At 37.5% G+C, this 144,179-nt stretch overlaps 1 protein-coding gene and 1 pseudogene across 1 annotated transcript; both read left to right on the forward strand.

The window, feature by feature from the left end:
- Nucleotides 1-35,996: 35,996 nt before the first annotated feature.
- FAM83B (family with sequence similarity 83 member B) lies at nucleotides 35,997-105,683 on the forward strand. Its single transcript, XM_003404422.4, has 4 exons — nucleotides 35,997-37,414; nucleotides 90,870-91,034; nucleotides 91,921-92,045; nucleotides 103,330-105,683. Exons 1-4 carry the CDS (start codon nucleotides 36,959-36,961, stop codon nucleotides 105,623-105,625), a joined length of 3,042 nt encoding a protein of 1,013 aa, XP_003404470.2. The 5' UTR covers nucleotides 35,997-36,958; the 3' UTR covers nucleotides 105,626-105,683.
- Nucleotides 105,684-113,493: 7,810 nt separating this feature from the next.
- On the forward strand, nucleotides 113,494-114,308 carry LOC100667550 (large ribosomal subunit protein uL30-like; annotated as a pseudogene).
- The last annotated feature ends 29,871 nt before the right edge of the window (nucleotides 114,309-144,179 follow it).

Consider the following 144,179-nt stretch of genomic DNA (forward strand, 5'->3'; position numbering starts at 1 on the left):
ACTAAGCCTGCAGGTGAAGGTGGCAAGAGCAAGCCCAACTGTGTCCTGTCCCACTATACCCCCATAGACAGTGCCTTACATTGCCCAGAGAAAGAATACGGCCTCTTTTAGTCTGGAACAAAACAATAGGAGATGTTTGGAAGACAAGTTATGTCTTAAATTACATTAGTTGTTATTAATGTTGGTACCAATCTTATTTTCCCTCCACCCTGCTTTTGCTTGCTCTAACTTTTGCATTGGAGTAAATAACTTTTTTTTTTTTTTTTTTTATCACAAGGCACTGATTTTCTGATCCTCAGCCATCTTCGATTGCTGTGTTTTGCTTTATTAACAAAGATAAAGGCTGTCCCCTTTCTGCTTTCAGATATCTATCTTGGGATCTACGCTTGTCCCTTTCTTGCAACATCTTACTGGAGGCTGCTGACAGTAGCCGACCTTTGCCACATTCTCATCTATTTCTCGCAGGTCCCCTAAAGTTCCACCCAAGGAAGGCACAGGGTCTGAATTCTGGGGTACATTAGAGATGTATCAAGGACTTCCAACGTGCTCTCTAGAGATGGAGATATAATCACTGCTCACAATGACTTCTGGTTTCAGACAATTCCCCATTTTATAATTTTATTACCTGCAGTACTCTTTTTCAAGATATCAATTTATGTATTTGGGTTGCAAATGACAAAACCCCACTCAAACGAGATTAAGATTGAAATGTGAATTGATTTGATGGTCTTTTAGCTTGGCGGCGTCTAAGATCCAATTTAGGAACATTTCTTCTCTCTCTCTCTCTAAGCTCATTCATTAGTTGGCCTCGTTTCTTCCTCCTTTACACAGCATTCCTTCTTGTGGATAGGAAAGATTAGAGGCCAACACTCCAGGCTACCTCACCCCAGTTTAACATTCTCAAAAGAAAGAGTTTCTAACTGCTCATATTATAGCATGATATATTGATACAGTTTTGAGCTCTACAAAAAAATTGTAAATATTGTTTAGGGATATATACAGGAGAATGAGGTTGTGGTGAAGAATACAGGAACATTAACTGTATTGTTGTTGTTGTTGTTAGGTGCCGTACATTCAGATCTGACTCATAGCGACCCTATGTACAACAGAATGAAACACTGCCTGGCCCTGCGCCATCCTCACAATCATTGCTATGTTTGAGCGCATTGTTTCAGTCACTGTGTTAATCCCTCCCACTGAGGGTCTTCCTCTTTTTCTCTGACCCTCTACTTTACTAAGCACAATGTCCTTCTCCAGGGACTGATCCCTCCTGATAACATGTCCAAAGTACTTGAGACAAAGTCTCACCATCCTTGCTGCTAAGGAGCATTCTGGATGTAGCTCTTCCAAGACAGATTTTATTTATTCTTTTGGCAGTACATGGTATATTCAATATTCATTGCCAACACCATAATTCAAAGGCATCAATTCTTCTTTCTTCTTCCTTACTCATTGCCCGGCTTTTGCATGCATATGAAGCGATTGAAACACCATGGTTTGGATCAGACCTGCCTTAGTCTTCAAGGTGACATCTTTGCTTTTTAATACTTTAAAGTGGTCTTTTGCAGCAGATTTGCCCAGAGCAATACATCGTTGATTTCCTGACTGCTGCTTCTATGGTCGTTGATTGTGAACCCAAGTAACATGAAATCTTTGACAACTTCAATCTTTTCTTTCTTTATCATGATGTTGTTTATAGGTCTAGGTGTGAGGATTTTTGTTTTCTTTATATTGAGTTGTAATCCATACTGAAGGCTGTAGTGTTTGATATTTATCAGAAAGCTCTTCAAGTCGTCTTCATTTTCAGCAAGCAAGGTTGTGTCATCTGCATAACACAGGTTGTTAATAAGTCTTCCTCCAATCCTGATGCCCTGTTCCTCTTCATATAGCCTAGCTTCTCGGATTATTTGCTCAGCATACAGATTGAATAGGTACGGTGAAATGATACAACCCCGATGCACACCTTTTCTGACTTTACACCATGCAGTATCCCCTTGCTCTGTTTGAACAACTGCCTGTTTATCTACGTTCAGGTTTCTCATGAGTGCAACCAAGTGTTCTGGAATTCCCATTCTTTGCCATGTTATATCCATAATTTGTTATGATCCACATAGTCGAATACCTTTGCGTAGCCAACAAAACACAGGTAAACATCTTTTTGGTATTCTCTGCTTTCAGCCAGGATCCATCTGTCATCAGCAACGATATCCCTGGTTCCATGTCCACTTCTGAATCCAGCTGGAATTTCTGGCAGTTACTGCTGTAACTGCTGTTGAATGATCTTCATTAAAATTTTCTTGTATGTGATATTAATGATATTATTCGATAATTCATTTTGCTCAATCACCTTTCTTTAGAATAGGCATAAATATGTATCTCTTCCAGTCAGTTGGCGAGGTAGCTGTCTTCCAAATTTCTTTGCATTAGATGAGTGAGTACTGCTGGTGCTGTATCCGTTTGCTGAAGCATCTCAATTGGTATTCCGTCAATTTCCCGATCCTTGTTTTTTGCCAATGCCTTCAATGCAGCTTGGACTTCTTCCTTCAGTACCATCAGTTTTTTATCATATTCTACCTTCTGAAATGATTGAACATCAACCAATTCTTTTTGGTATAAAAACAAAAAACCAAACCCATTGCTGTCGATTCCTTAGTTGGTGGTTACATGAATCTTGTTATATTATTCCTTAAACATTTTTGTGTGGCTGAGATATTTTGTAATTAAAAACAAAACACAATTGTTATTAATAATGTTGGAATCTCAGTTCCACAAACATATGATTGGCCCTATTTGGATAATTTGAGCATCCTGGCCCGTTACTTTTTTAAGTAAGATGAAGAAGACTAAGTCATGTGTTGTGGATAGAGTGATGAGGTAATGTAGTTCCCAGCCCCATTAGATCCAAAAGGAATAGAGAAAATATGGCCTTCCAAAGAAAGAAATGTTGTTCAGACAAAAACAAATGAAGCCCATTTTAGTCCAGATAAATTTTCCTTGAATGAAGCTCATGCCTTCTCGTCTTTATTCCCAGTATGCTCAGGTGTAGATCCTTACCGCTTCATACACGGTAACTTAAAGTGGTAAATTTAACTACAGCCAACACATCCGATAAGCAGTAGTAGAGGGAAAACAGGATGAATCTTTAATGAAATAATTCTTAATATTTTCCTTCTTCAGTGCCATTCAAGGCCACCACCCAGATGAGCATGAGGAAGAGTGCTTTGTGTGTGCAGGTGTGTACATGCCACCCATATTGGTATGCAAACACCACTTAATTCCTAGTAATATTTGAATGACCCTGGTGGCTAACACTCCCCACACTATTTGTCATCATGGGTCATGTTTGTCAGGGTTTCACACTGTCCTAAACCTCATGGGTTGCCTTTTGACTTCATCTTGGGAAGCTGGTTTATTAAAAACGCTTTTCCGTAAGACTGTCTGTCAGGGCACTCTCAACCCTGTTTTACCATGCAAGCTCTGCTGCTGAAGAGGATGAGCTATCACCAGTGCACAACCATCCTCATTTTTCTCTGCTGATTGATCTCGACCACATGGCATGGATGGGGAACAATGGACTGAGGAAGGAGTGTTTCTTACCCTGACCTTGTCCTGCTCCTGCCCCTTCCTCCTGATAATGTAGTTATAGAACGAACCTGACAATGAAATGCAGAGGGCATTACTTTTGGAAAAGAATGTTAGAGGACTACTTTAAAGTCATCAGGGGGGTGGTGGATACACACCAAATATTAGGATTCTATAATTTTTCAGCCTGTGCATCAATCCTATCCACAGTACCAAGCCAATCCACCTACTACCATTCATCCATTCATGATTACTCTTTTTGCGTGGACCTCAAATATTTCAAATCAGTGTACTTCTTTTTTTTATTGTGGCAAATACATAGATAACAAAACACCATTTCTACAATCCTCACGTATACAATTCAGTAACATTAATTATATCGATCCTGTTGTTCAGCCATCACAATTAACAATTCCCAATTCTTTTTATCACCCTTAACAGAAGCTCAGTGTCCCCAAAGCATTGTGCCTTCCCCCACAACTCCACCCTTCTTTTCTTTATACGATTGCAGGTAAGCTCAGGACTATAGCCAGTCCTGTGCTAAAACTAAAAATCTCAAGGTGTAAACAACACTCTCTCATATGCTGCCATTAATTATCATGTCCAGTAAAGTTTCATTCTTAGTGAGCCCTCTGCCTAAGTCTCAGGAGTCAACAGATAAGAGCTTAATTAAATACTTCATTATGTTGACGTGGTATTGGCTGCCAATTTATCTCCCCTTACTTGGCTTTGCCAGCTCTACATTCTCTGAGCATCTGTTATTCTCAGTTCTTCACTAGATACTGAAATAGGTTATTAGTTAGAAATTTCTAGATCTCAAGCAACAGAAACCAGCTAAACGTGTTACCAGGATGAATGGGTATTTCCCAGAGCCTGAGGACAGGATTACATTTAAACCCCCAACAGAACCCAAACCCAGGAAGTGAAAAGCAATTAGAACTCAAGTTTCCTCTTTTATCTCTGCTTCTCCCTGGACCTTTGTGTCCTCCCTCTCTTTGCAAACCACTTTTCTTCTCTGTCTACATGACTAAATATGTCATCTCCACACATTTTGATTTTATAGTTTCAGATACTTGCCGAAGTCTCTAAATTCAATGAGAACATCTGATTGGCTTAATTTGAGGCAAATGCCTTCCTGTAGTCCACAGATTGTGCAATTGCCAAAAATTAGAAGCAACCAGGATGTTCTTCACTGGTAAATGGATAAATAAACTATGGCATGTTCATACAGTGGAATAGTATTCAGCTATAAAAACAAAACAAAAAAGAGTGCTGTAGCAAACACCGATGGTGTTCCTACCCCATGGATTAAGAAATAGGAAATGACCAGTGCGTTAGAAGCTGCTTGGAGCTGCTTTGCAATCACTTCATCCCCTTTCCTTGGATAAAACCCCTCTGTGGAATTATTCCTGCTCTTTTCTTTCAATATGTTGCTTTTCTCACTCAACAGTAATTCATGGATATCCCTCCATGTCAAAAGGCAGAGCTGTAATTGATTAATGGGTGAATAATATTCCATTATGAGGATGTACTCCATTATATATGTGACATATATAACAAGCTCAAGCATAACAAAGATTGTGAGGATGGTGCAGGACCCGGTAGTGTTTCTTTCTGTTGGACGTGGGGTTGCTATGAGTTGGAACCAGTTCGACAGTATCTAACAACAGCTACAACATATGTGACATTCCCCTATTGATTAGAATTTTATTTCTAGATTATTTTTTAATACTATGTACAATGTTGCAGTAAACATCCTTGTACATTTAAGAAAAAAAAATCTACTATGGACTCAACCTTCAGATTTCAACTCAACCCTCCCTTTTGCAGGAAAGCTTCCCTGGCTTCTCAGACCAGGTCCATTCTAGGTTTACAAGCTTTCTTGTATTTTTTTTTTTTTTTACTTCCTAAAAACCATCATTAATTTTAGATTTATTCAGACCAAAGCTCAACCCTTTTAGATTCTCAGAGAACTTCTATTTGTTGCCAGAGAACAGTATCTGTCTGTTTCTGTTTACCTTTGTACCCTAGTGTCCAGAATGCATAGTAGGTGCTCAATAAATATATTCAGAGTGAATGAGGGGGATGACCTAAGTGAATGAATTCATAGGGCATTATAAATGAGACCACCCTCTTTTTAACTCTTCTAAAACAATGGTTTCATACTCCCTGTTTTTTCTCTTTATTATCTCTATAGCTGACATTTCCTCTTCTCCTTCCAAGAATTGAGAGTCTACGCAGTGTTCAAAAGGATAAATGGAAGAGACCATGAACTTCACAGGATCCCACACCTACATTTCTCAATATCAAGCCTCCAATGTAAAAACTTATCTTCTAATCATGGCTCTAAACATCAGAGTGAAATTATTAATATTTAAAGCACAAATAGACATGCTTCTACATGGTACACTCTTCTGCCTCCCCCAGTCCCTGCGTCCCAATCAAATATATAGTTCTCAGGTGAGGTTAGACAGGGCTTATTTTAAATAAACTTCATTGGGAGCCCTGGCGGTACCATGGTTACGTGTTTGGCTGCTACTCAAAAGGTCGGCAGCTCAAATCCACCAGCTGCGCCTTGGAAACCTTATGGGACAGTTCTACTCTATTCTATAAGGTCACTATGAGTCGGAATCAACTCGACAGCAATGGTCTGTTTTTTTTAAGCTTCATTTAAACAGATGTTCCCAGAGGTTCCAGTTCTGCTTGCAAATGTAAGCAACTTAAAATCCACCTTCTCTATGCTTATTAGTTGGAAAAAATAAGAGAGTGTTTAACCAAAGGAAAAATCATACAAAAATATTTAGGATAATGTATACAGTCAGATTGCATTGCTATTTGTTACTGTATCACATTAGAGCATGTGGAACGAGCAGTAATGAGAAGCAATAGAAACCTAGATGGAATAGAGCTTGAAATCCAATACCATTACCTGTACTTACTGAACGAAATTTTAGAACCAGTTGATTTAAATTTAAATCCTGGTTTTATTCTGTATTTGTCATGACCCCTTCTTAAGGTTCTGTGTCTCCATATCCATACCCCTAAATCTGACATAATTACAATACTAACCAACCTCAAAGAGTTGTTGAGTAGCTCAGAAAACCTGCAATTATCATACAAAAGTCTGGTATTACTCTGGTTAGCATTACTACAGACATTCCACACCTATTTCAGACATCAAAGGCAAGATGACCTGCAAGGTGAATTCAGACAGAAACAGTCTTATTTTATAAGTGGAAAAATCCCATTCTGTTAGTTAACCTTTGTTCGAAAGACAGTAGCTGAGGCTTCAGATTAACTCTCCAAAATGAAGTTTTCGCCTGATAGGGGTACTATAAATATCCATGTGCAAGTTTCTGTGTGAACATAAGTTTTCATCTCATCGGGCTAAACACCTGGGAGTGTGATTGTGGGATCATATGGTAAGACCAAGATTAGCTTTGTAAGAAACTGCCAAACTGTCTCCCAAACTGGCTGTACCATTTTGCACTCCCACCAGCACTGAATGAGTTTCTATTGCTTCACATCCTTGTCACCATTTGATGTTGACAGTGTTTTGGATTTTAGCCATTCTAGTTTTTTTTTTTTTTTTTTAGTAGGGGGCATTGGTGGCTCAGTAATAGAATTTTCGCCTTCTGTGTCAGAGACCTGGAAACCCTGGTGGCATAGCGGCTAAAGAGCTACGGCTGCTAACCAAAAGGTCGGCAGTTCAAATCTACCAGGCACTCCTTGGAAGCTCTATGGGGCAGTTCTACCCTGTCCTATAGGGTTGCTATGAGTCAGAATTGACTTGACAGCAATTTTTTTTTTTGTGCCAGAGACCTGGTTCGATTCCTGGCCAAAACACTGTCTGTGCAGCCCCCACCCAGCTGTCAGTGGAGGCTTGCGTACTGCTATGATGCTAAACAGGTTTCAACAGAGTTTCTAGACTAGAACAGACTAGGAACAAAGGCCTGGTGATCTACTTCTGAAAATCAGCCAATCAAAACCCTATGGATAGCAATAGTTGGATCCCCAACCAGTCATAGGGATAGTGCAGCACAAGGTAGCATTTTGTTTCTTTGTGCATGGGATCACAATGAGTCGGGGGCCAAACTGACAGCTAATAACAACACATAGGTGTGTAGTGGTATCTTATTATGGTTTTAACTTGCAGTTCCCTAAAGACGTATGTGGAAACCCTGGTGGCGTAGTGGTTAAGTGCTATGGCTGCTAACCAAAGGGCTGGTAGTTCAAATATGCCAGGTGCTCCTTGGAAACTCTATGGGGCAGTTCTACTCCATCCTATAGGGTCGCTACAAGTCGGAATCGACTCGACGCCCCCGGGTTTTTTTTAAGACATATGTTGAGCACATGTCTTTAAGCTTATTTGCCATCTGAATATCTTCTTTGGTGAGGTGTCTGTTCAGATCTTTTGCCACTTTTTAATTGGTTGTTTCATTATTTATTGTTGAATTTTAAAAGTTTTCTGTATATTTTGGATATAGGTCCTTTTTCAGATAGGTGTTTTGCAAATGTATTTTCCCAATCTGCAGCTTGGCATTTCATGCTCTTAACAGCATCTTTTGCTGAGCTTAAGTTATAATTTTAATAAAGTCCAATTATCAGTATTTTTATACATGGGAAATGGTTTTGGTGTTATATCTCTTCCTTGTTTTTATCAAATATTTTATAATGTCACTTATTAAACTGAAACCAAATGAAATTTATTGATAATATAACTTAACCTACACATATAGTTTTAAAAATTAATGTCATGCCCTAATTGGAATAATAGCAAAAGCAATGCATATAAAAATACTGTGTTTTAGTCTATAAATATTAATGCACGCCTATACCAGAACACATGAAGAAGTCATCAGATGCTTGCACTTTGCAGTGCACATGGAGACCAGTGTATTCACTGGTAACTCCACAGCAGTGCTATGCTTTACAAAACGGTGAATAATTATTAGCAAATGTCTAAACTAAGCAAAATAGATTGTCGCTGTTAAGTGCCATTGGTCAGTTCCAACTCATGGCAACCCAATGTACAACAGAACAAAACACTGTATGGTCCTGCACCATCCTCACAATCGTTGTTATGCTTGAGCCCATCGTTGCAGCCACCATGTCAATCCATCTCATTGAAGGTCTTCCTCTTTTTCATTGACTCTCTACTCTATCGAACATGATGTAATTGGATTCCTGGAATTCAGTGCAGTTAAAACTAGACAAAAATATCTTAAATTTGTGTATAAAATAGAGAGAAGTTCTAGTCTCAGGTAATTGTAAATGGATATTTCACATTCATTATGTCTGACAAGACTGTTGATATTTGCACAAGACATGGGATAATTTTCCATTTTGTAAGATATATCACAGGACATATGTCATCCCAGGCACTGCCCACAAGATGCCAATACAGCCAGTGATCATAGAAACATTTTCCAAATACCCCGTATGGACTGGCACCACTTTCACTGAGAACCACTGATCTGATTGGAAGACAGGACACTGGGGAGGTTAAATTAAACCAGAAGGCTTTAATAGCAGCTCACATAAACAACAGAATCGCTGTCATAAGGTCACATATTTTTGGCAGAAAAGTGGTTAAGGGATTGAGGCCTATGCATTTTAAGAAGGAGTCCATACTAGTCAAAGCTGGAATTAGACAATGTGGAACTGGAGATGTGCCTTGACTGACAACTATTCTTCAGAAAGGAGCTGGGGGCATCACAGCTGGGTGATCCACTGAGCTGGTGTTTTTGTCCAACTCATAAAAACTAAAAAAATAGTGACCCCATATATGCAGAGTAGAGCTGCTCTCCATAGGGTTTTCAAGGCTGCGACCTCTTGGAAGCAGATCACCAGGCTCGTCCTTTGAGGTGCCTCTGGTTGTGTTTGAACCACCAACCTTTCAGGTAGTAGTCCAAGGCTTAACCATTTTTGCCACCCAGGGACTACTATCCACTAAGCAGAGGTAAACAAAGGCAGAAGGTGACACTAAACACTATATATCTGGGAGACAGCAATACAGAATTGTACAACACTCCCAAATTAGGCCTTCTAGAAATGTCGGGAATTGGCTATTTACTGCTCTTCTTTATTTCCTGCTTTCTTTTTTATTTACCAAATATACCAGTTGCTTCCCAACCTTGGCCGACCTCTGTGAATTTCAGTCCAGGTTGAGTGACTCTAAGGATACTGGGAATGATTACTACGTAATTTTACATGGTTCATACAACAAGTTTACAGGCAGGGATAGCAATGGATATTTGTGATTTTGTTTATAATATTGGTGATAATGACTATTACATATTATTATTATAAAATATCTTTGAGGATAGCTATTTTAGTTTATTCATAACAATGATAAATAGCTAATGACTTTTCAGAAGTCAGGTTAAATATTTGAAAAGATATTTTTAATTCAATAACTAAAATAATCAGCATATAATTAAATACCTTTTATTGGTGTCACTGTATGTATGTTCTATCCTTTCCACCTAACTGCATGATTATGCATTTCATCAGTACATACCAGCAAGACTTTTAAAGTTACTTATGCCTATTGTGAAGAATCCAAGAGAAAGAAAAGAGGAAAAGCATCCATGGGAGGATAGGACCTAATGAGGTTTTTTTTTTTTTTTTTACTTAAACAAACTGATTTTTCTGCTGTTCTAATTTAGGCTTTTTATTTCCTTTACCCCAATCCCTAATATAATTTGTTACAATTAATAGATCTCTTATAGATATTTGCAGATTAAAAAAAATAACTGCACCATAATTTTGAGAATGGAGGAAGAGTAAAGTACCATAACGTGTTTCTCTTTTCCTTCTAAAGTAACTTAGTGAGTTACTAACACCCGGAAAAAAAAATCTTAATCTACATACTTACCTACTGCTATTTAATTATATTTGTTTCCACACCTCTTTTCGCAAATGCTTATACCATTACTTTGGTATTAAGTTATTTCATCTTTACACACATGTGAACATTCACATACACACGCAAGTCAAGGATTTAGCTAAACAGAGAGGAGCCCCAGTTAATTTATCTACCTCGCCTTATTGCTATTTGCATCTACTGCCCCAGTCAATGCCTGGCACGATGTCTTTCCCGTAATAAACTCTCAATAAACATTTGTTGAATTAATGGCACATAATAATTTATGTAACAATTTAAATGTGGCAGATATATGAAATGATTATGAAGTTCATTTCAATAATTTTCACAGTAGTCTTACATGGACTGTCATTTGCCTGTTAAGCTAATATAATGATTCATGCAGCAGAAGGTTTTGCCAACACCAGTAGCAATTCTACTTTTTAACTTCCCCAAAATACTTGAGGAAAAATGGTTTTGATAGGCATATCTGATTTTTAAATTTTTGGACATAATATTCTGTTAATCGCTTTATCTGCTTGAAAGCCATTGCCTTATAATATATTAAAATACATCTATTTTTTTATTCTAAAGTTAGGAAACCCTGGTGGCTTAGTGGTTAAGTGCTATGGCTGCTAATCAAAGGGTTGGCAGTTTGAATCCGCCAGGCGCTCCTTGGAAACTCTATGGGGCAGTTCTACTCTGACCTATAGGGTCGCTATGAGTCGGAATTGACTCAACGGCACTGGGGTTTGTTTTTTTTTTGTAGGTATTCTAAAGTTAGAAGCTCAGTGTTCTTTTCATCTTCAAATAATGGCTGAGACTGGTAAACAATTGGAGTAGCTACTTACCACATTTCTAGGAATTTTTTTTTTAATTGTACTTTCGATGAAGGTTTACAGAACTAGTTTTTCATTAAATAGTACACATATTGTTTTATGACCTTGGTTGCCAACCCCACGGTATGTCAACACTCTCCCTTCTCAACCTTGGGTTCCCTGTTACCAGCTTTCCTGTCCCCTCCTGAACTCTAGTCCTTGACCCTGGGCTGTTTTGCCCCTTTAGTCTCATTTTGTTTTATGGGCCTGTCCAATCTTTGGCTGAAGGGTGAACCTCAGGAGTGATTTCATTACTGAGTTGTGAGGGTGTCTGGGGGCTGTACTCTCAGGGTTTCTCCAGTCTCCATCAGGCCAACAAGTCTCATCTTTCTTTTTGAGTTAGAATTTTTTTCTACGTTTTTCTCCAGCTCTGTCCGGGATCCTCTATTATGATCCCTGTCAGAGCAGCCGGTGGTAGTATCTGGGCACCATCTAGTTGTACTGGTAGAGGCTGTGTAGATGTGGTCTGTTAGTCCTTTGGACTAATCTTTCCCTTATATCTTTAGTTTTCTTTATTGTTCCTCGCTCCCGAAGGGGTGAGACCAGTGGAGTATCATTTATAAGAATTTTTGAAGGAACACTTCTGTTTTTTATTAAAACAAAACAGACAACTAAAAAATAATCACCCAGCATATAAATTAATTTCTTTTCTAATAAGTTTTAGTTGCTTTCCCTTTCCTATAATTTCTGTATCTCTTTTATTTTAATCACTATTTTTGTGCTTATCTTTCATTATAATCTGTATTGTCCTATTTCATATTTAAATATTTTTCTTCTCAATTAGAATTTAAGTACTTTGAAAACAGGGGAAAGAACACATGATGACTGCTTTTGAATCCCTTTCTGCACTTGAAATAAATGTGGGAGTTCAATAAAGATACGCTGAATGTAATTTAATATTTCCACTAGGCTTTTTTTAGACTTTAGCCTAAACTCTGTACTATAGGTAAAGATATAATGCAGATTGGTTTGTTATATCAATAAATATTATGTTGGGACTTTTTTTTTTTCATTTAAGGGATTTAAAAAAAAAAATTTATCGTAGTAAAAAATATATAACAAAACATACACCATAGCAGCGATTTCTACATGTACAATTCAGTAACATTGATTACATTCTTCAAGTTGTGCAAACATTTTTGCTGTCCTTTTCCAAATCATTCCACAATTAACATAAACTCAATGCGCCCTAAGCAAAAACTTCCATCTTGGGAGCTTCTTAATCATGAGCGCAATCTTTTCACTCTTCCTGTTATTACTTTTTGACTATTAATTTTAAAATTCTAGTTTTAGTTCCTTTCTTCAATATAATCTGTTTAAAAGAACAGAGTTGGGAATGTATTAGGCACAGATTTCAGATTGAAAGTTGTGGTACTATATCTCTCTTCGCATCCCCTCTAGACCTTTCTTCTTATCCACCTATTCTTTCCAGCCTCTGCTGCTTCCTTCCCTGGTGGCACAGTGGTTAAGTGTTTGGCTGATAACCAAAAGATCAGCAATTCAAATCCACCAGCAGCTCCTGGGAAATCCTATGAGGTAGTCGTACTCTGTCCAATAGGGTCACTATGAGTCGGAATCAACTCGACAGTAGTGGGTTGGTCTTTTTTCTGGAGTGGTCCAATATCTGGAAAACCACCTTTCACTTGACTCTGTTCCTGTCTTTTACTACTTTTTGGATACTTAGCCATATGTTTCTTTCCTCCCCTCCACTGATGACTTCTATTGCTTCAAAACCCAGTTATTTCTTATTTAGTTCCCTTCCACATCCAATCTGACTCCAAATCCTCTTGATTTTCAGTCTCATTGGATCTCAAATTGATTTCCTTCTTTCCTTTTTCTCTACTCCCACCATGGTCACCCTTTTTTCACCACAGCTGGGCCTTCCTACTTTTTCTAACTGCCTAGAATTCATATGGAAGGGCACCAACTGCTAGATTAGTCTTCATATCACCCCTTAATAGACACAACTGTGTATTCTCCAGCTTGTAATCATGGTTCTTCACAATCTGACCCCTAGTATAATAATTGCCACCAATTATTAAGGGCTGACCATGTGTGGAATGCTACCATAAGTGTTTTACATAAACTATTGGGGTTTTTAGTGAGTTTATTTCTAATTCATAATTCTCACAGCAATCTGAGATTGTAAATATTCCCATCATTCTGAAGATAAGAAAATTACTCCAAACTTTTTTTCTCAGTTTACCTTCTACCACAATCATGCCCTGGGGCAAATCTGGCACTTGTATTGTCCTGGAACTTGCTTTTACTTTCTTACCTCTTTTGCTCTGCTGTTTCAACATCTAGTTATATGTCAGTTTTATTCTTCTGTCAAATCTTTTCATCAGTTACGACCAAACTCAAATTCCAACAGTTCTTTGAAGTTCTGTCAGCATTTTCCAATAATCTAAGCAGCTAATCATCTTTCCCTTCTCTTAGCTCTTGAAGCACATGGGGCTTTTCCACCTTACAATGCCTTGTACTAGTAGTTACCTTTCTTTGTTATATGTCTTCTCTCCTCACCTGGCTTGTAGGCTCCTTAAGGGCTGAGGTCAATTTTATATATTTTCCCATCACACTAAGGATGGAAAGCCCTTAGTAAAGTACTGTTAATAATTTCTCCCTCTCCACTTACATTTTCATCTTTTTTATTTGCTTTTAATACTAAATTTCCTGCTTTTTTGGTGATTTCATTTGATTTATACATGAGTACATACTTTAATACAATTTGACTTCTCATGGGCCAGTTTTAATTTGTTTTGTCAAAAAATACTTGCTTTTTTTTTTAAATACAATTTGTCTAAATATACTTGCTTTTTTTAACACAATAAGTTATATTCACAAATAATACTTCTCCTTTAAGAGACACATAGAATTATTTTTCATAAACTGTAGAAACATACTGGTAAGTGAAGCACTAAGGCAGGGAACAGAAGGGCCCCCAAATCTGCAATTCACATAAACAAATTAAAGTAACAAAGTAATAGGAAATGAGCCAGGGTGCAGAAACAAAGCCATTTCCCAGAACAATGGGGCAGGGTATCAGAAAACAGCCCAGAAACTTCCTTAAAGTTGTCTTTCAGAAGCAGCTGGATGTAACCAGCCCCAGGGACATGCACAGAACATTCATCTGTGACCACTGTGTGACCTTCCACCAGGGGCAGTGAGGGGCTGCAGCCAAAGCTGGGGAATCGAGCTCAGGCAACAGGTGACTGTACAGGTGTGACACCCCATAATAAGTCCTGCTATGAATCCCAGAGTCCTCCAGGATAGGAACCACCTTGAAGCCATCTTAGAAAGCTTCTGCATGTGCGCTATAGTTAACATATCTCCGCCCAGATGGGCCACCTCTCAGAAGACCCCGCCTGTAACTATGAATAAACGTAAATCTTTTCCCACCTCAGAACCCATGGAAATCCTTTGTTCTGGGAGACAGGGTAAACATTGCCTAGGCCCTCCTCGTCTCCACTTACAAGCCTCTTTTAATAAAGCTTGGCTTGTGTGGAAAATTCTCCATGCCTTACCTGTTCATTCTTGACCAGTGAGATGCAAGAAACTTATTAATTACAGGAGTAGAGGCACCGGCAACAGCACCACGCCAAGAACATGAATTAAGCCAGACTGCTACATGTCAAAAATAAAGACCAGAATTGCTAAAATGTGTGACTTGGAAATTACAGGAACCAAAGGAAGAAGTTACATATGTAAAAAAAGACACTTCCCTACATACTTTTGAAGAAAAGAAACTAAATGTTACAGGGGTGGTTTACAAGCTAAGGTTTGTACTGTCCTGGAGCTTCCTTCTATTTTTGCACCTTTGACCTTTATGCTGTTTCAGCATCTAATACATCACTTTTAATCTCATCAATGAGGGTCCAACTCAACTCCCAACAGTTTTCTCAGTGTTCTATACAGGGCAAAACAGCCATAAAAGTCATTTTTAAGGATCAATTCTATTTTGTGATTATATACATCTCATGCCCAATGCTTAAAATATGCCTATTATTATCCTAAATTTCTTTCTTCCTGTACTAGGCTGCATTTTTTAACATTTGCTGTAAGTGGCTAAACTTTGAAGGCTACGTGGCTACAGAATACCCAAAACCAAACCGTTGCCGTTGAGTCTATTCTGACTCATAGCGACCATATAGGACATGGCTACAGAAGATATTATACTCATCACAGATTTACTGAGATGTAGACAAGGAAATAAAAATGAATTTTATTAATTGCTGTAATTATTTTATGTTAAAACCAAATTACAATGGCTCTTCCATGGCATTGCTCCACAGTAGCCCACCAAAAGTACCAGCTTTTCAACCCTATAGGAAAGTCAAATGTCGACGCCAAATCTTTGATATTTGAAATTCTTCTTTTATGTGAGAATATAAATGCACAAGCACTTTTTATCTTCCACCTTTCACTTCCTGGTCCTTTCCAAGCTTAGGTAGGGGTCTGCCGTGTTGGTTGCCTATTAGAATCATCTACTGTCGACTGAATTCGCCCTACACTCTCCAGGGTAGTACAACCCTTCCTCTCACCTTGAGGCCCCCTTGGCCTTCTGGAGCTCAGGGAAGGTCGGGGATGGGACCGCAGCTTGGTTCCGAGAGGTCAACCCCCTTCAACCTAGGTAAGCACCGCGGTCCTCCCGGGTTTCTGCTTGCCCCAGCCTAGAAGCTGGTACTTGTAACTGCCCCGTAGCCCCGAGGGCAGGCAGAAAAGAAAAGCTTTTTGATATACAGTACTTTGCTAGAAGAGGGTTGGGTTTTTGAGCTCAGGCAGGTTCCAAGGCGCTTTTTGGCTGCGTGGAGTTTGGTGTAGCAGGATTTCGGACTTGTTTCAACTGGTCTCTACACCCGCCCTCACTAAGCTCTGCCCCTAGTCCCAGGGAGGCGCGGTCGGGGCGGGAAGGAGGTTTCCTCCACCGACCTGACGCTGGGCAGGTAACTCCCCCACCCCTCCCTCGTCCCCGACGCTTCCTGGGAGGCAAACTTCGGCGGCGGGCGCGGTGCGACAGGCGAGGTAGCCCGCTGCTCGGGACGCTCCAGGTCGTAAGTGGGGCTCCGGCTCGCCTCCTGGGCCTCGGCGGGCGGGAGGCTGGCAGGCGCGGGGGCGCGTGCTACAGGGCCCCGGGCTGCACCCACCTTCGGCGCGCGGGACGGAGGGGAGGAGAGGGGACTTTTCCTTGGGAGCGCACTCGGGATCGGAAATTCGCCGGGGTGCTGAGTTCTGTGCTCTTTCTTTCTTTCATCATCGTGTAGGGGAGAGAAGTTGGGAGTTGGGAAGGTTAAGTCTCGGGCGGGATGGGTCCGGGTTCCCGGAGGGATAGGAAGTTGGATTTACTTTCCTCTCCCTACGAGTCCGCCAAGGACCCCGGGAGAGGAACTGGGTGGAGAGGGTCTGGGAAGAAGAAGTAAAGGGTGGGAAAGGAGGGGTGTGTGTGTGTGCGTGTGTGTGTGTTCGCGCGCGCGGCAAGTGTGTGTTTCCGCGCGCGGATAGTTTGTGTGTTTGTGTGGGGCTGGGTGGGTGGGTGGGTGTGCGTGCGCCCGCGCACGTGCGCGCACTCGCGCGAGAGGGGTGTTGTACGGCGAAAGTGTAGGGGAGCTTAGCCTGCGGAGGGTCATGGGGGTTCTTGAGATTTTGAGTGCGGAGTAGAATTTAAAATGAGACAAAGTTTTTCTCCATGAAGTCCCCTTTTTTAAAATTTGTATCCGATCTCATTTCTGACCCCAGTTGGTCGAGACCCATGCTTTTCAAACTTGGGTCGGCCTGACCGCGGGTTCCTGTCCTTGGTCAGCTTTTCAGGTGACTCAGGTACACACCAAAGTTTGAAAACCACTGGTCTAGGTTGTGGTGGCCTTAAGAAGAGAGTGGTAGTAGAGGAAATTGCACCCAAAAAGGTGTTCGGAGACTTTAGGCCTATTCTGTGTGCCCTTCTAGGAGAATTTTTATTTGGATCAGGTGGATGAGGGGGCAGTGACTATGCATGTGTCCCTTGCTGGAATCATGAGTCTGTAAAAAGACAATAGTGCTTTGTAGGGAGGAGGTTGGGAAGTTATAGAAACACAGGAAGTAATCTTGGCTATGTATGGAGTGAAGAGGCTATAGGGTCTCTGACATAAAGTTGGGGGTGAGAACGAAGAGGGCCAGAACACTGAGAAAAAGGCATGCTGGTGGCACACAATCAGGGCTAGATCATAATGCCCAAAAGCTCATTTTCAAATCCCCACTTGCTAGACATCCAGCTGGGTTACTGGCAGGCACCTCCCTTCTTCCCTTTTCTCATCCCCAACCAGTACAAGAGCCCCAGGGAAACCCAGGGCTGTGACTAAAGCAGTGCTGACTAGCAACAGGAAGGGAGCAGTGATGAAAAGGAGGAGGAAGAGAAAGATGGGCCTTTTGGTTATTCAGAATAACTAAAGAATGAGAATGGTGTGAACCAGGATGGAGCAGGGAGTCTTTGTTCTGTTTGCCTTTTTCCCATTCTGCTTAGAGTTCCCAGAAAGATAGACATGCCCACACCAATTCCAAATCCCACCTACTTGCTCCTGGGCATAGAGCACGCATGGTGTACACACCTATTTAGGGTGCAAGCTGCACCCTGCAGAGCCTGCCTGAAGGGCTGGGTAGATCCTGCCTCTGAAGGTGGCAGGCTGTTGACTGCAGATGTTCAGAATTTATTGTGGGAAGTATTGCCAGTTGGACAATTGCTGAAAGGGATTGCGTAGATGGAGACAAACCACACCTTTGTTGCTGACTCAGTGATGTCTTTTGTGATTGCTGTCTTGAGTTTATTACTTTAACTGTAGGTGACCAAACTCTTTTGAGATAGGTTGAATACTTTTATTGTTCTATTATATCCTCTCCTGCTACCATATCTCCTTATAGCTTACGGTGAAGGTTCATTCATTATTTTCTTGACCAAGACTTACTCACCCTACAGCATCTCACCTACCTGTTTCTCATTTCAGTACATTCTACAACATCTGAGTTTCTAAGATGTAAGTAACATGATTGTACTGTACATGTGCAGAATCCTGTGATGAAAATGTGACTCCTGTTAGGCCAGCCTCTTCTAAAACATAAGTCAGGTTCAGGAGACCTTTCGAAAAGGCCCCACTTAGCTTGATTTAACTATTTGTACAATTACAAGTTGTCCTTGTTTATCTAGTTAGGTAAGTTTGCATGTCTGTCCCTTTGTAACTTGCAAAATGTGAGTGTCCCAAGCGTATTTCACAATTCATAGAGTGTTAAAATGTTACTGTTAATTTTGAAGGTACTCTAGTTCATTTAATTGTTTCTAACCTGGAAGTGGGATGTGTTTTACAGTTTTGTTGGTACCTCTATATCATTTGAAAGTCAGAATATATTCCCTACTCTCCACCTCCTATGGAAACAGAGTTCTAAGTGATGATTATTTTCACAGACCAGCTTTAAGGATTCTGTGGGTTAAATTTTATACAGATATCACCTAAATTCCATGAAGCATCAAAGCCACCAATATTTCTCTGAGAAAATGTGTTAAGCCTTCAGGTTGAAATTATGGGAAACGAAACCTTCCAGTAGAGGCCGGCCAGTAGGCATGGGCACTGTGTAGAGTATGCCAGTTAATAAGGGTAGAGCAGGCTTCCCAGGGGAATTGCAGTAGCAGTTATTGGCAGGCTGAGTGCTGTGGCTGTTGGGACAGGAGCTGGGGAAATGGTGGGCTCCAGTGGAAAGGATATGTGTGCAGCAGAAATGGACTGGGGGTAAGTTGGCCCTAGTATTGGGGCGGAAGGTATATACAGGAGTTAGGGACCTAACATATATAAATTGTGGGGGTAGGGAAGCAAAGATGTTTTCTGCTGCTGTGAGGAAGACGAACCTTGGGTTGGAGAGATGATCCAAATATAAGGGATAGCCATTGGTTATGTATGTCTTGTTGGGAAATGCTTGAATTGCATGATCGTAAATGATACGAAATCTTTCCTCAGGGGACATCTAATTACTACGCAGTTTTATTTTCACACTGTCCTCAGGAGTAGGGCCAGATGTCCCCTAAAGGTGCATGGCATTTATCTGTTGAGCTGTGTAATTTGTAGACTACTCATGTCTGGGGAAGCTGAAGTAGTAATAGTCAACCTCTCTTGAATACTGGCACAGAGTCAGATGTAATCTTTGTGTTACTGGCAGGAGTTTTTTTTAAAAAGTTAAACAGTGATGACATCTAAGGATTATAACTTTCTGTTCTTTTACTCTATCCATTCATTAAGGATATTTTCATTGCCTATCTATTACATACCAAGCAGGGTGCGCTTCTCTAGGGATCTGAGAGAAACACAGTATTGTTCTAGATCTCAGGAAGCTCACGGTTTAAGGACCTAATGATAAGTATAAATACATATAGAAATGAATGGACCAGATCCATCAACTTAGCATTTTCCTTTGTATTCTCTGAAAGTCTCAGCAGATCTTACTCATTACCCATTTGTGAAAGTGAGCATTGATAGACCTGGGTTTGTCATTATTTTGGATCAAGTACTTAAATCCTGTTGACCTTACAGGTTTTTCATTGGTAATGTGAAGGGTTAATGTGAAATTCTGAAATTCTCTACCAAACCAAGACCAAACATGTTGCCATTCAGTGGATTCTGACTCATAGTGTTCCTATAGGGCATAACAGAACTGCCCCATAGGGTTTCCAAAGAGCACTTGGTGGATTCAAACTGCCGACCTTTTGGTTAGCAGTCTAACTCTTAACCACTACACCACCAGGGTTTCCAAAAACTTCTGGGGAGATCTTAGTTAACATTATTTTACGGTACCCATATGGTCACTTTTTACTGAGGGTGCCGTAAAATAATATTAACTAAGATCTCCCCAAAGTATCACTAGGAAGCTCATTTTTGTCAAGTTTTTGTTTCGAAAGGTTTTAGTTCTCTTTTAAACATCAGGTTGCTTCTCTGATTGTAGCATTACTTGGGAAGACAAGGCAGTTTTCAGAGCACTAAAGACTGGGATCATCTGCCTCGGTGGTTGTAACACAATCATTCAACATGGGAAGTTTGCGTGGGATGTCATTAATATACATATACAGGCACCAATGGCAGCTTTATTTCTCAATAGCACCTCGCTCCAAATACATAGTCTCATTTGACTCATTCAACAGCTGTTTCCTGATGTTTTTAAAAAATTTTATTTTTCTCAAATACATGTAACTTCTGAATTATTTGCTGGAGAAGGATGAAATAAAGCTGTTTTTAGAGGAAGGAACCTTTGACAGATTTTCTCCCATGATTCTTATTTCAGTCTCAATACTTCTCTTCCTTTTTTATCTTGTCCTCCTTTCATTTTTCTCATCCCTTCTCATTCCCTCTGGCCCCCTTATGTCTCTTCTTGTCCCTCTCTTCCTTTCCTACTGTTCTTTCTTTATATTCTCTTCCCGTTCATACTCTTCTTTTCCTTCTTTTTAGTTCCCTTCTTTCTCTTTTTTTATTCCTTTTCAACCTTTCCCTTTTTATCCCCCTCTCTTTCTTCTGTCCCATTCTTCTGTTTGTTTTTCAGTATTACTTGTTTTTCCTTCTAGCTGTCGTTTCTGTCAGTGCAGTCCTCTACTTTGGTACATAGCTTTTTTTTTTTTTTTAATCTGTAAAAGTCAATTGTATGAAAGTCAAATAATAAACATATGTCACGAGGGAAATTCTGTTCTCTGATAGCTAAAATATTATAAACTTTTCAGTTATACTTTGAATATTAAATATACTAGCATTTTATAGATTTTGATTAATTTTGTTCTTTTCATTCACAGTTAAACACATGTCCACTGATCACTCGATTAAAATTAAAGGTTTGCCTCTTTTGACATCTGCAATGATTTACATGTTATATTGTATTGCCTCAATTATATTTAATTTATGAGATATACATCTTATCACTAATATTAAACCAAAAAACTAAACTTGTTGCCATTGAATTGATTCTGTTAGGACTATCATGTTTCCATTTTCAAAAAAATTATAAAACAAGCTCGAGCTGTAATGAAATATTTAAATAATTGTACAAATAACCTGGTAAGAAGATTAACAATGTTATTGAAACTGGTTTATGGACAGCCTTACATCCTCACTGTGTAGTCACTTGAAACATTTGTGAATTGATGGATTAAATACTGGGCTTATCATAGGAATGATGCATTTAGTGTCAGTGTCTCAGGTAAAAAAATTCAGGCTTTTCAAGGTCAGAAGAATTAAGAGGACCACTTGTATATATAATTGAGCTTTTAATGAAAAACGTCTCAGAAAAATAGTACTAAAGAAAATTAAAATTAACACAAGCATCAATAATTTTTGTATCTATTAATGTCTTGCAAAAAAGCATTAGTTCATAGAAAATATAGAAAGTGCTTTATTGCAAAAGCAATTGTGCAATACTAGACCAATTCATGTACATTCAGGTTCAGAGTTATTCTCTGAGAAATCAGTTACCTCTGTGCTTACTCAAAGCCAAGATTCAGAATCCTGTTATTTATATATAGTTTTAAAGCTAATTCAAATTCAGTATTTTGCTTATAGAGGAGATTTATTCTCATTTAGCAGGTGAAGTCTTACATATAGAAGAGCAAGAACTTTTAAAGGAAAAAGGAGTAAACTTTCCCCCAGGTCATCAGATCCAAAATATGATTCCCCAGAGAGTTGAGGAAGGGGACTTTGAACATCCTAAGCAGATGTTTGAATGTGTCTAGTAAATGACTAGGTAATTAATTATCCGAGTTAAAAAATGAATTAGTATATGCTTTCAGTATAACAACATAGTGATGCCATTGTCCCCTAAACAATTCAGTTTGTTTTGTGTGAGCAATTTTCTTGATTTGTATAGCAGATGATTAAAATTGAAGCAAAGAGAAGACAAATCATTTTAGATAACGTAATCAATGATAGCATCATGGAAAGAATGCCAAGGCTTTCTACTTAAGAATATATACTGTAGGAATTCCTAAAATATTAGCCACATCTCTTTTGGGAAAGCGTAAATTAGAGATTGAGAGAGGATCCCTGCCTTTGAAATCAGTCTTACACAGGCACAGGCCTTAAGAACACATGAAAGTGAAACAAAGGAGCTGCCAGGTGTGTTTTCTTGTTCAGGTCTGGTTTAGGCACCCATGACTAGAGCTTTCAAAACATCAGCTTTGTCTCAGTTAATATTAATCTCCCAGTTTAGTCCCACTATCAGAGAAATTAAGCCAAATTGTGAAGATAAAAATCAGGGAACCTAGGTTACTGTTAATATGTAATCCACAAGCCCTGGAACTCCATTGATGGAAATCCAGATAGCGTTTTGCACATTTAAAAATAATTCTTTCTTTGTCACTTATTAACATGCCTGTGCATAAGTGTTCTATAAACAAGCGAGAGGAGCTAAGAAAGAAGCTTTTTAGGAGAGAATAAAAGGTATGAACTAATGTGGATGAGTTTTCCAGTCAGACTTTGTTGGGAATTTCTGGGGAAAAATTAAAAAATGAAACACTTATTTCAGTTGTGATATAGCTATCTAAACAGGCTTGGTTAAAAGTGAATCCCAAGGCAAATGACTAAGAAATAATTGCTGGACATAGGGATTGTTTTAGATTTTCTGATTATTCATATGGCTCTTTACCCAAATTAGGAGCCCTGGTGGTACAGTGGTTAAAGCACTGGGCTGCTAACCGAAAGGTCAGCGGTTCGAACCCACCAGCTCCTCCATCAGACAAAGATGTGCCGTCTGCTTCTGTGACGATTACAGCCTTGGAAACCCTATGGAACAGTTCTACTCTGTCCTTTAGGGTCGCCCTGAGTCAGAATTGAATCGACAGCAACAAGCTTGGTTAGGTTTGGTTACCCAAATTGAAACTAAAGCGTTTCCAGGCTAAATAAAAAATTGATATTTAGTTTGTATTTTTTTAAACGTTTGAACTAAATAAACTTGTGTTAATGTACATAATTTCCAGAAAATTATTCTTGTATTTAAACTTCTACTTTTTAATGGTTCAGGATTGTTTTTCTTGCCTCTAATATATAACATACTTTTACCTTTACTAGCTGTTCCCAGCATACCTAAGCAAGATACATTTTCTTGAGATGTTTTATTTGCAGACTTCCGTGTTTTTCACAGGTGAAGAACAGTGCTATTGTCAGATATATTTGAGAAACGACTTTAATAGTTCATGCTGGAGCACATATTTTTTGTGTTTTCCTGTGACACCTGTCCTTCTGTAAATGTCAACATGTAGAAAAGTGACTTTATTGTGTTAAATAGGCTCAAGAGGTAGGACAAGAGTGCACATGACACATACTCAACATTTTACTTCATTGGGCCCTTGCTGCCTGCGGTGTTCTCTTCTGAATTTATCATTTCTTTGTTATAAATTAAACTAGCGTTCTGAAAATAAAGTTGCAATCTCCTGGACTCTACTTTTTGTGGTATTCAGGAGTTTGAGAAGTGAGGAGAAAGAGAGGCAAGGCAAACAAACGAGGGGTTAGAGAGATCCCTAGTTATTTCTCTTTTATGAATAGACAGGGCAAAACTGAGCATAGGTCCAAAAGACTTGGTATGTAAGAAAACAAACAAATACCAGTTGCCCTGGAGTCAATTCTGGCTGCTGGTGACCTTATCCAAAGCAGCAGTGATACTCAAAATATCTAACAACCAATATGACGGGGCACTGATAAATTAGAATACACCAGCTTAGTGGCCTTTGTGGAGCTTACTTTCTAGTGAGGGAGATACAGGCAATAGCAAGTAATTAGATAAAAACCATGGTTATTTCACATAAGGGTAAGTGCTGTGTTAAATAAAGCCAGGTGATGCAATTAAGTGTGGCAGAAAGGGTGGGCTTTCTAGAAAGGGTAGTCGGGAAGACTTCTATAAGGAGGTGGTATATGAGTAAGATAAGAATGAAAAGAAAGAACATTCCATTGTTGTGAGGTGCTGTTGAGTCGGTTCCAACTCATAGTGACCATATGTACCACAGAATGAAACTCTGCCTGGTCTTGAGCCATCCTTACAATTGTTGTTATGCTTGAGCCCATTTTTGCAGCCACTGTGTCAATCCATCTCGTTGAGGGTCTTCCTCTTTTCCGCTGACCCTGTACTTTACCAAGCATGATGTCCTTATCCAGGAACCGATCCCTCCTGACAACACGTCTTAAGTATGTAAGATGAAGTCTCGCCATGCTGGTTGTACTTCTTCCAAGACAGATTCGTTCCGTCTTTTGGCAGCCTATGGTATGTTCAGTATTCTTCGCCAACACCACAACTCAAAGTGTCAGTTCTTCTTTGGTCACCCTTATTTACTGTCCAGCTTTCACATGCATATGATGTGACTGAAAATACCATGGCTTGGGTCGGGCGCACCTTAGTCTTCAAGGTGACGTCTTTGCTTTTCAATGCTTTAAAGAGTTTCTTTGCAGTAGATTTGCCCAATGCAGTGCATCTTTTGATTTCTTGGCTGCTGCTTCCATGGGTGTTGGTTGTGGATCCAAGTAAAATGAAATCCTTGACAACTTCCATCTTTTCTCTGTTTATCATGATGTGGTTTATTGGTCCAGTTGTGAGGATTTTTGTTTTCTTTATGTTGAGGCGTAATCCATACTGAAGGCTGTGGTCTTTGATCTTCATTAGTAAGTGCTTCAAGTCGTCTTCACTTTCAGCAAGCAAGGTTGTGTCATCTGCGTGACACAGGTTGTTAATGAGTCTTGCTTCAATCCTGATGCCCTTTTCTTCTTCATATGTCCAGTTTCTCAGAGTATTTGCTCAGAATACAGATTGAATAGGTATGGTGAAATGATACAACCCTGATGCACACCTTTCCTGACTTTAAACCACTCAGTATCCCTTTGTTCTGTTTGAACAACTGCCTTTTGATCCATGTACAGGTTGCTAATGAGCACAATTAAGTATTCTGGAATTCCTATTCTTTGCAGTGTTACCCATAATTTGTTAATGATCCACACAGACGAAGGCCTTCGCATAGTCAATAAAATAGGTAAACATCCTTCTGGTAGTCTCTGCTTTCAGCCAGGATCCATCTGACGTTAGCAATGATAATTCCTGGTACCACGTTCTCTTCTGAATCCAGCCTGCATTTCTAGCAGTTTCCTGTCATTATACTACTGCAGCCACTTTTGAATGATCTTCAGCAAAATTTTGCTTGTGTGTGATATTAATGATATTGTTTGATAATTTCTGCATTTGGTTGGGTCGCCTTTCTTGGGAATAGGCATAAATATGGATCTCTTCCAGTTAGTTGGCAGGTAGCTGTCTTCCAAATATCTTGGCATTGATGCGTGAGCACTTCAGCACTGCATCCATTTGTTGAAACACCTCAATTGATATTCCATCAATTTCTAGAGCCTTGTTTTTTTCTGTCCTTTAGGGTCGCTATGAGTCAGAATTGATTCGATGGCAATGGGTTTTTGGGTTTGTTTTTCGCCAGTGCCTTCAGTGCAGCTTGGACATCTTCCTTCAGTACCATCGATTCCTGATCATATGTTACCTCCTGAAATGGTTGAATGTCAACTAATTCTGTTTGGTGTAATGACTCTGTGCATTTCTTCCATCTTGTTTTGATGCTTCCAGCGTTGTTTAATATTTTCCCTATAGAATCCTTCACTATTGCAACTTGATGCTTGAATTTATTCTTCAGTTCTTTCAGTTTGAGAAATGCCAAGTGTGTTTTTCCCTTTTAGTTTCCTATCACCAGCTCTTTGCACATGTCATTTTAATACTTTGTCTCCTTTAGCTGCCCTTTGAAATCTTCTGTTCAGTTCTCTTACTTCATCATTTCTTCCTTTTGCTTTTGCTGCTCGATATTTGAGAGCAAGTTTCAGAGTCTCCTCTGACATCCATCTTGGTCTTTTCTTTCTTCCCTGTCTTTCCAGTGACCTCTTGCTTTCTTCCTGTATGATGTCCATGATGTCATTCACAACTCATCTGATCTTCGGTCATTAGTGTTCAACGCTTCAAATCTATTCTTGAGATGGTCTCTAAATTCAGGTGCGATATACTCAAGGTCATATTTTGGCTCTTGTGGACTTGGTCTGATTTTCTCCAGTTTCCGCTTGAGCTTGCATTTGAGCAATTGATTGTCTGTTCTGCAGCCAACCCCTGGCCTTGCTCTGACTGATGGTATTGAGCTTTTCCACCGTCGTTTTCCATAGATATAGTCAATTTGACTCCTGTGTATTGCATCTGGCAAGGTCCATGTGTATAGTTGCCATTTGTGTTGCTGAAAAAGGTATTTGCAGTGAAGAAGTCATTGGCCTTGCAAAATTCTATCGTGAGATCTCTGGCATTGTTTCTGTCACCAAGGCCATATTTTCCAACTACTAATCCTTATTTCCAGCTTTCACATTCCAATCACCAGTAATTATCAATACATTCTGATTGCATGTTCAATCAATTTCAGACTGCAGAAGCTGATAAAATCTTCAATTTCTTCATCTTTGGCCTTAGTGTTTGGTGCATAAATTTGAATAATAGTCGTATTAACTGTTCTTCCTTGTAGGCGTTTTAATATTATCTTATCACCGACAGTGTTGTACTTCAGGATAGATCTCGAAATGTTTTTTTTTGTTGATGAATGCAACACCATTCCTCTTCAAATCATCATTCCCGACATAGTAGACTATACGATTGTCTGATTCAAAATGGCCAATACCAGACCATTTGAGCTCACTAATTCTTAGGATATCGATGTTTATGCGTTCCATTTCATTTTTGAAGATTTCCAATTTTCCTAGATTCATACTTCGTACATTCTAGTTCCAATTATTAGTGGATGTTTGCAGCTGTTTCCTCGCATCTTGAGTCGTGCTACATCAGCAAATGAAGGCCCTGAGAGCTTTATGCCATCCATGTCATTAAGGTCGACTCTACTTTGAGGAGGCAGCTCTTCCCCAGTTGACTTTTGAGTGCCTTCCAACCCTGGGGGGGGCGCATCTTCTAGCACTGTATCAGGCAATGTTCTGCTGCTATTCATAGGGTTTTTACTGGCTAATTCTTTTCAGAACTAGAAAGCTGGGTCCTTTTTCCCAGTCTGTCTTAGTCTAGAAGTTAAGCTGAAACCTTTCCTCCATGGGTGACCCTGCTGGTATCTGAATACCAGTGGCAAAGCTTCCAGCATCACAGCAACACACAAGCCCCTAAGGACCTTCTAGGCAGATGAAATATCTAGTGCAAAGACCCTAATGTTGGAACTCACTTGGCAGATTTAATGTAAAGAAAACAATATGTTAAGCATTGAGGGAAGGTGTCCAGAAAGGAAGGCATGTCTGATTGGATATGCCTCTAGAACTTAGGGGAGAGGTAGAATATGGAGATGGCATTTGTGAGCCATCAGTGCTTATATGATATTTACAGCTATAAGACTAGATGAGATTGTCCTGGGGAGATAGTATTGACAGAGAGAAGAGTAGAGTGAAGATAGAGATGAGCTAAGCTCCCAGATCTGAGTCCTGATGTGTGGAAAGTAAGTAGCTTTGATAGCATTTGAGAAAAATTCTTAGCCTCCAGTATTACACAGCATTTTATTTGTTCTTCTGGAACCCAGCATTCAGAATATCTCAGCAGTGATTTTTCTGACACCATTGACGCTAACATTAAAACCAAACCAAACCCATTGCTGTCGAGTCAATTTCTACTCAAAGCAACCCTATAGGACAGAGTAGAACTGCCCCATAGGGCTTCCAAAGAGCAGCTGGAGGATTCAAACTGCAGACCTTTTGGTTACCAGCTAAGCTCTTAACCACTGCCAGTACTAAAAGTGATCTCCCCTAGCGATCTGAAGTTCTCAAGAAAAGCAGATCCTGTTGCAGGTTTTCCTGCCCTAAATTGGTTTATTAAAACAGTGTAACAGTCTCATGCCCTGCTGGCCGAGCTTAGCTGAGTGAAGTAGAAAGATAGATATACATTCTTGAAATCAGAACCTGGGATCAAATCTGGAGGATTTATTGGATAAATTTAAGCCTCAAATTGCTCTGTTTTATCAAAATGTAAAATATAGACTTTTCAACTTCTGAGAACTTGCTCTGTAATATATAGTTTATTCCAATTTTACGTTAAGTGTCTATAGTCAAAATTCATTTAAACACCCAAAGAATCCTTTCATCCTTCTGAAATAAGGTCATATAATAATAAAGCTGATGGTAGAAATAGAAGAAAAATGAGTTATGCTTTCCATTTAACTTATATCACTACTTATGTTGAAAAGTATAAGACTTAGAATTTCATTTCGTTAAGATTAATTTAAATGCTCAGAAATTCCCTGCAGAATGACTTTAACATAAACACCACCAAATACACATTTTAAGGAGAATCCCCAAAAGACACCTGATAACATCTCCATTCATCTTGCAAAATGCTCATTTGAAATTAGTTTGTGGTTTTTTTTTTGTATAGATCTGTGGGTGTACCTAATTACTCTTCCAAGTATTTTTTCCAAAGCACTTTACAAATAGGTAGTATTTTATATTGACCAAAAAAGTAACTTCCAGTTAACATAAATATATGCTTAAATCTTAAAAAATTCTGCATGGGTATTACTATGATTATTATTATTATTTTACGCATCAGCATTTTCTGGACTATCATACATTAATCAACTGTCATTCCATTTTCTTGAGTCATTGGCAGTATATCATTAGCTTATTATTTAACAAGCATACTGAAGTTATTATTATAAATTAGCTTACTAATATAAGCCAACTTACTATTTAACTGAACATCCAGAATTGTGCTAATCAGGCACAATCTCTGCCTTCTTAGAGCTCATATTCTTGTGGAGAGGGCAGAGAGTGATTCGTTTAAATGAAGTGTGTTAAGTGAGAGCAGATTTACGGGGTTGCTGTGGGAGCCCCTCAGCAGGGCCTCTCATACTAGCTCGGGAGAGTAGAGATGGCACTGTATGTCGGTGAGCTACTCACCAAATCCTAATTAAACTCATCTAGGTATTTTTATTTTTTTTTCCTTTATGGCCCCTGTACCTATATAGCTGTAGTTTTTAGATATTCTGAACTTGTTCCTGTGTGTCTTTCTGTAAGAAGTATTAAATTGTTTTATGTGCAGGGTTTCGAATTACTCACTACAGTCAATTTAGTGTATGAATGAGAAGTAAGATAGGTATTCAGACATCAAAAATAATTATCTAGATGCTTCACCATGACAAAATGATACATATTCATTGATGAGCATTTGGTGGAAACAGAAAAGTAGCCTTAAAAAAAAAAAAATCGCCCATGAAACCACCACTCAAAGACAACCTTTCATAATTATTATTTTTTGTTATTTATTTATTTACTTTGGTGTTGTTTCCCTTTGTGTTTCAATGAATTTTCTGTCATTATAATTTTGCTCTTATATAATTTTGCAGCCTGCTTTGTATCCGCACAGCATAGTAACATAAGCATTTTCATGTGTTGTTAAAACCTCTAGAGCCAGCTTTTGACATTCTTGTTTTTGCATTTAAGCACGGCATGCCTAATGTGTTTTATTTAACTTCAAAGAATTAAAGCTGAGCTGTGAAGGCTGACTCTGGAGAAACTGGGAAGAAGGCTAGTAGGCAATTCCCTGTCACACCAGTTAATTTTGAAACACTTCTCTAGGCGCCTCCCATCTCCAAGCAAAGTTAGCAAGTTTGTGAGTATCACAGATCTTTTCAGAAGGCAAAATACATATCCATTTTAGAATTTTGAAGTAAAGAGGGCCCAAGAACCCAGATTGTTACATATTATAGCAATCTTTCCGAAAATATGTCTTCTACTTGATTACATACAGAAACAGGGAACTCGATAAGAAAATAACAAAGAGGAAGTTCTGTTGCTACTTTACACAACCTTAATGTTCAATGTGATTCCTCCCTTATTATTACTACCTAACAAGTTTTTAGTACTTTCTGTGGCAGATAGTGTTGAGGGCTTTTATATCAACTTCTACAGAAATGCTTTATAGCCAGTACTCTTATTTTAACCATTTTCCTGGTGAGGAACATGAAGCTTAGACCCATGAAACTTTACCAAGGTCTTAGAAACGACAAGTTGTCAGAGTCAGAATTCAAATCCTGGGTGATCTGATACTAGAGCAGGGCTCTGACCCACTATGCCACTAGGGGAACCTGCATCTTGTCATTTGGCCCTTAAGATGCTTCCACTTCCCCATGGCAAGTTTTCATATAAAAGAAAACCATTCTTATGTATCTTAGTATTCTCTTTGGGCAAACCTTTCCCATTTGCCTTCTATTCATGGTGTAGTCTGCCCCAAACCCTGCCCAATCCTATACTGGTGTAGTTCATTTTTAATCTAAATTCGGATATTTAAATTTATTGTAATTGTATTTATTCTTGTGGATGTTGGTTTATTTCCCCACTTTAAGACCATTTTGACTATTGATTCGGGGATCTAACAGATGCTGTTATTCAGTTCTGTAAATTGTTTCAATGGTTATTGATTCATTCAAATGATTGTTACACATATTGATGAGGACCAGGCCCAAAATGGAGTACTTTAGCATGGCATAACATATAACTCTATCAGGATGATCCCGTTGTATTTATCAGAGCATCGGGACTACTGATATCATGACAGAATGCAGTCGAGGACTAATTCAGTTGTTGGTGAAAGATGAATATGTCTCAATTTCACTTCATTTATACCACACACAGAGTACTCCTCTGGAATTTGACTGTGGAGTATGAGCTCTCTCAGGAAACAATTTGTTTATTGTTTTTCTTATGAATTTCTCTATAGGAATTAATAAATATTTCCAAATGATAGTGAATGTTTAATATCATTAACATGTATTTGGGACCTTTTTATTATCTGATATCTGAAATTCCTATAGTGTAGACCAAGATGGCAAATATATTGAGTAACAGTCACTACAAGCACCCCTTGGAATTATGTTGGTGTGAAAATGATGACTCTCGCCTCAGCTTATATACTTTGGACATGTTATCAGGAGGGGCCAGTTCCAGGAGAAGGACATCATGCTTGGTAAAGTAGAGGGTCTGTGAAAAAGAGGAAGACTCTGAAGAAGATGGTTTGACCAGTGACTGAAAAAATAGGCTCAAACATAGAAACAACTGTGAGGAAAGTGCAGGACTGGGCAGTGTTTTGTTCTATTGTATATACGGTCGCTATGAGTCAAAACCATATGGGTGGCACCTAACAATGACAACAACAACAAATAATGTGAAGAGCTAAGCACGTTATGTGCATTACCTCATTTATTCCTTAAAGTAGACTGGTGAGGTGAATACTTTTGTGATCCTTTCCATACATGATGAAACTGAGGTGTGTGGACACTAGGTTACTAGTCCAAGATCTTCATAATATTTGGGGAACAAGGGTTTGAACTCTGGCATTCGCAATCTAGAGACCATCTCATTGTCTATGCCATGCATTTCTTTTTTTCTCTCCAAGGCATGTGACATTGTTACCAATATGATTTTTTAATTAAACTACTTATTTTGAGGTAATTGTAGCTGGAAGAAATAATACAGAGATATTTCTTGTACCCTTTACACAGTTTCTTCCAATGTAGTATCTCGTAAAAGTATAATACACTATCACAACCTGTATACTGGAATTGATGCAATTAAGATACAGGCCATTTCCATCACCACAGGGATCTCTTTTGTTACCTTTTTATAGCAGTAGCCTCATCCTTCCTGTCTCCACACCATTCCTAACCCTGGCAACTACTAATCTATTTCCCATTGCGGGAATTTTGTTATTTCCAGAGTGTTATATAAATGGAATTATGGGGATTTGGGGATTTTTTTTTTTTTTTTCCACTCAGTAAAATTCTCTGGAAATTTATCCAGGTAGTTGCATGTATGAGTAGTTTGTTTTATTGCTATGTAAGAGTCCCTGGGTAGCACACACTGTTACGCGCTTAACTACTAGCCGAAAGGTTGGCGGTTTGAACCCACACAGAGGTGCCTTAAAAGACAGGTCTGGCAATCTGCTTCCAAAAAGTCACAGCCTTGAAAATCCTGTGAAACAGTTCTACTCTGCATACATGGGGTCGCCATGAGTCAGAATTGACTTGACAGCAACATAGTATGGATACAGCACTGTTTATTTAATATTCATCTGTTGAAGGACCTATGGGTTGTTTCTAGCTTGGGGCTATTGCAGGTAAAGCTGCTATGAAACATGCATGTGTGGGTTTTTGTGTGAACATGTTTTCATTTCTCTGGAATAAATCCCAAGAGTGCAATGGCTGCATCATATAGTAATCCAGATTTAGTTTTGTAAGAAATGGCCCCGCTGTCTTCCAGAGTAGCCCATGAATTGAAATCTACTTTTATGCCTACTATTATATCCTTTTTATTTACATATTTAAGATTAGGAATTTCCGTTTTCCGCAAACGATACTGAAGATTCAATCTTGAATGCAATTTGTAATGTTTTTGAGATGTGAATTGGAATTACGTACTTTGTAAGGCTATTTTTCTGGAATATGTCACTAAATAGTGGATGAACCTAGTGGCCTGCCCAGCTTATACATCTTGGCAGAGTTTGGTTTTCCTCATCAACTCTGCCTGGTATATGAAAAGAATATAAAACCAAAAAAACCCACTCCTGTTGAGTCGATTTCGACTCAGAGCGACCCTATAGGACAGAGTAGAACTGCCCCGTAGACTTTCCAAGGAGCACCTGGTGGATTCGAACTGCCAACCTTTTGGTTAGCAACTGTAGCACTTAACCACTACGTCACCAGAGTTTCCGAAAAGAATATACTTTCTAGGAAATGTTAATGATCATTAATAAAATAATGCATTTTTCGTATATTTAAAGTCAATGCATTCAATTTTGTCTTCAAATAAAGCCCTTCAAATGTTCAGTGATTCAGCTCTTGAGAGTGCTATATTAAATCTGTAACTAAGCCCTGGTGGCACAGGGCTTAAATAGTTCAGTTGCTAACCAGAAGGCAGGCAGTTCGAATCCACCAGCCCCTGCTTGAAAATCCTATGGGGCATTTCTACTCTGTTCTGTACAGTTGTCTATGAGTTGAAATTGACTTGATAGCAATGGGTTTTTTGGTTATTTTATACAATACCATTGATGTAAGCACCATTACCTTGTTATTCTCTTTTAAAATTTATTTATAGATGGTACCTTCGCAAGTATCCCTTTTAAACAACTCTTATTTATATAAGTGAGCATCTCCAGACAGTGGATAGACTATAGCTTTTTCAGCAGGGCATTATCAAGTGCACTTATTTCTTAACTCTTTTTTATAATATCTGCACTGCAGTGCTCATGGTTGTTGCATTTTTCTGTACTGTAGGTTTTTGCATTGTATCTTGCTTTGCTATTTGATTAGTCCTATAGTTTTCCCTTTTTTCTCATTTTCACTTCTTTTTCTTCCTCATTAACTTTCCATCTCTGTCCTTGTGGTTTCATTTTCCTTTCATAGTCCTTTTGTTGTCCCCTTTATGATTTCTCAGTTTAGACATAGTTCCAAAATGAATTTTTTACAGTCGCAGAGTATTATTTGCATAGCTAAAGCTCAGAAATTAATACAATTTTTTAAGTACATTGTGTGTTAAGTTCCAATTATGTAACAGGCTTTTAGCATCACATGTTATAGGAAATGAATGGCTAAATTTAAAACAGAAAACTTCAAATTTTTATGAACACCAGTAGTTACCTATCATTTTTAATAATTACAAATGATAGGTACAGTTTTCATGTTGTCCCTGGGTGCTTGTACCTTCATGGGCTGGAATTATCAAATGAAAACTACACCTCACTGAACCTTAGGAAAGTATAATTTAAGCATGTGGATTGATTTTGATCACATAAATAAGAACTTTATTTCATTGTTAAAAATGAGTACTATGTGCAAGACAGAACTTACATGAGTATTGAAAAGATTGTTAATCAGCCACATGAAGTGAGCACCTTGAAGATTTTTCAACCTCAGCCCTACTGCTGTGTGGGTCAGATGATTCTTTGTTGTGGGGCCTTTCCTGTGCAATGTAAAATGTTTAGCAGCATCTCTGGCCTCTACACATTAGATATTGGCTTGAAGGCAACTAACAGCAATGGCAACAAGCATAGCTCCTCACCTGTCATGACAATGAAAATTATCTCCAGACATTGCCAAATATCCCCTGAGGGGCGCAAATCACCTCTGTTGAGATCCATTGAAATGAAATTAAATGTGATTAGCATGAAGGTGATGGAGACTTATACAATGATTGAGAGATTTATGAAAATTTCAGCATGTATCCCTATGCATGTCAAAAGATTAAGTTTGTGTTATTAGATAATAATAAAAAAAAAATTGTTTTTCTCTCTCTGTGTCATAGCTTTTACACTAGCAGACCAATTTGGCATTCTTCCTTCTGCCCAAGGAAGAGTGAGAGTATGTTTCTGCAAAGCTCCACCAAAATAACATTTGAGATAGACATATTGGCTTCCTACTCCAGGACTCAAGTGAAGCAAAGTGGGGACTAGTATCCATGGACAGTTCTTGTTGCCCAGGCTTGGATCAAGTTATGACTCAGGAGACAGAAAAGAGCATGTTTTGTTTTTGTTCTTAGGTTGAATCTTTAGCCTTTCTCTATCCTGGGACTTTCTCTGTAACAATTCTAAGCCCGGAGATAGGTTTGTCTCCAGTGAAGTGAGATGCCGTTTGTTTTCTATGCCCCTTAGCTCTGCCCTAGTATATGCTGGATCTTTTTGACTCCTTGCCCCCCAGCAAAACTTACTGGTCCTATCATCCATTCCTTTAAGTCTTGGTACTCTTTATGATTATCTGGTGACTCTCATTACATACTTTGGGCTAAGGAGTCAATAAATGGTAATGGCTTCCTGGGTTTCTCTCCCAAATCATACTTGAATTTTGAATCACAAACCCCAAGACCTGAAAGACTGACTTAAGTGGAAAATTTTTAACAATTGGGCAGGGTACCTGGCAAAGATTTTTTAGATTTTTTTGATCAAATCAGCATTTTACCAGTGCTGTAAGGTCACTATGAGTCGGAATCAACTTGACAGCAATGGGTTTGGGTTTTGTATAGCACATCTTAGAGTTATAATTTGTTCGAATTCACACAATGGAGATCATGACTTCAAAAGAGTGGACTGTTTTCTATCTGATATAGATAAAGTCTAGTAGAGTATCTCACACAGTGGTTGAGTGAGTGAATGATTGAGTGAATAACACTTTGTGGGCATCATGAGGGACTGAGGGTGAGCTTGGATAGGCAGATTTTAATTTCTACCAGAAATTTATTTATCTTTGAAGTCTTAAATTGCTTCATCACCTGTATGCTGTGATGTCCCCAAATCTTAGAAGTTCTTTCTCTGAACCGTCTTTAGCATATTCCCTTCATTCCTTCATTGGGTTTTTGAACACGCAAAGACCCTCCTCCAGCCCTCTGCTGCTGTGAGACTAATCGCTTTATACGTACCTTTTGCTGCATCACAAAAATATCTAGTGTCCCTTCATACCTGATTCCATCTTGTTTGTTTAATTTTATCTCCTAGTCTTAGTAAGGGAAACCCTGGTGGCATAGTGGTTAAGTGCTACAGCTGCTAACTAAAGGGTCAGCAGTTCGAATCCCCCAGACACGCCTTGGAAACTCTATGGGGCAGTTCTACTCTGTCCTATAGGGTTGCTATGAGTCGAAATTGACTCGATGGCACTGGGTTTGGTTTTTTGGTTTTACTCTTAGTAAAAGGAACCTGCTGTCCAGCAGATCAAGTTTTCTGGTGACTCCTGAATGTACCAAGCTCATTGCTATTCTGTGCTTTTGCTCGTAAAACACTCTTGTGTGGGATGCCAGTGTTCATTCTTTCCACCTGATCATTGCTGGTGTATAGAAAAGCAATTGACTTTGGTGTATTGACCTGATGGTCATATTCTTACTCATTGCCGCAAGTTCATCTGAGGCCCACACCCTCTACTGAGCTGTCTGTAACTCATTTATTCCATAGTGATCTTTACTTGCTTTTATTCTTAAAGCACTGAATAAAGACATTACTCATCTTGGTCCTTAGCAGTATAGTGCTTTGTTCAATGTGCTAACTGTTTTGTGTGTGCGTTTTGCCTCTCCAACTAATTAATAAATTCTTAGAGGGTAGGTGATTTGTGCTTTCATATTTCATCTGGCATATTATGTTCAGTATAAGTACTCAGTAAAGACTTGTATGAATGGCTGGCCAGGCTTTGATTACATTTTAGTTCTGTTTAAATTATTTAAGACCAAAAAGATTTCTAGAAGCGGATACCACCGTGCTTAATCCCATGTTAAAGTGAAGAAAGATGGGCTTTCTGGATGTCAGAGAAGCAAGAGGCCTTAGGTGAAAAACTCAAAGTAGAGTGACCTGGGAAAGGAAAATCAGCCAGCAGTCTCTAAAATGAAATCTGTTTTAGCCTTTTTGTGATAGATCTGTGAATTGTGGTGCTATTACTGTCATTATGACATGTATATTATTTTGAACTGATGATAATAGAAATAAGTAAATGTAAAAATAAGTAGTTGACATGTATTTTAAAGTATATGATTGCAGAATGCTAACTGACCTGGTTTCCTTCTTTTCAAACAACCAGATACGTCTTGTCACTGCATGAATGGACATTTGAACGTGCACTTGTCAAATGCTTGCAAGCATGGAGACCTCATCAATGCTTTCTTCATTGAATGATGAGTGTAAATCAGACAACTACATTGAGCCTCACTACAAGGAATGGTATCGGGTAGCTGTTGATACGCTGATTGAACACGGGTTAGAAGCCTACCAAGAATTTCTTGCCAAGGAACGAGTTTCAGAATTTCTAGCTGAGGAAGAAATTGATTATATTCTAAAAAATGTCCAGAAAGTTGCACAAAGTACAATACATGGTACTGATAATTCCTGTGATGATACCTCATCTTCTGGGACATACTGGCCCATTGAGTCTGACGTTGAAGCGCCAAACCTCGACTTGGGCTGGCCATATGTGATGCCTGGACTCTTAGGGGGCACCCATATAGAGCTCCTTTTTAATCCACCAAGAGCACAACTACTTACAATAAAGGAAACTGTTCGGAAGATGATAAAAGAAGCAAGAAAGGTAATATTTTTATTTTGACATGTAGAAAAGTCTGGGGAGTACTATAATAGATATGTATGCTGATCAGAAAATCTCTGTATATGAACCATACCTATTTTCAGTAAATATACTTTATCCATAGGAAGGTTACACTTTGCTATATCTTGCATATATCTGAGACAGTGGCATTAGGTCCCTGCTAAAGATGGGAATTTTCTCTTGATAATGTACATACCCCCAAGAGACCTCCTCCTCCCAAAGACTTAGGTGTGTGTGGACTGGAAATAAGATGATTTCATGCAGCCGTAAGTCTGACTACTTAAATTTTTCTTAATCTGTAAAAGGAGATATCTTTTTGTTGGATCTGGTAAAATTCTTCTCAATAGGACTGAGTCCTAATTCCTAGTCTGGATCTGATTTATGCTTTTAAATGAACTATATGATTACTTATCTAGTTCTTATGTTACATGGAAACGTTATAAAATGAGGTATAATAATGTAAAATTCTAAAGTAAGGCCTTGAGGTACTTAGCATTTTAAGGCCTCAGTGCTCTTTATCAGATATTTATTTTGGGCTTATAAACCTCAGAAATTCTGTTTTAGAACTCAGATAAAGCTGCAGAAATTTTCTTTTAATAAACTACTGAAAGTCATGGGAAGTTTTCTGTGTACTCAGAACTGTGCTAGGCACTGTAGAGAGTACAACAAAACTTCCCAAGCAGTTTATTGAGTTCAACCTAGAGTTTTAAAATTATGGACAGAAAGTTTTGATTTTTTAACTGTAATGTGCGTTGAAGGTACTATAAAAAAACAAAAAACCCAACCCATTGCCGTCGAGTCAATTCCAACTCATAGCGACCCTATAGGACAGAGTAGAACTGCCCCATAGAGTTTCCAAGGAGTGCTTGGTAGATTCAAACTGCCAACATTTTGGTTAGCAGACAAGCTCTTAGCCACTATGCCATCAGGGCAGATACTATAGGACGTAGAAATTTAGATCTTAAAGGACCTCAGAAGGATGCACACATACATGGCATTGCTTTCTTGCATGTCAACAAGACAGAAATGCTTGAAAAAGCATGCTTTTATGAAGTACAGAAATATAAGACTCTCGAAATCTGCTGTGATACTGTAACTTCTCAAGACAGGCACCTAGAAGCCTAGCCTTGCAAATGTAAGCTTTGCAAAAATAAGGTGATTTTTCCCCTAACCTTCTCAGCTTCAATACTCTGACATTTTAGCCATGTTGACTCCTTTAGCAGGATTATATTAAAGAAAGTACTAATCGATTACAATTGTTAAAAATGAGCTGTAGGACCAGGCAGAAGGTAGGTGTTCAAACTTTATTGAATGAATTGAACCGTCAGTTGTTTTCTGAATTGAACTAGGAGTTTTTTTAAAACTACTATCCTGTGTTTGGAAACCCTGGTGGTGTAGTGGTTAAGAGCTATGGCTGCTAACCAAGAGGTTGACAGTTCAAATCCACCAGGCACTCCTTGGAAACTCTGTGGGGGCAGTTCTACTCTGTCCTATAGGGTTGCTATGAGTCAGAATCAATTCGACGGCAGTGGGTTTTGGTATCTGGTGTTCTGTGAATAAATTATGTTGCTGTTTTTTGTAAAATAGCAGAATTCAGGAACAAAAGTAAGAATATATGAGTCCCTGTAAAAGATAATAAATATCAAGGGGGCTAACATTGTTAATTTCTGTTTGTACAGAAAATACGCTTTTGAACCACAGTGTTAACTGAAAATTGAAAAATATACCAGTGACAATTAAGAATATTTTTATGGCAAACTTAGTAGTTAATGAAGTAGCCTAGACTATAGTTAGTTTACTTTGAGGCACTGCATTTCTGTGACACAAAATATATCAGGGGATATCATGAAAGCTTAACATTGATCATGAACTTTTTTTTTTTTTTCTTATGTGGCTGCTATATATTTATGAGCCTCTGAAAGTAATATCCGCTTTGTGGCCATTGTCTGCTGGTGACTCCCACTTGTATTAGCAAAATGAGGGAATTGAAGTCCATATTATAAAATGATAATATAATGCTCTGCTTCTCTTCCACAAAATCAAAGATAGGAAAGAGAATTTTACCTTATTTTACTTTTATTTAGTTTGTATACACGTATCCAAGCTGAATTTAAAGCAAGAGAATTGTCTGGAACTTCTAATTTGAGTATATTACAGTGGAATATAAATCATAACAGATAATTTAATTTTAGTTTTTTTTTTTTTTAACAAAAGCACTGGAAATGTTCTAGTTTCTACCCGGATACAATAAATATTGAAGCCAAAATATCTATATATTATGTAATGCACATTTCTCAAGTGTTTTGGAAATTTCTTCCATGCCACTGTATCAGTTGAAAGATTTTTGAAGGATTGTGTTGTCTGGGAAAAAGCTATTGACCCCAGTTTTTATCAGTAAGATTACTTAGTCCAAAACTGGACCAGGTCATGTGAGAATTTTTTTTTTTTTAAATGAGAAGACCAAATATTATTATGAAGAAAATCTTATCAGAATACATTGATTTTAAAAGATTAAATGTGGCTTTCATTAATTCATCAGATAAGTCAGATTCTTATTACCTTTTAGAATACAGAAAAGCCAGTTCGTCGTCATGATAGATTGTCTGTTTTTGAATTATTTTCAGATGACAGATTCTCTTGATTGGTAATTCTCAATGGATTGTCATGACGTTATAAAGGGGTGATCCTTTTTTCATGTTTTAATGGTTAGAATAAAGTTCTTGCCTCCAAATTTCTCAGGGAGATTCTTTTGGTAACCAACAGTGTAAAATTCAAGGGAGGTATGAATCCAAACGAGTGGGGCTAGGAACCAGCAAAGCAGAACCTAAGAGGAGATCTCAGAAAAGAATTTAAATCCATTTTCACTGTTCTGTTTGCAATTGAGATAAGGCACTTAGGAAAATAAATGCCATAAAACCCATTGCCATGGAGTCGATTCTGACTCGTAAGTGCCATACTATGGAAAAATCTTAAAATAATGAAAAGAAACCAAAATCAATCTGCTTAGAAATCCAAGCAGATGCAATCTGATCATAACCACAAAGTAAACCTTTTAGTCCCTTGAGATAGGAATTAAAATGATAGTATTTATCTAATCAATCTTTCTGGAAATATTTTCTATTCAAATACCATGAATGCCTATGCTCTTATTTCTAGCTTCAGTAAGGTAATCTTTGAAACATTCTGTTTTTTAAAGCAGAATATGATCTTTATAGTATTTCAGAAATTTATAGATTTGTTTTTATTCATTTTATTTTTGCTGATAGTCACTTAGAATTGTTTAAAGGTTTTCATTTTTTATTGTTTTAAATGTCTGCTTGTTTTCTTTGAAAATTTTCCTTTGGGGAAATCCAAGTACAGATAACATCTTATTTGTGCTGTAACAGGGCCATATTTTTATGTAGTGTCTCTTTTGCTAGCTTTCACTATGTAGTTGACAATTACATTTGGGCCAACTTTATAAAGTCTGATAGTGTCTAGCAAGACTTTTCTCAGGTAATTATTTGTCTATCAAGAAGTGTTCCCAAGATGACATATATATATATATATATATATATAATTTTTTTTTTTTTCCTAATTACTGTGAACTCCTCTTATGAAAACATTCTCGCTAATTACTTTAAAAATTCATCTTTCATTAAAGTACTTTTTCTTCCGGCTACTCAGTGGTAGGTATCCACAGAGTTGAAACTTCTGAAGATCTTGAGCGTGCACATGCTTAACCAGAAGGCCATTTGCGTCTGTTACATAATCCTAGGCTAGCTTCCTGGAGAGATGTGAATCTTACTCTTGTGAAATATGGAAATCCAGAAGATACATAAGCAAAAGTCTAGTGAGAATTAGGGCAGAGTGATTCCTGAGGTGCTTGCACTACACTATCCAATTCAGGCCTTGGTTCCTCCCTGAGTCACTGTTCCTGGGTGTGTCTGTTATGGCGTTGGGAGTTATTAGTAACAGAGAAGAATTCCCCACAGCCACAAAGGGAAAGGTGAACAGATGATGGGGGGATGGGGCTTCTTTCTGGGAGCCAGCTACACTAGACTAGAGACTTGGTGACCAGGGCTCTACCACTAGTTAGGGCATTGAATAAGTCATTTCACCTCGTTAGGTATTCTCATAGTGAAAGAAGCAAAAACCTTTTAGCGTTTTTTAAATCTAATGTCTCTATCCAGTTGGCTTAGTGCTTACCAACTCAGAATTAATATGTCACACTCCTTACTGAATTCATCCATAAAATAAAAAACCTTGTGTTACAGTGTATCACTGCAGTCTGCATCACTTTACAACCATGTCCTGTCTAGTTCAGCAACATGTACATATTTATCAGTTCCTAAAAAAAGAAAAAAAAAGAGTTTTTTTCTTTTTTTTATTTTAGGCTAGAATCATCTCCCTTCTCATGTTTCCAATTTTTATTACGAATTTCCTCTTTGCGCCGTCTGACTCTGAGTGTGAATTCTTTCATTCTTTGAATTCAAGCCAAAATTAGTTTCTTCTAGGAATTATCTTTTGCTTGGTCAGATTAATGACATTACTGCCTTGTGACATTAAGTTGAACACTTCTTTCTCTGAGTAATATGCACTGTATGTTAATATGTATTTATGTTTATACATATGTGAGAGAGGGGGGAAGAGAAGAAAGAATGGAAGGCAGGAAAAGAGGGAGGGAGGGAGAGGGAGGGAAGAATGGAAGGAAAGAGATAATCTTGTTAAATGTTAGCTTTTGCTGTGTCTGAAGGGTAGTACTTTTCTATGCCAAACTTCTGAGGTAACACATATCTCTCAGGTAATTCATCCACCTGCTACTACCAATAACCCTGACGATATTCAGCATATGTTACTTAAGGAAGAAGAAAGAGGGATTCTAACCTTGTGATGAGATAGAGTTTCTAGCTTCTTTGATTGACTTGATAACTTTTAAGGGCAAAAATCTGTATTATTATTTTTATTGCCCAAATTCAAATAATGCTCTTTTTAAAAGAGATGTCGTGGTATGGTGTGAAGCCTCAGAATCTTGGAGTCAGTCCGGGCTGGGTTGAATCCCAGCTCAACCAGCTGTTCTTATTGGACATAACAAATATAACCTGTCTGAGCTTTATTTTTTCCATTTGTAAAATGGAGATGCTAATACTCCATAGGGTCCTTAAGAGAATTAAATGAATGAAATAGCTGACATACCTAGCATGTCACCTGTCATACAGTTGGCACCTAATGTGTGGTGTTGCAGTGCCTCCTCTTCTTCCTCTTCCTATTTCCTCCTCCTCTTCCTATTTTATTCCAGAACTTTATTTTGTCAAAAATGTATCAGTCTATGTTTTTGCATGATTTGAAAGTTGTTCCTTTAAAGTGAGAGCAACCTCTGACCAAGTTTAGTGTCTGACAAGATAGCCTCTCGCTAGGAATGCCAGGTAGGATCATTAACTTTGCGAAATGACTATTCCTAAAAAGATTTAAGCATATATCTGAAATGTCATAATGATTATGTATGCTGCATTAGTTGCACAGCATTTCCCAAATTTTCTGGAGTAGAACTTTGAACTGGGTGAATATTTACTCAACATAAATATATTTGAAAGTAAGACCTGTTGTGAAAAGTTTAGATACATGTATTGTATATTTCAGAATTTGCAAAAAAAGATATCCTCCTTTGTAAAATGCTGTTAAAGTATGGCAGAAAAAAATTCTGAAGTATACTTTCTTGCCTAAAGATTTGAAGGTCTGAAGAGATACCAGAGCTCCCAGTGAAAAACTAAGCAAGGGGGCCTGTTGTACAGAACAGCAGAAAAAATTAATCATTTCAGTCCATTTAGAATCTAAAAAAGATAATTTTATTGGATTTTAAAAGACATTATACCAGTGATTTGTATTGATGAAAAGGGCTAATAAAATTTTGTAAATTTTGGAAGTTTATTTCTATTGTAGACCAAAAGGTGTTGAATATATAGATCTTGGTGTTGAAATTTGGTTCATGTAACTCTTAGTTTATAAAGTATTTTTACTTAATATTGTAGATATTATCTATGAAGGTGATAAAGAATATTATTTAAGGCATGTTCTACTTAGTCCTCAAACTTAAAAATTGTGCTTTTAATAATAGAGGTGCTATTTTATTCTTTGTTAAAGCAAAAAATCTAGCATGTATGAAAAAAAATTTTTATATAAGATCTCCAACTTGGTTACACACCAAAGTTATCAGTTAACTTAAGAGTTTCAGATATTTTCCAGGCAATGTGTTGTCAATTAAACTTGAGGATCATCCATGACTTTTATTTTTAACAGAATTTCGTTTGAACATATACAACGTGGAAAAGGGTTTAAAAAGAAAAGTTAGAGCTGCTTATAGTTGCCAATAAATTTATCAAAAGATTTGCCTTTCTCTAATATTAACTTGCATCTGTACTGATAGCTGGAAAGTCACTCTTTAAAATTTGAGTTTTTTTCAAGTGCATATGATTTATCTGATTAAGGGAGAAGTTCTTAAGACCATTTTCTTCACTCTTGATACTCCTAAATTCTGTGTTTTCAAAATAAGCTATTTGAGATAATTTCTGTAGGAACTGCATGTGGTGTGTACATTCTTTCTATTGAACTTTGAGGAACTGTTATTGACTGCATTACGAAATGTCTTAGTTATTTAGTGGTGGCATAACAGTAATGCCACAAGTGGATGGCTTTTAAAAACAGGAATTTATTCTCTCACAGTCTAGTAGGCTAGATGTCCGAATTCAGGGCACCAGCTCTGGGGGGAAGGCTTTCTCTGTCTGTCAGCTCTGGAGGAAGGTCCTCCTCATCAATCTTCCCCGGGCCTAGGACCTTCTCAGCGCAGGGACTCTAGGTCCAAAGAATGCATTGTGCTGCTGACACTACTTTCTTGGTGGTATGAGTTCCCCCTGTCTCTCTGCTATATCTCAAAAGAGATTGACTCAAGATACAACCTAATCTTGTAGTTTGAGTCCTACCTTATTAACATAACTACCTCTAATACTGCCTTATTAACATCATAGAGGTAGGATTTACAACACATAGGAAAATCTTATCAGTTGGCAAAATGGTGGACAGTTACACAAAACTGGAAATCATGGCCTAGCCAAGTTGACACACATTTTGGAGGACACAGTTCAATCCATAGCACCAACTTCAGCTCTGTATATTCCGGGACCTCTGAAGTAGCATGCTTATTTTTATGACCATTTATATTTACTCATTTTTTTTGCCATGAGGGCCTTTTTGAGATGATGAAGACTGCATCTCCAGTCTTAAATTTTGTATTTAAAGGATTCTATCTGCGTTTCTATCATTGCCACAGATTCATTATGTAGTACATATTTTTTTATGTGTCACTCTTCAAATTATTTTGAAAAAACTGGTTAGCTTTTATCATCAGGGATTAAACTGGCATCTGATGAGTAATGGATGTATGTTATTTAGTAACAGGAGCAGGTAATATGTATTTAGCCCTTATGTGTCAGGCACTGTCTAGGCCTTGTGCATATATTACATTAAATTAACCTTCACAACAACCCTATGAAATATATATTTTTATCAGCCTTGTTTTACTGCTTTCTTGGGATAGGTATGACTCTAGTCAGTGGTAATGGAGCAGAGTGAAACCATAGTGGTCATAATGGGAAATAGTAATAACTGCACACTCCTAAATGAGTTATTATAAGATCTGGCTCCAAGAGTCTAGGATTCAGATCAATTGGTAGGGATGTAGAAGTACTGATTTTTCAGTAGGCCAGATATAAGGCCATCATGGGGTTGTTATTAAAAGTCAGAAGTAACTCACCTAGCATTGACAAGAAGGTTATAAGTAGGTTAGGTATTCCACCTAGAATACAGACCAGGAAATGGATTCTCTGAGTTCAGGTGTAGTGGGAATTCAGACGGAGTAAAAGAATAGTCAGGTATTGAAGTTGCTCTTTGGCCTCTACTGGGTTTTACTACTGGGGAGATCATTCAGCCTTTGGCCAGCCATATGAGTTAAATTTTTGGCAGCCCATTCATTCATGCAGCACACGTTTATTGAGTGCCTAGTGTTTTTTAGTGTGTGTCAGATACTGTTGTGAGTTCTGAGGGTATGTAAGAATAAAGTACCAGAGAAACTCTGCCATTGAATGGCACTTACATACAAAGGGAGTGAGATAGATAAAAATAAGCATAATAAATGAGAAGTGCTATGAGGAAAAACATAAATGTGGTTGTGTAAGAGAAATTGGGAGCGTGCAGTTTTTAAATGACTGTTGAGCAAAGACTTAGGAAAAGAGGGGATGAGCAATACAGATATTGTTGGGCAGAGCAGACTAGAAAGAAGAAGTGCTTTAGGGCAGGAATGTGGCTTCTGGTTTGTTAAAGGAATAATAGCATGGAGGGCAGTTGCTGGACCCAGAAGAGCAAAGCAGAGGTAAGTGACTTCAGAGAGGTTACATGGAGACCATATTGTAGAGGTCATCATGGGCCAATGTAAGGATCATGGCTTATGGTCTGTGTAAAATGGGGAGTAACTAGAGAATTTTAAGCAAAAGAGACATCAGTTTTAAATATGCTATGCTGTTAACAGAAAGGTTGGTAGTTCCAAGCCACCCAGGGGCTCTGCAAGAGAAAGACCTCACAATCTGTTCTCATAAAGATTACAGCCTAGAAAATTCTGTGAGGCAGTTCTTCTATGTCACATGGGGTAGCTATGAGTCAAAATTGACTCACAACAACAAACAACAACAAAAAAGGATACATTTGGCAGCAGTATTGAAAATTGGCTCTAGGAGTATAAGAATGGGCATATAAGTGACTATTAAAATAATTCAAGTGAAAGATGATGGTGACCAAGATTAGAATGATAGGTGTATTGGTTAGATTTCAGTTGTATTTTGAAAATAGTGAAATGTGGGCTGTGAAGTAAGTTGAGGAATAAAAGACGACTACAGAATTTGACCTGAGCAATTGGAGTGATGGCTTCATTTGGCGTTGGCACCAGAGACATCAGAGGATTGTGATAAGGAAGCAGGCACAGAGAGACTGACTGGGTTACAAGTCCTTCAAATTACCACTTTTACTGCAGCCTTAAAATAGATGAGCCATATAACCGGAGCCATGAACACCTAGGCTTCATATCTGACATAGAAATTATGGTTCATGTTAGCACACAGACACATAGTGACTGGACTTAATCAGTCCTCACATTGAGGGCCTAGGTAAGGGACAGAGTTTGAATCATACTTGGAGAACATTAAAATGAAAAGGAGTTAGTTAATAGGGAGTATGAGTTATGAACAAGACTGACTGGATACTGACCCAGTACCTACAAAAACAGGAGCTCATTATGTACCATGCTGAGAAATGGAACCTCCCAATGCTTGTCTTTTCAAACAAATTTCACGAGTAGTTATTAAGCAACTCTTATATGTTAGGTCAGGAGAGTGAAAGATATAGAGTAAGAAAATGGGAAGGTGTCACATAGGAGGTCCCCTTTTTTATGGGCCATTTTGAGTGAATACATTTTGAGAAGTAGGAGATTTATGGTGGAGATCTTAGTGTTTTCAAAGGACAGGGGATGTGGGAAAACTAGAGTGGAGTGGAAAAAGGAAAGGCAGGATTGTCAAGAAAGGTAAATTAAGGCCATATTGTGAAGGTCTTTTAATCAAGCTTTGTGGATATGAACAGTGGGGAAGTCATGAAATGTTTTTGAGTAGGACAGTAATGTCATCAAATCTGGTCTCGGACAGTCTAACATCAGATTTGTTTGGATTGGTTAAAACATGGAGGAAAAAATAAAACAGGTTTGTAACTTATGTTAGAATAGCATTCAATAGCAGGTTAATAAAGCTTACAACCTTGGAAACCCTATGGAGGCAGTTCTCCCCTGTCCTCTAGGGTTGCTATGAGCTGGAATCAACTTGATGGCAACGGCAACAGGTTAGACAAATAGATGGATAGAGAGTTGCATGTGCATGCGAGTGTGTGTGTATGTATTTTAATACCTAATATGTTGTTGGTCAGTGCTGTAAACTCGATTTCAACTCATAGCTACCCCTGGTGATCTGCTCCCGTAAAGATTACAACCTAGAAAGCCCTATGGGGGAGTTCTACTGTGTCACATGGGATCACTATGAGATGAAATCTACTCCACAGCACCCAATACCTAATATAGATCTTTGGAACAGAATATTTATATGTATTATAACTGAGATCATATTATGTATAAACATTTGCCTCCTGTTTTGTTTTTGTTTTTTCATTTAGAATTTTTCCCCATAATAAAATAATGGATTTCTTGTACTGCTACACAGTGGTGTAATAAAGCAGGGGACAGTGAGAGTTACCTGCCCTGGGAGCAGGTAATAAGGAGGTTCATTGTTTGTAGGGAATTTAAAAACAATAATAAGACTGACTAAAAGTTGGTCTGCTTTTTATTACACTGTGTGCTGGCAATTGTAAACGGTATTAGTGATAACCTCCTCCTCCCCACCATTGCCTCTACCTACTCCCTATTCATCCCAACCCCTTGGTACACCAGTGCTGATATGATGAGAGTCTTATTCCTTTAGAAATGAAGAAAACTTCTTAGCTGTTTTTGTGTAATCATTAGCAACTCCACAGTTAGTTAATTCTTGAAGCTTTAAATGCAGAAAAATCAATTATGTTAGCTTTTTTTTCCATCCACCAAAACTTTCCTTTGGCTGTATTAATTTCTTATAAATAATCACATTTCAGTTTCTCTGCCACAGATTCAAACACTGGAAGCATTTTAAACAAGTAAATAACCGAGAGGCAAAGAAACTGCCATTTGGCTAAATATCCATCCAATATATGCTGTTGGAGAATCCATAATCATGAAAATAAATCAGTATGTGAGTCATAGTGTCATATTTGAGCCTGCTGATATTCTAGAACAGTTACTGAAAACAAGAATCTGAGATTTGTGGCCATGTAGCCTCTTCACAAATGGGCAGAGCGAGATTGAGAAAGGTGAGCAGACGTGTTCAAAGTCACTCTACTGGTTAGTAACCGTGAGGACTGATAGTATTCAGACCTCTTGACTTCCATTCCAAGATTCTTTTATATCTTGTTGCTTCTCTACTGGGAAGGAGAACTACATTTATTAATGACAATAATAGCTAACGTTTACTAAGCTTTTGTGCCAGGCATTGATCTAGGTACTTTATTAACATATTTATCTTCAGAGCAAGCCTCTAAAATTGGAACCATTATAACCCATTCTTCACTAGAAGTGAAGAATGAAGAGATTAAGTAATTTGCCCTAGTGTTTAGCAATAGGAAGTGTTACAGCTGGTACTTGAGCCTAGGCAGTGGGCTCAGACAGAGCCTGGCTTTTATCCATTGCAGTGTGTTACCTCTGATAGACCACTCCATGCAGGCACTGTGCAGACCACCTGAATTCTCACAACTCTTTAGTGTGGGTATTATTACATTTGCTTTCCGGTTATCTACAAGATGAAAACCAACTCATAAGCATGGCATAAATGAGTCTGTTCATGCTGAGAGCCCTTATTTTTGTGCTTTATCTCCTTGCACCTCCTTTCACTCACCTTACACTTCAGTGCTACTAAATTTCCCAATTTGGGGCCTTCCATGGTAGTATAACATGCCTTTCTTTGTTCATTATCATTTCTCTACTTCGAGCACCTTTCCGCATCTTTTTTGTCTCTCATTCATCTTTTAAAACTCATGTTAAATTATACTTTATTTGGGAAAACTTTGATAAGTTGCCTTGCTACACTTTGATTAGCCACCCTCAGTGTTACTGTTACCTTTATACTGATCCCCTGCATCATCTGATTTTTAGACGGAGTATATGTCATATGTTCTCCATTCTGTCAGAGTACCCGTGATTCCTTACCGGACGTTTTCTTTGGTGAAGTGCTCTTTTTTTTACTGGGTTGTTTGTCTTTTTGTTATTGATTTGTAAGGATTCTTTACACTGTATTTGAATCTTTCATCAGTTACATGTATTGCAAATATCTTCTATGGCTTACTATTTCACTCTTTTAATGGTATTTATTAATGAATAAGAAGTTCTTGATTTTAATGTAGCCCAATTTATCAATCTTTTTTTTGAAGGTTTAAACTTAAGTTTAAGGTTTAAACTACTTATGTAAGACGTCTTTGCCTGACCCCAAGATCAAGAAGACATTCTCTTTTATTAGCTTCTAGAAGTTTTGTTTTGTTTTTCATATTTGGATCTAGAAATCCATCTGGTATTCATTTATGTGTATGGTGTGAGGTCAGCGTCTGTTTTTTTCTTTTTCTTATGGATACCCAGTTGCCCCAGCACCTCTTATTGAAAAGATCATCCCTTCCCCAGTTCATGGCAGTGCTACTGTCACCACTTATACCCCAAGTCACTGCTTATATATGGGTATGTTTCTGGCCTCTATTGTGTTCCTACGGTGTATTATTACAGGTTCATAGTATCTTTATAGCTGTTAGTGTAAGTCCTCCAGCTTTATTCTTCTTCACTGTTGCCTTGACTGTTCCTAATCCTTTGTATCCCATAGGAACTTCAGGAAAAAAAAATTTTCTGAAAATTAATTTTATGTACTAAAATATAAACCCCACTGTCATCGAGTTGATTCTGACTCATAGCGACCCTATGGGACAGAGTAGAAGTACCCCACAGGGTTTCCAAAGACTAGCTGGTAGATTTGAACTGCCCATTTTTTGGTTAGCAGCCGAGCTCTCAACCACTGCACCACCAGGGCTCTGTACTAAAATATAGATGTTGATTATTTAGTGAATCAATTAAGCACTATTTTAATTTCACTTTTATCTTGAGTTCTTCTAACATATTTATGGATGGAAACCATCCTGTATTTTCTTTTTTTTCCCATGTCTGTCTTTTCCAGTATTTTTCCCTGCAGTAGATATCATAAAACTCATTATTTCAACCATAATCTCAATGAAGTTTTGTTTATAAAAGCTATGTGTGGTAAATAACACTACAGGCAGTCCCTGAGTTATAAACGAGATTCATTCCTAAAACCCATTGCTATCAAGTTGATTTCAACTCATAGCGACCCTATAGGACAGAATAGAACTGCCCTGTGGGGTTTCCAAGGAGCAGCTAGTGGATTTGAACTGCTGACCATTTGGGTAGCAGCTGAGCTCTTAACCACTGTGCCACCGTAGGTAAGTCAGAACCGGCGCATACAGTTCTTATTTAGCCTTGCTTTGGTGCAAGAATAGCCTTTTTTAATGATTTAAAAGCTGCATGTGCGGCAAGTGAAGGTGATTGTGATGAAGAATTTGTTGTGGAGTAGTGGTTGGTTCAGTCATTTCAAGGTGAGGGAACATTGACTAACATTAAAGGGCAAGTACCCGTCACCCATAAGTTGGAAGTTTATAACCCAGGGACTGCCTGTACTTAAAAATAGCATTCACGTAAGGATATATGTAAGTATACCCATTGCCATCGAGTGGATTCAGAGTCATAGCGACTCTATAGGACAGAGTAGACCTGCCCCCTAGGGTTTCCAAGACTGTAAATCTTTAGGGAAGCAGAAGGCAGCGTGGCTGGTTGGTTTGAACCACCAACCTTCTCAGCGCTTAACCATTGCAGCCTAGGTAAGGAGTAAGTATAGATATCCTATACAAATACAGGTAGATATTCATTCACATATGCATATGAGTATATTTGCATAGACTTTTCAGTTTCTTATTATTAAAATCTTAAAATCTTAAAAAAATAAAATCTTAGAGACCTCTAAATCCTTGATAATCGTTTACAAAAGTTTAACTCTATGGAGATTTTAATAATGTTTAAGGGTTCCTGGTATTAAGGCCTTATAAAATTAACTCCATGTGTATTTTTTCAATGGCATTATAAACATCATGAAGTTTTGTATAATTTAGTAGTAGTAATTTTTTATCTAACTTTTATATTTTGTATTTTAATCTCTTTAAATCATGACAGTGAAAATGAGCAACCTGCAATGAAACCAAGTACAATAATTTTATAGCATTATATTCTTCACAATTATATTCTAGAACACATAGATTTGGGAAAGTGTAATAATAATAATTTTTTTCCAGTACATGTTCATTTAATCTTTTATGTAAACGTTTGCCACCATAAAACAATGTATGTTTCTATTGAGCCAAGTAACTAACCTTTTTCAAAGTTACATTTTCAAATAGTTCCCTTCGATTGTTAACAACCCAACTTAAAAAATCATGCAGCTTCTCCCCAAAATAAAAGATTACCTTGTCAGCTGCCTTTTTATAATTTTGTAAAAGTAGACCGATTTTCCTTCCATCAACAGAGCTTTTAGGATGTATTTACATAGGTTTCACAGTAGCAAAATCCCCGGACCCCAAAGTCACAGATTTCCCAGGGTTTAGTTTCACCTTAACATGTGTGTCCACACTTTTAAGGGTGAGATCAAAGAACTTGAGAGCCCAAACAGTTGTTGAAAAATAACACTGCAGGAAATATGACCAGAGAATTCACTCATCAGTTATACATGTGACTTTTTTTCCCTAAACCCCAGAAGTAGAAAAAGTCTATTTTTTTACTCCCCACCTGGCTACTGCCGAAGAAACTGCTACAGATTGCTGTATAATGCTATGTGCCAATACATTCCACTCATGTTATATTAATGAGAAGGAACAATATGAGTAATTTTTAAAATAACACACGTTATTCATGGGGCTCAACATTTAAAACAGGACTGAACAGCTTTATTCCCCTCAAACTTCAAGGGCCACTTCCCTTGCTAAGCTCCTGATGCTTCTTTCATCATTGCGGCATTCAGGGTGAATTCCTTTAAATTTCTACAAAAGCCTGATTTCAGCTACCCTCCCTTCTAGTCTGTGTCTTAGAAGGAAAAAAAAAAAGTCCATGATCTTGTATTCCCCTAACCACCATTCTTCTATTACTGTAATTTTCGTTTTTATATATACCTTTGATTTGTATTTATGCCTGCTTCCTATTTTTCCTATTGTGGATTGAATTTTGTCCCCCCAAAATATATGTCAACTTGCCTAGGCCATGATTCCCAGTATTGTGTAATTGACCTCCATTTCATGATCTGTTTATCATCCATTTTGTGATGGGTTGTAAATCCCAGCCTCTATGCCTGTGGTTATGGTCCCATTTGGGAGTGAGCTGTCTGTTATATTAATGAGTCAGGATTAGGTCATGTAATGAGAATTAGGGTGGGATGCAACACCCTTACTCAGGTCACAGCCCTGAACCAATGTAAAGGGATTTTCCCTGGGGTGTGGTCTGTATCACCTTTTATCTCATAAAAGATAAAAGGAGAGAGAAACAAGCAGAGAGAGAGGGACCTCAAGCCACCAAGAATGAAAAGCGGAGTGCATCCTTTGGACCCGGGGTCCCTTCTAGAGCCAGGGAAAGATTGATGCCAAGACACATGGAGATCTCCAAGGAATGCCAGGCCCACAGATGCTGAAAGGAGACAAAGGCTTTCTTCCTAAACTGTGAGCCAACAGAGAGAAAGCCTTCCCCTAGAGATGGCGCCCTGAATTCAGACTTCTAGCCTCCTAAACTGTGAGAGAATAAATTTGTTTGTTAAAGCCATCCACTTGTGGTATGTCTATTTTAGCAGTGCTTGATAACTAAGACACTGCCTCTCTGCTTTCCGACCTGATGGGAAACCCTGGTGGCATAGTGGTTAAGCTGTGGCTGCTAACCAAAAGGTCAGCAGTTTGAGTCTACCAGACACTCCTTGGAAACCCCTATGGGGCATTTCTAGTCTGTCCTGTAGGGTTGCTATGAGTTGACATCTACTCGACAGCAACGAGTTTGGTTTATTTGTTTTTTTTTTTCCCCAACCTGATCATACTCCTCTAGAGTGAGTTATTTCCCTCCATCCTGTGATCATCTCTTATCGTTATTTCTTAATTTTTAACCATTATACTTCTTTAATAATCAGCCTTCATCAAGTGTCTCTACTTTCTTATTTGTCTTTTCCTCCCAGCAGTGCAATCTAGATTTCATTTTCATCCGTTTCCTAACTGGGTTCCTCATAGACCAGTGTTGTCCACATGGTTAAGACCGATTCTCTTTAAGTACCATCACCAGTTGCGGTTGAATCGTCCAAGTCATGGCGATCCCATGTTTTTGAGAGTAGAACTGTGTGCCGTAGGATTTTCAGTGGTTTATTTTTCGAAGTAGATTGCCAGGCCTTTCTTCCAAGGTGCCTCTGTATGGACTTGAACTTCCAACCTGTTAGTTAGCAGCCAAGTGTGTTAAGTGTCACCCAGGGACTCCTCTCTGTAGGTAGCATCTGCCTTTAATTATCATACCACTGCTTGCTATGATATTTGTTTCTTACACTTCCTTTCCACTCTCTGCAACTATTATTTTGTAATCTTCTTTACTAATTTTCTTTCTACCTCCTGAAAGTGAATATTTCAATTTTTTAAAGTTTTTAATTCTTAGGTCTATTTTCTATCCATATGTTATTGTTTAATGTCATTTTCCTTTCCCACACCTTCAACTACGACTGCTATTTACAACCCTAGTGTAGTCAGTGTTCTCTAAACATTAGCCTGTAATAGCTGACAGTATGACATTTTTACCTAGATGGCCCAGTGTCGTCTCAAATGCACCATGTCCAAAATAGAACGTAGAAGTTTATGAAGCTCGCTACATTTTTTTCCCCATCTCCTCTGTCTCTGTTAAAGCCATCATCACTTTCTTAGATGCTCAGGTCAAAATACCCTGGAGTTACAGAAGATTCATTCCTCTCTCATACTTTCAGTTTTATCATCAGATACTAGGTTTTGGATTTCTGCCATGTCTGCTTTGTCCACCTCCTCTTAATGCTGTCCACTGCTACCATCCACATTCTGGCCTCTACTTTTCATGGTTAATTGGAACAGTCTCCTTAGCTCATCTTGCTACGTAACAACTGCTTTCTCCAGTATTTCTACATCCATTTTCCAAATGGATCACTGATTACATCATCCTTTTCTGATCATGAACTCTGAATCTTTGTATTTTAGAAGCGCCGTGGAAATACTGCCCTCATCCAACACCTGCCTTCCTAGATTTGACATGCTACTTTTTTCTAACTCTGAATCTTTGCTTTTGCCTTTCCCTCTTTCAGAAATACTTTTCTCCATATCTACCTATTATATTGCATGTATTTTTGAACACCAAATTTAAATGTTACTTGTAGCAATTAAAAAAATGTTCATAATTCTTCAACAGCCCTCCCTCCAAAGGTGGAGCTTAATTCCCTTTGCCTTGCATATGGTCAGAGAGAGTCTCTAGGTGGTGAAATGGTTAACAAAACCGCCTGCTAACCAAAAGCTTGGAGGTTTTAGTCCACACAGAGGTGCCTGGGAAGGTCTGGTGCTCTACTTCTGAAAAATCAGTCATTGAAAACTGTATGGAGCACTGTTCTGTTCTGACAAACGCAGAGTCACCATGAGTCAGGGTCAACTCAAAGGCAGCTGGTTTGAGTGTGAACTGGACTAAGTGAGTCACTTCCAATGAATAGAACATGGCAGAAGTGATGGTGGGACTAGATTATAAAAGTTATTATGCTTCTTCCTCGTTCTCTTTTGGATCACCCACTCTGGGGAAGCTAGCTGCTGTGTCTTAAGGTCATTCAAGCAGTTTATATAAAGTGGTGAAGAACTGAGGCCTCCTACCAGCAGCCATTTGAGTGAGCCATCTTAAACCAGATGACCAGATCCCCTTTTCCAGCCAGCTTCAGGTGACTGAAGCTCTGGGTGAAAATCGTGACTGAAACTTTGTAGGAGACCCTGAGTTAGAAGTATCCAGCCAAGCTACTCTCAAATTCCTCACCCACAGAAACTGGGAAATAATACATGTTTGTTATTTTAAGCCACTAAGTGTTGGGGGCAATTTGTTATGCACAAATAAGAATATTGGAGAGTTTGAATCCCCCAGCCACTCCTTGGAAACCCTAGGGGGCAGTTCTACTCTGTTCTATAGGGGTGCTGTGAGTTGGAATCGACTTGATGGCAACAGGTTTGGTTTTGGAATAGATAACTAATACAATATATTTTCTAGGAAGCTTCCCCTGATCTCTACTAGTGAGCTGAGATTATTCCTGATTTATGCTATTGGCATGTCCCTTGTCACTGTCTATTAGTATTATAATATTGTAAAGTACTATTGCAAAGTAATTTAACACTTTATATCTTGGGAGAGTTCAAAATATGAATGTTTACCATCCCCTGGTGTTCTTAAGGAAACCCTGGTGGCATAGTGGTTAAGAGCGCAGGCTGCTAACCAAAACGTTGGCAGTTCAAATCCACCAGGTGCTCTTTGGAAAACCTATGGGTCAGTTCTTCTCTGCCTTGTAGGGTTGCTATGAGTAGGAATCGATTCGACAGCAATGGGTTTGGTGTTCTTAAAAGAATTCTCAACACCTTAAATTTACCTTTCTAATTGTCATTATGTATATGTCCAACATACATGAACCAGTTAAAGCACTATGATTCTACTAGATCACGTTACCTACAGGGCCAGTTTCTCAGTTAATCTTAAGGTCCTGTACTTGAACAAAGTGACATATGGACAGAGTGATCCTGTTTTATAAGAACGTACTAAAGTTTAGTACTAAGGATTCTCGTTTGATAATATTTATACACAGAGGAATATAAGGGCCTCCCAAGAACACTTTAAAGTACACACATGTGTGAATATATGAAGTTTCAATATTTATTAATCTTGCCATGCTATTTCTCTCCATTTTGGAAGTGATTTGACATTTTAATCACTTTAAGTGCTTAAGTACTAAAAGATACTTGGTTCTTTTTGCCTTGTTTTAACCTGAATTAATACCTTTTATGGTGGTCAGAGAATACTACTATTTAATTATTCCATGAAGGATATCATGTTCTTTTCCATTTGGATTTTATATTTATCTGCAGAGGGTTAACTTAAGGGTGAGGGAAAAGAGTTCTTTCAGCACTTGTATTTAATAGTATGTCTATTTTTGTTTTAATCACATGAAAGCTGCAGTATATGTACCTGATGGCCCTCACTGACCAGGGTGTCCATTGACTTAAGTGGCTCTCCCAAATGACCATATCTGATTTCAGGAAGCAGTGGACCTGCCAAGAATTTGTAACTTTGAAGTCCTAGAGGACCTTTTTTTTTTTCCTGGTAGAATAGTGATCAGATGGTATATGTGGTCTCTCTGGGTTCTGATGAATCTCTGAATTTTGTTTAGGATGAAAGCCTCATAGATAAATTGGGAAAATGTGATCTACTTCGTGTAACTTAACATGTATGTAGTGGTGTCTGCCAAAAAAGTGCACAAACATGCCAAACAAGGTGTACAAATACAATCTAGTTTATACAGGTGTCTTACGATTGAGAGAATATACTTGAAGAGATTTTAACTAAGAATATGTGTCATCTTAGGGAACCTGAGAAACAGAACTCTGCAGGGGTTTGTCTTCAGCCATCTGGTGTTTAATACAATATTTTTGTTTTGGATTGGAATAGAATACAAAGCCTGCGCCTTAAGTTTTCTGTTCAGTGGGTGACGTATTGGAAAGGGTAACAGGCCCTTGCAGTTTAGCATTCAAATTCAGAATGGCTTTGTTTGGTTAGAAGATTATTAGCAAGAAGCAGGGGCACATATAGTATTGTACCTTTAGGAAAGAAACTGCAGAAGGTACATGTATGAGATAGTGTAGAGTAGTGGTTATGAGCATGAGCTCTGGATAGAGATGGCCTGGTTTTGAATCTCAGCTCTACCACTTAGCTTTACTATGAGTTAGGTACGATGCAAAGTACCTCAAAGAGTATTCCATTTGATCCTTAAAAACATTGTAGGGTAGGTATTATCATTCCCATTTTTCAGAAAAAGAAACTGAGATCTCAAGAGGTTAAAAAATTTGACCAGGGTCAGCAGCTAATATGTAGGTACTGGAACCTAAGTCTGTGACTCCAAAGTGTGGGTTTTTCTTTACTCATATGTTGCTAGGACCTTTAAAAATAGTATATTATTGTAGACTCTGTAACCCAGAAGGGATGTGGGGGGAGAGAGAACTTCCATAAAACGGGAATTTTAGAGCATTAACTCCCTGATTGCCAATAAGCAAGGAGACTGGTCCTTGCAAAGCTACATCGTTTGTGACATCTCTAATAGTAGTTGGTCTGACTAAATACCTCAGATGCAGCCTGAAAACTCTGCTTCACAGGGACTGAGATTTAGAATTGTCTGATTCTAGACCTATAACTGCACCTACTCAATGAAGGAAAACAAGTGGCATCATGGAGCTTAAAAGTGGAACATTACTGTAATGAGTAGCACAAACAAGGGCAGGACTGACCAGCCTCTTGTCTGCCAGATTAAGCATTTTCTTGCTCTGTGATCTCTTTTGCGTCATCTTTTTCATAATAGCTGGATGGAGGGATTAGAAATGACCATGTTACGGTGCTCAGTCACTGGAAATTCATGACTACAAACTACTTGTCTCTCCCAGAGAGAGCAAGACCCTGTCACAGTTCACAGACAGAGAAGGCAGGGTCCAGCTTCTTAGCCCTAGTGGCCCACTAGAACGAGACTGCTGCCCATGACACTCCTAATACTCTTAGAACTGACTATTGTTTTCTCCCGCAAGGATTGCTCTGCTGCATAGGCCTATGCCTTACCAGAATCACTACACATTCCTTTAGTCTTTCTCCAAGCTCCAGAGCCATTGGTACAAATGCTTTATTGAAACTAAACACATATGATTAAGATAATACAAAAGTCAGCATAATTATCATAACCCTGTTCCTTCGCTTGGTGAGGCAGCTCAGTGGGTGAGAGGAAGGTTGTTTTACACCCAGCTTAAAAAAAAAAAAAAATTTTTTTTTAGTTAAGCCAACTCACAGATGTCAGTTCACAAATTCTAGATTTGATGCTTAGGTTCTTTTGGATTTTTACAATTATTAAACATGTCTGAGTGGTCAAAAAAAAAGACTTGCAAAGAGATATTGAAGTAACTATCACTATTGAGCCTGGAGAGGCAAAGTTTTTGAACAGCCATGTTTTTGGGAAGGTAGGGGGATAGATTTCACACCTCTTCAAGGTTTCTTCAGGCTTCGTCATGTTAGCCTTAACTAAAATTCTGCTGTTACTTCCTTATGTTCCCTTGAGACTTGTACATTTTTTTTCATGACACGTGGCTATGTTTATATCCTTGAGTACACGTACCAATTTGTGGTTCTGATTTTACTTTCAAAAATAGTATGTGTTCACATACCATTGTTGCATTAGAGAGTCTTAACATACACTAACATATCTTGGCACCATATATTTTGAAAATAAACATGCGAAGTTCATGTTTATATTTTTTACTTTCTGTATGTTGTGTATAATGGTTGTTTCTGTTGAGAGGGGTTTCAACTGAATTACGGGAGAATGAGCTCTGAAACTAAGAACACGGCATAGGTGAAATATCATTGGTCCAAACACTTTATCAGTGGTTTAAACAAAAAGCATAATCATTACATATTACTTTTCTAGATTAGGGTGCCTGGGTTATAGCATCCATCTAGAATGACACAGAGAACTGAGAGGTAAACAAATCAGCCCTGCTGTGGCCAAAATAAATATGACCAAAAATAAAATAAAATAAAACTTACTGGTGGAATATGCCTGCATGTCCTGTCCCAAAACCTATTTCCCCTTATTTTACGCACAATTAGAATAAGTTCCTGATCTTTCCAAACCTAGATCAGATTACAAGTATTAAATTAAAACACAGGAAAAGCCAGTCACACTGACAAGAGAAGGAAGTATTAGCTTGACAGCATGATAGCAAGAGAAAAACTGTAAAAGGTATCCTAAAGAATACCATACCACAGCAACAGAGGGCCCTAAAATACAGTGACTGACACTGTCAACAGCCTGGAAGGTCCTCATTGTGTTGAAGCACGTTTAAATAACAACAGATTTAAATTATGTTCAATATGCTTTGAGAAGGCAGGAAAGAGCATTTCCTGTTTAAGAACAACAAAAATACTTCAGTACTTAAGGTCACAATTCTACAACTTCAGGAAAACACCTGGTTTGAGTCTATATATGTGAGCCAAAATCCTTGGAAGGATCTTCATTAATTAAAATAAATTGTTTGCTAAAAATTAAACAGAATTGAATACTGTAGTCAACTCTAGACTCTTAAAGATAATCCAAAAACAGTGAGAATACAAAATAGTATGAAAAACATGAGAAACCATTCAGACTGTTAGTATTTAGCTAAAAGTTGCCTCTGTATTTAAGTTACTAGAGTCTTCACTATTGTTATTGTTATCATTGTTATTGTCATATTCAACATTGCTACATTCCCTCCCATGTTCTCTGAGGCTTTAGGCTTATGTGCTACCTTCTAACAGCCCTGAGGACATCGTTGCCAGCTATTAAAGCTGCTAGACTGGTGTGGCAGTAACCCACAATGTGACCTAATAGAAAAAATATACATATACCATCTGGTTGGTAGGGAAACCACAAATGGGAAACAGCCATGGGTACCATGATTAGTCTGAAACAATATTGATAATCTTATTGCTGATAACAAAAGTCTTGATTGCATTGTTATATACTCTGAGTAGGTTGAATGTTATAAATAGGAAAACCATTAAATGAAGCTAAAACTCTGTGAAAATTATTTGTATATTGTTTTATTCTCTGAAGATAGGAATAGAGGGCACTGAAAATTTTCTTACAACTTTGGACAGAATTCTTAATAATAATTTTCATCTGAAAAATTCTGCAGATGCCTGGAAAAAGGCAAAATAACACAAAAAACCTGACTATTAAGTTAGCTGTCAAATTCGGGTCAAAGTCTTTAAGCCTTTGTTTGGCAGATTTATATTCTGGAATTTTTTAGTCACTGTTTTTTTTTTTTTTTTCTTTTTTCATCTGGACCAGAAGGATAATGTGACAGTAAAAAAGAGATGTAAGTAACACCGAGATATCTCACAGAAGAAGAATTAAACAGGTCACAGCAGTATTGCTTTTGGCCGGCAGGTTGGGATTAACCCACTGCCGTCGAGTTTAGACAAGCATAAAATAGAAATAGGAGTCCCTGGGTGGCTCAGAATAGTTAAGCACTCAACTACAAGCCAAAATGTTGACATTTGAACCCACCTAGAGGCACCTTGGAAAACAGGCCCGGCAACTGTCCAAAAGGTCACAATCTTGGAAATCCCATTAAGCAGTTCTACTCTGCACATGTGAGGTTACCATGAGCCTGAATTGACTAGACAGCAACTAACAACAACAATAAAAAATAGAAATAGTGCCTGAGATATTTTCCTAATCAGTAACCGTAAGATTTAAGGAGTTCTGAGGTATGATTGGAAACCCTGGTCGCGTAGTGGTTAAGTGCTATGGCTGCTAACCAAAAGGTTGGCAGCTTGAATCTGCCAGGCGCTCCTTGGAAACTCTATGGGGCAGTTCTACTCTGTCCTATATGGTCGCTATGGGTCGGAATCTACTCGACGACAGCGGGTTTGGTTTTGGTTTTTGGTTTGAGGTATGATTACAGCATAAACAAGTAAAACAATCAATTGCATGGGCCAAAGAGAAGACCTAAATGAATGAAGAAAATAAGTGAATTATTATGCATTTTTACCTAGCATAATCAGAAATTTGAAAAAATCATATCACCTTACTCCTTGGTTGTATGTATCTAACACTTTTCTTCTTTCCTTCCTCTACTCAGGTTGGTCTTACTTGGAGCCCCTAATGTCGTATTTCTCCTCCCCTTTTTGGGTGTTGAACCTAAAATTCTGGCCTAAATAGGGTTTCTTAAGATCCAGCATTGGCTTCTCTATTTTTCCTCTAGGAATTAATGCCTGAGGTAGACAAGGAGCTTCAGGCTTACTTGGAACCTGCCCCTTGTTGCTTTCTGATGCTCTTCTCCCAAGCTCTTTTTAGCTCAGAAAAGAACTCACTGCCAGCTCAACAGCTGTGTAGGAGTAAGAAGATTCCTTGGGAGACTCATCAGTAGCTCTGTTCAAGTGTGAAGCAGGGTTGGGTGTTCTCAACACTTGTAGGACTCAGAAATGAAGTTAGCTGGTTTTTGTAGGTCCATTTGTTACTTGAAGTCCCTGGGTGGTGCAGATGGTTAACAAGCTTGGCTACTAACTGAAAGGTTGGAGGTTCACATACACCCAGGGGCACATCAGAAGAAAGGCCTGGCAATCTACTTCCAAAAAAGCAGTCATTGAAAACCGTATGGAGCACAGTTCTACTCTGACACATACTGGGTAGCCGTTAGTTGGAATCAACTTGACAACACCTAGTTGGTTTGGTTTGTTACTTGTTGACATTGGAAACTATTACCAGAAAAAAAAAAAAAATGCTCTTATCACTGACTCACAATTACTGTCTTCTTCTGGATCCACCTGAGTGTCCCATATACCCCAAACTCAGTACTTCCTCAGCTGAACTTCTTATCTCTACCCCATTTCCAAACCTGATAGTCCACTTATATTTTCTGACTAGGCCAATGGTGTCACCATTTAAGTATGTATTCAAACTAGTAACCTTGAAGTCATGTTTTTAACTTCTCTCTCTCCCTCAGAGAAAACAAACAAACAAAAAAACCAAACCCAGTGCCTTCGAGTCGATTCCCACTCGTAGCGATCCTATAGGACAGAGTAGAACTGCCCCATAGAGTTTCCAAGGAGCACCTGGGGGATTCGAACTACTGACCCTTTGGTTAGCAGCCGTAGCATTTCACCACTACGCCACCAGGGTCTCCACCTCAGAAATATCTAGCAATTCTGCTTCCTTAAAGGTGACACGTAGGAAACCCTATGAGGCAGTTCTACTCTGTCGCTTGGGATCACTCTGAGTCAGAATTGACTAGAGAGCACTGAACAACAGCACCAACAAGCAGATAGTAAATGCCCAGCATATTTCTTAAATAGGAATGAGAAATAGAAAAGGTGGGTTTTATTCATTGGGAAATCCAAAGTTAATGATATAAATTGATGAAGAAGTTAGGAAGGCTATATTATTTTTTTTAACTGATATTCACATACACCATTTTTGTGAATGAGAGAATAGATTCAAGGTTCTTCCAAGCATTTCTCTTTTAAGCATTTTAAAAATCACAAGCAAGGGTAATTTTGCATTGAGATTTTATGATTCAGCTCTGTGCTTCAATCAAAATACACATTTTTTCTTTTGGCATACCTAATAATTTCAGTGCTCTCTTCAACTTAGTTCTGTCAGTGCTCTGTTAAATAGCTAGTGGAAATGGCCAAACTGAGTGCTGTTCAAATGTTCATTCTCAGATGTTGGAGACTGAAATTAAATTGAGCTCCCAGGATGAAATGACACATAGCACAATGAGAAATTCCCGTTAAAACAAACCAAAAAATGACATCTGAAACAGGTTAAAATAGTTTCTCCCATTATATGTAGTTTATGGGTGATTACAAAAGACATATCATGTTTAAATTGTTAGCATACTGTCAACATGTACAACATTTTATGTGCAAAATATAATTATGTAAAGTTATTAATGTAAACATTATTATAGCTTAACCCCCAAAATAAAAAATCCATTGTTGTTGAGTCCATTCCAACTCACAGTGACCCTATATGACAGAGTAGAGCTGCCCCCTAGGGCTTCCAAGGCTGAAATCTTTATGGAAGTAGACTACCTACCACATCTTTCTCCCTCAGATCAGCTGATAGGTTCAAACTACCATCCTTTGGGTTATTAGCCCAGTGCTTTAAAGGTGGGGCTTTCCAGCCTTTGATACCTTTATGTAAATAAGAAATATAATATGAAAGCAAGGACAGAAAGCCTATCTATCTTTAGATCATTGCCTTTCAGTGGCATGGGGTGATGACAGGAGAGAGAGGGGCACTTCCACCCTCAGCCCACCCAATGTTAGCATAACAGAATCTCTGGGAGGCCTTTTCCTACTCTCTATCCCCAGTAGGAATCACCATGGGTAATGAATGATAGCTGTTCCTTGATACCCTTTGCCCTTGAGTAGATTCCAACTTGTAGCAACCTATAGGACAGACTAGAACTGCGCTGTAGGGTTTCCAAGTACCAGCTGGTGGATTCAGACCGCTGACCTTTTTGTTAGCTGCAGAGCTCTTAACCATTGCACCATCACGGCTGTTGTTACTTTATACCAAAACCTGTTGCCATTGAGTCGGTTTCGACCCATAGTGACCCTATAGGACAGAGTAGAACTGCCCCATAGAGTTTCCAAAGAGTGGCTAGTGGATTTGAACTGCTAACCTTTTGGTTAGCAGCCACACGCTTAACCACTGTCCCACCAGGGCTCCATTTACTTGATAAGGGTGTACTATTCCTGAAGAGTATTAAGGCAAGGAAAAAAAAAAAAAAAAGGTGGAGTACTCTGTACTGAGAGAAGTCAGCGTGCTGTAGTCATTTTTCAGATCTGGTTGGTCTGGTTTCTATCTGATATTGCAAAACTATCAATAATCAGATGACTTACATTCTTAAACGGTGAAAATGAAACCTGTATAAAAAAAATAATTTAGGTGCTACAGATGCTGTCTAGGCTGTTAACCATGTAAATGTTTATGACCGATGGAGAAAAAGGGAAGCTGGGTATAGGTATAAGTGTATGTCAGTGTCAACCTACACACACCAAATACACACAGCAAATTCAGTCACTGACTTGTGAAGCAAAATTGACTGTATAGCTTGTAGTCAAATGGTGGCATGCCTCAAATAAATTAAGAAAAAAATAAATAAAAATGCCAAAACTGATAAACATGATAAAGCATCCCATTCTACTTAGCAAAACAGGCTGGGAAATGTGGGTGTGGATATAATAAGCATTATATCCACATGTGTCCCAGTAAGTAACATCTGGCCTCAACATTCAAAGCAACTCTGATTGTGTATTTAAACATTAAAGGGTAAACATAAGTCAAAATTTAAATTTTTTCAATAGGACATGACTGCTTTTTGCCACTGGTCAACTTTGCTGATTTACTGATGACAAAAGCTATTGTTGACATACATGAACAAAGAACTGGGAAATCTATCTCGTCAAGCCATGAATTTGAGTAGTCTAAAAACAAAAACCCTGAAGGTTACAGATGGCTAATGTCTCAGAATACAATTTATATTGATCCCACTTTTCAGGCTGTTTTCCTTGAGTATTGTTGTCTTCCTCTTAATACATCTGCCAAGTTTTCCTAGACTATAAACACCAGTGGGATAGGGGAATTCACTAAACACCTAGCTTAATATAGAATCTCAGTAACATTCCACCAGGTTTAAAAATGTTACCGTTTTTAAAAATTAAATATTGTTACCCTCTCGAAACAAATGTGGTAAAACCTGTTAAATAATAATCCAAAAAGAGATGATAGTCTTATCCCCTGAAAACACAATGTTAAAGAATTTCCTGTGGTATTGAGGAACAAATATTAGTTTAATAAAAATAACTTATGTATCATATTTTTACACAAATAGCGTGAGCCTTTTGCAGTTTGCTGGCTGCGCCCTCCCCCTGCAAGGCGCCCTTACAAGCATTGCCATACCAATCCCCTTCCACATGTTACTGTAAAAAAAAGTAATAATGGCATAGCGTACTTACAAAAATACCTTGATGGTGGAGGGCACAGCTGGCAAACACAGAAAGTGCACATCGTTTTCGTAAAAATACAGTAGCACATCCTATACTTAACTGAAAGAAGAGCTTTAAAAAATCTTCTGTTGACACAGCGTTGCTATGATATACTGTATTTTTATGCAAATAACGTGTGCCTTCTATGTTTGCCAACTGCTCCCTCCCCTGACAAGGTATTTTCTTAAAGCGCCGCTATGCCAATTTTTTTTACATGTTGCTGTAAAGAAATTAGCATAGTGTGCTTGCGGAAATACCTCGATGGGGGAGAGCACGGCTGGCAAACAAAAGTAGAAGGTGCGTGTTATCTGTGTAATGATATGATAGGTTCTTATTAAAAGTAACGTTCATTCCTTTAATATTGAAGCATAAAGGAAACAACAGTTGCTGACTGAAGTTATGCTGTAGAGGTACCAAATTCTAGCCTTGGCATTACCTTGAAGAGAAATCAGTACTTTACATTCAGATCTTTTTCATTAACCAGACTTATAGAGAAGCAATTTAAGGTAATTAAGTACTTTCGCTCTGACAAGTTGATGTTGTTTAGTGACAGGTGTGTCATTTGTATGACAAGCAGCTAATTTGACAGACTACACTTCTTTTTAGGAGACTTTCCTTTTCAAGCTTTTGGAGGTCAGCTATCTTTCCAGCTTGGGTTGTTTCTCATTTAGGGATGATAAGGTTGACCTTATTTTCACTCAATATGTGAATTTGCTACCATTTGCCTGGATCACTTTCAGCACAGTTATTTCTTATTTCACCTAAGTCATGGCAAAGGAATTGCCTTATTGAGTAGAATCATTGTTCTTGATGTCTCAGTGTTTTGTTTCTGACATTTGACATCAAGCTGTATGTTGTGAGATAACAAATTAATTGCATTCCACCACGTTGTCTGAAAATGTAAGGCTGGGTCCAGAATCATTTCAATTCCATTTCAGAGGCATTTGCAAATCTAAAAATTATGAATTTATTGTAATCATTCTGTATCAAATTTGCATCGTTTTGACTCTACCAACTTCTAGAGGTAAAAATTTCTTAGTTTCAGTACCTACTACATAGCATTTCTTCTTATCTGGGGTTTATATTATTGGGAATTGTCCAGGTCTGTCATGATTTCAGTCTTAAGCTACGTTGTGTCATAGTCTTTCTGAGAATTCTAATCATTTTGTCTTGGTTATTGGGGTGGCTGCGTATGGTTTTTTGATCATTATAGTTATCTTGCTTCTGACATTTTTTCATAGTTTTGTTTGTCCTAAGATAAAATGACCAGACTATTCCAGGCAAACACTCCGCTTATTTTGTACAAAATTTAGATTGTTTTATTTTACTTCTAGTATTCTACTAGTGATGACCAACATTTTATATAATGTGACCTATAGCTCACTCAGGTAGAAATAAGTCCCTTTAAGACAGAATTCTCTGAGGAGTGCTGATTACTGAATTTTCTTTCTGTGCACAAGAATCTTGAGGGGTTCCTGAACTTCAGTCTTTCTGAATAAAACAAAATGACTTGATCAGAATGACTGAAGCCCCAACGCGTAAAGTGAAATTTATATATTCGTTTCATAAATATTTTATGTAAATACATTTTGATAAACAAAAAAATAGAACTACTCCTGTTTCTTATAATAATATTCAGACAGCACAAAAACATAGAGAGAAGATAATAAAAATAACCTGATATAATTTTGGTGATTATAGTTATAGATTTTTTTCTGTGTACATATTTGTGTATATTTTAATAAGTTGGTTTGTATTTTATGTGCTGTTTTGAACCTGGTTCATTTTCCCCCATCTTTTACTACATGGATATACCACAGTTGTAATGCCCTGTTATTGGACATTTCGGTTGCTTATAAATGTATGTAATTTCAGAGAGAAAGAACAGTGTTGAACATGCACATACATATAGCTCTATACATTTGAGAAATGCTTTTCTTTTAGGATAAGTTCATAGAACAGGACTAGTGTGGTCAAAGGGTGTAGTGTGGTCAGTTATTAACTGTAAACAGCATTGCCATGTTGCCATCCAGGAAAACACCCTGAGTTTACACTACCTGTAAGATTTAATGCAAAAGTGTATTTTCTCTCACTCCCTGCCAACATTGAGTGTTATCAGTCTCTGAAAATTTTTTGACAAAATGATAGATAATAACATGATACTCAGTGATTTTAACTTGCATTTCTTTGTCTGCCACTGAGATCTTAAACATCTTACATGGTTTTTGGCTGCATGTATTAGACCTACCCACCACTTAAAAGGTACATTACTGGCATAAACCCTGAAGTGTAGCCTGGAGCCCTCATCAAAGACACTTCAATCACTGGAGAAATCCCAAGGTTTTAGAGGTTATCTCTCAGAAACCAAGGACAAAGACCAAATTCTTTGGGTAAAGTTAATCTTAAACCCCACAGATACATAGAGAATGTTGCTAACAATGATGTTTAAATTCTGGTAAAATATTATGACTAAATAACAACGTACTGATGTTTCCATTCACAGGCACAGCAAATTTTATACAATCTCTTTTATCCGATATATATTAACCTTTTTGGTTAGACATTCTTCCCAGATTATATTAAAATTCATTCTAGTTTATGAAGTACCCATTTCTGTTTTATTCTTATTGTAATGTGTTTAGGATAAACAATACCATCAAATTTAAGCCTCATTGCCATTATACTGAGAAAGCCTACTTTTTAATATGTTCTATGCATCCATTGGAAACCCTGGTGGTGTAGTGGTTAAGTGCTACAGCTGTTAACCAAAAGACCGGCAGTTCAAATCCACCAGGCACTCCTTGGAAAGTCTATGGGGCGGTTCTACTTTGTCCTATAAGGTGGCTATGAGTCAGAATCAGCTTGATGGCAGTGGGTTTGGTTGTTTCTTTAATGCATCTATTTTCCTAGCCTGTGCATTTTCTTGCGTGTCAGCTTATGACTGATGAGACTGTTAAAAAGTAAAGTCAGAAATATATTTCAGCCTTTGTTGTTGTTGTTTTTAGTATAATAAAACCATTATGGGGATTATTTTTATTTTTTTAATTAAATTTAAGATTCTATCATTGTTTTATTTAATCAAATGCCATTAATGAATTTGTTATTTTTCTTAGTATGGCATTATTTACTCATGTCAGTGGTTTGGGAATGTTTTCAAGGAAAACAGACAAAGCCAAAGCATTGTTAAATCTTGCTGAAATAGAAAAGCAGAAAATTTCAGTATGCTTAACTTTTTTCAGTTATTATGGCAGCCATTAAGCTACCACTGTATCTTCTCAGTTTCGTATTCTCTTTGTTTTCGTTTGATCTTTACTTTCAGTTTCTATACCTAACATCTCATTAGCTTGCAACTTAAGGACCCTTCTGGCGGCATGAGGCTAAAGAAGTGGAAGAGAGGTCGTGGTAATATTTTCATAGGGAATGTTTTATGAAGATTTTTTTAAAACAGAACCATAGAATATCAGACTTTGGAGGCACTTCAGAGGTCAGAGTTGATCTAATTTATGTCTTTGCTCAGCATATAAATTTATTCTATTCCAAGCAGGGTTCCAGTTAAATGCTGTAGTGTTGACCAAACTGCAGAGAATGTACTAAGATTTGAAGGAGCCTTGATTTTACATGCTGATATATATATTTTTAATACTAGCTTGATAAGAGACCTGATGTCAGAAATATTATGATAACATATTCAGCTTGAATAAGCCGCCATATGATTTTTACCAAAAGAATGCTATAGGACCCTGTTATGAAAGGAAATTCACCCAAAGAATTAAAAAAATACCATTACTTATTTAAGGCTCTCCATGGTCAAAATTTAGAGGAAGAAAAGAATAAAGGTGTGATACTGGTAGCGCAGTAGTTGAGAGCTTGACTGCTAACCAAAAGGTCAGTAGTTTGAATCCATCAGCTGCTCCTTGAAAACCCTGTGGAGCAGTTCTGCTCTGTCCTATAGGGTCGTAATGAGTCAAAATCAACTCAGTGGCAACATGTTTGGTTTTGGTTTATAGCCCAATGACCATATCATGGAGGTTGGCAGACCTTTGACACAAGATGCAGAATAAGGGCTCCAGGCATGTTTCAGGAATGGAACCCTGCTTGAACTGTTCTTTGTCTCCCATTACGAATGATGTAGTAACCACACATCTGGAAGCAAGTTGGATCCTGCCAAAAGAGATGCCAAAAATGTTCTAGAATCTTTTTAGGTGCACTCATTTTCTCCTGGTTCAGGCAGGAGGCTGGGGTTACAGGATACAGTATAGAGTGCTGATCTAGAAGAAAACTAAGTCTAGGCATAGCTTTATCACTTGCTGTGTGATCTTATATAAATCTTAGTTTTCATGATCTTTAGTTCTTTGTTGCTGATGCCATTTTTGTGTTTGTTTTTTTATTAATAAATAGAGATAATAATACTTGTCCAGCTGGCATGGCTGTTTTGAGAAATTTGATTTTTACAACACCTACAATGTAAGTGTCATTATTCCCAACTTACTAGGGCCTCTGTTTTCTACATTTATTACCTATGGCATTTAGAATCTATTTCAGGCTGTACTTAATTTGAATAGCAAGAAAATGACCTTTCGGAATCTCCTAGCTATTTCATACATAAAACCAAAACCAAACCCATTGCCATTGAGTCAATTCTGACTCATAGCGACCCTATAGGACAGAGTAGAACTGCCTTGTAGAGTTTCCAAGGAACACCTGCTGGATTTGAACTGTGAACCTTTTGGTTAGCACTCATAGCTCTTAACCACTATGCCATCAGTGTTTCCATTTCATCCATAAAATATTTTATTTCATGCTTAAAGTATTGCTTACAACCAGAAGACCGGTAAAGTAATAACTTCATTCTAGTCTGTGTGCTTCAACTTGCCTCCGTCCCAGAACTCTGTAGGTTTCAAATGAAAAGTTCCTGTGAGAATTCAGTGAGAGGAGAGGGAAAAGGAAAGCCTTTACTTAGGGGTCGCTGAGTTTCTGTTAATGGCGGTAGAATAATTTAGAAATGGATAGAGGTGATGGTTGCAAAACAGGATGTCCATAATCAGCGTCACAGAGTCATACATGTAAAAAAAATGTTGAATTGGCAAATGTTGTGTTATATATATCTTTACCACAGTAAAGCAGTGAAAGCACGTCCACACAGGATTTCAGAGACAGTGCTATATGTAGAAAAATCACGAGAATTTTGAGGCATTCAAAAGGAGAATGCAAATACTCATTTATTAAACAAATACTTGCTTTTATACTATCTGAAAAGAACTATACTTAACACTTTGGAGAAACAGCAATGAATAATTTAATAAATTTTATTGAGTTATATTGCTAAGTTGAATGGGAAAACTGAAATGACTTGAGTTACTTTCTCTACCCTTAGCTAATGACTTCAGTGAGAGTAGTAAGTCAACAATGAGGCTAAATGAAATAAATGCTGCACTAAAAGTATAGATAAACTCTAACTGGAGCATAAATTAGGATGCAATTAATTTAGGCTTGGGGAATTGGCAAAGGTTTTGTGAAGGGATCTTCATGTAGCTGAACCTTTAAAGATAGATGTTCATGTGGAAAGCAAAGATAGGGATTTTAGACTAAAGGAGCCACACAAGCACGGTATTGTGAAAAGACAGGGCCATCAGAATGGGGTGCGTGGAATGTATACTGGGATATGAAGCTAAGAAGGAAAGTTAGTCAGGTTGTCATGGACACTGAATGCCATTGTAAAGAATTTACCTTTTATTCTGTAAATGGCTTTTTAAAACATTTTGTCTGAAAGATAGATTGGAAAGCTGAGAAACTGGAGGCCAGGAGCTTTCTCCCGAGTCCTAGACCCTGATAACCAGCTAACTGTACCTTAGATAGCTGAAACTCAACAGGTACAAAGCCAGAATCATCCTTTCCAATCTTCATTTACCTATGCTTGTCATTGACAACACCAGTCACTCAGTCACCCAATCCAAAAATGTGGATTATCCTGACTCTTCCTCCTCATGTACCCTGTCATACAGCTGATGGTCAAGTTTCATTTTTGCCATGTAGTTCCTAAAAAAACACAAACAAAAAAAACCTGCAGTCAAGTTGATCTCCACTCTTGATGACTTCGCGTGTGTCAGAGTAAAACTGTTCCATAGTGTTTTCTATGGTTGATATTTTGAAAGTAGATTATACTAGGCCTTTCTTCAGAGGTACTCTGCGTGGACTTAAACCACCAACCTTTCAGTTAGTAACCAAACTAGTAGCCAAGTACTTAACGTTTTACAGTACTGTATTAGTTATCTAGTGCTGCTGTAAGAGAAATACAACAGTGGATGGCTTTAACAAACAAGTTTATTTTCTCACGGTTTACCCAGTCCATTGCCATCAAGTCGATCCCAACTCATAGCGACCCTATAGGACAGAGTAGAACTGCCCCATAGGGTTTCCAAGGAGCGCCTGGCCAATTCGAACTGCCGACCTTTTGGTTAGTAGCTGTAGCTCTTAACCACTATGCCACCGGGGTTTCCTCTCAAAGTTTTAGGAGGCTATAAGTCAAACCAGGGTGCCAACTCTAGGGGAAGGCGTTCTCTCTCTGTCAGCTCTGAGGGAAGGTCTTTGTCTCTGAGTTTCTGCTCCTGAACAATCTTTATGCGGTTTGGCATCTTTCTTCCCCATCTCTGCTTGCTTGTTTGGGTTTAATCTCTTTTATACCTCAAAAGAGATGGACTCAAAATACACTCTACACTAATCCTGTTCCATTAACATGACAAAGACACCTCATTCCCAAATGGGATTGTAACTACCGGCATAGAGGTGAAGATTTATAACACATATTTCTGGGGGACACAGTTCAATCCATAACAATCACCCAGGGGCTTTTATGTAGTTCCTAAGTATCTCTGAATCTGTCCTCTGTTCTGTATCCCTAAGCAGGTTATTCTCTGTCCCCACCCTCACCAGATCTGTGCTCTCTTCTCTGTCCTTGTTTGGCCTTCAGAGCCTGATGCCATAGACTGCATCACTTGGGTTTCCTTGCCAGATGCCTTCCTGGGAGGAGAAGAGATTGCACAATGGAAAGCTGTAGCAGGAGACCGGAAGATAGGCAGGAGAGAAGTTCGTTTTCTATTTCCTTGTTTGTTTTTTCTCTTACTCCCTCCCGCTTAAGTGACAGGATTCTGTCTCTTTTTCTGGTCACCTTAACCCTACCCACACTTCTTTATATAGTCTATTCATAAATAGCGCAGTGTTGAAAACTCAGGGAAATTCAGTTTCCTGCCAGAACCCTGCATGGTATAATCCCCTTTGCCAGTAAGGTTAGGCACTTGTTTCTAGATTTATGCAGCAGCTTTCTAACTAGTCTTTCCTTGTCCAGACTTGTCTCCCTCCGGTATGTTCTTGGAGGACATCATGGTTGGTAAGGTAGAGGCTCAGGGAAGAAGAGGAAGGTCCAATGAGATGGATTGACACAGTGGCTACAGCAGTGGGCTCAAACATAGCAACCATTATGAGGAAGGTGCAGGACTGAGCAGTGTTTCCTTCTGTTGTACGTAGGGTCACTATGAGTCGAAACGGACTTGAATGCACCTAACAACAACAATACATTCTTTGGAGAAGAACAATACATGCTTTGGAGAACTATCTTTTTCAAACATGTGATGTTATGACAGTTTATAATAACAGGAAGATATTTATGCCATAATGATAAATATACAGGATACAACATTACATAAATAGGATGATTTCAGCTTTGTAAAAATTTGCAGATACCAAGATGAGAGGAAAATACCATTATGCTTTGTTGTGAAATTATTGCTAGTTTTCTTTTGTTGTCTGCGTTTGTTTAATTTTTCCTCTAGGAGGGAAGGAAGGTAGAAGGGGAGAAGGGAGGGAGAAACAGAAAGGGGATGAGAGAACAAGAGAAGGAGAGAGGCACTAGCTGTGTGTGTGTGTGTTTGTTTAAAAATAGAAAAATGCTTGATAAATTTTTACATGTCACCATAATATTGCCAGTCAGTTTTCTTGTTTGTTTGTTTTCTTTTTAATCAAGATGGCAGAATTGAAAGAAATATCCCAAAATATTAATTAGGAAGCTTGAGTTCCATGTACAAAAGGCCAAACTAGCATTAAGTCTAAGAGTGAGATGAACTTTTAACTGTATATAATTAGTGATGAGCCTATTGAAGACTGGAGTTGGGAGTCTTTTTTTTAGGTGCTCATGAATTGTAATTTAATTTAATTTAAAACTAAATATATTACTGCAAATGTTACATCCTTCGAAGTATTTAAATTCATGCAAGCATTTTCATAACTCTTTCTTCCCTCCTGTCAGAGGACAGATTATTTTGGACTCCTTATCAGATGCCATGCTTATTGTTGCACTTGATCAACTCAACAACTAAAGCTTAAGGGTAGATTTCTTATTAAACTGCGTCATATTTTAGTCATTTAGGTAATCTTTTCCTCCGCTCTGATTATCCAACTGCTTTAATACCTATCTGGTGTAATTTTTTTTTTTTCCATTTGATTGATCTGTTTCTAAAAATGAAGTCTCAAGAAACCTAAATTATAGCCATGTTGAAAGTGTTTCAGAAGTATTTTACTTGCTCAGATTGAAATTCCAACAAAAATTTTGTATGTAAAAATGAAAATACCTTTATAATATTATTTGTATCCTTGTGATATGACAGATGAAGAATTTGGTCTTTGAAAATTCTTAGAGTTTATACAAGTTTTTAAATATCATTTTATCTTTTGGTACAGTAACCAAATTTAATGTATTCCTCTTTTTCCTCTTCCTCCTCCTCCTTCTGTTTCTTCTTTAATCATTAGCTCCCATTTTCTCTACATTTAAAGTTTAATTGGCTCCTTCAGGATATATATATATATATATATATGTATATGTATATATATTAGTTTACTTTTCAAATAACATTTATGTGGAATACCAATCAAGGGTGATACATAAGAATGTGAAACTTCCTTGATTTTAAGGTAAAACAATTTGATTTAATCTAATGGAAGTAGTCAGAATAAACGATGGTTATTTCAGCTTTTTGGTAAAGGCAGCCTCAGTTTTTGATAAAACCTCAGTTTCCAGATGTAAAATGTCTAATAAACAGAAACAGCCTTCCAACAGCACACTGACAAGTTCCTTTTGAGGACTCTGCTTCAGGAAAGTAAATGCATTATAGGACATAATTTGCCCAGCAGAAAAAAAATGAAGATTTCAACTGTAAGATTTTAATCTTCTTATTGAAGACTTAAAAATAGAATAGCAGCTAATAGAATATAAATTCTGCTTCTTATTACTACAGCCCAATTCAAAAGCATTTACTGTGTTTACTGTGCGTATGTATTATTTATCCATCTAGAATGACTACCATTAGGGGTTCAAAATACTTAAGACACTCCAAGTGGAGGAGAAGGGTAGATGAATACTCAGTTAATATTCTAAGTGTGGTGGCTGAAGTTTTTCAGTTTACCTTTACAATCCCCTGAAAGCTATTTCCCATATCTCTTAGCTTTTAGAATGACTGGTCCCTACCACCAAAGTTATGCCATCTGTCAAGTTTCAGTCATCAAAGTGAAAAATAATACATAATTTACAAAAACTGAAAGTGTAAAAATTATCCAAGTAGAGTGAAATAAACAGGAGGTTAAATACATGTAACTTAACTATAGAGTACTGATACAAGAATGCTTTGTGTTCAATATAGACTGCTGCTTTAATATTGATGACCTTCATGCAGCTTCTTTACATTTAAGCTTCTTATTGAAATAGAAATTAGTAGTGAATAATTAATGCTTATAGTAATTTTGGTATGTAGTATGTTAGATTTTTTATGTTAGATTAATTAGTCATCTAAATTCTTTTTTGTGTGTGTGATTGCTGAAGAAACATAGAATAAATGGAAAATAAAAACTTGTTTATAGTTGACATATATAGTGGAACAATTATTGCCCAAGTAAAGAATACAGCCTCTTAAAGCAGAAAGTTTTATTTTGTTTGTTGTTTTAACTGTCAAGAGAAGATTCAGTTAAGGCCAACATTATAAATTTAAAAACAAGTGATTTGAGAAATATAAAACACTGCACATATCTTTTAAGGGACTGTATAATTCTGTTCAAGTATAACAAAAATAGTTATTCTTCAAGCTGTAATAGGACCAATATTTTTATTAATAATAGCACTTATTTAATAATGCCTTGCCTTGTGTGTGCTAGACGCTATACTAATAACTTGACATACATCATCTCAGTTAATTTTTACAACATTCCTACAGGCTAGGACTTATTTACTTGATTTTATAGATGAAGATATTGAGACTCAAAGAGGTTATTTTGCTTTTCTCAGCTCACCCAGCTACAAAGTGGCAGATCTCAGATACAAATAGATAGGTAGAAACAGGGCATTTGTGGAGGAAATGAGGAAAAAAAAAAAAAAAAAAAACACCAAAGATGGCTTAGGAAGAATGAGAACGAAAATAAAGGGTGAAAATTTAGCAATGATGATATATGAGGAAAAAAGATAAAGATATATGAAGGAGGACAAGAAAAGGAAGAAGATGAATGGAGTAAAAGTTTAGATCATTGAAAACTTTCAATTTTCTTATGGAAGTTTTCAGACATATATAAAAGAAGAGAGAATAGTATAATGAACCCCAATGTGCTTCTCACCCAGTTTCAACAATTACAAACTTGTGGTCAGTCTTATTTTCTCCATGTTTCCCACCCCTGCTCAATTATGTGAAAGCAAATCTCATGCATCAGATCATTCCATCTATAATTGTTTCAGTATGATTCTCTAAAACATAAGGGCTTTAAAAAAATAGCCCACATATAATTATCCAACCTAAAAAACAGAAAAATAATTCATTATCATCATTCAGAATCCAATTGCTATTGAAATTTCCTTGATTGTTACATAAATATCTTTGTTGAAGTCAAGAAGCAAACATTGCATTTGGTTGAGAGGTCCCTTAAGTGCCTTTTAACATGTAATGTTCCCTCTCTTCTTTTTTATTTTTACTTTTTTGGGGGGTTGGGGTAGGGGGGTGGGGAAGGAACATGTATTTATGGAATAAGCCAAGTTATTTGTCCTGAAGAATTCTCATATTCTGGATTCCTTGTTTTTTTTTTTTTTTTGTGTGCCTGTAAACTAGAATTTAGATTAAGAGATTTGATCAGATTTAGGCATGACTACTTATTAGGTAGCTCAGTGAATTCTGAAGTGAGTAATGTAGCAGAGATAAATTGTTCTTTCATTAATCTGCTACTCACTTGAGTTATGAACACTGGAGTCAATTCATTCATACACCATGTATTTATCGAGACTTATTGATGAGCAGTGGATTCAGATATGAATGTGGTATGGTCCTTGACCTCTTGGAAATTTTAGTGTAGTTATCAATTTTAATTATATCTTTGAAATGCTGATAAATTTCCCAGAAATTTAGAAGATACCTCCCTATAATGGAATTTATTTTTAATTTAAAATATTTTTTTTCTCCCTATGGAATTCTAAATGTTTTACATCCATGTAAAAGACTGATTTTGATTTTAGAAATCTGCTTTTTGCACTCTTTGTCATGTTGATTAATATATTAGGTAACATGATGCTTAAAGAATTTATCTTTGCTCTTTGAAAGTGTAGAGACTACTAATTTCGTGGTGTATAAAAATTGCATTTGAAATTATACTTTATCACATTCATTCTAACCCTTTTTATAAATTTTTCCTTCTAAGACATGTTTTAGTTTTAATTCTGGTTGAACCTTAATTATGGTAAATACAAATTAAGGGAACATAAAAATATTTTAGATAGCTAGAGTTTAAAATCACCTAAGACATGGACACAGGAGGTGGGCAGATGAAGAACAAGGTATCGCCTTTATTCCTGTCATGCCTCCTGGCTCTGGTCTTTCAGCCAAAATGGGCTTGCTAATACCTCACCCTATAGTTGGGAGAACACAATTATGTAGGCTAACTGCAGATCAGTCTCGTACAGGAATCAGAAGGCTGTAGGTTTGGTGGTGTAGGGAAGCAGAGCGGAACTACATGCTTTCTAAGAAAGGCCGGTCTCAAAAAGATGAGGAAGAGGCTGATCTGAACATGCCCAGTTTATTCTTCTAGACTCACAAGAGCTAGAAAGGACTGAGGTTCTACCCCATGGAAGCAGGAGGAAGGCAAAATAACTGGTCCCACATAACAGAATCCAGTCAAAAAAGATAATAAATAAATTTAATAAGAGGTTCCTTAAGATCATGATTTTTTTTTAGAAAGCTAAGTCCAAAGCCAATGAAGAGAAGTAACTGTTTTCTAAAACATCTTATAGTATATAAAGTGAAAATAAGAGAATTACCACATGGAAAGTTTTTGGACCTTGGGAACTAGAGATTGTAGTGGGAAGTTCACTTTCTGGCCTTTGACAAGGTTCACAGCATCTGTGAGCTGTTCCTCATGCATAAAACAGGGGAGCTATTTCCTGCTTTGTCTGCCTTTGCAAGGTTATCGTGAGGAGCATATGAGTTAAGTATGTGAAAGGATTTCAAAAACACTATGGTTCTAAACAGTGTGTTCTTCAACAAACATTTTTTGGGAACCTACTGTATATGAGATGCAAAGCCAAAAATAATGAAGTTTTCATTTGACTAATTAAAAAAAAAAGGAGACTTAATTTGGTCATGTATTGATTTATATTTCCTAGGAGGCCATTTGATTCAGGGTTTAAATTAAAATATTTAAGGATATTTAATTATAAAAGAGCAGTTTGGTTAAGCACACTCTATTTTTGGTCTTCAAAGGCTGTTTTCCTTCTAGGTGTTCTGAATTCAAGTAATGAAAGTACTTATTTATTTTTATTTTTTTAAATTCTACTTTAGATGAAGGTTTGCAGAGCAAACTAGCTTCTCATTAACACATATTGTTTTGTGAAATTGGTTGCCAACCCCACGATATGTCTCGATCTTGGGTTTTCCATTACAGCTTTCCTGTCCTCTCCTGCCTTCTTGTCCTTGTCCCTGGGCTGGTGTGCCCCTTTAGTCTCGTTTTGTTTTATGGGTCTGTCTAATCTTTGGCTAAAGGTGAGCCTCAGGAGTGACTTCATTACTGAGCTGAAAGGATGTCTGGGGGCCATAGTCTCAGGATTTCTCTAGTCTTAGTCAGACCAGTAAGTCTGGTTTTTTGTTTTTTTTTTTTTTTTGTGAGTTAGAATTTTGTTCTACCTTTTTCTCTAGCTCTGTCGGGGACCCTCTATTGTGATCCCTGTCAGAGCAGTCGATGGTGGAGTAGCCAGGCACCGTCAAGTTGTGCTGGACTCAGTCTGGTGGAGGCTGTGGTACTTGTGGTCCATTAGTCCTTACTAATCTTTCTCTTGTGTCTTTGGTTTTCTTCATTCTCCCTTGCTCCAGGTGGGTGAGACCAGTGTAGTGTCTTAGATGGCTGCTCACAGCCTTTTAAGACCTCAAATGCTACTCACCAAAGTAGAGTGTAGAAGATTTTCATTATGAACTATGTTATGCCAATTGAGCTAGATGTTCCTGAGACCATGGTCCCCACAGTCCTCAGCCCAGTAATTCAGCCCCTTAGGGGGTTTGGATGTATCTGTGGAGCTTCCATGACCTTGCCTCAGGCAAGTTGTGCTGGCTTCTCTGGTGTTGTATACTGTCTTACCCTTTACCAAAGTGAAAGCACTTAAATTTTTATTTAACTTAAAAAAAAAAAAATTATTACCTAAGATTTTCATTCCTATCCCATTGACTATTTCTTTCAGCAAAACTACCGAACTGAATTTTATTTCTCCTTGCATGCTTTCTAGGTGTCTTTTAAAACAGAAGAAACCAAATGATGTGTTCCTGTTAATGTTAGCAAAATACTGTAAAATTTTGAATTTATTTATAAGTTATGTGTCATATAACATTGCCACTGGAAAGAATGAAACCTTAAATTTATTCTACATATTAGAAAGTCCAAGTTCTATTACCTACAAAAAAAAAAAAAATTTTTTTTTTTAAACCTGTTTATTCATATTTGAACCTAGAGCTTACTGTCTATCTCACCCCTAAAGCTCACTTGTCATCAAACAGAATGAACTTGATTTTTCGCCCTCATGCTGATTTCTGGTCTCTTCATGTTCCTTTAATCAATCTCTTAGTCTCTTTGAGGATTGCTTGGCCATTTATGTCAGAACCAACCTCTCTATCAACTTGAAAAATCTTTAATCCCAGGTCGACCCTACCATCTGCTCCTTATCCTTCCACTCCAGGCTTGTTGAGCATTGCTAGAAAATGTCTCAAAAAATTTTAAATGTCAGCTTCATTTCCTTTTTTAAACCTCAGTTGGGCTCTCACTGTTACTTTACAGAACTCTTCTTGATTTCCTTTTATCCTCTTACAGTATTCCTCAGAGCAGCTATTCTCAATCTTTTTCATTCCCAGACAAGCCTGTACTCTGAACCCTCACCACCCAGAGAGAAAATTTATATCCAGCCATGAAGCATGTATTAAAGGTGTCAGTTGGAAGTCCCTTAACCTGCTTCCCTTCTCTCCTCACCATACCCTACTCACCACCACTCACCTATGCTCTTTATCCATTTAGTCTTAGCATACTATCTTACCTACTTCTAAGGCAAATTCTTTCTTAATGAGGTACCCAATCCCATTCTGATACCAGTGAGATCTTACACCATTAGCTGTATCACCTTTTCCCATTTTATTCTTTGGTGTCCACCATCTTTTCCTATATGCCTAGAACATGTTTATGTGTCCATCAATAAAAATAAAAAAGCATAGATGGATGAATGGAACAAAACACAACGTTTTGTCATGTTGTATTTAACCTAGTCTGATAGCTTTCTTTTTTTACAAAAACGAATTACTACTTTTGAATTTTAAATTTTCTCATAATGGTACAATATTTCTTGTAATTTGGGTTTCTAAACCCTAGTGATCCTTGACTTGCCCTTCTCTATTGTCCTCTACATGTAGTCAGCCATTGAGTCATGTCAAATCATCCTGTATAATTTTACCTCCATCCCTTTCCTTTATTCTTGCTACCACCATTCACATTCATGTCTTATCTTTTTATGCTTAGATTAGCACTGAAAACCCCTACCTACTTTACCAGCTGGTAGATGTTACCATTTCTAATCTATCCCACATAGTAGTAACACATGGATCTTCACAAGCATTGTTTTAATCACAGTACTTTGACAAAAAGCTATAAATTTCTTCATTGTGTCTCATGGAGTCTTAGCATTGCATCCAAGGACTTCACCCTATAATCTAGTCCAAATTTATTGTTCTAATCTTTCTAGCTTTCTTGCTCACCACTTTTCAACAGAATTTGATACCCCAGCAAAATTGATCCACTAGCTATATCTGCTGCAGTGAACTCATGCCTGTAAGTCCTCCTGATGCTTCAACTCCTGCTTTTACCTAGCCCCCTCCTCCTCTTTATGCACTATTCTATTATTTTCCTAATCCCTGGATTCTTACTTTTTGTCTCCCTCTTTTTCTTTTTGCCTGCAATGCCCTTCACTCCTTTCTTCACAATAGATACACTGTTTATGTTGCATATGTTCAAATAAGATAATAGTATATAATAGTCGTCCCAGGTTCACAGATACTTATGTTACCCAGAAAAGACCACCTCCCAAGAGGTCCCAGGGGGAAATAAAAAATTTAGCCAGCTTGCCAAGGACCAGATTCTGGACCTTAGACTTAAGGATCAAAAATCTGATTTATTACCTGTGGTACTGGTGGATCTGTTTCTGTAGGGTAAATTTATATTGGTAAAGCTTGGGAGACTGATTTCTAACACCAGCAAGTCATTTTACAGTGCCAGTTTTAAGGGCTCAGTGTTCTAAAAGATTTAAGTTACCCAGCTGGCTTATTCTCTCCCTGTAGCAACTTACATAGTAAGCCCAAATATAATTTAAGTCCATGAAATCAGAACGAGCGGGACTCATTAAACCAAACCAAACCCGTTCCTGTCGAGTGGATTCCAACTCATAGCGACCCTATACGACAGAGTAGAACTGTCCCCATAGAGTTTCCGAGGAACACCTGGTGGATTCAAACTGCTGACCTTTTGGTTAGCAGCCATAGTTCTTAACCACTACACCACCAGGGTTTCCAGAGGGACTCGTTAGATGACGTTTAAAGTACACTTAGCTTTTATGCCGTTACTCAACTAAACATGCTTGGCCAAAATGATCAGAAAAATTAAATTCATGCCTTTAGGCACCCACCTCCCTTCTGGAGAGAAATTAGATGAACAGGGGTAGTGTTTGTCTCTGTGACTTTACATTATTTCCATGGATTGCAAACCAACTGCCATGCTCTTCTACTGAAACATCTACTTTTGTGTATATATATTTTAAAAAAAGCCAATTGCTGCCAAGTTGATTCCAACTCATGGCAACCTCATGCGTGTCAGAGTAGAAATATGCTTCTTACGGTTTTCTATGGCTAATTTTTTGGAAATAGCTTGCCAGGCTTTTCTTCTGAGGTACCTTTGGGTAGACTTGAATCTTCAAACTTTTGTTTAGCAGCTGAGCATGTTAATAGTTTGTACCACCCAGGACTCCTGGTATATATTAATGTCATTCATTTGGTTATAGCGACATCTTGTAGACCTTACTCTCTCTACTAAGGGACTTTGTGTACCAGTGCTTTGATCCAAGTTTAATTCTTAGAAGCCATTCTCATTTCCATTATTAACAAGATTTAAATGAATGCCTGGAGCCCTGGTGGTACTGTGGTTAGGAGCTATGGCTGCTAACCAAAAGGTTGGCAGTTCAAATCCACCAGCTGCTCCTCAGAAACCCTATGGGGCGGTTCTACTCTGTCCTATAAGGTTGCTATGAGTCAGAATCGACACGGTGGCAATGAGTTTGGGTTTTGGGCTTTAAGGGGGTACCTCACTCACTGTTGGCTCTGAAAACTGATGACCTGTACTTCTTAGTCAGAAGCAACTGTTTGCTTACAGTACCAAGAAAAACAAAACCCACTGCTGTCGAGTCGATTCCGACTCATAGCGACCCTATAGGACAGAGTAGAACTGCCCCAAAGAGTTTCCAAGGAGCGCCTGGTGGTTAGCAGCCATAGCACTTGACCACTACACCACCAGGGCTTACAGTAGATTGATCAAAATTTCAGTAAGACAAGTGTCACACTGATTTATAGCTAGTTTTATGCATGAATATCTCACAAAACCATGTGATCCTTTGAAAACAGGCACCATGCAGCCACTTCATCCTAAGAAAAAATTATTAAATACCTGGTGTATGTCAGATATACCTACCTTAGAAGCTGGAGATAAAAAAAGATGTGTAAAAAAGTAGATGAATTCCAGTTACATGGAGTTAATGATGGAAAAAATCTAACTAACCCAATGCATATAAAACACATATTCAGAAAAATCAAATATATTTTAGTCTAATACAGAAAATTTAATTAAAACTAAAGTTTTAAAAAAAAAACTAAAGCTTTCACAAAACTAATTTTTAAAAAAAATTTTCCACTTCCATGTATTTCTTTCCTGATGGCTTCTTCTTATATTTAATCTAATTTTTTAGTGATTTCTCATTTTAATACCATTAACCCACCCAGTGCCGTCGAGTCAATTCTGACTCCTAGCGACCCTATAATACCATACCATAGGTATACTTAATATTAGTGCAAATTAAAATTCTAGAGAAAATAAAAAATGTAATCTTGACCTACCCTTTCCTATATTTTTACCTCCTTGATCAGAATTTTGAGTAGTTTTGCTTGGTTCAAATTAATAATTGAAAATAAAAATTATTATAATAAGCTCATTATCTCCATAATAAGTTTTTTTAAAATAGCATCAGTGAAAATAGCCAATTACATACAGAATTTTAGTGCAAAATTGAGAAGTTGATAACAAGCTATTAAGAAATTAAGTAGAGAAATCACTATTAATGTTAACCAATGTCTCTTGATCTCTTAAAACAATCTTCTATTTTTACAACTTGCCTTAGGTATTTGCCCCAATCCTGATTGATTATTATAACCATGATCAAAATTTACATCAATTTTTACTATTAATTTTGATCCTAAATCTCTTCATTTGTATATTTAAAATTAAAGCAAATGTGACAAAATGTTACCATATTTTAAATATTGATGGTGAGTTGTGCACTTATTGTATTTTCTGTATGTGTAACAGTTTTAATAATAAAAAGTCAAGAATTAAGTAAAAAAAAAGTCCTATGTAAATATTACATTTTGATACTTAAGAATGCTACAGTTTCTTAGTAAAATCTAGTGTTATTTTTGATTTAATATATATACTTTCTCCTTCTGCTTTTTCCAGGTGTTGCCAGAATTTGAGTTAAACATAGCCCTGATTCTTCAATTGCAACAATTCAGAAAAAGCTAGCATCTCTAATGCTGTGACGACGCAGCACAGCTCTGTTCTTTAGAGAGCTTCCCTCTGACACACCTAAAGTAGGGGTTACACACTAAGTAGGGGTGCTGTAAAATGCTGGATGGAACAGAATCAAATTGACTTTGGTGCTTTTCCTGTCCTACCAACTTCTCAGACTGTATAACTCTCCACAGCACTCTTTGTTGTTTGGCGCCCTTGGGTTGATCCCAGCTGATAGCAACCCCATGTGAGAGAACAGAACTGCCCCAAAGGGTTTTCTAGGCTGTAATCTATTAATGCGTACATTGATTTTGCATAATAAGTTCTCAAGATGTCTAGGGTGACTCAGTCCCCATGTTTTAAGATATAGGAAAGAAAATCTCTAACACATTTTTTATGATAAAGCTTGAATCTATGTCTATTTATATTTTTTGGCCATCATGTTTGGGAATGAATGGTTATTGAATCATAAAATTTTAAAACTTGGTAAACCCAAGATTATCTCTGGCTTAATTTGTTTATTATATAATAGAAGTCAGTGAGACTCAAAGTTGTTTCAGTGACTTCCTCAAGATGACTTAATTTATCACAGAGCAAACTAGTTGGTATATAGATACAGCTATGAGTAGAGGTACTTAAATATCTGCAAAAATTATTAAAGTAATTCATGATGTAAAACTGTAACACTAAACAATACTGTAGTGTGTACAATATATTACATTTAAAATTTCATACAAAATGGACAGTACTACTTAGGCTGCAGAAAGATTAGGGTCAAAGATACTTATTCTTAATATTAGCCTTTTTTTTTTTCCTCCAAAGTCCATTAGGCACATTGCTTTTGAGGCGTTTTGCAGATTTAGAATTATAACCCCCCCAGGTGGTCATTTCTCTTTCTGTTACTTAATTTTTAAAATTTTACAGTTGTGTTGAATTTTATTATAAATATAATTATTATAGATCTCCATTATTATTATTTTTTTTAATTGGAACTCTCCATTAGTTTTTCTTCCATTGGAAAAAGGAAATTCTCCTGTCTCTATTCAGGTGATTACCAATGAAGTCTGAATCCGTTCAAATGGTGCTTAGTGTTTTGAAGCATAGCTTTCAACCTGTAACCACATAAAAGATATATTACCCAGTTTGAGGGTGATAATGACAGTTCCGTGACTATAGAACATTAACCCAGGGTATGCTTACATGTCATTAAAAATCTAGGCCATGTAAAAGTATATTGCTAATACCTTTGTATCCTAATAGATATAGGTTCAAAATAAAATGCTGAAGATAGTAAAGCATATTTCTGTATTCCTAAGTAAATGCAAGAATTCAATGTTAACATTGTGATAAACATTTTCAATCCAATCTGTCATCGATTTTCACATCTTTTCATCTTATCCCTGGCTTTTACGACACCTTTTGTGGGGGGGTGGGTATTTCAGTGTGTTTATGAACACTGCACTAAAAATCATGAAGAAGAATACACAGTCTTCTTCAGTCAGTATGGCTCAGTAACACTTAGATATTTTCCCCTTGGCTTCAATATGAATATTACTATCAGACAAAATTTCCCAAAACACACTTTTGACCAGATGTTCTTTTTTTTAGGATTTATATTGCTCTTCAGATCAAGTCTAAACCTGTGTCAGACTTTCACGATCATCCTTCATAATCCGTTTAAATCCTGTCTGACTAAATGTATTCCACACTCCTAAGCATACTGATCTTTGTGTGTAACTTTAGGTTAATTCAATAAGCATTTATTAAAATATTACTATCATCTTTATTCTATTCTCTGTCTCTGTGTCTTTGCAATGCCAGTCTTCCAGCCTCGAAAGCTAAAAATAATCGTTATGTATTATGTTAGGCTTATTCACGAAGGCCTCTTAGTCTGTGTGTGTACCTGCCCCTAACATCCACGTACACAACGTGATTTTTTTCTTTCTCTGAACCACTGTGCGGCATGTTACCTGATGTCTGATTGTGTGCCTTCCTAAAAGGCTTTAAATTGTGTCATGCATATGAACTTATAAATTCATCAATAGTGTCTATATTATTTTGCTTTAGCATGATCTTCAGTGTTTCGGTCACTTCAGGAAAATTTACTGTGGGAAAGATAAGCAAAAACAAATGTCCTTGAGTTCGATTCTCTGAAATTACTAAAAGATTTGAAATTTCCCTGAGATCTTAAAAATGTCCCTGTATATCTTTCTAAAAATTCTGTAAGTCTTATGTTCCCAATGAATACATTTTTTTTTTTTTAATTTACACCAAAAAAAAAAAAAGAAAAGCTGTTGTGTCAATTCTGACCCACGGTAACCCCATGTGTGTCAGCGTAGAACTGTGCTCATTTGGGTTTTCAGTGGCTAATTTTCTGAAAGTCAGTTGCCAGGTCTTTCTTTCAAGGTGCCTTGAAATTCCAACCTTTCTGTTAGCAGCCAAGCATTTTCGCTGTTTGTACCACCCAGGGACTTAAATTTTTACAGCAAGAATAAAACAAGAAGTAATGAAGGGGAGAAAAATTTTAAGCAGTATATAGGTGTGGTAGCTCACTGAATACCGCTTAATATAACTGGTTTCTGTTTTGACTAATATAATCAACTGACATACCATTTAAAAAGCTATCTTCTAATTGCGTATTTGTGGTCATTTCTACAGAGCGGTGCCATTGAGTTAGCTAATTGAGAATGGAATATTTTCAGATCAGGTTTGACATACGTCATTTCTTACTATTGTTCCCCATCTTAAATACGAGTTACGTTTTATTTTGCCTTTTTTGGCACAGCTGAGATTTTCTGCAGACTTTATCTAATTTTCCAACACATCCAAGTGAGGTTCAGAGCAGCAGAAGCCCTGATGAGCTACCTGACTCTGTTGCCATCAGATATGCTTGTCAAAGATGTGTAATCTAGTCTCTTGGAATCTGCTCCAGTGTACTATCTGTCATGCAAGAAACATTGCCATTTGTTCTAACTTTGCTGTGCTAGACTTGTACAAAGCTGAGTGACTTAAATTACTTTTTACAAACAAAAGCCCTTATTTATCCTCATAAGGTGTTTTTGTTCATTTCCAAAATCTAATTTGTTACATGAGACTATCAGGAAAATCAAAAATAAATTCTTTAAACACTCTTGATTAATTTCTTTCTTAATGAACTCCATGTTATATAATAATGTTTTTTTTTTTTTTGGAATTTTAATAACTTTTTTTTCTATTTTTTTTATTGTACTTTAGATGAAAGTTTACAGAGCAAACTAGCTTCTCGTTAAACAATTAATACACGAATTGTTTTGTGACATTGGTTGCCAACCCCATGACATGTCAACACTCCCCCCTTCTCGACCTTGGGTTCCTTATTACCAGCTTTCCTGCCCCTTCTTTCTTCTTATCCTTGCCCCTGGGCCGGTGTGTCCATATAGTCTCGTTTTGTCTTATGGGTCTGTCTAAGTATTGGCTGAAGGGTGAGCCTCAGGAGTGACTTTATTAGTGAGCTGTAAGGGTGTCTGGAGCACTCCTGCAGCTGAACATGGTTGGAAAAAACTTACAACCTTGTTGACTGGTCCCATTTTAAATTTATAACTGGTGGGTCCTTAATGCTGCCCAGCAATCATACCTTATCTTCGTTGTCTATTCCCTCTCCTACCTTTCTAGATGATTATTTTGTATCCTTCTTTCCTCAGACCTTTAACATACCTTCATATATCCTCATTTACTCGAAGACCTTGCATTCACTTCACAGAGAAAATGGAAGCAGTCAGAAGACAACTTCCACAATGGCACTACCTCATCTACCCTCCCTCCAGGATCTGAACCCTTGTATTTGGCCTTCTGGCATGTTAAAGGTTGTCTTTTACTATCCTTGACTCCCTGTGCTCTAATCCCCTTTCTTTTCTACTAGATGCTATCTCTTATTGCCTACTCAAAGACATTGCTCCAGAAATTCTTCCTTCTCCTCCCCATCCCAACATCTCTGGCATCATTAAGTTTGACTCTTTACTGAATCATTCTGATCAGAATACAACTATGCTTTTATTTCTCCCAGCTTAAAATGACAGAAAACAAAAATATAACTTCCCTTGACCCAGTTTTAACCATAGATACTGCTCCAATTCTTTGCTTCCTATCGCAGCCAAATTATTCAATAAAAGTTGCCTACACCTGATGTCTGTATACGTTTGTCTTCGTTGTCTAGTGCTACTATAATAGAAATAACCACAAGTGGGTGCCTTTAACAAACAGAAATTTCTTTTCTCATACTGAGGAGGGTAGAAGTCTGAATTCAGGATGCCAGCTCTAGGGGGAAGCTCTCTCTCTGTTCACTTGGAGCAGGGGGTCCTTGTGCCTTTTCAGTTTCTATTCCTCAGTTCCTTGGTGATCTTCTTGTGGTATGACATCTATCTTCCCCAATCTCTGCCTGTTTCCCCTTTTTATATCTTAAGAGATTGACTGAGACACACCCTACACTGATACTGCATCATTAACATAACAAAGAAAACCCATTCCCAAATGGTTATAACTACAGGTATAGGTGTTTGAATTTACAACACGTATTTTTGGGGGGTCACAATTCAGTCCATAACACTGTTCTACCTCACACCCCTTCCAAGAAGAATTTTGCTTTCACCACTCAGGTGAAATTAGTCTTGTGGAAGTCATCAATAACCTATATATTACTAAATCCAGTGAATCTTAGTCCTCATTTTACTTGGCCTAATCGTACGATTTGACACTGTTAATCTCACCCTCTTCTTTTGATACCACTTTTGTTACTTGGCTTCCAGGATGCCACCTTCTTTTGGTTTCTTCATTCTCCTTTGCTGGTACTACTCTTCCATTAGACCTCTTAACTTTGGAGCATCCCTGGGTACAGTAATTGGACTTCTATATTTATCCTCTCCCCTTGATGTCTTGGATTTAAATACCACTTCTATACCATCAAGATCCAGATTTATATCCCTGGTCCAGATCTCTCTAGGCACCTCAATTTAATTTGTCCTTTTTTCATCTTCGACCTAAGATTTACTGTACCTCACCCTTCCCCATCTCAATGGATGGGTCTGTCCTTCAGTTTGTTGAGGCTGAAAACTTTAGAGTTTTGCCCTGTTTTCCTGTTTTTTCTCTCACATTCCACATTCAATCCATCTGGAAGTCCATTTGGCTCAAAGATGTTCAGTGTCTGACATTTCTCTCCATTGCTGCTGCTACTTTCCTAGCCACCATTACCTCCCACCTGAATTGCTCTAATAGTTGTAACTGGTCTCTGTGTTCCTACCCTTGCCCCCAGCCTTAAGGTTTGTTTGCAGCCAGAATAATCCTTTTAAAGCATAAATCAGAACATATCATTACCTCAGGTATGATGCATACTTAAATCCTTATTCAGAGAAAACACCAAAGGCTTTATAATGCCTTCAAGGCATTGTAATCATGTCCTTCCTTTCATTCCAGCCATAGTGTTCCACTTGTCTCTTGAAAATATCAGATATCCACCTGCCTTATGGTCTTTGCACTGTTGATTCCCCCTGCTTGAGAAACTCTCACTCAAGATAACCACTTTGATAACATTTTTAACTTCTTTCAAACCTTTGCTCAAAGAGCACCTTTGTGGATAAAAAAAAGAAAAAATTTTTTTTTAAGATACCTGCACTGAAGTTCCCTAAGCCTCTCCTTCTCAATCTCCAGGCACTAATAATCCCCTTTATTCTGCTTTATTTTTTCCCCCAATAAATTTATCATTTTATAACTCACTGTGTAACTTATTTATTATTTTTATTTCTTATTCAGTCTTCCCACATTAGAATGTAAGCTCCACAGGGCAGGAAATGTCTTTTTGTCTGGCATATGTTTTTTTCTTTTTGAGTAAATCGTTTTTTTCTTTCTTCCAGCATTACTTTACTTTCATTCATTTTCAGAGTTAATGGTTCTGTTTCTAACAGTTAATGCACAGTCTCCCTGTTTTAGGGTCCTGTGTTTTAGCATTTGTCCCTCTGCATTTACCTTCTTAATCGTGTTACTTTCTCGGTCCCCCTTCTCTTTTCGTTTTCTTCTTTTGCTTGTTTCGTAGGCTAAGCTAATTCTACCCACTGTCCCCACTGCCATCGAGTCGATTCCGACTCATAGCGACCCTATAGGAGGACAGAGTAGAATTGCCCCATAGAGTTTCCAAGGAGCACCTGGCAGATTTGAACTGCTCACCTCTTGGTTAGCAGCCGTAGCACTTAACCACTATGCCACCAGGGTTTCCAAGCTAATTCTAGGCACATGTATTTAATATTCTGGTCTTGAGGTCCTCTTATACTCATTCTTCATCTTTTCTTAGCTCTATTTCCGGAAGACTTTTTTGCAGTCCCAGTTCCCTGTGACCTTTATTTTTAAACACTAGTTCCAGAAATCCTGCTTTTTCCTGGAAATGTCCCCCAAGAAAAATTCCGTCATTGGTTTCTACCGTGTCCATTCTGTCTACCTTTCTTAGTCATCTAGTGCTGCTATAACAGAAATACCACAAATGGATGGCTTTAACAAAAAGAAGTTTATTTTCTCACAGTTTCGTAGGCTAGAAGTCCAAATTCAGGCTGTCAGCTCCAGGGGAAGGTTTTCTCTCTTTGTTGGCTCTGGAGGAAGGTCCTTCTCATCAGTCTTCTCTTGGACTAGGAGCTTCTCCACTCAGCTTCTCCAAGCAGTGTCCAAAGGACGCTCTGTGCTCCCTGTACTGCTTTCTCGGTAGCATAAGATCCCTCTGTCTTTCTGCTCGCTTCTCTCGGCTCAAGACACAAACCAGTCTTGTAGATTGAGGTTTGCCTCATTAACATCATAGAGGTAGGATTTACAACACATAGGAAAATCACATCAGATGACAAAATGGTGGACTGTCACACAATACTGGGAATCATGGCCTAGCCAGATTGATAACACATATTTTTGGGGGATACTCTTCAGTCCATGACACTACCCTACAGGCAACCTTGCAATCCCTGATTCACCCTTTACTCAACATACTGTTGAAATGCAGACTTACTTTGACTTAAACCTTATGTGAAAATTACTTAGTGTTATAAAAAAATATATTTTATTGGCATATGTTTATTTTTAATATAGTTTTATTAAATATGTTATCTTTTCACTTATTTCTTCTATTTTAGAAAACTGCACAAATATTTGTGTATATATTTATGTATTTGTAGGTGTTTAATTATTTTCTATTTTATCTAACTTTTAGTAAAAAAAAAAAAGGCAAAGCAATTTATAACTCTCTGTTCAAAAGCAAAACCAAACTCAGTGCCGTTGAGTCGATGCCAACTCGTAGAGACCCTATAGGACAGGGTAGCACTGCCCCATAGAGATTCCAAGGAATGCTTGGCGGATTTGAACTGCCAACCCTTTGGTTAGCAGCCGTAGCACTTAACCACTACGCCAACAGGGTTTCCAACTCTCTGTTAGGTATCTAAAATTGTTTCTCATTCTTATCTTTAACAGGTCATTGCTTTAGTAATGGATATATTTACAGATGTGGACATTTTCAAGGAAATAGTTGAAGCATCAACTCGAGGGATATCTGTATACATTTTGCTCGATGAGTCAAATTTTAATCATTTTCTAAATATGACTGAAAAACAGTGTTGTCAAGTTCAACGTCTCAGGGTAAGAATTCCATGTTTTTTTTTTTTTTGCCTGTTTTTGTTTTTTTTCTCATAAGTTTACTGTATACCTTTGTCATCTCAGTCAAATGTGAGGTATGTTAAGGTATATTACTGCAAAAGTAAAAATCGGGGGAAAAAGTATTTAAGGTTGCATAATGAGTGATTACAGAAGAGTCTCATATTTTTCAGAATATGACTGAAAAAACACAACTTCATGAGGGTTTTCCATTGTGTTTTTTTTGATGGCGGCAACTTAAGCCTCTGAGACTTTGGTACCAATTATAATTAATGCTTCAGGTTTGCATGTACAACCTTAAGTTACTGACTCAAATGATTGTTTGATTCAGCAGGTGTTGCTTATCAAAATCATTTGACATGGTGTTTTCACTTTTGACTTTTCAAAATGAGAATGGATTTTATTGTTCAGTTATGTTAGCATCATGCTACTATAACTCTGAGGATTTCTTTCTGTTTTTGCTTAATTATGGTAAAAATACATATAATAAGACATTTGCCATTTTAGCATTTTTTGCATGTACTTTAGTGGCACTGATTATGTTCATTATGTAGTGCCACCATTACTACTGCCTAAAGGATTTCTTGCAGAAGGAACCTCAGTGATTTATGAAACCATTCTGTGCAACTGTATAGTAATATCTCCTATTTAAGTTATGTTAAAATATCTATTTTAAGTGACTGTTTTCCTTGAGTATTTTATTTTTGAGAGATGTTTTAGAATTTTCTTTTCACTATGTTTTTTGTGTTATTTACAAAATTTATTTCAACTATACATATTTTGGTATTAAGGCTTTATACTGACATATATTTTACTTCTTAAAAAATATCCCCTTTCTAGCCATAATTTTACTTGTTATATATAATTTTAGAATATTCGAGTACGGACAGTAAAAGGCCAAGATTATCTTTCAAAAACGGGAGCAAAATTCCATGGAAAATTGCAGCAGAAATTTTTGTTAGTTGACTGCCAGAAAGTTATGTATGGTTCTTACAGGTAAGATCATTTTGTTATCAGTCATTTAAATAATTTGTCTTAATATCAAATGTTAATATAATCTGTTTAATTCTTTCTTAAGAAGCTCTGAGACCGGAGTTTGAGTTCTGGCTTTGCCTCTAAAGAATGATGAGACCTTAGGCAAATCATAAAAATTTCTTGAGCTTCAGTTTCTTCATTCAAAAATAAAGGGATTGATTAATATCTAAGGTTCCCTACAGCTCTATAGTAAAACTTTCCTTGTGAAAACAGTAAATAAAAAATAGTATGCATTTAATAATAAATGTTCATAAAAATAGCTCTTTTACCACTTTGAAGAACCAGTGGAATGGTTTTCCTTCATTTTAGTATTATTAAGAATCTGATAATTACCATGTTAAAAAAAAAAAAAATCTGTTGCCGTCAAGTCCATTCCGACTCATAGTGACCCTACAGGAGGTAGTAGAACTGCCCCATAGGGTTTCTCCAAGGAGCGACTAGTAAATTCGAACTGTCGACCTTTTGGTTACCAGCCAAGCTCTTAACCGCTGCACCATCAGGGCCCCAGTTATCATGTAGTCACTCTTAAAAAAAAAAAAAACTATTGCTATTGAGTCAATTCCGACTTATAGCAACCCTGTAAAACAGAGAAGATTTCTCCCATAGAGTTTCCAAGGCTATAATCTTTACCGAAGCAGATCGCCACATCTTTCTCCCACAGAGTGTTTGGTGAGTTTGAACAGCCAACCTTTTAGTTAGCAACTGAGCACTTAACCACTGCGCCATCACAGCTCCTCACTATAAAAACCAAACCAAAATGCCCAATTGCTGTCGAGTCAACTCTGACTCACAGGGACCCTATCAGACAAAGTAGAACTACCCCATAGAGTTTCCAAGGAGCAGCTGGTGGATTTGAACAGCCAACCTTTTGATTAGCAGCCATAGCATTTAACCACTATACCACCAAAGAAAGAAAAAAACACATAAGATGATAAAAGTGCCCAGACACTAGACAAATTTACTCAGCATCAGATTGTGTTCTCTGGCATCTTTCACAGCTATCACTGGTGGAATGTTTAACTCTTTTGGTTTGGCTCTTTTACATATTTCTTCCCTAGTCCTTACAAGTTATCTCCAAGGCAGTTGTTTTTACCCCCATATTATAAAGGAGAAAATTGAAGTTCAGATGGTTAAGGGACTTGCCTAAAACCTCACAGCTAAGGGCCAGCTTTCCAGTCCAGGTCAGACTGTCTCCAGAATACAGGCTCTGATGTAATCCTCGCTATGAATCCCACATATCACCCCTGAATGGGATGCACACAGAGGATACATTAACAGGCAGATAAAAACACCAGACAAACATGGGAACTGCTAGGTCATGTGGGCAGGGTAGACTCATTATTAAAGACTGAGTGAAGAAGCCAGGAGAGGTGTGTATGAGGGAAGACACTTGTCTCTTGTCTTCATAAGGAAAAAAGTCCACGAGAAGGAGGGACCGTGTTGAAATAAATGGTCTTGGGCAAGGTACTTAACTTGGTTGAATTTACTTTGCTCAACTGTAAAATAAGAATGTCATAGAACCTACCTCATGTTGTGAGGATTAAATGAGTTAATGCATCCAAAGCCCCTAATGTTAGCTATTATCTTAGGCCTTGTTTTAACTGTTACTATCTGCTAACTTTAAGCTCAGGGACCCTCTTATGAAAGTGCCTTTTGGTGTTCCAAATATAAGGTTGTTAAGGGTGAAAATTATAGCTAGTGCTTGAAATTAATGAGTCCACTTAAAGACTCAAACCCCGGGTTGCACAGTGGTTAAAGCAGTCAGCTGCTGACTCAAAGGTCGGTGGTTCGAACCCACCAGTCACTCCTCAGGCGGAAGATGTGGAAGTCTGCTTCCTTAAAAGATAACAGTCTTGGAAACCCTACGAGACAGTTGAACTGTGTCCCTTAGGGTCGCTGTCAGTTGCAGTTGACTTAATGGCAGCGATTTGGTTTTGGTCTAAAGACTTATTATATTTGTATATGTTCAGGCTTACTTGGTTTTAGAGAGTCTTTAATTGAAATTTTAATTAAAATTGAGATTTTGACTTATAGAATGGTGTTTTATTATTTAAGGACATCATTACCAATATTTTCTATTTTTATTCTTTACTTTTAAGATTATTTTCACCAGTAAATTTACCTCACCTTTGTTTTGCTACCACTAGATATTTATAGGTGCTGTATGTTGAGAGGGAACCCTGGTGGCATAGTGGTTAAGAGCTACAGCTGCTAACCAAATGATCAGCTGTTCAGATCCACTAGGCACTCCTTGGAAGTCCTATGGGGCAGTTCTGCTCTGTTCTGTAGGGTCGCTATGAGTCGGAATTGACTCGATGGCAATGGGCTATATGTTGAGAAGTGTGCTTTAGTTAGGCTCACCCTAGGGGTGCAGTGGTTAAGCACCGGACTGCTAAACAGAAGGTCAGCAGTTGGAACCCACCAGCTGCTTTATGGGAGAAAGATGGGCAGGTTGCTTCTGTAAAGATTACAGCCTTGGAAACCCCATGGGGCAGTTCTACTGTGTCCCATAGGGTCACTATGAGTCAGAATCAACTGGACAGCAACAAGTTTGTTTTTTGTGTTTATGTGTTGAGATGACCATAATTGAGCTACTTTGGAAAACAAGCAAACAACACAATTTCTCTTTCTTTCTTTCTTACTTCCTCACTCACTCACTCACTCACTCACTTACTCACTCACTCACTCACTCACTCACTCACAAGCCACAGGATTTAAGCGACTGCTTATGGAAGTCTTTATGGAATGCTAGGACCACAACTTATAAAAATCTATCAAAACTCTTACCTAACAACTCTATCTTCTTTATTAATTTAAGTTCATTTAAAATACTTCTTTAGGAAATTAATGGTTGTCAACTGTTGTCATGTGTTTTTCCTGATTAATGGTGATAGACCTCTCCTATTGCTAACAAAATTCTAACAGGATCTAGTGGAACAATTATGAACGAATTTCCATCAAAAGTAGTTAAAATTTTACTTCCTTTGGGTTAAAAACCACCTAAGTCCCTCACATTCTAGTATTGCCTTTTTTTTTCTCCCCCTCAAAGGCAAATTCAAATTGCCCTCTTTTTTCATTCAAAATTCTTTGCTATAGGATTAATTGTGTTATAACCTCCCAGTGTTTATGGAAAGGCCTGGAATCTGTACCTACCACAGTGACATTGTGTGACAGCTCACCCATATGGTGACAGTCTCACCAGGAGAATATAACAGGAGTTTTGCCATCACATAATACTAACAGTGATAAGATAAAACACTGTTTAGAAAAAAAAAAAAAAAAAAACATTGCCATTTACATACTTTTAATCAGTGTGTATACAAATAATTCGATACCCTCATTTGACATTGCCCCATGCAAATCTGAGATATTTAGTAAAGCATTTTTCACAAATTTGATTGACAGCATTTTATATACTTTTTTTTGGGGGGGGGGCAGTTTATGAGCTCCATGAAGGTTACCTTCAAAAGATGGATTTCAGTAAACCTAGTGGCTCTAAGGTAGAACTAGAGGATCGTCACATTTAGAGATCCATGCTGCAGCCAGTATGCTGGCCCTTCCGCATCTCCATTACCACTTTCACTTTATGGGCTTCACTTTTGTAACCCCCAGCTGGGAATTCAGAGTATTTGGCCTGTCTCTTTATATGAGAATTTATAGCCACACTCCCAATTCCATGTCTAATATGTGACTGTGTAGTGTGTGTATTTGGTTTGGTTTAGGAGGAATAAGTTTTTTTTTTTTTTAAATCCACATAAATATCTGCATATATTTCTAAAAATGACTGAAAGATATGCCATACAGAATAGTAGTTCTTGTTATCCATCTTTATCCACCCCTAGTTCCTAGCCTCCAGGTACAATTAATCAAATTCTCTTAACTAGTTCTTTCGGTATTTACTCCACTCTGCTAAATAATATGATTATACTGCCATGTCAATTTTAGACATTATCTCTTAGACGTATGGTAGTTGAGGAGAAATATGTCCTACGCTGCTGCCTTTATTGTCCCTTTCTATCTTTTTAGTGGGGTATAGGGAAGAAAATGCATGGTAATCCAGATTTAATGAAAATCTTTTATACTTTCTACCAACATAAATTTCTATTCTCATAAGCCATTTGGAAACCCTGGTGGTGTAGTAGTTAAGCGCTACAGCTGCTGACCAAAGGGTCGGCAGTTGGAATCCACCAAGTGCTCCTTGGAAACTCTATGAGGGAGTTCTACTCTTCCCTATAGGCTCACTATGAGTCAGAATCGACTCGATGGCAACAGGTTTTGTTTTTGGTTTTTGTAAGTCATTTGGAGCCCTGGTGGCACAGTGGTTAATAGCTACGGCTGCTGACCAAAAGGTTGGCAGTTCAAATCCACCACCTGCTCCTTGAAAGCCCTATGAGGCAATTCTACCCTCTCCTATGAGTCTCAATCGACTCAATAGCAGCAGGTATAATAATAACCAACATAAACATCTCTGCCTTTTATTCTTCTTTGTCTTTCATAGTAAAAGTTCATTTATATGCTCATTTCTTTAATCACAGCAAATATTTTTAAGTGCCAAAATATGCCAAGCACTGTTCCAGCTCCCTGGAGATACAGCCCAAACAAAGAAGACAAGAGCCTTGAGCCAAGGGAGCTTTAGTGGGCAGTGGATACCAATGATTAACAAAGGAATCAATACAGAAAGAAGAGAATATCAGATAGTAATAAGTGAGACTGAAGGAATTAGAGCAGGGAAATATGATAAGGCATGATTAGGTACACATTTGGAGTTGAGTGGTCACAAACATCCTCTCTAAGGAGGTAGCAACTATATTGAAACCTGACTGGCAAAAGGAAGCTAGCCAGGAACTATCAGAGGAAAGAAAAGCATTGCAGAGGGAACAGCTAGCGCAAAGGCCTTAAGACAGTATCTGAGAGACTGAGGGAAGTCCAGTTTGGCACACTGGGCAAGGGGAGAGTTAGCCTGGGTGGAACTTAAAAGTACACAGGAAGTTATTCTTTTAGGCCAAGTAAGGAGTTTGAATTTTATTTTAAACAAAATGGAGAATTCTTTGTTAAGAGTATGATATGGTCCAATTTATATTTTGAAAAGATCACTCCGCTGCTGCATTGATTGAAAAATGGACAAATGAGGAAGCCAGAAACCCTTTTAAATGATTGTGCTTCAGACTAGGATGATTGCAGGACAGTAGAGATTTGTGGTAGGTTTTAGAATTAGAGTCAACAGGACCTATTGACTCCAATTAGTCCTGGGAAAGAGAACATTCAAAGACAACTCCTTGTTTTTTGTCTTCATCAGTTGGGAAGGTGGTGGAGCTACGACTAAGTAAGAGTGGGAAAAACAGGATGGGGAAGAGGGAGTAGTGGATGAAGACTTAGGAACTGATCATAATAGGTTTGAAATGCCCATTAAAATTGCAAGTAGAGATTGGGCATTGATTTTAGAGATAAGGAAGTGATCAGCACTGTAAATACAGATTTAGAGGTTACCAGCATATAAGACCAAAAAAACCAAACCCGTTGCTGTAGAGTCAGTTCTGACTCATAGCGACCCTATAGGACAGAGTAGAACTGCTCCATGGAGTTTCCAAGGAGCACCTGGTGGATTTGAACTGCCAGCCTTTGGGTTAGCAGCTGTAGCACTTAACCACTGCACCGCTAGCGTTTCCAGCATATAGATGATATAGATCAGCTAGGGAGACAGAGAAACATAAGTATTCATCCCCAAACCCTGAAGCATATGTCCAGTTTCTCAGATTTACTTATTGAAAATATCCAATCAGCTGTCTTCTTGTTACCTGAAATTATACCACAATAATACTATTTTCTGACTGACTAAAGCAAGGTACCTTTTCCAACTGCCACACATTCACACATAACATATCCTTATCTTTTCAGTTTCTTAAGCTCAATAAAATACTTGGGGTTTATTTTTATTTCATACCAATAGACATCATTGGAAACACTGGTGGCATAGTGGTTAAGAGCTATGGCTACTAACCAAAAGGTCAGCAGTTTGAATCCACCAGGCACTCTTTCGAAACCCTATGGGGCAGTTCTGCTCTGTCCTATAGGGCCTGTATGGTCACTATGAGTCGGAATCAACTCAGTGGCAATGAGTTTGGTTGTTATAGATATCGTTTGAAAACCCTGGCAGCGTAGTCATTAAGAGCTGTGGCTGCTAACCAAAAGGCCAGCAGTTCGAATCCACCAGGCAGGCACTCCTTGGAAATCATATGCAGCCATTACACTCTTTATCCAAAAAAAAAAAAATAGGGTCGCTATAAGTCGAAATCGACTCAATGGCAGAGGGCTTGCTTTTTCTTGGTATAGCCGTCAATTATGAGATTCTTTCTTCTTGTTTGGCTCAACATTTTTCCTTATTATCCAATTTCAATTCTGGTTTGGGCTCTTAGCACTTTATTCCAGTCACATTACTGTTCATAGTAAATTTAATCTCTCATCTTTCAAGAGTATATTACAAACAAACCCATTGCCATCAAGTCAATTCTGACTCATAGCAACTCTATAGGACAGAGTAGAACTATCCCATAGGGTTTCCAAGGCTATAATGTTTACAGATAGATCTGTCTGTTTGACAGATCCTGAGGTACAATGCTGTCAGTGACAGGATAATATCCATATGCCTACAAGGAAGACCAGTTAATACGACTGTTATTCAAATTTATGCACCAACCACTAAGGCCAAAGATGAAGAAATAGAAGATTTTTACCAACTTCTGCCATCTGAAATTGATAGAACACGTAATCAGGTTGCATTCATAATTACTGGTGATTGGAATGCGAAAGTTGGAAACAAAGAAGGAGGAGCAGTAGTTGGAAAATGTGGCCTTGGTAGTAGAAACGATGCCGGAGATCGCATGATAGAATTTTGCAAAACCGTTGATTTCTTCATTATGAATACCTTTTTTCACCAACATAAACGGTGATTATATACTGTAAACGGTAACCTCACAGATGGAATATGCAGAAATGAAATCGACTACATCTGTGGAAAGAGATGATGGAAAAAATCAATATCATCAGTCAGAACAAGGCCAGGGGTCGGCTGCGGAACAGACCATCAGTTGCTCATATGCAAGTTCAAGTTGAAGCTGAAGAAAATTACAAGTCCACGAGAGCCAAAGTACGACCTTGAGTGCATCCCACCTGAATTTAGAGACCATCTCAAGAATAGATTTGACACTTGAACACTAATGACTGAAGACCAGACAAGTTGTGGAATAACTTAAAGGGCATCATACATGAAGAAAGCAAGAGGTCATTAAAAAGACAGGAAAATAAGAAAAGACCAAAATGGATGTCAGAAGAGACTCTGAAACTTGCTCTTGAATGCTGAGCAGCAAAAGCAAATGGAAGAAATGATGAAGTAAAAGAGCTGAACAGAAAATACCAAAGGGCAGCTCCAGAAGATAAAGTATTATAATAACATGTGCAAAGACCTGGAGTTAGGGAACCAAAAGGGAAGAACACACTCGGCATTTCTCAAGCTGAAAGAACTGAAGAAAAATTCAACCCTCAAATTGCAATATTTAAGGATTCTACGGGGAAAATATTAAATGACGCAGGAAGCATCAAAAGAAAGTGGAAGAAATACACAGAGTCATTATACCAAAAAGAATTGGTCAACGTTCAACCATTTCAGGAGGTAGCGTATGATCAGGACCTGATAGTACTGAAGGAAGAGCTGGAAGCTGCACTGAAGGCATTGACAAAAAAACCAGGCTCTGGGAACTGACGTAATACCAATTGCGATATTTCAACAAACATATGCAGGGCTGAAAGTGCTCATTTGTCTATGCCAAGAAATTAGAAGACAGCTTCCTGACCAACCGACTGGAAGAGATCCATATTTATGCCTACTCCAAAGAAGGGTGAGCCAATCGAATACAGAAATTACTGAACAGTATCATTAATATCACACCCAAGTAAAATTTTGCTAAAGATCATTCAAAAGTGGCTGCAGCAGTATATTTACAGGGAACTGCCAGAAATTCAAGCCAGATTCAGAAGAGGACATGAAACAGGGGATATCATTGCTGATGTCAGATGGATCCTGGCTGAAAGCAGAGAATACCAGAAAGACATTTATCTGTGTTTTATTGACTATGGGAAGGAATTTGACTGTGTGGATCATAACGAACCATGGATAACATTGTGAAGAATGGGAATTCCAGAACACTTAATTGTGCTCATGAGGAACCTGTACATAGATTAAGAGATAGTCATTCATTCAAACAGAACAAGGAAATACTGCATGGTTTAAAGTCAGGAAAGGTGTGTGTCAGGGTTGTATCCTTTCACCATCCTTATTCAGTCTGTATGCTGAGCAAAGAATCAGAGAAGCTGTACTCTATGAAGAAGAGCAAGGCATCAAGATTGGAGGAAGACTCATTAACAACCTGCATTGCAAAGATGACATGACCTTGCTTGCTGAAAGTGAAGAGAACTTGAAGCACTTACTGATGATGATCAAAGACTACAGCCTTCAGTATGGATTACACCTCAACGTAAAGAAAACAAAAATCCTCACAAATGGACCAATAAGCAACATCATGATAAACAGAGAAAAGATTGAAGTTGTCAAGAATTTCATTTTACTTGGATCAACAATCAACACCCATGCAAGCAGCCGTCAAGAAGTCAAACGATGCGTTTCTCTGGGCACATCTGCTGCAAAAGACTGCTTTAAAGTGTCAAAAGACAGAGATGTCACCTCGAAGACTAAGGTGGGCCTGACTTAGGCCATGGTGTTTTCAGTCTGCTCATGTGCATGGGAAAGCTGGACAATGAATAAGGAAGACTGAAGAAGAATTGATGCCTTTGCATTTTGGTGTTAGCGAAGAATATTGAATATACCATGAACTGCCAAAAGAACGAACAAATCTGTCTTGGAAGAAGGATAGCCAAAATGCCCCTTAGAAGCAAGAATGCACATACTTTGGCCACGTTATCAGGAGGGATCAGTCCATGGAGAAGGACATCATGCGTGGTAAAGTAGAGGGTCAGCGAAAAAGAAGAAAGACCCTGAATGAGTTGGATTGACACAGTGGCTGTAATAATGGACTCAAGCATAAAAATGATTGTGAGGATGACGCAGTAATGAACGTAGGGTCACTCTGAGTTGGAATCAACTGGATGGCACCTACCGACAACAAAGTTTATAGAAGCAGACTATTGTGTCGTTCTTCCATGGAGGTGCAGGTGGGTTTGATTTGCCAACTTTTTGGTTAGCAGCCAAGCACTTTGGTTAGCAGCCAAACACTTAACTGTTGTGCCACCAGGACTCCTTATGTAGCTATTTGTAATAAATAGTTACTAGAAAAATAAATAAATTCCCTAAACATGTCTTTTCATTATGTTGTTGTTATTAGTTGCCATCAAGTTGATTACAACTCATGTTGACCCCATGTGTGCAGAGTAGAACTACTCAATAGGGTTTTCAGGGTTGAGACCTTTTGGAAGCAGACTGCCAGGCCTGTCTTCAGAGGTGCCTCTGGGTGGGTTCAAACTGCCAACCTTTTGATTAGTAGTCAAGCGCTTAACTGTTTTTGCCACCCAGGGACTCCTGTTTTCATTATAATTCATTAAATTTGGAAACAAATCCTACACAAACTCTCAGCTTTGCTTGCAAGATTTTTCCCACTAATTCATCAGTCTTTTTTTTATAGCTTCTTTACTCCAACCACATATAATCCGTTTTCTATATTCAGACAAAACAGCCATTATTACTTCTTTGCCTATTCCATATGTTTCTTCTTCAGTACAAATTGACCCTCCTACACCTTTCTTTTCCAAACTTCTGGGCATTTAGTCTCTTTCAGAACACAGCTAAACTCCCAGGGATTTTCTCATACTTGGTAACTATTCATTCCTTTTCCTAATGTTTCCCACATATTTTGTATTTATATACATTAGAGACCTATCTTCAGTTGAACTGAAAATTCCTTTAGTGATCACTTTTTTACCATTTATTTTGATAACAGCCTGCTGGCCCACACATGTGCACATAAAGAACATCTAGTAAATATTCTTCTCATACCACGCATTCAGTAGGCATACTAGATAAAATTAAGCATGTAAGAATAACAAGATTTTTAAAATGCACACTGTTGCTTATGGTATTTTATGAATTATAAATTATTACTCTTTAAACTCTTTAAATTTTATCTGCCTGTATTATTGTCATCTCTGTATAAACAGTAAGGTTCTTCATTGTAGAGAATGTCTCCCATCTTTTCTTTTGTGCCATCATATTACTTGACATATAGCATACTACAAATTCATTTCTTTACAGCTCAGTGACTTTGTGTATTACATTATACTAGGTTTTCAAAGCTTAGATTTAAATTTGATATGATACTTCAAAATAGCAATGAACTCTAACTTCTAGGAAAGGGACTGGAAGTTACATAAAGTACTGTATGGTAATTACAAACTTTAATTTTCTAGATATTGTGTTATAATATTAAAAGACTGTGATTGGCATTATGACTGGTGTAGTTTGTGGGGACTAAATTTACAATCCTGTGTACACTGAATAGAGTGAACTCTGCCCTTTAGTGCCTGAGGCTGGTGCCCACAAGTCATCTCTCTGTTTATAGCTCCTGGCACCCTAAATTACGTTTATTAAGCCACAGAGATAACATTTTGAAGGCGTCAGCATTCTTAAAATGCATGAAATAGCAGAGACGTATTTAGCATTATATCATGTTAGAATTAGAAGTAATTGTAGCTATTTTGCTGTCCGTGTCCTCATTCTGGAAATGAGGAAACTGAAGCCTGAGCTCATGTGGCCGCGTAGCTCAGCAGAAGCCAGGTCTTTCCACTTTTCCTCCGATACTGGCTTTTCTACACCCCTCCAGGATGCCATCTGTGAAATATAGTATCATTTTGTATTCCATAAAAACATGGTAGGCAGAAACGCAAAAGGCACATTAAGCTTTTCTTAGGGGTTCTTTGGAATATAAGAAAGTATGGGTGGATTCAAAGCTCGAATATAGTTGTTTTGTTATTTGAAATATGGATATGTATTTAAAATATGAATATTGAGGTGAAGAGACACATGTAACCAAATGATTGAAGTGGTTCTAAATTGTATTAGCCAGAGAAAACAAATGTACTCTCTTGTTGACATTAAATGAGACTTTTTTAAGGCAAATTATGTATCATCATCTACCTTTTAACTTAGCAATATTAAAATTTTCCTTTTTTTTTTTTTCTTCAGCTACATGTGGTCATTTGAAAAAGCTCACCTCAGCATGGTTCAGATTATCACAGGACAACTCGTTGAATCCTTTGATGAAGAATTTAGAACCCTCTATGCCAGATCCTGTGTGCCCAGTTCATTTGCTCAGGAAGAATCTGCAAGGGTGAAACATGGCAAAGCCCTCTGGGAGAATGGCATTTACCAGCATGCAGTGTCTTCACTAGCTTCCGTTTCCAGCCAAAGAAATCTTTTTGGTAGACAAGACAATATTCACAAACTAGATTCCAGTTACTTCAAAAACAGAGGGATATATACTCTAAATGACCATGACAAGTATAACATAAGGAATCTTAGATACAAACCTCATTTTGTTCCAAATTTTAACGGTCCAAATACAATGCGTCAGCATCAACCCAGTCAGTTAAATGAAAACTGGAAAAGACATAGTTATGCTGGGGAACAACCAGAAACAGTGCCGTACCTGTTGCTTAACAGGGCTCTGAATCGAACCAATAATCCACCCAGTAATTGGAAAAGGCCTTCAGATAGTCTCAGTGTGGCATCATCATCACGGGGAGGCTACACAAGCCACCGTAACACACCTGCCCAGAGTTTTGCTGATCGGCTTGCCCAGAGAAAAACAACAAATCTTGCAGAAAGAAATTCCAATGTGCGGAGGTCTTTTAATGGAACAGATAATCATGTTCGCTTTTTGCAACAACGAATGCCAACCCTTGAACATACCACAAAGTCATTCCTGCGTAACTGGAGAATTGAATCCTACTTAAATGATCATTCAGAGGCTGCACCTGATTCAAATGGGTCAGCTCTGGGTGACCATTTTGAGGGCTATGATGGTTCTGAGAATTTGAAAGCCAATGCCCTTTATACTCATTCTCGGCTTCGTTCATCATTTGTGTTTAAACCAACTTTACCTGAGCAGCAAGAAGTTAACAGTTGTACAACTGAATCCTCAAATTCAACAATCATTGGTTCTCAGGGAAGTAATGCATCTAACGAGGTCCCAGACACCCCCACAATTGTAGAGCATTTGGCAGACAAAGCCGTGTCAGACTCAGTCCCCAAGCTCCCTTTGCACTCAGAGGTACCAAAAATGCACACCTTACAAGTTCCCGAAAACCACTCACCAGTCTTAAACCATACTACAAATGGTCATTCAGAGTCCGACAACTATATATATACAACCTTGGGTGCAAATAAGCAAACAGAAAATCTGAAGAACCAACAAAATGAGAATCTGCTTAAAAGGCGAAGTTTCCCATTCTTTGACCACACAAAAGGCAATTTGGATCATGGAAATAGTAAGCAGTATGTATATAGTACACTTACAAGGAATCAAGTTAGACAACCAGAAAAACCCGAGGAGGATTTACTGATAAGTTGTAAAAGCATGCACAATGTGACCCGTAACATGGAGGATGATGATGAAGTTGTCAAGAGAGACCCTCCGAGTAGCACTACTCCCAAGTTAGTTTCCGTTGCTGCTTTGCTTGATGTGAATAAAGAGGAGTCCAACAAAGAACTCACTTCAAAGAAGGAGGTTAAGGGTTCTCCAAATTTTTTGAAAAAGGGATCTCAGAAGTTAAGGTCATTACTTAGCCTTACCCCAGAAAAGAAGGAAAATCTATCCAAAAATAAAGCACCTGCCTTTTATAGAATGTGTAGTAGTTCTGATACTTTAGTTTCTGAAGGTGAAGAGAATCAAAAACCCAAAAAATCAGAGACAAAAGTTGATTCATCTCCTAGAAGGAAACATTCTTCCTCATCAAACTCTCAAGGGAGCCTCAACAAGAGTAAGGAAGATGTAACAATTAGCTCATCTCAGGGGATAAATTCTCCATCAGATGAAAGTAATAAAATAATACATTCTCCAGCTCCAGCTGAAAGCAAGTTCTTGGAAAGGGCAGGGGATGCCTCTGCCCCAAGATTTAACACTGAACAGATCCAATACCGAGACTCAAGGGAGATTAACGCAGCTGCTGCTCCTGAAAGATCATCTTTCCCAAGGTCGAATCCCAGTGAGCTTCTAAGAACTCATTCAATGGATCGGCGAGTTTACAGTCGTTTTGAGCCTTTTTGTAAGATTGAGAGCTCTATTCAGCCAACACGCAACTTGTCAAATACCAATATACACTGCCCAGAAATAAAATCCTCTACTATGAGCAACAATTATGGCAGGTCCAGCCCATTGCTTAATTACAACAGTGGCGTTTATCGCTCATATCAGCCAAATGAAAACAAGTTTCGAGGATTTATGCAAAAGTTTGGAAACTTCATACACAAAAATAAATGAAAAACCATAATTTTAAATGATTATTAAAATACAAAATGAATATGTTGTAAATATTTATCCAAAGAGCACTCTGGACAGTTTTTGTAATGTGCCAATAGGTTTCTGTAATGGCAGAAATTAGATATGATGTATATGTTCAGGAGTGTATTAATGTACAGTACTGTGTGATAAGTTAGTGGTATGTAATTACACTACAAATGGAGCTTCTCTCAAAGTAACATGATTTTTAAATGGTAACAGTAAAAAAAAAAGAAAGTAATGTTTTCTTCAAACTGAAGACCTTTTTAAGTCTTAAAAAGGAATTTTAGTGGAGAGTATATGGGTTTTAACCATTCATTCCCAAGTTCTTTTCTTTTAAAAAAGGATCCATAACAGTATCAGTGGCCTTTTATGTCTTTATGGTGTTTTTAATATCTTCGAAAGTACAAGAAAGTGGGAAGAAGTCTTTTTTGTTTTTAATTAAATTCTACTGGAAAACTTGTTATGTATCATTAACATATGAATATTCCCATGGAGCACATGCAACTGGTTTGGTACCAGAGGTGCAATTTAAATTACATAGCTCAGCACTTTTTTTTTTGCCTAAAGTGTTTGCAAAGTATCAGCCTCAGGTAGTACATCACTGGAATTTATTTACCTGATTCCTTTTAAAATCATCCTGGACATGATTCTTTCCACTCTAAACCCAGCTAGCCTGTACTCCACTTACCTGTCGGCTGCCAAACTTTTACAGTATTTCCTTGCTCCAAATGTATAGCAAGTCAGCAGGAATTTGGAAAACCTGATATATAACATGTTTTATCTCTAACGTAGATATATTTGGAAATATAAATTCCTGCATAAATGTTTGTCTTAGATTAACATGGCAGTGCTTAGGTGTTTTGCTTGCAAAGTTCTTTGTTCTTTTCCAAGCTGTGCCAAATATGGTTATGACTGCACTGTGTTTTCATAAGAGTACAGGACTGAAAATGAGAAGTGGTACCTGGCCTAGTTCCTCCATTACTGTGGATCCAGGTAGAAGGATTTAAATCCTTCTAAAAACGGCAAAGGGCATCTTAATTTGCTGATTATATTCAGACTGTAAGATACCTTTTGCCTTTCTTAGAGTAATAAAATAAAATTTCCATATCCATTACAAAGATTTTAACTTGGATTTGCTTCATTCACAAAGAACAGAATTTAAGAAACAATGTATCATTTGAGAAATGTGATTTCTACAATACTTTAAATATATTTTTTAACACTTTCTAAGTCTGGTGGTGCAGTAGTTAAGTGGTTGGCTACTAACTGGAAGGTTGACTGTTTGAATCCACCCAGTGGCTCTGCAGGAGAAAGACCTAGCAAACTGCTCCTGTAAAGATTACAACCAAGAAAACCCTGTGGAACAGTTCTACCCTGTCACATGGGGTTACTGTGAACCAAAATTGACTGGACAGCAACAATAACAAAGCTGCTATATAGGGCAGAACATCATTCTTTTAAAAAGTCATGATTCAGTCAAATATTAATATCTATGTCATTAAAATAATAGCATTAAAATGATATCTATGTCATTAAGATAATTTTCCACAGTATATAAGAAGAAACATGACAGGAGAAAACATGACAGTAGGGAAAAGCAAACCTGGCATTTATTGAACATTTATGGTAGATCAGGTAGTGAGCTAAAAAATATACCCACACTATTTTGTATCATTGTCCTCTCTGTAGGTAGTAATTGAGTTGATAAGTGATACTCAGAGAGGTAATATCCCAGATCACATAACAAATAAGTATTGATTCGAAAGTGTATGTAATATTCTGTCTCATCACCTTACCTCCCAAATGGGTTCAATGCCTGCCTCACCCAATCTGGTGAGGATTAAGCGAGAAAATGTTTGTTTCCTGACTCAACAGCAATTAGACAAAAAAGATTTAGTTGAATTTCACCAGACAATAAGGAGGCACAAAGGCTTACATTAATTTTAGTAGATGAGATTAGGGAATTAAAGTGAAATTAATTTCAGAATGTAACTAGGAGAGTTAGTTTTAATCACTAGGCAGCCATTTTGACCTCCTTGCTGTTGACCTGTTACAATGAGAGGAAGGGAAAGAGAAACAGAAGTGAGTTGTAATCTGCTTTCTGGGCTTGTGTGACAAAGAAAGGAGTCTGTTAGGTCAGGAAACTAGGTAGAGGGAAAATGACCTCATCGTTAAGTATGTTATGCCATTGAATATTCACAGTAACTCTGTGAGGTAAGCACCTACTCTCTGCAAATGGGAAAACTGAGTCTCAGAGTAGTTAAGTGATTTTCCAAGAGTTACACAGCTCTGAATTGGCAGAACTGGGGTTTGACCACTAACGCCTATATATTTGTTTATACTATACCCACTCAGCAGCCCCTTGGGAGAAAGACCTGGCAATCTGCTTCCATAAAGATTACAGCCAAGAAAATCCTGTGGTGCAGTCCTGCTCTGTTACATGGGGTTGCTATGAGTTGGAAAAGACTCGATGGCACCTAACAACAGCAACCACACCATACCTTGCTGGCTTCTACTCCACTATTCTTTGAGAAATCTTGAAAGTACTTGTCTCTTTCACTCATTCTCTCTTTAAAACTTGGAGAAATATACCAGTAACTGTATATATAACCAGTAACTGGCGGTGCAGTGGTTAAAGTGCTCTGCTACCAACCAAAAAAAGGTTGGTGGTTTGAACCCACCAACCATTCCACTGGAGAAAGATGTGGCAGTCTGCTTCTGTAAGTATTTACAGCCTTAGAAACTCTGTGGGGCAGTTCTACTCTGTCCTGTAGTGTCATTATGAGCCAGAATCAACTTGACAGCAGTGGATTTTGTTTGTGTTTGGTGAATATAGGATCAGCATTTTATAAACACTAATTTGGAATATAATACTCAGTTTTATATCATTCGTAAAAGTGGGTTTTAAGACTGCCATTTATAACAAATGAACATCCCAAGTACTGCGGCATGAAATTTTATTGTCTTGGAAAGTTGAGTGAAATAGACGGGAAATTTTGCATACTTCCTAATAAATTAATAGCATTGAAAATAAAGCTCTGAGAGCAGCCATTCATCCCAGGTAAGGTAGCCAAGTATATTTATATTATCGTTGTTATTAGGTGCCGTCAAGTCGGTTCTGAGTTACAGAGACCCTATGTAAAACAGAACAAAGCACTGCCCGTTCCTGTGCCATCCTCACAGTCATTGTTATGTCTGAGCCCATTGGTACAGTCACTGTGTCAATCCATTTCATCAACAGTCTTCCTCTTTTTCATTGACCCTCAAGTATATTTATAGAAAACTTGTTTTCTTAAAAAGTAACCTTTGGAATATGCTTTTCTTATAATCAGACAAGGAATTCAGTTCAATAAGAGAAAATTTTCTAATTGTCAGTGGATTACTTTTTAGAAGGGTTCCTGGGTGGTGGGAATAGTTTCTGCTCAATTATTAACCTAAAGATTTGCAGTTCTAACACACCCTGCTGCACAGTGGAAAAAAGGCCTGGCAGTCTGCCTTTGTAAACATTACAGCCAAGAAAACCCTATGGAACAGGTCTACTCTAATGCAGGGGACCACCATGAGTCGGAATTGACTTGATGGCAGTAGTTTTTCTTGTTTTGGTTTTTAGAACTAGCAGTGTTAAGTTCTTCATAGGTTGTTAGTTGCTGTCAAGTTGGCCTCTGACTTATGGCAACCCGTGCACAATGGGATTGGACCATTGTGAACCAAAGGATTTTCATTGGTTGATTTTTTTGGATGTAGTTCACCAGGCTTTTCTTCCTAGTCTGTCAAAATGGAAGCTCTTCCAAAACCTGTTCGGTATCATAGCAACACGCATGCCTTCACTGACAGACAGGTGGTGGCTCCATTTGAGGTGCATTGATTGGGTATTGAACCAGGTTTCCCACGTGGAAGGTGAGAACTCTAATACGGAAGCACCACTGCCCTCTATTTATAGTTTAGTATCTTTTTTTTTTTATCGGTTGATTAAAAAGTGTTAGAATTGGGGATTAGTGCATGGAAGAAATCATTCATTTTGTTCTGAGCAAAACTCATTTCTGTAATTCTGCACCATAAGTCTGTACCTACTTACCAAAGTTCTGAACCCACAGTTAACCAAACTAGATTGACTTTTCCATTGCCCATTCTTTGTTAGTAATAAATGAGACATCTTCCATAGTTGAGGGGATAATGGACTAATTGTCATTAGGTAGCTCTGCAATTTAAAGCAATGTAACTTTAAAGTTGAAATTTCATAAAGATCAGAGGTTTAATCATGTTTAATTACAAGCAATACCCTGTTGTCTTTTTGTATAGCAGCATCTGATAGGTAGGTTATGCTTTAGCGTAGCAGATTTATTCTCTGCTTTTTTTTTCTTTGATTGTTTTCCTTCTATTTCTTATTCCTCCCAAAATACCTGTATCTCAAAATCTGTTTATAATAACGTCCCAAAGTTCCTAGACTCAGGAAACTCCTCAGGGTTAAGACTGAAAAAGTACATGATTTTTAAAAAATCTACTCAGAGGTTTTGAAGTTTTTAATTAACACTACGAAACTTCTTGAGTGTAAGAGTTTTAGGCAATATACTTTCCGTGGTTTTCTCCCCATATTAATATTGGTGAAAATACAATGTCACTTGGATGTACTTTCATATTAACGTTTGGTAATGCAATTTTTACTCTTAAGTAGTGTAAGCAGAAACTCAAGAAAATGTTTACAATTTTTCAAATATTTCTTGGCAGATGGCCTTAGAAAAGTTTAAATGACTGTATCCTGAACATACTGTTGCTGCTCCTCTATTGTACTGATCAGGGTTAGGCACAGCTCTGATGTGGTGTGTTGAGATGTGGGTATATGTTGGGAGTCTCACTTGCGAAGCAAGTATCTTGTTTAATGGAGATGATGTCTAGAGTGATACAGATAAGCAATGAAAAATGTTGAACTCTAGCTGCGTTCGGCTTACTGACGATCTATGCGGTTATTTAACTACTATTCTACAGACTTCAGTCTTCTGAGACTATCTGTTGATTCTTAACGTGCCTTTGACTAAGGAATATAAAGTAAAATCATTGCCTCACAGTAACTACATGTGACCTGTGTACCATGTTAAAAAAGCAAAAATCTTTATCACAAAATCATTTGGTTTCTTGAACATTTAAAGCAAAGGGATAAAATAATAAAACCAAAGGGGCAACTTTTTGTATACATGTAATGTTAGCAAAGAAATAATCTTCCAAATTAACGTTTGTTTTTAGATCAACAAAAAATATTAAATAATTTTGTACAAACATCAATATGTTGTAAGTTGTTTATTTTTTATCTTCATAACCTATGTTTCTCCATTTAAGCTCACTCTCTCACCTAGTTATTATAATCAGAAATATAGACATTTACATATTCTAAAATATTTTTCCATGAATTTTGAAATCATCTCTAAAACACATTCAGTTCTCTTTTCACTAGCAGTTATATTTTATATAATAATGTATACAGATTTAATGTATGTAGATTTATACATTAACAATTATGTTTTCTATAATAATTTATACACTATTTCTATTTCTACTGGAATATAGTAATTTTAAAAAACTGACTTCAAAAATACAGAAATCTATTGCTTTAAAAAAAAGTGGTAACTGACTTTTATATACCTTTCTAGCTTTTGGTTTGAGTAAAAATTCTAAGGGCACATCTGTACTAGATCAATTAGTGACATTAAATTAAGTAAAGTCTTGTTGAAAACTCAAAATGCATTTTCCTTAAAGAAAAAAAAAAGTTTCTTATATCACAGATTATTCCACAGGCTATGATATAGCTGAAAAACTGTTTTGGAGATTAAAAATAGTGTCCTTTAGAAAGCTAATGTGATTTATAAGTAGTTAAGCATGATAATAAAACATTTTGAACTTTTTTTTTTTGACTTATCATAAATACTGAGGCTTAAGAAAAATCTAGCTCAATGAGGATAGTAAGGGAAATAGGTAAGGCTTCACTTTTATGGCCATCCCAAATGAAATTTATAGTAGGTTCAGTTGATTTAAGGAGTCAAAGGCCATCCTGAGGTAACTGGGCTAGAGAAGGACGGAAGGGCCTTAAAGAGGACCTGTATGTGTCTTGTCTGGGGAAACAAATCACATGAGGTAGAATTAGCTAAAAGAAGTGAGAAACAAGCAAGATATAAATAGAAAACTACCTCTGAGTTGACAAAGACAGATGGTAACGTGTTAAGTTGGACATTTCTCCCTTAATAATAATCTATTCTCAACAATATGGTTCTTTTATTCATTTTTTTTAATACTCATACTGGGTACCTGATTTGTCCCAAGCATGTAGATTACAATTGACTTTTGATGTAAGAGAAAAGGAGAATGTCTGGTTAATTAGAAGCTGCCAGCCAGTTTTCTTGGCTGTTTTAAGAAAAACCCAAATTGACAGCAAAAATCTGTATGTTGCTTAAGGGCTGTCTTTCTGAACTTGTGTCTTGATATGCCCCTAGCTCCTAGCAAAGGGTGCACATAAGAAATACCTGATAAATATTTGATGCAAGAAGACAGTCATTTTTCTTAGCTGTAGTTAGAATACGGCAGTCTGTTAATATCCATACACTAAAAATATGCCCTTTTTAAATATCTCAATAACCATTTGTAGTAAAAGGCGTAGTATAATTCTTTAGGGGGACTACGTTAAACTTCGGCCATGTTTACCCTGGGACCTGAGCATCACTAAAGGATTAGCGGGGCTGGTCTTCCTAGGATATATTTGTCTAAAGGAAAGGAAACCCCTGATGAAGAATTCATCCTGAAGTAGAGCTGCGCAAGTTCAAGTCAAAGCAATAAGCACATGAGGGAAGGGAGCGGTGATTTTGTGTGACTTATTTAGATTATCAACCAAAGTAGGTCTGCAGCAAAAGAGCTCCTCTAAAATCTCCATGGTGCAGGGAGAAGGTGAGGTGTTAAAAGCTCCAGCAGCAGAGATGGGCATCCTCACGATGGATCTGGACACTCAGCCTCACGTTTCAGCAGCAGCCTCTGCTTATGTTTCTGCAACAACCACAGACTCTGCTGGGCATCAGTTAGGCACATTGGCTGCCACTTTGGGTGTTGGCAGTATGTTTACAGCATTACCACAGTGGGTTAGGGCAGGAAAGAACAGCTGCTACGGGGTAGCTGAGAGGGTAAGTCCCCCCGGAAACTCTTAGAAAATATTTGGTAGGGAATTAAGGGAATGCTTAAATTCCAATAGAACTGACATAGATGGGAACTTATTATTCCTTTATTCTTACCAAGTTAGAATGGCCTAGAGAATGCAAGTCCCACGTGTAACATACACACAAAACACACCAAAATGTGAATTTCACAGAATTGTCTCCACTATTTCCCTTTCATTGGGAGCCCTGGTGGTCCATTCAGTGGTTAAGCGTTCAGCTCCTAACCAAAAGGTTGGCAGTTCAAATCCACCAACTGTTCTTGGAAACCTTAAGGGAAGTTCTACTCTGTCCTATAGGGTTACTATGAGTTGGAATTGACTCAACAGCGATGGGTTTGGTTTTATTTCCCTTTCATTAGAAAGAGGTAAATGAAAATGCAAAAATGAAAATGCAAAAAAATTTTGTTGTTGCTACTGTTGAGAATATACACAGCAAAACATATACCAATTCAACAATTTCTACATGTACAATTCAGTGACACTGATTACATTCTTAGGGTTATGCGACCATTCTCATCCTACTTTTCTGAGTTGTTCCTCCCCCATTAACATAAACTCACTGCCCCCTAAAGTTCCTATCTAATCTTTCAAGTTGTCACTTTGATTCCACATAGATAGTTCTTAAAAAAGCCTAATGCCTCTTTTTCTGGTTGGAACCATGGACGGTGCTGAAGAGAAGAAAAAGAAGGTTCCTGATGTGCCAGAAACCCTTAAGAAAAAGCGAAGGAATTTCACAGAACTAAAGATCAAGCACCTGAGAAAGAAGTTTGCCCAAAAGACGCTTTGAAAGGCAAGGAGGAAGCTTATCTACGAAAAAGCTAAGCACTATCGCAAGGAATATAGGCAGATGTACAGGACTGAAATTTGAATGGCTAGGATGGCAAGAAAAGCTGGCAACTTCTATGTACCTGCAGAGCCCAAGTTGGCATTTGTTATCAGGATCAGAGGTATCAATGGTGTGAGCCGAAAGGTTCAAAAGGTGTTGCAGCTTCTTCGCCTTCACCAGATCTTCAATAGCACTTTTGTTAAGCTCAACAAGGCTTCAATTAACATGCTGAGAATTGTGGAACCATATATTGCGTGGGGATACCCAAACCTGAAGTCAGTGAATGAACTGATCTATAAGCGTGGTTATGGCAAGATCAATAAGAAGCAAATTGCCCTGACAGATAGCACTTTGATTGCACGATCTCTTGGTAAATATGGCATCATCTGCATGGAGGATCTGATTCATGAGATCTATAGTGTTGGGAAACGCTTCAAAGAAGCAAACAACTTCCTGTGGCCCTTCAAATTATCTTCTCCACGAGGTGGAATGAAGAAAAAGACCACCCATTTTGTAGAAGGTGGAGATGCTGGCAACAGGGAAGACCAGATCAACAGGCTTATTAGAAGGATGAACTAAGGTGTCTACCGTGATTATTTTTGTAATCTGGTCAGTGAATAAAACCGTAACTTTCAAATAGAAAAAAAAAAAAAAAGCCTAATGCTCAAGGCAGAGTGGCTATCAAAAGCAGGACAACTGGTGTCTATTTGCCTGGAGCAACAGAGGAATATGGAACGTGTGTCTAACTCTCTGCATGAACAGCTGCCTCCTTGGCCATGAGAGCGGAAGAACTGATGGTGCCCAGCTACTATTACTGAACGTTTTGATCAAAGATTCTATAGAAGAATCCTGATCAAAAAGGAGAAAATTCAGAACAAAAATTCAAATTCTCATTGACTCCAGACTTTCTGGAGCCATGGAGCCTGGATAAACTCCTGAAACTACTGCTCTGAGATAATCTTCAAATCTTAAACCAAAGATATCCCCTGAAGTCTTAAAAACTCAACAGTAGTTTAGCTTAAATAGTAGAAAAAATGTCTGCCTTGAGGAATTTATTTTAGAAAACAACTCTCAGGGCACATAGAGATATTTTGCCTTTAATTTTTTTTTTTTTCCTAGCTGTAGGAATAAAGATATTGACAACCTTTATGTTTGCTTATTTTTATTTTTTACAAAAATTTACTTTAATAACTGCTTAAAAATAAATGACAATATTTGCTAAATTATATAACCCTTTTGTTTATGAGGATCTACCATGCAGCTCAGCTACAAGGTACCTGGATGTGTTTCCATAAACGGAGATTCTCAAATACTTGAAGTTTGATGCCTCATTTTTCTCCCTCAAGCAGAATATAATGTTGCTCTTTTAAACACAGGAGGTGATCCTGTTATATATTTTGTATATATATGAAAAAAATTTTTATTTAGCTTTGAAAAGCATCTTTTGAAATATATTTCATGTGATTCAAAATTAAACAGCACTGATACACCAAGGGAAACCCTGTGGCTTAGTGGTTAACAGCTATGTCTGCTAACCAAAAGGTCAGCAGTTTGAATCCACGAGGTGCTCCTCAGAAACTCTATGGGGCAGTTCTACTTTGTCCTATAGTGTCACTACGAGTTGGAATCAACTGCACAGCAATTTTTTTTTTTTTTACCGTTATATCAAGCGCTTTAACAGAGCTTGACACAGAAAAGGGACTGAACAAATGCTGGTCTCATTTGATTTCCAAAGGAAAATTTTTGAAAGATTTTTGCATTCTAGTCATGAGAAAAGACATTGTTTTAAAATAAAACAAAATAAGACTAGAAAGAAGAGCACAGAGCTCAGCTCAGGTGAAATGCTGAATGCTACTTCTATCTTCTGACAGTTTTTTCACACCGAACTCCTTTGTGCTTAATTTCCTTCATATTAAATAAAAATGATAATATTTTCTGCTTCATAGAAACCAAACCCGATGCCGTCCAGTCGATTCTGACTCATAGTGACTCCATACTTCATAGGAGTATGTAAACATTAAAAACATCTCCCTTGTGAATTGAGCCCCACCCTCTTGAAAGAAGGGCACAAGGTAAGCATTAGCGTAGTAAGATTATCATCCCCCTAGGGTTACAGGTTGCTATGAGTTGCAGTCCACTCCATGGGAAGGGGTTTGTTTTTTTTTGTTTTTTAGTGTTACAAGAGGAGGTGAAGCACTTACTGATGAAGATCAAAGACCACAGCCTTCAGTATGGATTACACCTCAACATAAAGAAAACAAAAATCCTCATAACTGGACCAATAATAACATCATGATAAACAGAGAAAAGACTGATGTTGGCAAGGATTTAATTTTAATTGGATCCACAATCAACACCCATGGAAGCCACCCATGCAGACACCAATGGAAGCAGCAGTCAAGAAATCAAAAGACGCATTGCACTGGGCAAATCTACTACAAAAAAAAAACCTCTTTAAAGTGTTGAAAAGCAAAGCTTTCACCTTGAGGGCTTGGGTCAGGTGCACCCTGACCCAGGACTAGGACTAGGGTGCACTTAACCCGAGCTCTGGTGTTTTCAATTGCCCTATATGCATGCAAAAGCTAGACAATGAATAAGGAAGACCGAAGAGGAATTGACACCTTTGAATTGTGGTGCTAGTGAAGAACATTGACTATACCATGGACAGCCAAAGAACGAACAAATCTGTCTTAGAAGAAGTATAACCAGAATGCTCCTTAGAAGTAAGGATGGCGAGGCTGTCTCACATACTTTGGACAAGTTATCAGGAGGGGTCAGTCCCTGGAGAAGGACATCATGCTTGGTGAAGTACAGGGTCAGCAAAAAAGAGGAAGACCCTCAATGAAATAGACTGACACAGTGGCTGCAACAATGGGCTGAGGCATAACAAGGATCGTGAGGATGGTGCAATACCAGGCAGTGTTTCTTTCTGTTGTGCAAAGGGTAGCTCCTAACAATAATGTATGATAGATTTTAGATTAGTTACAAACTTTTTTATGTCGGGCTCCATATTGACTCATCCAAATTTGTGCAAGCTTTTTCCCCCAAAATATTATTACTCAACATAAAATCATCAATGACTACTATAGGTCCTTTTTTTCTATCAAGTGCTCGACCAATTCTTTTCTATATTTGACACTTATTTTGTCTCTGTATCTCCCAATGGAAAATAATAAATTGAAGATACAAGGTGAGTTGGGTATTTAGTTCAATATGCGTAATATTGAATTGCCTAGCATACATCAAACACTGTCTTCTTCATTCTCAAGTACAAGGCCTCAAGAATCTAAAAATACATAAGAACATAAGAACAATTACAAAAGGCGAGAGACTCTAACAAAATGAATACCTTTATACATTCATCTTTATCAAGCCTTTGAATTCTTAAATGTAGTAGCGTGGATGATTACTAAATTACTCAAAAATCATTGTGTTTGTCACTTTTTAAATACCTACATAGTTTGGTCACATCAGGAACTTAGTGGTGCTCAATTGTTCATTACTCAGTACATTTATTTGACCCTTTAAAGTGGCTTTCAGGCTGGAAATCAAGTTATATGTGGGCATTACACTGAACGTGACAGTTGAGTGGGACTGGATAAAACTGAACTTTATCACTAAGCTGAATGCTATACTATAAACAGTGTTTACTGTTTGTAAATGGCACCATCCCAGGAGTCATCGCTTGAACTATAGAAAATAAGATTGAAAATGACCTTGGTAAATAGAAAAGTATTTAAAACTGAGAATGAAATTCAACAGAAAAAAAAAAAAACAGGAAAATAGGCTGTACAAATATAAATTTAGGAGTGACCTGGGATGCCTGGGGGATCTATAAAGCTGGAAGTTTTTCTCAGTGATTGACAAGCTAAAGAGTAATTAGAATGTAACACTAGAAATTTTTAACACCAGTAAAGCAAGGACAGTACAGATATGTGTACAAAGAATGGAACATATGGAAGTGTCTACTTTCAGAAATATTCTTCTTATACCAGGGTCAAGTTTAAATAAAGGATACAATTTAATCACCTAGGACTACATCGTTTTATTCAAAGTATTGTTTGAGTTCAAATATGTAGAATTAGGAAGATGCTTTTATGATGTCCTTTATTGCCTTCCTAGGTTGCCTTACCTTTGTCTGTGTTCCACCTTAATCTTCGTCTGTTTAGACCAATCCTAGAAAACTGTTCTACAGCAGACTTCCTGACAAGAGTCACGTGGCAAATTTAGAGCGGCATCAGGGAGATGTTTAAAGGTCTGGAAATCTTGTGATGGTACAAATAATTGATAAAAGATTTCAGACAACTCTGAAGGAGTGGGCTTTGGACAAATGAAAGACGACAATACATGAAGGATAATTCTATTATGTATAACAATGGTTGTCATTACCCTTTACTGAAAACTGAAATCAATGTAGTGGCTCATGAGTGACAATTTTTTTTTTTTTTTAATAAAATGAAAGAAGAGAAGAGAAAATATCAGAGTGTACCACATAGGGTAAGAACAAGTATTGATGTCACTAATAGCTCACAATTGTGTAGGCATTAGTCCTGATGGAAATTATGTTCTTATTTTAACTTTATTGTAGAGAGTTTTAAATATATAAAATGGTGCACAGAATATTTTAATAAATGCCATTATCCATCACCTGTCCTAAATAAGAAGACAACCAATGCATGGAATAAGAACCTGTACCATGGATAGACTTGCACCATCCATATCTACTCCACCATTTCATATTATTTTGAAGCAAATCTCAAATGCTACATATTTTCATCTGGGTTTCATTATTCCTCTTTAAAAAAAAAAAACTTAGGGATAATTTTCTGATGTAACCACAAAAATACCGTTATTAATTATCCGCAGCATCATCAAGGATCCTAAAATGTATTTCTTCGTGTGGTTTATGTTCACCATATACATTTAGAAGAAGCAATGGCCTTGACATTACTCATATGGAATTGAGCTGATACTGGATGTGGGGAATTTCTGACAAAATTTCTGAATTAGTTTTTGGCAGAAGATGTAAAGTAGAATTATCTGGGCTATTTTAAAAAACGAATCAACTTTTCCCTCATTCTGCGAGTGAGAGGAAGCACTGGTATTTTTCCAGATTTTCAGTCTTTCCTTAGATGTATATCTCAAATAATTTTACTCACTGATTATATCAACCTTATCTTAACATCACTAAGATCTGTGTTTATAGGTATAATTACTATACATGTTGCCTTTGATTCATTCATTTATTCATCTACTGAAATTGGTTGTCTACTATTTTCTAGATATGTATGAAGTACTAATGATCCCTTCCCTCTAGCAGCACAGTCAAATAAGTAAAGAGTCACAAATAAACAATTAATATGACAGATGAGAAGTCACAGTGGAAATACCATACTCCAGAAAGGTAGTGGAGAAGGTAGCCAAGGCAAAGGGAAATCCACTGCAGTCAGGTCGATTTCCACTCACAGCAACCCCATAGAGTTTCCAAGGCTGTAAATCTCCATGGAAGCAGACTGCCACATCTTTCTCCCATGGAGTCGCTCATGGTTTCAAACTACCTACCTCTCAGTTAGCAGTCGATTGCTTTAACCACTGAGCCACCATGGCAGGCATTAAATGTATTGTATTTTTCTTAAGCAATTGAGAGTTTTGTGCGGCTTGATTTTAGGGTTTATGGGGGTGCAAAAGAGAAACAGTAAACGGCAGAAAAGTGATTTTAGAGACAAATTGTAAAGGATCTTACATGCCAGGCTAAAGTTTAGACTTGACATTGAAGACAGTGAGGAATCTTTGAAGGCTCTTAAGTATGAGGTAACCACATGGTCTTTCATAGTGGAAACACAAACTCAAAGGTACAGTATTTTCAGAGATCATCTCTTCTAGCCTGACATCACTTGCGAAGTAAAGTTATCATAATTCACAATACGACCAGGCATGGGCAAATTTGGAAAGAAAAATCAAAGACCCAGAGTGAGACACACTTCTAATGGAGCAAACAATGATGGCCATAGGAAAGGTATAGTTATTCAGATTGGGGTGATGAAAGGAAGGCAGAACTTATATATTGGAATTATAATAAAAGACCATAAGAGATGATCCAAAATAATTCAACATTTGGAGGTACCAACAAAGGCTAAGATGAGATCCTCAAACATTGATAATTAGAGCTTATTAACTGCTTGATTATCTGAGGATAGACAGGAAAACAGTTGGCAAAGAGTTAAGGCTGGGCACAGGAACCTGCTCCTGACAGGGTGTCATGGATTGAATTATGTCCCCGCAAAAAATGTGGGTATCAATTTGGCTGGGCCATGATTTCCAGCATTGTGCGGTTGTCTTCCATTTTGTGATTGTAATTTTAAGTTCAAAAAGGATTAGCATGGGATCGTAACACCACCCTGACCCAAGTCACATCCCTAAGCCAACGTAAAGGGAGTTTCCCTGGGGTGTGGCCTGCACCACTTTTTATCTCTCAAGAGAAAAAAAGAAAAGGGAAGCAAGAAAAGGGCTGGGGACTTCATATCACCAAGAAAGAAGCACTGGGAGCAGAGTGCATCCTTTAGACCCAGGGTTCCTGCACAGAAAGGAAGACCTTTCTCCAGAGCCAACAGAGAGAAAGTCTTCCCTGGAACTGACACCCTGATTTTGGACTTACAGCCTACTAGACCGTGAGAAAATAAATATCTCTTTGTTAAAGCCATCCGCTTGTTGTATTTCTGTCATAGCAGCACTAGATAATTAAGACACAGGGTTTCAGGTACACATTCCAGTCGACATTGGAACTTATTACAGCAATTCAGTTCCTCTAAGACTGGAGATGTTTAGCAGGCATCTAGGCAAAAATCTGGATTCAGAAAACAAAAGAGAGGTCCAATGACCGGATCAAGATGTTAGGATTTAGGGGAGTGGATTTCTAGCTTTCGAATTTTGCTCTTTTTGCCTTCTGGAGTCCTCTGATGAGGAAGCACCCCATATACTGGCAAACAAACCCTACTACCTCCAAGGCTCAGCTGAGAAGAAGTGACAGAGCTTAGCTCTGGGAGGCTGTTGGATGTTTCCTACTGCACTCCTCCCTCTGACTCATAATATTTCTCTCTCTTTCCACACAGACACACATAGACACATACATGCTACTGCAAACTGGTAAAAAGTGGCCTATTCAATGATTCGGTCTCAGACTAACCTGCTTAATATTGAAAAGTAACTAATAAATAAGAGGGTGGTTGGAGGCATGCTCTTAGGTGGACATTTTATCCTTTGAGTTAAGAGGTGGAATTGTGAGGATTGACCAATATGCTGCTGTCAGTGGATTCTGACTCATAGAGACCCTCCAGGACAGAGTAGAACTGCCCCTAGGGTTTCCAAGGCTGTAAATCTTTACAGAAGTGAACTAACATATCTTTCTCCAGCAGAGCGGCTGGTGGGTTCAAATCACTGGCTTTTAGGTTAGCAGCAGAGCACCCTTATGAGGAGAGGGGCATAAATGTTTTACTCTTTCTCAGAAACAGGCATTTAGTTTGATTAACTAGACTAAATAGAACTAACCAGTGTGATTATTTAGATTGCTAATGAGTGTCATAGTCCTTGGACCCAAATTGCTTACCTAGAGTTACTTGAATTATCCTTGGCCATGATAGAAATTGGTATTAAAGACCAAAATGAGATTAAGCTTGAGCTTATTGAAGTGAAAAAGTGGAACAGGCATGATGCTGTATAAATTGTTCTCTAATTTAGTCAGTAGAGTAAGGTATCTAGGCAGCATCTAAAAATATCTGGAAAAGGCATCAGTGACAAACCTCTTACTTAAATTATGATTTCTTGTGTTTGTTCCTGGATTTCTTAGCTCAAACTTCAAGATGCATTCTGATGACTTGTACAGGGCATTAAAAGCAGATTTCTGGATCTCACCTTCAGAATTTCTGCTTTTGTATGGCTGGGGTAGGGCCTGAAAATTTTCATTTCCAGTAAATTCACCAATAATCCTCTGCCCACTAGCTTGGGATCACAATCTGAGAGCCAGTGAATGCTAAATTTCTTTGTTGTTAGTTGCCATGGAGTTGGTTGTGACTCTTGGCGACCCTGTGTGTGCAGAGCAGAACTGCTTCATGGAATTTTCAAGACTGTGATCTTTTGGAAGCAGATCACCAGACCAGTCTTCTGAGGCACCTCTGGGTGGGTTTGAACCTCCAAACTTTGGGTTAGTCGTCAGGCATTTAACCCTTTGTGCCATCAAGGGACTCCTGCTAAAGTTCTTGTTGTTGTGGTTAGGTGCTGTCCAGTTGGTTCTGACTCATAGCGACTCTATGTAGCACAAAACTAAACACTGCCCAGGCCTGCACCATCGTCACAATTCATTACTATGTTTGAGTCCATTGTTGCAGCCATTGTGTTAATCCATCTCATTGAGGGTCTTCCTCTTTTTCATTGACCCTCTGCTTTACCAAGCATGATGTACTTCTCCAGGGATTGATCCTTCCTGATAACATGTCCAAAATACGTGAGATAAAGTCTCGCCATACTTGCTCCTAAAGAGCATTCTGGCCATACTTTTTCCAAGACAGACTTGTTTGTTCTTCTGACAGTCCATGGTATATTCAATATTCTTCACCAACACCATAATTCAGGGGCATCATTTCCTCTTTTGTCTTCCTTATTCATTATCCAGCTTTCGCATGCATAGGAGGCGATTGAAAATATCACGGCTTGGGTCAGGCACATCTTAGTCCTCCAAGGGACAAATTTGATTTTTAACATTTTAAATAGGCCTTTTGCCCAATATAATATGTGCTGCTTCCATGGGTGTTGATTGCGGATCCAAGTAAAATGAAATCATTGACAACGTCAATATTTTCTGCCTTTTTTATGATGTTGCTTATTGGTCCAGTTGTGAGGATTTTTGTTTTCTGAGAGATACTAAAATAAATAAATAAATAAAATTAAGACAATAATTCCAGGAAAGTTTGCACTGCCAGAATGTAATGGTAAAATTATAACATTTAACTATAATAAATAAATATTAAAACATGTTTCTTTAGGAATAATTTGCCTCCTTCACTAACTCCTACAAAATGTTTAAACACTCGCGTACATACATTCTAATACACACACTTTCTAGGAGCGCTATATGATTAAGTTTGATTATATTAAAAAAGTCTGTGCTTCTTCCATCATCAAGTTTAGAAATAGTTTGCCGCTTATCAGTTTCCTACTCAACTTGTGCAAAATAAGTTAATTTATCTGCCTAATCCAAATTTGTGGATTTGATTACTCGGTCATGTAATCATGTATATATCAGAGGTAGAGAGGGATGGTATTTTCATTGGTCTGTCTTATTGTGAAACATGTTACTTGCTTTTGTGCTATTGTACATTTGGTTGTATGCTAATGTATATTTATCTTTAATAAATAATATTTAAAATTGAATTAAAAAGTATACATTATTAAAACAAAATTTAGTTTGCCCTTGGAGAATCTTTTTTTCTCTAAATGTGTACTATAGTCAATGACAAGTAGCTGATTTGCTATTGTTCCAGAACTCTGTAATTATTTTGATCTGGCTACCTTATACAAAGAGAGACATTATCAAATACCCTGAACTTCACGTGTAAATTCTGAACTTGATGAGAGATACCTAACCTCAAAAATAATTTAATAAGTTTAATTATAAATTAACTTTATCAGTATTAACAAACTTATTAGTACTGACAATTTAATAAGTTTCAATAGGAGCCAATAAGTATTTTATCCAGTTAAATTAGCTTTTCCCCCCACTTCTTCAGTGAAGGTCATGTAATCACATTTAAAGAATGTTGACTAATTGTGTTGGCACTATTTTTAAGAGTTAACAGACTAGAACTAGATTCTAGTTTCTATATTCTATTCAGATTAAGTTAAATAACTATTATATCATAAAATATTCTTGAATACATCTTACTATTTCAGGCTACATCAATAATTAAAATAAAATTTGAAATATACTCAGAATAGGTGATTTGATGCTTTGTTAAGTAGAGAGAAAATTCCAGGACTCATGAGCTTGAAAGAGTTTTCTTTTCATAAAACAGTCTGCATGGATAAGCTGTAGCTTATTAAAAAGTCCAATGAATAAATTTAAATTTTACCGGAATTAATCATTCATTCAAAAATGTCTGCCTCATGGGGCATAAAATCCATAATAGAGGCAGCTGCACAATAAGTCAATGCTGATTATAATCATATTAATAACTAACATTTATTGGGTGCTTACTATGTACTAGGTATTATAATGCATTATCTCAATTATTCCTCACAGTAATTTTATTGGCTAGGCCCAATTATCATTCCCATTTTCTCCTTCAGTAAACTGAAGTTTACAGAGCTTCGTTAATGTTTCCATTACAAGGAGCTTGTAAATTGTAGAATCAGAATTTGAACAACTAGATTTCAAAGCCTAACATACCATGTTTTAGAACTGGCTCATCTTTTATTGGATTAATTGACTATGGTTTCCAAACACATTATGTGCCTACTGGTGTCTTAACTATGAAGTCTCTTCAGAGTAGATGTATTATCACAAATTACAATAGAGAATTGTATTTGTCTATTTAGTTCACTAAAATTAATTTGAGTTATTTAGAACATAAAATATAGATACAATCCCAATCACAATGCTCTACATAAACAATGCTTGATAAATACTAATTAGAGACAGAAAAAAAGAGAGGACCGTGCTTGAGTGCCGTGAGGGGATCTGAAAGGAAGGTAATGCTGTGTTCAAACTGCCACTCTCCAATGCTCCTCAGCCTACTCCTTGCACCTTCACTGCCTTGGGAAGCGCAAGTTTTTTTCATGTCCAATTCTCGTCTCTGAATTTTCCCTTCTCTTTATCTACTTTCTCCTCAGACCCACTCCCCTCTACACTGTGTATTTATTTTCTCTTTGTTTTTGCAAAGGATCAAAGTAAATCAGACATTATAAGTGGACATGTTTACATTAGTTTAACACAAGAAACTGTGTGGCACATATATAGTTTCCCTGTGTCTGTCAAAAAAAAAAAGCACACTTTTTTTTTGTATTATACATTCCCAAATTAAATATTTTATTCAATTCAGTAAATGTTTGTTAATTAATCTTCTACAACAGGAAGTGAAAATACCTTGGTAAGATTCAGCACTTGGCCTTCAAAGAGTTTACAATATAGAGGACCAGGCAGAAAGATTTAAGTAAATAAACAACTACAATGAAAGATCAAAAATGCAAAAAGAAGCATGCACACAAAATACTAAGAGAATTCAGAAGGAGAAAACACACGCAGGTAAAGAGTCACATGCTTTGTTTACTATATGAAAATAGTTTAATTTTAAATCAAACTTTGTCCAGAATATGAGTCAAAGAACTGAGAAGACTATTTAGCATCTGATTTACTTTAATTTTTAGCAAAACATTTAACCTTTGCAATTCTAATAAATATGTCCCTTCTTTTTATGCAAAGTTTAAAGAAAGACTTAGTATGTTTTACTTTTCTACTTAAGTTAAATGCTAGTCTAATAAAAGCAATGCTCTTCTAATTTCTGCCATTTACCTTTATTGTCAAGTCACCAAAATCTATTTCCTAAGATACAACATAGCAGTAATTGGAGGATGAAGGCTCTCAGAGTGGGCAGCCATGAAACGAAGATTAAGTGTCTCAGTCCAAGGATCCTAATATCATTTTCAATATGGTTAGCATGCTCCATCAGGTTATGAATCTGTTAATCCATAAGTCAATGTATAATCATAATACTAAATATTAGTTTGCCTCTGTGCCTCAGTTTATGCATCTCTGCAAACATTGAAAAATAGATGTTCCTTAATCCTTCATGCTCTATTTGTATCCTCTAACACACTACAGAATAGTATCTTTGAAAAATTAGCATTAAGAACAAAAACCATTTAACCATTATATCCGGTTAAAATCTTAACAGATTTTAAGTTAATATAATAGTACAAATTAATTTAAAAGTTGATTTTGAAATGAATACTTGACATTAAAATGTTGCTCTGAGAGAATGATTCTGATGATGTAATTTTTTTTTTTTTCATTCATTTTAGTAGATTGAATGTATTGTCACTATTTCTGGCTTCTGAAACCAGAAAGAGATTTTTTTTTTTCTCTTTACTGGCAATTAACTAAGTATATAATTTGGAATAATTATTTGTAATTATTTCTTGGGCATAGTCCCCATACCTTTCATCCAATTCCAAAAGCCTAGCATATGTGCTGCGCTTTTGAAGTTAGGTTAAAAGTGGAAGTGTTTACAATATGAGCATTGGCAACCATCACACTTGAAATCGGACCAAAACTTCATTCTGCCATGCAGAAGTCAGCAAAGCAAATGCTCTCCTTATAAATTTAGCAGCACACCATTTTATAGAACACACCACTTTGTAGAAATAGCAGTCACCTTCTACCAAACCTAACTCCAATGGTTGAAATAGGAAATATAATTACAGAGTCACAAAAATGTGATTTACTTTACGTTGGTAAGATTCATTGATTTCATAGCAACCGTGACTATAGTAAGAGTGCACAGTTGTAAACAGTATGATCCCTCAGATCAATCAGATCTGGATTTTACCTTAGTTTCACCACTTGCTTTCAGCATACTCTTGGGTAAATTATTGAATTCTCTGAGTTTTAGCTTCATCATCTGTAAATGAGGTCAGCAAACTCTTTCTATAAAGAGTCACTCATTAATATTTTAGGCTTTGAGAACCATAAGGTCTCAGTTCCAACTACTCAGCTCTGCCTTATAGAGCAAATGCGTCCATAGACAATACGGAAACAAATGGAGGCTGTGTTCCAGAAAACTGAGTTTCTAGATGCTGAAATTTGAATTCCACATAATTTTCACATGTCACAAAATATTACTTTTTCTATGATTTTTTTTCAGCCATTTAAAAAGGTAAAAACTATTCTTAGTTCATGGGCTGTACAAAAACAGGTGGCAGACCCTACCAGTGGGCCACAGTTTGCCAAACTCTGTTCTATAAAATGTGCATGATAATAGTAACTCCCTTAGGGAGTTTTTGGTAAAGAGTTAGAGAGATAATTCAGGTGAATTTCTTAGCATTACTTTAGCTCTTACAATTTTCATTCAAATAATGTGGTTCTTTTAAACTGGTCATCCTAGAACCCAATATATATATTTTATCCATGTTGTTATCGGAATTGTTCTGTGTGCTTCTTTGGGAAGTGCCTTAAGAGCTGCATTAGCCCTCCTACTTGCTGTGAACTTGGCAGTATAAGCCAGAGGAGGGAAAGCGCAACATGAATGCACTAGGTGAGACCAAGTGACTTGGCTCGTAGCCGTCCCCTCGGTGCCACAGGGCTTGGGTAATTTAAGGTTTCAGACAGGCCAGCAACCATACTGTAGGAAATCCAATTTAGTGGGTTGAGCAAGGAAGCAGGAGACACATCAAGAGTCGGTAATTCACTGATATGATGTACCTCCTTATGAATGCATTCAGAACTACTCGAGTGAGCAAAGGTTTACAGCAAAGATACAACCAGTGTGGAACTGACATACAAAGCTCAGAAATTCAACATCAGATCTGGAGTGTAGAGACAGAGGTGAGATGTAACTTAGTGCATATATGAGCTTCTGGTGTTCAGCAAAGCATTCTTGCTGCCAAATTTGCAGCAGTAAAACCTATTCCACTGGTGGAGAATCTTGGTCTGGATTGCTTCAGGAGACAGAGTAGGGATTTAACACTGTACATATATAGGTCCAGCACTGCACTGTCATATGTACATATAATATCTCCTTTATTCTCCATGCAACAGTTCAAAATATGTATCATTCCCACTTTATAGAAATACTAAGTGACAGAGCCAGACATGCTGTATCCGGACCCAAAGCCCATTCTCTTTTATAGCACTGAGGAGAGAGAAAGTTTTTCTCCTAAGTGGCCCTATTGGCTCTTTCTCTTAAAGTTTTTGGTAAGACAGAGGCAGCTTTATCAGGAAGCTAATGAATCAAGACTTGGAATCTTCTCCATAATGGATATGAGGAGGTTCTAGAAGCATGGTATGCCGCCCCAACTGGGGGTCACCCCCTATTCCCTGATGGTGGACCTGGAGCTGAGGACAGGTCAACAGGATACTAGGTCTATCGATGGGCCCAGGACTCATCCATAATTTCTGCCTGGTAGGCCTCATCATTCATCTGGACCTCATCTTTGACCTAAGGAGGATGCTTCTCCATTGCTTCCTATTCAGAGGTTACTACGACTATGCATCATGACCACCTTTTGCCCTGTGTGCCAATGGCTGATAGGGGCTGACGTGATGAAGGCAGGGCTTGTATGCACAAGTAACACAAACATACCACTGGCAACACACAAAATGAAAGGAATATTTATTGTGGAAAAATTAACAAATAAATTGTTTGCAACACAGTAGACATGATTTCCCAAGTTTTCATTACGTTTCAGAGGTGGCATGGTCCAGGGAGGACCTGGACATGCTGGACCAGCTGCTGTCGCTGCTGTTTTATGAGGACTCGCCTCCTAGCAGGAAGTACTGTGTGAGCAGATTCAGTATTATCCCTAAGTAAATATAATGCAGAAAGAAACTTTTGAGCCAATAATAAAACTACACACGCATTTCCATCAACCATTCTAGAGGAGGGACTAAATTTCTTTTCTTTTCTCTCTTTAGAAAATTGTTTACAAAAGTGTTGTTATAGGAAGAGGCCACCCAAGAGTATGCACCCAAAATTGTAGGACATAAAGTATTATGTGTATCAGATTGTTAATTGGTATTGCTAATATATTATTTTTCTGCATTTTGTGATAATTGCTATTTTTTTTTTTTAATTTATAAAAATTTGTTGGGATTTATTTCCTCATTCTAACTAAATATGCATTTTCCTCCCTTATTTTATATTTATAATTTTATAATCTTTTTCTTAAAAGGGGATTCTCAAATTGAATATGCTTCAGGCGCCACAAAACCTGAATCATCCCTGGGTACAAACATGGGGTCCCTTTTCTGGCATGCCGAATTCAAGCCTGCTTCTCTAGAAATACTGAGAACTTGGGGGATCATGTCTACTGTATTGCAAACTCTTTGCTTGTTAATTTTTTTCCACAAAAAATCTTTCTTTCTCACTTTGTGGATTGCTAGTGGTGTGTCTGAGTCTCTTGCCCATGTTTCCTACCTTGCTCAGAAATGACTTGGAAATCAGCAATATCGAATTTGTATCTTTGGAGCACTTCAGTAGCTATGGCAAGTTAAACGATCTTTCAACATCTCATTTTTTAGATCTATCATATGGGGATAATAATAGTTACCACTCCATGATTATGTTGAATATTAAATGGAATTGTACAAATAAAGGGCTTAGAATAGTTTCAGGCTTACGGGAAGTGTTCAGTAAATGTTATCTAACAGTATATTTATTAACGTCATAAACAGCAGGAACTGGTTTTGATGTCTCATTCTTTTGGATGTATACATTGATGACAATTTTCAGCATGGGGGTAATTGATAGATGGAAACAACAGAAACAATAAAAATAAGCTGGAGCGTTTGATCGAAGTGTAATGTGCTTAGTGACTGATATGGGGCTCCAAAGTGGTTCATCAATTGACTCTGAAGCAAGGCCACTATTCTACAACCCCCCCCCAAAAAAAAACCCAAACCCATTGCCATCGAGTCAATTCTCATAGTGACTCTGTAGGACAGAGTAGAACTGCCCCATAGGGTTTCCAGATAGCACCTGGTAGATTCAAACCTCCAATCTTTTGATTAGCAGCTGAGCTCTTAGCCACTGTGCACCAGGGCTCCCTGGTTTATCAAAGAGAGACTAAATATATTTGATACAGTGGCAACTTCATGGAGTGATCATTCTTCTAGGTAACTAGAAGGTGACTACTTTGACAGAAACAACCCCATATAAAGATGTATAACGTCTAGTACGCCTGTAAGTAAACCAGGCTTACAACTTATATAGATCAACTTGTTTCTCCTCAGCTCCCTTGATTAGAAAGCAGAAAGCGTCAATATCAGTTCTGCCAGGCACGCCTTAGTGCATAAGACTGGCAGTCTGACAAGAGTCTTGTAAGAATAAATGCAAGTAATTTTGAGCTCCTGGGAAGAAGACTATCTTATAAATTCGAGGCAGCCCTATGACTAACTTCCGTCCTCTTGTTAAAATCAGGCCTGAAATACAAAAGAACAAGCCCAACTCCCCGCTGTATGCAGAGGAAATCACATTCCATTCTGTCTTGTTGACAAATATATGTCTGAATTCATAGCGAATGGTACACACAAAAGCATATTCTTTTCACATGGTCGAATAAAACACCCACATTGGCATTAATACAAAATAAACAAGTATCTTAGTACAAGTGATGATGTAGGTATCATTTGTCTGAACGCTTTTTTTTTGTACATACTGGTAGTTAAAAACGTATTTCAGTAGATCAAATTAACAAATCCATCTCTTTTAGAAGTTATTTATTTTCTAAAAGTGGCACCTTTTACCACACATTTTGTTCAGGATTTAAAAAAGGTATTGAGTCACAGTGTTCACAGTTTTAATGACAAAGCTGAATCTACATATGAAAACAAACAAAATAGCGTAAGTATCCTAGTACTGAAGTACATTGAAAACATTCTACTTATGGGCATTTTCACATTCATTTTTACAGAGAGCAATCCAATTTCCGGAGACAAAGATAATCGGTTCTTTGGAGTATGGACTAATTTTTAAAATTGTAAAGTGCATTTAGAATAGTTTTCTAATTTCTCCCTGTACATAGTTTACATTTACTATTCATGATTTGGTCTCTAAAAATCAATCAGGGAAACTATTCAGCCTGCAATTATTTTCTAAATTTAATAAATAGGCAACTCTTCAACTGTGATATGACTCAAAAGAGAGATATCGCCAGGTGATGCTCAGACAACTAAATCTTGAGACTCGTTTGTACTATGTTAAGCGCCATATTTGAGCCAACAGTTACCCGCCATTACTTCTTCTTTTTTCTCATATTTTAGTTGACAGCAAAGTGTATCTGATTTTCCTTCATAGATTAATGCTCATGTTATGCTGCTTATTTTATTGACATTGTTCTAATAGTACTGGAAAAGAATTACAAAGAAGATACAATCTTCTAAGAAATATATTCCTGAAAATTATTTCAACAAATGTGTTAAAGCCCTCTTTCACACAAAATGCATTCTGCTATACTTGGTAATTTCTTTTATCGAATCTATTGTTCATGAACTCTACCCTTGGGAACCACACCTATAAAAGAATAATAAAAAAAATATATATGTATATGTATATTTTGGTAAGTATAATTGCCAATAACATTGATATGAATGAAAGATATACTGAGCTGCATGTAATATGTAGAAAAAAATTGGCTTTAAACCTTTTTTTTCTACCATTGTTGAAAGTGAGGATCTCGTCAAAACAAACACTCCAATTTGAGGTCTGTGGTGGTTGTATTCCATTGGCAGCTCAGGAAAGCACGTCTTTTCTCAATGATGCCAACATACTGTTCTCAGTGGGCTCAGAACAACCTTCTGGAGCTCAAGGCAGGATCCCCAACCATGCAAGCTGGTGTGAGGCAGAAGGCAGAGGGCTGGCAGAAGACGGGGTAGGAAGGGGTGTTGGACTGATCTTGGGGGCACGTAATCTTTCGTGTAACTGGGATTCATTAATCTCACCTAAACTGTAGCCTTCTCCTATCCTGCCTGGCCAGGCTTTCCCAATTTCTGTAACTTTCTTTTAACCTCAGCTTCTATTTCACAATTCCCTCTGTGCTACTTCACAGCCCCATTTCCCTGATAGACTCAACCACCTGATGTAACTGATACTTGATGCTGCCCAAGGACTGTGCTCTGTCCCCTATATAGAAATCAGGTGATTAAAAACAAGACAAATCAATTGTCAGTCTTATAAAAGAGTTGGTCAAGCCCTTAGCCTTTCTATCTTACTGAGATTCCACAAACCTAAGCCATGTTGACCTGAGTTAAACATGCGGACTATTAACACCTTGTAAAGACTATCACAGTGATTGTGGCAAATAAATGGCCCTTTCATCTTCACTCTTTCTCTGAAGTCAATAAAAAAAACCACAAACTGGTCTCAAAACTCTCTCTTTCTTAGCCTACCATAGCCTCATACCCAGTACCGTCGAGTTGATTCCGACTCATAGCGACACTTCTTAACTAATGGCTATAGCAAATTAACTAATTTTATAGCAAATTACTACCAATCAATCAGAAAAGAAAAAAATCTTAAAGATTTATTTTCCGTGTAAAGAACTTTTTATCCAAAGGGCTCTTTAAGGAGCGTATAGACTATTCTTATCTAGTCTTGGAAAATGCCATAGGAATTAGAGAAGATGGAAAGGGAAAGAAGAACAGAGTGATGACATTTAATATAATTCAGAGATTATAGAACCCTTGGTGCAAATCAGAACATCAACCCTCTTTCAGGATCTGTCAAAATTAAGCATGATTTTCTTCTCTGAGCTAGAATTTTCTTTGATTCTTTAAGAGCATAAACAGGTGACAATTTCAGGAAAATTTGAGATCTATACTGGCTGTCTTAGTTATCTAGTGTTACCATAACAGAAATACCACAAGCGGATGGCTTTAACAAAGAGAAATTTATTCTCTCACAGTCTAGTAGGTTACAAGTCAAAATTCATGGTGTCAGCTCCAGGGGAAGGCTTTCTCTCTCTGTAGGCTCTGGAGGAAGATTCCTTGTCATCAATCTTCCCCTGGTCAAGGAGCTTCTCAGGCACAGGGAGCCCAAGTCCAAAGGATGCGCTTTGCTCCCAGTGCTGCTTTCTTGGTGGTATGAGGTCCCTAACTCTCTGCTTGTTTCCCTTTCCTTTTTATCTCTGGAGACATAAAAGGTGGTACAGGCCACATCCCAGGGAAACTCCCTTTACATTGGATCAGGGATGTGACCTGGGAAAGGGTGGTGTTACGATCCCACCCTAATCCTTTTAATATAAAATTACAATCACGAAAAGGAGGACAACCACAGGATACAGGTAATCATGGTCTAACAAAGTTGATACACACATCTTTGGGAGGACATAATTCAATCCATGACCCTGGCCAAAATGGATATCCTGTCCTTTAATTCCATAATATTATGGATTGAATTGTATCCACCCAAAATTTATGTAGTCCTAACACGCGGTAACTGTCAATAAGTCCTTGTTTGAAAATAGAAGCTTTGAAGACGTCATCAGTTAATATGAAGTTATACCAAAGTAGGGTGGGTCCTAATCCAATCTGAGCAGTGTCACAAAAGAGGCAAAGAGACATAGAGTGGCAGAGGAGAGCATAGATATTTGGTGATGGAGTTATGCTGCAGGGCCAACGAACATCCAGGGCCACCAGACACTGAGAGGCAAGAGAGGCTCTTCTAGAATCTTTGCAGAACATGAGCCTGCCAACACTCTGAATTCAGACTACTAGCCTCCAGAACTTTGAGGCAGTAAGTTTCTGTTCTCATAAGCCACACAATTTGTGGTCATTTGTTATGGCAGCCTTAGGAAACTAATGTACCTATTAAATATGATGTTAAGCAATATGAATCTATCACCAGTACTGCCTCCAGCTTCACCCTGAATTGGGATTTGTTACTTGTCCAGCCAATTCTGGGCCCTAGGGTCTTGATGCTCTCATAGTAATTGGAGGTGAGAACACAGCGGAGTGACTGGACATTGTGCCGGTGGGCTGCAAGTTGAGACCAGCAGGCCAATGGAATCTCTTTCCAAAGTACAAATGTATCCCGACTTCTTCCATTCCCTTCATCTGGACATATTTTTTAGATCTTTGGCAACTTTCAATCATAAATCTCTTAACTTATATCACTGAAGTGCAAGTTGCTCTCTAGTTTCTAATAAAACTATAACTAAGGAAGCATAAACGATTTTTTAAAACAGAGGGGGATTATAAGAGTGGAATTATGTTGTTTTTGTTAGGCCTCATTGACTCAGTTCTGACTCATAGTGATCCTGTGTACAACAGAATGAAACCCTGCCTATTCCTATACCATCCTCAGGATCGTTGTTATGTTTGAGTCAGTCCATTGTTGCAGTCACTGTGTCAATCCGTCTCGTTGAGGGTCTTCCTCTTTTTCACTGACCCTTTACTTTGCCAAGCATGATGTCCTTCTCCAGGGACTATACAAATACATAATTCCATCCCTTGCCTTATATGCCACCTATATCTTGAAAGGGGCAATATGAGACTTATTATTGGCTTTAAAACAAAACTTACAGTTTGTAATTTCTTTGCATTCTATGACAGTGGTCCCAGGGCCCATAGTGCAATTTTTATGAAGATGTCCCATAAAAGATGTTTTTCCTGGTATTTCATTAACCCTTCAGGCTCTCTCTCATCTTGTTTTGCTTCTTTGTAATGTTTAATAATATTTGTTTTAAGCTAAGTCCCTAAGTTGTTAGGGAAGGAAGAAGACTGGGTTTTCCATATCACATAGCTCATGGTGAAGTTTAGAATATTGAGTCTTCAGGGGCTTGGTGGGTAACCTGAATCACTGAGGTGTGCCAGTTGGAGCTCAACACAAGTGTTGAGCTCTGTGGTATACTGAAGAATCTTAGCTAGCAGTAGGTCAAAAAAAAGCCTTTGGTCGAAATTTGGCTTGAGGGCCACAATATTGACACTTCTGGGATGAGTCGGAATGCTAATGCATTTAGATTTTGTAAGCTTGCATTAGAGCTCTGATTCCATGATTATCTACATGACTTTGAACAAACCCCCTATTACCCTGAGTTCCAGGAAAACAATTTTATTTGGCACAGCTGCCTGTCTGTGCAGTTGTCAGATACATTTTTTTGTGAAAGCACATCATGAACCATAAAGCCATATAAAGGTAAAATACGGTTCAGTTAACAAACACATATCAGATGTTTACTAGGCAGATTGCCCCAATTAATGTTATTATAGACACAAAATTGTAGACGATATGGTTCTTGTTCTCAGGGAGGTAATAACCTGTTTAAAGAAACAAAATTACTATAAGGAACCATCTACAAATACTCAAGAAAATTCATTATTATAAATGTAACTGGAGTGCTGTACTTATCCATTGGGGCAGAAAACAAATTATTTTCGTATTCAAATGACAAGAGCTCCAAGAAGAAATACTGCTTGCTCCAAAGTTAGGCCCAGTACATACAGAACAGCTCATATCCCAAGGAACATCAATGCTACATACATGACTCTGCAGGAGGGGCTTTGACAACAATCACACAGTGCACAGAACTAAGCCTCCTCACTGGTAATACTGGGCTACTGGACAGATTCCCCTCTCAAGGCAATTTCCTCTTCAGTAACCCTGGTCTCATTTTGAAAAGATCAAATAAACTCAACACAATCTATTTACTCCACTTCTCTGACATCAACTAAATTGACAATTTTATTTCAAATTTATGCAAATTCGGCTGCAATTCATCTGCATATGCAGGAGTTCCTTCTCTGACCCTAACCACCAGAGCTAGGTCAGATCTCAAGCGAAAGGGCACAGTCCTTAAGACTGCCAAGTATGTCCAAGACTTCAGAAAATAGCTGTAAGTTTGGGGTGCCCAAGGTCCTCTCACTTCTACCCTGCTAGGTTCCACTACTCTCTTGGGTGTGGTAATTTTCTAGAACCACTTACAGAACTGAGGAACATGCTATACTTATGATTACAGCTTTATTATAGCAACTAGCACCTGTACCAGTTCCAGTAGTCATCAAGTTGATTTGTTTTTTAGTGTTAAAATACTGACTCATGGTGACCCCCTATGGGTCAGAGAAGAACTATGTTCTATGGGGTATTCAATGGTTTCTTTTTCAGAAGTAGATCTGCAAGCCTTTCTTCTGAGGCTTCTCTGGCTAAACTCAAAACTCCAACCTTTTGGATACCTGCCCAACACATTAACTGTACTGCATACGGCAAGGTCTGGGAGAGCTCCTAAAAGGGACACCCTACCCTCCAACGTGCATAGATGTCCATCACCAACCAGGAAGCCATTGGAGCTTCTGGGTCCATAGCCTTTATTTGGGCTTCATTACGTAGTCACGACTGATTGAGTCATGCGTCCCCACCCCTGGAGGTCAGTTGATAATCATGCAGGAGGTCTTTCTGACGTGGTCATCCCCCATCTATATTGCCTCATTAGCATAACCTATTAGATATGTAAAGTCTGGAGCCTTCATCAAAGACATTGCAATCACTCTAGGAAATTCCAAGGTTTTGGAGGTTATGTCTCAGGAACCAAGAACAAAGACCACTTGACTTTGGGTAAAGTTAAATTCTTTACCCCACACATTTCTTGGGGGCAACCTCCAGTCCAACAAACCTGTTCTAAGATTTCAAATTTCAAAGGGAAGGAATGTATGTTTCGTTTCTGATCCTATTGGATTTCTCCTTGATCCCCACACAAATCTCAAGATGCAAAGAGGTACAGTGGGTGAAGCACTTCATTAATAATATACCATCACCCAGTAAGCCTAAGGTCTTTTCCAAGATGAAACATACCGCCACATCCCCCCCAACCCAGTGAATTCTGATGAAACTTAGTCATCTAGCACTGCTATAACAGAAATACCACAAGTGGATGGTTTTAACGAAGGAAAATTTATTTTCTCACAGTCTAGTAGGCTAGAAGTCCTATTTTGGGCTGTCATCTCCAGGGAAAAGCTTTCCCTCTCTGTCAGCTCTGGAGGAAGGTCTTTCTCGTCAATCTTCCCCTGGACTAGGAGCTTCTCTGCATAGGAACCCCGTGTCCAAAGAATGCACTCTGCTCCTGGCACTGCTTTCTTGGTGGTATGAGGTCCCCAGCTCTGCCTGCTTCCCTTTCTTTTTATCTCTTATAAGATAAAAGGTGATACAGACCACACCCCAGGGAAACTGCCTTTACTATCAGGGATGTGGCCTGAGCAAGAGTGTTACATTCCTACCCTAATCCTCTTTAACGTAAAATTACAATCACAAAATGGAGGACAACCACACAATACTAGAAATCATACCCCAGCCAAATTGATACACACATTTTTGGGGGGACATAATTCAATTCATGACCCTTCCAAAACCTAGGGCTTGATAACTTTACCAAATTGCCTACAATTTTGAAATGGTTTTTCTCTTGGATAAAAATAAATGAAACTGCGCTCTTATCATTATTATTATTTTTTTTTTTACTGGGTTCTGCGCTCTTATTTACCCCAACAACAATCAAGTGCTGAGAAAGTCAAGCTAGGAGAATGGTCAATGTAGGATAAAAATTACCAGAAAAATAATCTTGGAGGAAGTTAGACCTGTAGAACATCAGATGCCTGGCTGGTTTGCTAAGAAACAATTCTAACACCATGATGAACCCAGGCATATAAGTCATCTATCTGGAATTTCACCATATTTCTCTGAATTAAGTATCATAAAGTCTAAGCCTATATGGAGTAGAGAAGAAAAAGAAAAGCAAAACAATATCTTGGGAGAGTAGCACAGCACTAATAATGACCTTACAGCCTTAACAGATGTCTGTATACGAATTTCAGAGACTATTTGAGATGCCCATTTTGTTTGAGTTGCACTTAGATTTTTCTAATATAAACTTCCATTTTATGCAGAATGACAACAAAAAATGATGTTCTGATACAATCTGGATTTGAATATACAGTAACAGTCCTTAGATTAGGTTACCGGGTATTTCAAACATAGACACTCTACTTGGAAGAGTAGTAATATTTGCACAGATAGGACACACGACTGCAATTTGGAATTTGCTTTGAAAAATCTCCACTATGTCAAAGTCAGTCATTCTCCTGTAGTGAGCCTGAATGGATGGGGCCCAAAAAAAAATCACTGTCCCTAAAATGGTTTCACAAAGTCATGCTGAGGTAATGAGTTAGGGCTGAAACTGCGAGAAGGTTGCCTCTGGAATTAGTTTCTGCAGGTCTGCCTGTATGTGGAACACCACGAAGCATGTATATTTTAAATGTGGGAATAAACTAGAAGGAATTGTTATGCAATTTAATGTATAGATATAAACAATCTATGCTGACACTGAATCTAAAGTAGCTTTAAAATCAAAAGTCTCTGAATATAATTCACAGTGCATACAAGAACAGGAGTTTTTTTTTTTTTTTTTTTTTTGGACTGCCGAAAGAATAGAGGTTTTGGGGGACAAAAAATGATTAATAGTTCATTGCTCCCAGATTTCCTACTTACTGTCTTCAAAATTAAATAAAGAAGATTTACTTCCACTAGTCAATCTATAACCAATTCAGTGAATAAGTAATGCTTAGTATCTCCTGAGGACTTAATTGATACCTTATTCAATGCATCTTATGGAGAATAGCCAAAGCCACCCAAATTACCATATTTATTATCCTTCCTTATGTTTTGAACAAAGACTTTGAAAAGAAAGCAAGGAAACTAGCTCTAGCTTCAAGCTGTTATTTTCTGCTTTGAAACTGTTACTACTGCTTCCAAAGAGAGCGAGAGCTTTCTCTAAGTAAAATACCACAGTATTAAATTAAAGAAGCAGTTTAAAGGGTCACAAGGCACGTATATCCAACATGATACTTCTGCTGGTTTTCTATAGTCCTGAACTATTTCTTCCTTAGTTGCCTCCAGTGAGCCAGGGTGGTGACAGCTGCTTGGTTCTGCTTCTCCGGTGTTAGATGAAGAAGTTTGTCACTTCCCCTATATGATCTGATTGGAGATGTGCTGAAAGATCTCTCCCCTTCTGTCACTATTGCCTGCCCCCAGAAGTCATTACTAGGCATCACCACCATCCTAAATCAAGTCCTTTCCTATATGGAAATTTCCAACTAACTGTGAAGAAATTGCTTAGTGATGGCATATCAGTCTGGCACATTTTGACAATTGAAGTCTTAAGAGAGATGTTCAAGGAGCCTCACTGGTGTAACAGTTAAGTGCTTGGTTGCTGATAAAAGGTTGGTGGTTCAAACCCACCCAGCAACGTTTTGGGAGAAAGACATGGTGATCTGCTCTTGCAAAGATCATAGCCAAGAAAAGCCAATGGGCCAGCTCTACTCTGTCACATGGGGTCACCGTGTGCCAGAATTAACTCATTGACACTCAACAACAGCACAGAGAGATGTTCAGGGTTCAGAGACAGTCTGTTTGAAGGCAGAGATAAGTAGGGCATCATCATTTGGCAAACGGGATAAAATTACCAGACATGAAATAAAAGAGAAAAAAAAAAAGGCTAAGAAATAAAGTAAAACTTTCTGCAGTGATTAATTAATGTTTAAAATAGCTTCTCTCATTTTTCATCAGGGTACTTACTACCTCATAGCAGATGCTTTAGAAAATACAGAAAAAAAGATTTTTAATTAAAAATAAGTTTATCAACTAGTGAAAATGTTTCTTGATGTTTTCCTTTTAGTGATTTTTTTACATGTACCTTTTTTTTAAGTTGAAAGCTTTTAAAAGTTTCAAAAGTTGAAACTCCCTATATACAATTGTGCTGCACTTTTAAAACAGCTTATTATAAACATTTCCCCACAAAATAAGTCTTCATAACCATGTTTTAATGCCTGCATAATATTCAATAATGTGACTGAACTAAAGGGAACTTTGCTGTCTTTTTTTTCATTAGACACTAGTTTTTTTCTTCTTCATTATAAATATATATAAAACAACATCCTCATTTAAATATATTTTCGGATCTAGTCACATATTTGGATCAAATGGGTGAAAATTTTAAGGTATTTGAAATGCATTGGCAAATTGTTTTCAAATTATTCAGCTTCAATACTCACTAGCAGCGTATAAGAATGTTTATTTTACAACAAACTGCCTAGTATTGAATGTTATTAAAATTCATCATTTTTATGTATATTTGGCAAATGTAAAACATTCTCTCAATTTTTAAATTTATATTTTATTTACTATTGAGGTTGCATTTTTATGTTTATTTTCAACATTTAAATTTCCAGTTAATGAACCTTTTCTATTTATCTATTGGAACTGTAATGTTTTTCTTATAGATTTGTATGAGTATTAATCATGTTCAAATGTATCCCCTGTAGTGCTTCTTTTCATTTTATTCAATTATTTATTTTTTTTACATAGATCAGCTTTATATTTTTAATATAGCCAAAACTAAAGATGATTTCATTTGCAATTTCCTCAGATAGTTTTAAGCTTAGAAAGTTATTTCAAGATTTTCTTAAGATACCTATTTGAATAGACGCTTTCAATAACCCTCCTCTCTTACCAAATGCTGAAAGGTATATTTTTAAAACCCCATAATAGAATTAAAAATAGAAAAGCCATTCCCTCAGTGGACTAGAAATGATCATCACTGGAAGACGGCAGGTGTTGGAATCAGGTTAAAGGAGCAAATCATGGCTCAAAAGCTATATACAAGAAAACTCCTGAAAAAAAAGATTGGTAGTGGTGGTGAGGGGTGTGTTCTATGCTTGGATGTGATACTTGTATTAAAGGAGAAGGAATGGCTGGTAAGTTGACAGAGTTTTGGTGTGGCTACCCCAGAAGGCACAGCATCATTCCCTCCTTTTTCCTTTCTTAGGCCAAGTAGAACTCTCTGTGGTCAGGCCAGAGCAATGTGGCTGGACATGTGGCCAGAGAGAAACAGGAATGGCCTAGCACCCGGGAGGAAATGGAAAACTCTGTAACCAGAAAAATAGTTCCTGGTAAACTCCTCCCTACAGCATGCTGCCTCTCACCAATGTGCTTTGCAAAAAACATCATACAAGGAAAAATCTTCAGTCATATGCAGAAAGCAACCCATGAAAAAGAGACATGAATCTCAAGGAATAGAAGAACTAACACCTAAGAGAAGACTATGAATAGAGTACAATGAATACAACTTTAGAATAGATATCATTATCATCCTCAAAATGATGAAAAGGGAATTTAATTCACAAAGAAAAGAACTAAGCAGAAACTTTGAAAGAGTAAAATTTGTTAAAAAACAAATAAAATTGAAGAGATAGAATAAATATTGGAAGGGACTCAGATGAAGAGTGAATTAATGAAATATAACCAAAGAAGGAATTCTTCCAAAGTCAACCAAAAAGCACAGAGAAATGAAATTTATGAAAAGAGAAGTTAGGAAAGAGGATAAATACAGAAATTCCAACATCTGCCTAAATACAATTCAGCACAAATAGAATATTCAAAGTAGGAAGAAGAAAATAAGAAATACTAGAAGAACTTTAATAAGACATAAATTAAGCTAGTTAACTGGGTGCTAAGGAGCCCTGGTGATACAATGTTTAGTGCTCTCTTTTCGAAGCCCTGTGATTCAAACCCAACAGCTACTCCATGGGAGAAAGGTATGGCAGTCTGCTTCCATAAAGATTTATAACCTTGGAAACGCTATAGGGCAGTTTTAATCTGTCCTATAGTCGATGGCACTAGTTTTTTTTTTTTTTTTTTTATAGGGTCACTATGAGTAGGAATCAACTCGACAGCAATGGCTTTATTTTATTTATTTATTGAACTGGGTGATGAGCAAAATTGAAAAAAAAAAAAGAACAAAATCTCATACCTGGCCATACTGTTGTAAAATTTCAGAATACCTAGGATAAAGTGAAAAGTACCATGAGCTTCAAGAGGAAAGAAGTAGATGACACTAAAGGATTAAGAATCACATTGGTATCAGAATTCTCACTGGCAACTCTGCATGCAATGGGTCAGCACCCCCCTTGTTCCAATAAAGAAAAGATCCCAAACTTAGGATTCTTCTAGACTCATCAAAACTATTATTCAAGTGTGAGGCCAAAATAAAACATTTTCAATCATGCTAGGACTCAGATGTTTACCCCAAAAAACCCTAACTAAGGAAATGCTCTATGGAATGCATTTTATTACCACACTAATGAATCTGAATGGAAGTTATGGTAAACAAGAAATGTAACTGAAAGAAGTAACTATTAGCAATATTGAATCAAACCAGATCACAGAAGTTAGTACAGTTTAAATATCGGCAAAAATTATTATGTGAAAAAAACACAGGGAATATTCAAAAACATTGATAGTGCCTCATACTCCAACAAAGAAAGAGAACTGTACATAAAAGAAGTGAAAGAAGGTGAATTTTGCTTGACGACAAACTTAAATCAAAGTAAATAAAAAAGTTTTTTTTTGTTTTTGGAAAGATTTAGAAAGTTTCAGGATGTAGGAAAATGAGAAGCCTCATATACTGAGGAAAGTTGGTATAAGCTTTCTGATTGGCAAACTATTTTCAGTGATTAAAAGTTTAGTCTTGATCCAGTACATTGATTGGATTCTATAGTTGTTGTTAGTTGCCACTGAATCAATTCTAACTCATGGTGACCCCATGTGTGTTGAATAGAACTCCTAGATAGGGTTTTCAAGGCTTTGACCTTTCAGAAGCGTATTGCCAGGCCTTTCTTTTGAGGCACCTTTGGGTGGGTTGGATCTACCAACTTTTTGGCTAGCAGTCAAGAGCGTTACCATTCGCACCTCCCAAGGACTCCTATGGTTGTAAGCAACAGAAACTGACTGATTAATACATTTTTGAAAAAGGTTTGTTAGAAGAATATGTGTTAGCTTACTAAATCAAAGAAAAAGTAGAAGGAGGCCTAAGAAAGGATATGAATGAGAGCACCTGGAGATGTAGGTAGAGGGGAAACACAGAGGGTTTCATGAGGATGCCACCATAAGCATGACTCAGGTCCATTGATTTTCAGTTCGTGTGTCACTCTTCTTGAGATTCAAATCCCACAAAATCTGATTGATCTTGCCAGGTTATGTGACTCTCCTCTGGTTAGGCAAGGGATGGATACCTAGGATGACAGTTCCACTAAGACAGTAAGCAATGGACAACTGAGTTGCTATTACTAAAATAAGCTGCCACGGATTTAGGAAAGCAAAAAATTACACGTGTGCATTGCACTCTCTAGACAGACTTCTTTAAATTTTATACCGAGAAAAGAATCATAAGTTTGGACTGAGGTTCATGTAGAAAATGTTTCAATAATTTAAGGCACATTCATCTGAGTTTTATATCATGAACTGCAAAGACTTAATTGAGTGCATTAATTTTCTATTGCTTTGTAACAAATTATCCCAGATTTAGCAAGCTTAAAACAACATATGTTTATTATCACACAGTTTCCTTGGGTCAGGAATCCAGGCATGGCTTAGCTGGATCTTTACTTAGGATATCACGAGGCTACAGTCAAGGTATAAGTTGATTTTTATTATTGGTGGTCTGGTGGTTTGCTTTCTTATACATATGCTGCAAGCCATCACTGTTTTACAAAAAGAAAATTTACATAACGTGACATACTACAACAAAAGCTTAAAAAGCCCTTTATGAAAAATGTTTACATACTATAGGCTCTACACTAATTTTATAGAGTAAATTGTATTTATATAGATTTCTTAAATAAAAGTAAATGAATTATGTTTATTAGGATTTGAGTTATGATTATTTTATTCTTTAAATAGCACTTCATAATTATATATTAAACACCCATTTATCTAGAACTAAAGTTACAGAATGCTTTTACAACTACTTTTGTTTGTTCTAATGAGAAAGAAATAAAATAGTTTCAGATGGGTTAGTACTAAGAATCTGTTCTTTTTAGTACAATTCTAGGGTTTATTTATTCATGGAGATCTGTTAGATATTATATATATAAGACTGTACAATGAAAAAAGATATAGTAATGATGATCTATAGTGTTACTAAACAATTCTGAATTTCCTTTTAAATTATCAAAGATTTAATTATACTCATCATATATAAATATTAAATATATTTTTATTATACTTATCTTTTTTCAAATTATTCTGTGCATGGTATTTATGACATTTATCAATATTTCAGAATATTCCACCAAATAGGTCATCTGCTCCCTAAATAGTCTGGATTTTTCTCTCATATTTAATACCTTTTTTCCTTAAAATTAAAGATTCTCACAGAAAATCTTTTCATATACTACGTAAGTTCTAAAGTCATTTTGCAAGTGAGGAAAATAATGTACAAACAGAAGTATCTGAGTTGTAGTAAAACAGTGAAGCTAGAAAAAAAAAATTCTTCCATGTAATCACTGACTTGCACTGTTACCTTGTGTAGAAAGAAACCATTAAAACGAGAGTTATATTTAGGCACAATACCACAGTAAAAGAAATAATCTATTCTACCAAGAATATTGATTCTGCCCTTGAATTTCAATGAATGAGGAAAGTTTTCTCCTTTCACAATTTATGATGCAAATTATTTTTTCTTCATTCAAATAATTTCAGATAGAAGTGATTTACCTCTCAATTAATTTCTTCCCTGCCACGAATATACTCATCATAATGAGAAGCACAGTCAGGAGCAGGGAGGAGTGGAGATCTGAGGCTATGTTTACATGGTAACAGGGTAGGTCAGAGAATGGTTATAGTCGAGGTATCTGGAATTATCTCATCAAAGCCTGAAAATTCCTTGCCTTTCTCTGGCTGTGTGTGCAGGGCCCTTGGCCTACGTTATGCCTG

Source organism: Loxodonta africana, chromosome 1 (genome assembly GCF_030014295.1).
Source record: "Loxodonta africana isolate mLoxAfr1 chromosome 1, mLoxAfr1.hap2, whole genome shotgun sequence".
NCBI classification, from domain to species: domain Eukaryota; kingdom Metazoa; phylum Chordata; class Mammalia; order Proboscidea; family Elephantidae; genus Loxodonta; species Loxodonta africana.

Coding starts and splice junctions, on each gene's coding strand:
- FAM83B (XM_003404422.4), top strand. CDS start 36,959: ATGCTTGCAAGCATGGAGACCTCATCAATGCTTTCTTCATTGAATGAT. Junction 37,415..90,869: donor TGATAAAAGAAGCAAGAAAG/GTAATATTTTTA, acceptor TATCTTTAACAG/GTCATTGCTTTAGTAATGGA. Junction 91,035..91,920: donor GTCAAGTTCAACGTCTCAGG/GTAAGAATTCCA, acceptor ATATAATTTTAG/AATATTCGAGTACGGACAGT.